The 142,128-nt window shown below is 42.4% G+C and overlaps 3 protein-coding genes across 3 annotated transcripts; 2 read left to right on the forward strand and 1 right to left on the reverse strand.

Moving 5' to 3' along the window:
• Window positions 1-3,189: 3,189 nt before the first annotated feature.
• On the forward strand, window positions 3,190-95,432 carry reln (reelin). Its single transcript, XM_022756229.1, has 65 exons — window positions 3,190-3,442; window positions 22,793-22,900; window positions 39,212-39,350; window positions 50,137-50,207; window positions 57,425-57,457; window positions 57,594-57,672; window positions 57,845-57,941; window positions 59,561-59,612; window positions 60,926-61,034; window positions 61,517-61,757; window positions 61,942-62,087; window positions 64,368-64,519; window positions 64,690-64,805; window positions 65,495-65,703; window positions 66,179-66,307; window positions 66,411-66,520; window positions 66,973-67,039; window positions 67,297-67,530; window positions 68,504-68,665; window positions 69,357-69,593; window positions 70,017-70,209; window positions 70,991-71,103; window positions 72,958-73,095; window positions 73,279-73,465; window positions 74,253-74,458; window positions 74,592-74,763; window positions 75,027-75,233; window positions 75,370-75,605; window positions 75,750-75,907; window positions 76,011-76,218; window positions 76,334-76,410; window positions 76,933-77,091; window positions 77,231-77,425; window positions 78,463-78,736; window positions 78,844-78,984; window positions 79,105-79,282; window positions 79,385-79,469; window positions 79,588-79,770; window positions 80,025-80,193; window positions 80,387-80,492; window positions 80,611-80,837; window positions 80,986-81,209; window positions 81,629-81,779; window positions 81,888-82,146; window positions 82,341-82,590; window positions 82,790-82,958; window positions 83,186-83,326; window positions 83,901-84,078; window positions 84,901-85,094; window positions 85,192-85,442; window positions 85,548-85,702; window positions 85,825-86,039; window positions 86,254-86,431; window positions 86,542-86,717; window positions 86,827-86,933; window positions 87,019-87,261; window positions 87,370-87,545; window positions 87,643-87,716; window positions 88,264-88,425; window positions 88,589-88,746; window positions 88,925-89,144; window positions 89,292-89,489; window positions 90,003-90,101; window positions 92,261-92,266; window positions 94,018-95,432. Exons 1-65 carry the CDS (start codon window positions 3,190-3,192, stop codon window positions 94,112-94,114), a joined length of 10,437 nt encoding a protein of 3,478 aa, XP_022611950.1. The 3' UTR covers window positions 94,115-95,432.
• Window positions 95,433-101,561: 6,129 nt separating this feature from the next.
• On the forward strand, window positions 101,562-117,685 carry pik3c2g (phosphatidylinositol-4-phosphate 3-kinase catalytic subunit type 2 gamma). Its single transcript, XM_022756230.1, has 33 exons — window positions 101,562-101,607; window positions 102,081-102,636; window positions 102,755-102,834; window positions 103,174-103,331; window positions 104,282-104,396; window positions 104,541-104,652; window positions 105,064-105,134; window positions 105,321-105,384; window positions 105,495-105,620; window positions 105,888-105,918; window positions 106,919-107,102; window positions 107,257-107,379; window positions 107,741-107,869; window positions 109,092-109,206; window positions 109,290-109,423; window positions 109,577-109,765; window positions 110,104-110,197; window positions 110,418-110,512; window positions 110,802-110,982; window positions 111,123-111,230; window positions 111,343-111,435; window positions 111,544-111,673; window positions 111,780-111,916; window positions 112,050-112,219; window positions 112,379-112,535; window positions 112,628-112,737; window positions 112,880-113,048; window positions 114,131-114,249; window positions 114,360-114,456; window positions 114,558-114,621; window positions 114,825-114,904; window positions 115,037-115,162; window positions 116,096-117,685. Exons 2-33 carry the CDS (start codon window positions 102,169-102,171, stop codon window positions 116,246-116,248), a joined length of 4,182 nt encoding a protein of 1,393 aa, XP_022611951.1. The 5' UTR covers window positions 101,562-101,607; window positions 102,081-102,168; the 3' UTR covers window positions 116,249-117,685.
• Window positions 117,686-117,848: 163 nt separating this feature from the next.
• LOC111229863 (1-phosphatidylinositol 4,5-bisphosphate phosphodiesterase zeta-1-like) lies at window positions 117,849-134,187 on the reverse strand. The gene is made up of 11 exons (XM_022756357.1): window positions 133,998-134,187; window positions 131,406-131,607; window positions 128,682-128,826; window positions 128,221-128,373; window positions 126,378-126,563; window positions 126,108-126,255; window positions 124,913-125,029; window positions 123,025-123,197; window positions 121,002-121,128; window positions 118,174-118,323; window positions 117,849-117,931 (listed from the first exon to the last, which is right to left on the reverse strand). Exons 1-11 carry the CDS (start codon window positions 134,185-134,187, stop codon window positions 117,849-117,851), a joined length of 1,674 nt encoding a protein of 557 aa, XP_022612078.1.
• Between the last annotated feature and the right edge of the window lie 7,941 nt (window positions 134,188-142,128).

Below are 142,128 nucleotides of genomic sequence, written 5' to 3' on the forward strand. Positions count from 1 at the left end.
ACTAAACCAAACCATGGACTGGTCAGGTGCACTCAGTTCCACTAATTCACCTACCATGTACAACCCTACAGGCCACAGCAGAGCCAGAGGGCCGTCACGAGGTGCCAAATCTCAAAAACTTCTTTTAGAGCAGTGTGGCTTTTATTGGACCCATAAGACCCTGATCATCTTCAGAATATTCACTTATTTCTATTGAATATTCACTTATTTCTATTGAAAGACAAGTTTAACACAAGACTGGAAAGTTAAGAGGTGTATTTTTTCAGTGAAAAGCTGTAACCACAGTATGGCAACATTTACAGAGTGGAATGCTATCGAAGCTTCACATGAGGACTTAAGCTCTTTAAGAAGTCTCACCGGTGAGTTAATGCAGTTAGATTAATTAAAAGTACTTAATTAAGGCAATGAGGTGCTGGAGGGTGGCTGTGGACTGGTTGAGAGGAACAGCAGAGAAGGACTGTGATAACCTCTGACCCCACTCTCAGCAGACTGGTCCACCTAGCTGACCTCATGGAGCAACTGGGGAGGACACACTCTGTTTCTGAAAAGTTACAGCCTTCAGTTGGACTATACACTGTTTCTTACTGTACTTTCTTTTCCATTGCTGTTCTCACAGTGCTGTCTTGCATACGCTTGACATGGTCTTAAAGTGGCATACTAAAGCAAACACCTAACATTACAAGACACCTGTTCTTTGTGAAGCAGCTGTCACGCTTTCCACATCACTTTATTTAGCTCTCTGATGTTTTGTTGTCCCATGGGCAACAGAAGCAGCAGGGCTCTGCTCACGGTATTACTGTGGCCTCTATATGAGGAAAAGAATTGCTTTCTCTTTTGAGCAACTGTGATGACTCAGTTTTTTAAGATCTTGAAAGAGAGAGAGAGAGAGAGAGAGAGATTTGTTGCTGTTTGTAGTCGCCATGGATGAAAAAAAATGAACTAAAACTCAAACGTGATTTCATCACACATAAAGTGTTCTCAATGGAGAATTGTGAAAGACTGTAAAGATGATGAGGAGAGCACTGAGCAGTTGTTTTGTTTCTAAGCTAACGGAATAGAGACTAAAGTTCATTTGTTTTCTACAAACCAGATTGTAAGAATCTGTATTTGAAGCATGTTTTGGCTGTGTAGTTTATTTGTAAGTTGATATGGATGAGACTGGCCACCATAGATAGAAACAGAAATCGACAAAGGGAGTGCAGTTCCCCTTTAAAGTTGCATAATATTTGCCTTTTTGTCCAGCCTTTCTTGGATGTCTGTATTTCTGTGTGGATAAACATGCTGACTAGAGCTGGCCTGGGAGCAGCAGCTGGCCTGGCAGGTGAATTACTTCACTTGAGCCAAATATAAATCTTTCCTCACATCAAAGTTAAGACATGCAAAAAAAATGAGAAGAGATATGGTTTAATGCTTTGTATGTGTGTTTATTAGTAAATAAGAGCACAAATGCATTTTGCTTCTGTGTGTATCTGCTTGTGTGTATGTGTGATCCGGGGTTTAGACTGTGAAAGCATCTGGCCATGCTGGCCTGGCTGTGTGCTCCTGCTGTGGGTCAGTCAGGCTGTTTGGACGTGAAGCGGCTGACAGTGTGTGTGTGCAGCTTGCTGGCTTGGGAGTGTTTATGTCTGTAATAGGCACTTAACCACACAAACCCAGCAGGCAGCTAAAGAGAAACACCAGAAGAGACGGTCAATGGTGTTAACAGCAAGTTCTTTAAGTTCCCCCCTTCACTGTAATAATTTATTTAATGTGGTTTTTCTCTTTGGCCTTGTACCATGGAAGGTATTGTATAGCCACTGGGAACATTTGTGTGTTTGTGATGCACTTGGAAAATTAATCTTTTTATATCCTCAAGGTCTGCTGAGAGAATGATCGAGGGGGGGCATAGTGTATCACTTACACACAGAGCAAGAAATGGATGAGCAGAGAAAGAGAGAGACATGGAGGGAGTGTGTAGCTGAGAAGTGTGACGGATGAAGCTTTGTGGGTTTTTTTTGTATTTATTCCTGAATGAAAGAAAGAAAGACATAGCGCGAGAGGGGAGTGTGTACAGGGTGTTAGAGAAACACTTATCCATCATTTGGTGAGCAGAGAAAGCAGCATTATAGCTGGTGTCTTCAGTGTAGTGGTGGGTTAATCTAGAGCAGAGAGGTGGCGCACAAGGGGGGGCTCTGACAAGGGAAAAAAAGTTGGAGAATCCTGTGGAAAAGGAGAATCTGATGGAAAACCCATGAAAAAAGCAACAGTAGAGAAGAAGAAAAACAAATCTGAGCGTTGCTGAAGACAAGAAGAGAGACCGAGAGGTACAGGGTTGGAAAAAGAGGGAGAGGGAGATCGAAAGAAGGGAGGGGGACTAAGTGGGAGAGAAGCAGAGAGAGAAGCAGAGACGGGGAAGGAGAGGGAGGTGAAGAGAGCGGAAGAGGGAGGGAGAAAGGAGGTGTGATAGTGGGTGGGAGAGGAGGAGACAGTCTGGTGGATGGGCAAAAAGACAAAGGAAAGAGAGGAGAGTGAAAGGGATCTGTCAGAGGGCTGGTTAGGGATGAAGAAACTAACAGATGCATAGAGATAAGACAGCCAAGGTCTCGGGAGAGGGATACAAGAGTGCAATGTGGAGTAACACAGTGGTTTAGTGTGAGGTAAAGAGAAAGAGAGAAGAGAGGGGGAGGAAGAGATTAAGGAAAAAGGCAGAGTGATAGACTGGCAGAGAGAGGAAAGGGAGGAGAGAAGAGCTGGATGAGAGAGAGGAGGGAGGCCGTCTCATAGAGTGCATACAGCACGCGTGGAGCTGGTGTTAGAGCGAAAGAGAGACAGAGAGAGGGAGGGAGGGAGGGTGGGAGGAGAGAGGGAAACAGAGGGAGGGGGTGAGGTATTTAAACGCCGGAGCAGGACAGCACAGGCGAAGCTCTGAACTCCCCGAGAGTGAAGGTAGGACAGGGAGAGGAAGCAGAAGAACAGAGCTCTACAGTTTTCCTCACAGCCAAGCCCACACACTTACACACATTAATCTCACACATACAAACACACACAGACACACGCACTCTCACGCACGCACTTTTGGACTTTCGACTCATCTGTGGACTCCAAGAGCTGTCCTCTGGAACTCTACCTGTGCATTCCTTGCTCCCACTCATCTCTCTCCTCACCTCTTCACCCACCTCCACTCCCTAGTCCCTCGCTTGGTGAGGGCAGATGGCCATGGTGCGGGCCTCTCTCGGGGGTGCCTTAGGCTGTGCCCTGCTGGCCCTAGTCTTGGGGAGCAGCAGCATGGATTTCGGGGCGCCCCCCGCAAGCTTCTACCCCCGTTTCAACCCCTTCTTCTTCCTTTGCACCCACCATGGGGAGCTGGAGGGAGCCGGGGTGGCGGAAGGTGGGGGAGAGGTGCTACTCACCCTCCAAATTACGGGCAACCCCACTGCCTACACCCCTGGACAGGAGTACCAAGGTGAGCACACCCCCTACGGTGTCCACTTTTTTTTTTTTTTTACTGCATGCTGAAGAGAATAAGATCTATTGTTTCTCCAATTTGTTAATCAGTAACAAATAACACAAAAAGAAGTGTTTTGAATTGATCTGATTGTAAATTTGGTTGTGAAAACACAACTTGTATAATTTTAAAACCGCGTTCCTTTTGTGAAAGAAATTCACTTTGAATTTGTGGATGTTTTCTTGATGAACAGACATTGCTAAATTGTGCTAAATTTGTAATTTTGCATAAGATACATTACATTAAAGATATTAAACCTGCCTTAAATTAAACACACATGTGTAATTGAATACGTTTTCTTGCAGGTGTTTTGCTTCACACATGATGTGCTGCTGTGGTGTGTGCATATGGGAGTGTGCAGTTTGTGTGGGGTGGCTGTTGTTGGAAACCAGCATTTATGTAACTGTTATAAGTAGTGATGCTGAGTGGGACTCCTGTTCAGTGCTGTGAGCAGCTTTGGTGTTTTACTGAGCTGTGATCCTGATGCTCCATGTGTAGGTGGCTTCTCCACAGGACTAACAGCGAGATCCCTCCAACTGAATGAGAGTGAGAGTGAGACTCGAAAACTGTGAGTGCGAATGGACAAACAGAGCATCATAGAAAGAGATACTGATAGAAATAAAGATTAAGAAATCCGTAAACCTATGCTTAGAGTGTAAGAGGAGATGGAGATTGATGTCCTCTTTCCCACACTGATGTGCTGGCACCTGATCCTGGAAAAAAGATCCCCTCTGACCTCCCAAACAGTGTCACCATTGCTCAGTCACTCACTCTCGCCGCTCACTTAACACTGGGGACAGTGACCCTAACAGGCCACCACAGACAGACTAAGGTCACATTCCCATGCAGCTATCCTGTTCTCTAAGAGTTGGATGTACACAGGTTTCATGTATATTACTGATTATATCTAGCTTCCTAAATGCACACATTTTGTATACATTGCCTATATCTTTTCCTAACCCTGTCTTTGTGATATTCTATCTAATTTGATACACTGTTCTTGCACTGTTAACAACTGCATTCTATTATCATGGCAAATAAACCTCTTGATTTCAAAAAGGATATGTGCAGCGGTGTAATTGTATATAGAAAGAAAAAGGATCTGAGAAGGCCAGGAAAACAGAGCAGGAAAGGAGACGAGTCTGGAAGAAGCAATATTATCCTCTGTCTGAAAACAACAGCCCAGATCAACCCTTCAGTCAAGCACCTTTTAACTGGGGCCGGGCTTGTAGGGAGAGCGGGTGGGGAGAGATTTGAATAACTAGCTGGTGGATGGGAGGGATAGAGCGCACGAAGAGGTTTAAATAATTAGCATTAGAAATGTGGTGGACTGGGAGGAGGGAGAGATTTAAATAGGGCCACGGCTGGGATCGGATGGAGTAGGGGGAGATTTAAATGACGATGAGAGGATTGAGCTGATAAGATACCAGCAGCGGGGCTTGCACGAAAAAATGACAGGGTTCCAAGCTGCTCACTTTTTTTCTCCGTCCCATGTTTTGGCACATGATGGCAGCTCATTGTTAAATTTCTGGGGTTTTGACTGATTTTGCTTGGGGGTGGATTGATAAATGGCAAGTCAGCAAGTGAAACATGGCTGGCTGTGTCCTTAGTTGTGCAATCAGGAGTAATCCCAGTTTCTGCCTCCCTTCCACCTCTGTCTCATCCTCTCAAACCTTAATGGTTACATCCATCCTTACATGTTCTCACCACGGCCACTGCCTAGCTCATTGTGACAGGAATTGAGTGCGAAATATACAGACATGAATTGAGCGTGGACATGTATCTGCCTGCTCTGCTGAAAACAGAATGATAGAAAAAGACAGAAAGGGGAAAACTGTAAATCTCTTCTTCTGGTGCTGTGAAGAAAAGGGCAAGGGAAGTATTCTTGTGACATTTTTTGTTCATTTCTGCAAAAGAACTTTTGTATTTCAGCATGCCTCTTTTATATGGTTTGGTCAATTGTTTTTTCTCATTGATTTTATGTGCTCTCTGGGCTTTAGTTTTGGATTACATTTGGTTTAATCTTCTAAAAGCAACGTGTGATCTAACCACTGAAAGAGCTGCATGTGGAAATGGTGGGCGGAAGGCATTAGAGATGCTGGCCATGTGGTTGAAGGGCTGTAGAAAAGAAAACTGAAGAATGAGCGCAAAGGAGAGAGGTTGCCAGTGGAAGAAGGGGAAGTTAGAAAAATAAAAGACAAATGACCTCTTTAAAAGAGATAGAAGGTGAGTGCCTCAAAGAACCACCTCAGCATTCGGTGCCAAGCAAGAGTAAGATTCTGTGTGGCCAATTTGTCGTACAGTAATTGGGTTTCTGATCTGACCTCACTGCCTCTCGCTTCTCTGTTGCTTTTGAGTGATAAGACCATGTGTAGGCAGCATACTTTGTGTGTGTGTGTGTGTGTGTGTTGTAGACAAGATTACTGTGTTTAGCTATCAGAATGAAATGACCAAGAGAGGTTGTGTTACTCTCTGTGTGAAATGTTTGAGAGGGTGGGTGTATTGGCAGGGTCACAGTAGACAAAATGAAAACAGAAATACTGTAGAGACACTCTGAACCACTGGGAAACGGAAGGAGGAAAAATGAAAAGATTTGTGGAGTTTTGTGTGCTTGTATTCAGACTCTAGGGTCAATCCTTGTACTAGACAAATGGAAACCAAGTGTCACTCGCACACACTCACATACTGCCCACATATAGCCTTATCTTTCAGAGGAGAGAGAGAAGTAAAAAGAACTAAGAACTCACTCTGGGATTTGAGCCTGTCCTCTAAATAATCAAATGACCCTTTTGAACCGCTTTTGCTACACTCAGGGAGCAGTTCTTTAGTTCAGTAATGTCGAAGCATTTTCTTTTCATTTTGTGTCTGACCTCTTTTAACACTGCTCTGGGAAATGCAAGATGTTCTCCATACAGCAACCACATGTTTATAGGAAGCAACATCACAATACATAACCCAGAGCCCTGTTCCTAAACACAGTTAATCAGAAAGTGTTGTTTTTCATTCCTGTTGTTTTCTTGTCTCCCTGATTTGGCATGGTCGTTTTAACTGATGAACAACAGTGTTCAAGAATGGATGGTGACACAGCAGTGGGGGAAGAGGAAGAGGCAAAATTCCTCCCAACAGACTGTTTTAGTATCAGAAAACACGGCCTTTCCAGTAGAGCACATTGGATTCAAATCATTAGAAGAGGGAACATCATTCTACTCAGTTATGCAGTCAGATTAAAAAGCGCAATGGAAAAGATTGGTGAGCGAATGGAACGGCAGAGCGGTGTCCTCTGCAAGTCAGTGGAGAATAGCTGCAAAAATGGAGGTGCATGAACAGAAATGGGGCCAGTGAGATTGATTGAGTGTCTTTTGTATGTCAAGGAATTTGTACATTTTTTTTTTTGTCTGTCGATTTCATCCTACTGTGTAATGATGGTTAGGCACTATAGATGAAAGGTACTGTTGTGTTCATCATGCCAGTGGTTTCAAGCACTATGTAGTTTTGGATAGAATACATTGTTTTGTCTGGTGTCAATTATTCAGTTATTTTTAAAAGCTTGAGTTTGTGCTTGTATTGTCAGGATTTGCATTTGCATATAGTGTAGAGTTTTTGTGTGTGTTTCCGTATGCAGGGTTATTGGTGTCAGTGTAAAGCACTGAATGAGCCACTCACACAAGTCCCTGCTGAGGCATGCATGTTCAGGTTCGTAGCGTAGCTCTCTCTCTGTCTCTCTCACCATATTCATTGTTCCTACACACTATTGAAAACCAAACAATATTCAATGGGATTCAGCAGTGTGTCTCTACCACACTGCCACAATAGAAAACAGGAGGCGAAACAGTGGTGCAAGGGAAAGTAACAGAGGGTAAAACAAGAGAGCTGCTTGGAGAAGTAGTTGACAGTACAGGCTGAAATGGCCATTGCTAATCTGTCAATGGTCTCTACTGCAGTCCCTTTTCCATGGACCTTTTCATGTGCAAATGATTGAAGAGGCCTGAGAAACAATCAACATTTCAAGGAGATTTGGACGTTGCCACTAAATGACATTCTTAATGGGAACTTGGAGATAAATTCATCCCCACAAAATGCCATCAGCTCTTCCCATGATAACCTATCAGATTAGACATTGTGAATTACTTCAGCAGCTCTCCTGCCAACCACCAGAAACAACTCGCTGTGCCTTGCAATGGGAAAAAGGCCATTATCTATCTGCAAAGTTGATTACTTGTCGTGGTTGGGGGGAGTTTTTTCTGTGAGTGTTCTGTTGACTGATGCCTGTAGAACAACAAGTCGGCCATGTTAAAGTGAAGGTCACAGACACAAGGCCCTAGTAGAAAAGCAGATATTATCTTATCATACACCAGGTCATATCGGTGAAGCCACACGAAGACGTCATGGAAACACATGGCCCATCTTTGAGCCTTCACAGAAGGTGCTCACAGCCATCTTTGTCTTTAGATCGAATGCCAAAATGGCATCAGTCTGCTGTGATTTAAGCAGCTCATTGGATGTCATCATCACCTTCTGCAGCACTTAACCTCTGAGGGGACCGTTAAGGGTCTGCATTCTGACCTCTGACCACTTCTTGTCAGTGCTGCATTACTTGGAGCACTGTTCCTGCAGAGTGATTAGATTTGGTTGGTGTCCCTACCCTTCCTGTCCAATGGTCTAGTGTTCCTTACCTCTCTGTTCAGCTTAACTGTAGTGTTTTACATTCATCTATTAAAAAGACCAGGAAAACTCTTAAGTATTTCTTACGGTGCAGCAATCATTGGTCAGTGAACCATCAAAGGACTGGCCTAGTTTTCATGCAGACATCGAGTTTAGGGGAGCAGAGGCACTGAAAACGAGGTAAGAGTGAGGAAAGGGTAGAGGGGATCGGGGCTAATGGTTTAATAGGGCTCTCTTGTGAGCAAAGGAAAAGCAACATGCGGATAGAACTAGCACTTTCAAGTGGTCCAAACCCGTGCATTCATTAGCTTCCCAGCTCTTCAGCCTCTCTGCCTCCTGCTGCTTTGTCTGAATAGGTCACTTCACTGAGTAGAGGGAAGTGTGTCAAGTGTATTACTGTTTGTATGGGCTCGCTGGGTGTGTTTGGATGTCCTATCTTTGTGGACATTGAATGATGAACCATTTAAAGAGCATTGTATTCACTGAGATATGCCAGTTTCCTTGATATGAGGGAGCAGATGGGCGAGAAATGAGAATGGATATTCATTGGGAATCTTCCCTTTGTCACACATGCACGCTTGGCCATGCACACAGCACTCAGCTCTTAGTGGGTGATCCATCATGACACAGAGACAGGTCAGATGTTCCACTGGCTAAACACAAATGTCCTGATCAGCGGGCTATTACAATTCTTTGTGACAATGTTACAACAGGATATGACATGATAACATGAACAGGAGGTTGGTATTTTCCTCCTGTCAGGTGCTAAATGACTGTGACAAGTTGTTTTCACAGGAACCTGCTCTTGATATTATAATACACTGTACAAACCTATGACAATTTAATGACACTGCAACAAGCCGACAGTGACAGACATTTTTTCTGTCTCCAACTTTGTATTTTCTCATAAAGAATCATTGAGCTTCAGTAGCTCTGGAGAATTTGAGGCCGTGATAGTTGAGATGGGCCACATGCCACCTATACGCTACATTTATGAAAAATTGATTTACTGCATCAGAGCACAGCGAATCGCCTCAGATACCAGTGACATTGTTAGCCTTTGCCAGGCCAGTGCCAGAATGATGGCAGCATGGTGCCAGGTGTGGTAGAAAGAGCTAAAAATGAAGGCAGTGACTGGATCAACGCCAGGCAGAAGTGTGTGCCTGTGCCAGTCTTATCTGGGCAAGCGGCAAGGAGCTCTTACATTTTTTATTTTCAATTTCCTCAACGGGTTCGTTTTCCAGCCAAAACAAGAAAGCTCTTAACAAGCAAATGTGAGTTGTGTTTTCAGTAACTTTCATGAGTGGGCAGACAAGTGGGCGTAAGTATTTTCAGGATGTTGGAGTGTGTGCTTGCCTGTTGGGGGTTTGCCTGATTTGGAGTGCCTCTCTGTTGATAATACAAGCTCGGGTGTGCAGATGCTAGACTCCCGCTGTCCTAGTATGTGCATGCCTGCTGTGTTTCCCTTGCGTCCCTTTTCAGGTGTCTGGAGGTTTAAGTTTTAGACAGCACAAGCAGTAACAGATTCCTCTTCTAGCACAACTTTAGCAACATGTAAACCAGCCAAAATATAGTGACATTATGAGTATGCCTGAAGCACAAAACATTTGGTTGTGTTCTTCTTGGTTGCTTGCTCTCATTTCTGCTGTTATTGAAGATTAAGTACAATGAGGAATGCTGTATTTCAATCATTGTAAATATATCAGTCTCTATAGTAAACCATAGTGGGAGACAGAACACCAGCTCAAGGAGCCCACACAACATACTCTAGACCCTCAGGGTGAGGATGAATCTCAACCACATTCTACTTGCTGCCTAAGTTTTCCAATAGAAAACACAAGGGACGCACCCTTCCACCATTTCTTTAAATAATTTTTTATTGGCACATTAAGTTTCCCCCCTCTCCTCTGCCTCTGCTTCTTTGATGTCTACTTTTAACTCACAAACAGGTTGTAAACATAGTTTTTTTTGACTTCTCAGAGAGCTCAAACACCAGGATTGCATATGACGTTCAGAGCTCCGTTTGTCTATGCAAACTCATGCTAATGTTCTCATCCCAATCTACCTCATAACAATGGGCCAGTGTTCATTGTCCTTAAGGAGTACCAAGTGGCTTTAAGCCGGATTTTGAAAAGTGATGGATCCTTTTTAAATCTGTCTTCCCAGCTCCCTATCCTTCATGCTGGACGTGTTGTTCTCAAGGGGTGGTTTCCCAGCCACTGTTGATTGGCGTGTCAGCTTTGCCGATGGCCTCTTCCTTTTAGAGAATGGAGCTCCTGTTGGAGGATTGTGTACCTCCTCCTCCTTCTTCTCCTCCTCTTGCGCTGGATCCTCCTTCTGGCGACTTCATTGAGAGAGCTGTAATCCCTGCTTGGGGGCCAGTGTGTCGTCTGTGCTGATAGCATTCAGAGGGCCTTGTAGCGCTCCAATGGACCCACTACAGAGGAGGCGGCATGGTGCAACTGGCTGGGTGCTGGGCACACGACGCGTGGCACAGGCGGATTAGCCCCAGCCCTACCCCCCATTCAGCACCAGCCTCTTTCAAACAACCAGACCCACTCTGCCGAGAGAGACACAGCAGGCTGGCAAAGCCAGATTACACATCCGTGCACACACACAGGCTCAAACATATTCCTGCCGAAAGTGGCAGCATGGTTGAGGGGGTTGGTGTTTACAGGCCCCCTGAAAATATTTCATTCCCCTAATGCTCTGTTGTGAAATCCCACATATCAAACCTCATACATCTACCCCCCACAGGTCCATGTGTCATCAGTGAGCTCAGACTCAGGATTAGAACATCCACAGAGATTCTCCCAGTGGACGACAAAAAAGATTATGTACATTTATCTTGCTTTCTGGGTTTATCGGCAAGATTTCGGAAATGCAAGCTTACCTTTACCTTTCACATATCATGAGTAGTAATTGTCCCTTTGAAATGGGACATCAGTGAACTAGTGACATATTAGATAAACCAAGGAGTACCCAGTGGACCAGTGTGTCTTACACCTCAGTGGATTAAGTGTTTGATCGTACCTCGCCTTTCAAGGAAGTTTGTGACTGGTGACTGAAATTCAGAATACTAGAGGTATAGACTGAAGAATGAATGAGACTTCACCTTCCCACCAAACTACGCTCTGTAAAGACCATCTTCTTCTCTGAATGGCTGATCTCTGTCCTTAGTTTAACTTTTTCCTCAGAAATGAATGTGGAGCTGGGAACATGTCTGTCACTTGGTGTGCAGTGCTTCCTTTCACAGGGACCAAGAGTATGAAATGAGAGTATCTCTTAATCACACCACAGCGTTTACCACGGCCCCCTCTGGAGATGGCAGCCATACAATTTCTTTCAATGAAATTGCTAAGATACAATGTTAAAGATAAGTAACGTGAGCGAGTGAAGAGAGGAAAATAACTTATACTTATGAGCCTGGGCCATATTTTAATTAAGTGGACAGCTGTACCACAGATGCACTCCTGCAAACTGCAGAGATCATAAATGCAGCACCTTTGGGTTGCAAACCCAAACACCAATACAGCCATCATAGCATAGCCCATTCTCTCTGATCATAAACATCACAATGTCTTTGTCAGTGACTCAACACATTTGTGCAGATGTCACTATGTCATGAAAGCAGAGGAAACTGAGCGATAGAGTCATTGAATGAGTCTTGCTATTGAGTGAAAGCAGAGGTTTGAGGTAGAGGTTACGACAGAGAAGAGATGGGATGAGAGAGGGGCGATGGAAGGAGCGTGACAGTGTTAATTACAGCAATGAGTGCATTCTTACCAAGCTGAGCTGGTGTGATTAAGACTAGATGTCAAGGGAAATGCTCCCCATTGATCCACTACCAGTAGAGACCATCTAGTCTTTCATTACTGCAACCAGCTTGTTAATTAGAAATCAATCTTTCCCCTCTGCTCTGTGCAGCCCCCTCCACACCACTGTGCTACTCTCTTTCCACCCAAACATTCATATCCAAAAGCTATGGAGGCATGTCAGACTTTGACTAATGTCAGTACTTTTTCACTTAGTTGGCCATAATCTGTAATTTCCACGCCAAAAAAGAGCAGGGAGCGGAGAGCAAAATAGTGAAGCACAATATCCTGCCTTCCTTTCCAGCTCCCAGGACGTCTTTGAGTTCTTTAAAGGATCTGCCAAATTCTTGGACTGCTTTAAATTGAGAACTGAATTTAAATTTAGTAGCTGAATAACAGTCATACTGTTGACTTTCAACTACATATGTGTGCAATTTTATATTTTTAAATTCAAATCTTTAAACTTATAGGAGACCCATGTCACATCAGTTCATTTGTTTTGAATAGATAAGTCAATCTGTTGACACACGTTACATGACTGTTCATGTACCACTCTTCTGAATGAAAGAGGTGTCATCAGTAAAAAAAACTACTAACAAAAACTTTTATATTCTACACTGTACCAGATTGTTTTTAGTGTTGACCTTTTTATGTCAACATAAAAGTGTGCTGTAATGATGAAAATATTGTGTCAGTGAGAATGAGAGGGGAAGGTGCGTGTGGAAGAGATGCTGAGAAGGACCGGCTGTACGGAGATGTAAAGTGACACTTCCAATTTTCATATTAGAGCCATTATATCTGTGAATGTGGGAACATGGTTGGGACAGCTTACGCCATGTGTGCTCCTGTGTGCACATATGCATGGGAATAAAATAGTACGTGCTAACAGGCAGAGCAGATGTCTGATTTTGCAAAAGGAAAATGTGTCCAGATGTTTCAGGTCAGTAAGAATGGTAAAAAAAAAATTTAATGAGAAGAACCCAGAATACTTTCTGGACTTGCTGGATTATAACGTAAACTGCTTCAAATGGTCTGATGTGCATACAGACTGTAAATTAAATATTAAATAAATATAAATTTAATTCAAACAGCTTGCTACATTTTATTCTAGTTTTTTGTTCCAATTTCAAATAAACAGAAGTTACAGCCCTAGAATCCAGTGAAACCATACCGCTCTTGATAGAAGTCACAGCTGTATTAAGTAAAAAGTCAGTTTTGTTGAAAATCCATGCATACTGTATGTAAGAAAAGATTTTTTGGAATACTCATAACAATTGCTGTCCAACATAAAATGAGCACCACGTCTTTTACTGTTCGCAAAGTTGAAACTGCTCAAAAGTCCAGGTTGATACTCTGATAAAAACTGCAGTTTGAAGTGTCAGCCCATGAGGATGGCTAAGAGGAGGGCAGGTACACCTGGTGCTAACTTACTTACTTATTCTCTTTTATCTCATAAGCCGTAGTGAGCCTGGAATATGCAATGTCGGAAATACAGGGATGGTATTTCATAAAAAAGAAAAACAAACAGCAGGACTGTTTTTTGAAAGTGAAAATATTCATATTTTACTGACTTTTTTAGGCTATTTCATCTCAGTTGGAAATAATTCAATAGAAGCACTGTGAGTCATTTGAATTAAACATAGACTTAGTGGCTCCAAGACACTGACATTTAGTAGATTTGGTCTATTCGTGTCTTTTATTACGAGGAGAGGTGTATGTTGTGTATCACCAACAACAGCCTACATCTCGACTAAAACAATGATAGACTAGGCTCCCTGTATAATTTGACTCCAGTAAAGGTGGGCAGGGTTTCGAGCTGTATACTCCTGTGCTGTATACCTGCCATTTCCTACAGTATATCAGGTTACTAAATTCCATCAAATAACCAATTGGCAATTATGCCAAAATGAGTGAAATTTGAAATTTTGGCATTTTTCACAAAAGTGGTAGAAAAACACAAATGAGAAGGAAGGGATCTTTATTGTGTCTTCGTGAGACTTTTGGTGCACTTTAGGTTTACGCAGAAAGTGATTAAAGTCAGCCAGTTTTGTTGCTCTTTTGATTTCTAATGGACTACATTCAGTGACAAATATTGAGATATTGATTTCAGAAGTTAAGCATCTATGGGTCAAAGAGTAAACAACCTTGCATTACCAAAAGTTTCCTCTCATCTTCCAACTGCAGTATTAACGTGCACTCTGGACAGAACAGAGATTAAATGACATGATGATGATTTGGTGCTCACTCATTTGATATTGGATATGATGGCCCATGGGACATATTTCCAAAACATCAGTGCAGGGAGACTTAAAATCTTAGCGTTTTGTGCTGCAGACCTCACCTGATCGTGTTAGTGTTAGCATTGGACAATTAAGATGTGTGTGCCTAAATAATAGCACTGTTGTGAGTGGCTGTTATGCAGTTGTGTTACTGTGAAGAAGCATGCTGATCCCCTCTCTGCTTACCATGTTAAATAACTGCTTACTTAGGTCAGAATGATGTGGTAATTGAGTGGCTGAGGATTTAAATTGTTTGGATAGGTAGGTTAAAGTGGACAGAAAGGGTGTCACTTGTTGACAAGAGCATCCGTCCCTCCAAATGTCTGTGCAACTCCCTGCTCTTCCTTGTCCAAAGTCTCAAGGCCTTGTTTTGACAGATGCCTTCCGGTCATGGCTCGCTCTGCTGTGAAGCAGTTTGGGGTGGGCTGTTGGGGGTTCTGGGAGGTGGGGGACAGACCAGCTGTGGGAAGGAGATGGAGGTCACACAGGCTAAGTAGCCTGGTGTCCCTGAGAGGGACATAGCAGGCAGTGAGGTTATATAGGCTGTGGCAGGCAGCTTGGCCCTCATTACCCCCTTCCTGGTTCCTATCATGGCAGCTCTCAAAAGAGCAGGTGAGATGGAAAGGGAGTTATGCAACAGTGTTGGTCTATGTCCAATGTCTGCATTTTGTCTGTGTGTACTTTCACAGCTGGCTCACTGGTTGGCCTTGTGGGTTTGTATGTTTCTGTGCAAATAGGTTAGCATGTGTTGAGGTGTCTCTTAACACATATGGATAGATGTGTTTTATGTCATTGACCTTACCATAGATTTTTACTGTTATAGTGTGTGTCTGTGGGTTTGTGTCCTGCATCTCTGCTGTGTGTAAAGGAACTGTGGTTTGGCACCTACCCCAGTTTTTGAGGCAGACTGGTGTTTTAGTGTTTTTCTACATTCCTTGGATTTTCTCTCAGGAAGGCTGTGGCGACTTTTCTCCGTAACCTGTGTTAGTTGACATTAAGACTGTTCATATTATCTGGGTCATTGTTCTCATGTTAAACACCTTTGCTTTTGATAGTGTGTTTGCATGTTCAGTATGGCTTTGATAAGTGACGGAAATGCTATGCTTGTCAGGCCTGGATGGTTGAAGCCTTTTCTTTGTCTGCAGAACACATGGTGTTGATCATAAGGACAGCTCACACTCCAGTCCTGGCAGTCTCCAAGCGACAGAGGGAAAGAATCATGGTGTTCCTGAACCCTATTACAATATAACCCTTCACAGTAACCACCAATTACGTATCTTATGAGAAATATGATGAGAAATATTCCTTTAGTATGGAAAGTTTTGTAGATGAAATGCCCATTATGTGTTTTTTTTAATGTAATTATGCAGGATACTGTTGCTCACAGCTTTAGGTTTCTGATTATCTGTCTTTTGCTCTTAACACCTATAGTGCTTTTTTACCTTGTCTCCCCTCATCCTATCAAGTTTTCTTCAACACTGACGAAGATGAAGTCCAAATAGCAATAACAGCTTATCAAATCCCATTTAGAGACTCAGAGATCGGTACTTAGATGGGATCCACGTGCTGTTTGAGGCTTCTGTACAATGAGCCTATGAATAATGCTTAAAGCCCAGAGAGATGATTCCCTATCAAAGCCAATCTCAGGTAAAGAGAATAGCCTTTGAGTTGTCACGATGTGATATGCTTCTTCTGAACATACAATGTTCAGTTATAAACTATGAAGAAATATTCTGTCGTAACTGATTTTGCCCTGTTGATTAGTGGATATGCCCTCCTGCAGGGGTTGTGTCCTTTTTATAAGTCAAATGTCAACCTTTTGCCTCGTATCAAAGAATGAAAAGCATATATAGTGCATTGTGTGCAGAATAATATTATTTGTAGATTACTTGAAGATTATATGCAAATGATGCTACCCCAAAAATCCTAACATAAAGACAGAAAGTGACTTCAGAGCGCTGATTTACAAAACTTTCAATTCTTATACTCTGGAGACTTAAGAAGCTTAGGAATAGAAACACTGAGGCTTCTGTTTCTGAAGAATAACTTAGACACCTGTGCTTCCTCGTGTTCAAGCATGTGACACACAGGCGCATATGAATGTAAACAGACTTGCATACATTGCATCATATAAAAGCAGCACAATGAAGTGTGATTGTGAAGCAGATTATGTGTGAGGAACAGGATGCTTGTGATAGAGCTGCCTCTTCACTCCTGTTTTTCTCCACGGCTGTTGCAGGGGTGAAGCCAAGTTAGGCGGGCAGGAAGGCTTCAGCTCCCCTCCGTGGTAAACAGAGGAGAACCTCAACAAAGCAAATTGGACCCAGAACAAAAACAGGCTGCATGTTATGATCTCTGGCAGTGAGCATGAAAGGACCTGAAAATTAGCCTTAGGAGATAAATTGCTTTCATTCAGCCATTTGCAAAACATTGTGGAGATGTTGTAGTTAAGCAGACCTGTAGAAGCTCAGTGGCTGATAGGTTGTCTGTGATCTCGTGTTTCACAGCAGCAGATGGCAGTGCCAGCAGGCCAGGATGGTGCCAGAAGGTTACGCAATGGAATGATGCCTCTAAGACCTGACTAGAACACCGCATGACACATATATGTGCAGAAACTCACTTCCCACACCATCTTCTCAAACTGTCGAGATGCATTCATACTTGTGTGATTCAGTTTGTCTGCAAATTCTTGAACTTGTGGGCAGTCTAAAAGACCAGCCTTTCGTTTCCTTACCATAGCAAATAGTGACCTATCCTTCATGGTGTCATGCTCAGGTGACTGACAGTTTGAACCATTTCAGGAAGCTCAGAGTGAAGTGGCACCCCAGCACTGGCATGACCACGGAAACAGATGGAACTATAGCTTCCCCATGGTCTGGCCTCCATTTCCTGGTCCTCTCTGGGGCACGTGTGTGTCTGCCAGTGGGATATGGGTCAGATGGTCGGCTATCTTTATCCAGATTGTTGCCAGGAAAACCTCCATCCATTTGGAAACAAAAAGGGCGTCCTCCTGGTTCACTGGGGAAAAAATGGGGAATTCATTGATAATCTGTTCTGTTACACTATCTCTTTTTTCTTGTCTTGCACTAATTACTTTTGTGACTTTGTAGCTTGTTCTACCTTAGGCTGTGATTGTGGTGCTGGGCAGACTCTGATATTTTCTGTCTATGGTATAACTGAGTGGCAGCAAATCAAATCTTGTCAGGCCCTCCTACTGTAGCCACGTCTCTCCAGTCCTAGGTACATTCTAAATGTTTTTCTGAGACTTGTGTAGGTACAGTAAAGGTTTGGATGTAGGTGTGGTGAAAATTCGTGGGTGTATTTGTACACAAAGAGCAGAAAGGAGCTGTTCAGGCCATGCCAACCACACGGAGACTTTGGTGCAAGTGGACTAAGCTGTACTGTAAATCAGGTCTTCTCTCATAGCTCACAGACTTCCTGTCCAGCTCCAGCCTAATCCCTCAACGTGCTGTTTTCTAAGAATGAGCTCATGCCACCAAGCGTTGCCAACCACAGTCCACGACCATTCTTTGCTACACCATAAAGAGACATTACCATTGCTTTTAGGATGCCATTGGGCCCTTTTTTTCAGGTTCCTAACATGATTACTGACCCAGCATACAGTGAGCCATTCACATTAGTTCAGAATTTCCAACATGAGCAGCACTTTGGTCTGTTTTTCTCTGGTTCTCCTTTTTGAGGAATTGGCCAAAACCATCTATCAATCATGGCTGCTCCCACACTGCTTGTACTTTAAAGAAAGAAAGAAACAACCAGAAAATAGAGATTCTCTTTCTACCCATAGATGCATTCATTTCTAAAGGCATCAGCACACCTCTTTGGGACTAGTTCAAAACGTACTGCAGGATCTTATAAACTTTTAAAGATCTATTCACTGTCTTATTCCAGTACCTTGTTTGTCCCGTGTTGGGAATGCTTTTACAGCATTCAAGATGCACTCAGGTAATACCAGGAGCTAATGCAATCCGGTTGTTCTTCTTGATTACCAGGTGGTCAGAAGAAGTCAGGGGAAATCCTAGCTGAAATATTAACTGAACAAATGTAAACCGAAAGTTGGTGAGACAAAACAAGGGACATAATATTCTGCGCATGAATGAACTTGGATGAAAAATAGACGTTCTGATTTACTGGCAGTTATTCGGGATCTTATTTTTGCAGAATAGATTGTCACAAAAGATTCATTTTCCATTACTGATTAGGCTTCACTGTGTGTGTTCTGTGTATTTGCTTGAGCTCTGAGAGACTTGACAGCGAAGCCAATATTGTATTTGTGAATGTGTGTTTTGTTGCATTGTGTGGTATGCTCATACTTTGTGCCTTAACATTCCTCCTGGTGGATCGAGAGAAGTGAAGAAAGCCCCCGGCCCATCAATAGTTGAGTAGGAGCACGGTTGTGTCTCTGTAATGAGGCATACCACATCGCATCATTAATATTACATGCTGGCTTAGGGCCAAGGGATGTGCTATGTGTTCAAGTATGAGCGTGTGCATGTGGGTATGAGTGTTCTGTGTACAGCGTAATGAGTGTTTTGCAAAACTTAAGCTTAGGTGCACTTGCAGGAAGTCCAGTTTGAGTAACAGATTAATGCGCTTAAGGGTTTATCAGCAGAAAACTCTGCAGCGGTTTGTAATACTCACAGACAGGATTTTACAACTCTGACAAGTTATCACAGTGGCAACTACGTTACCGTGTTGCAACAATTGCAAAGTAAAGAGCAGAAATACTGCGGTCATGTTACAAAGTTATCCTCCTGTAATGCATGTTTGCATGTCTTTGATTGGCCTTGTCGGACGAGAGCCTAGCTCAACTTTTTTGCCGAATGACCATGCATTGTTTTGGCAGAGACACCCACCTAAGTTGGTCTGAACCTTACTCTGCCACCACCCAACCCAGCCCCTATTTCTAACCTGGCAATCGAAACTGAAACAAATATGATACATTTCCACAAAATTAAAGTATATATTTGTATGTTTGTGCATGTGTGCACTTGATTTGTTAAGAGTGCATTGTATTTGTTATTAAAAAAACAAGCCTGTACTGCACTTTTATAAAGCTTTATCTGTGCTAGTCTAACGCCTGGATTGTTTACACATGTACAAATCACACACAAGTGTATGTTTGTGCGCACACACACACTCACACACAAAACCTTGTAATGTGTTGGATGAGAGTGTTGGTTTTAAAGTTCACCCCCATTCCCGCCTCATCCCCCTTGGCCAAGTGAACAGTACTGAGAAATGAGGTATGGACAAGAATGTTAAAGGCTACCATCAAAGGCTGCCAGCCTCCTCCTTTAGATCTGTGTGTGTGTGTGTGTGTGTGTGTGTGTGTGTGTGTGTGTGTGTGTGTGTGTGTGTGTGTGTCTGTGTGTGTGTGTGTGTGTGTGTGTGTGTGTGTGTGTGTGTGTCTCTGTGTGTGTGTGTGTGTGTGTGTGTGTTCGTGTGTGTGTGTGTGTGTTCGTGTGTGGGAGAGAGAGTTTGTTAGGTGTGTTTGTGTGAAGTACCCCCACAGGTGATTGGATCTGATCTCATCTGATCTCATCTGATTGGCTCATCCGTCCACAGGCGAGTGAGAGAGGGGTGTTAGAGGCCTGTCTAAATAATTTAGATCTTGCATTTGTATTGATCAGGTAGCGCTGCTCTCAATGGGCCACTCCACTACTCCCTGTCTCTCCATCCTTCTTCACCCCTGTTCTTTTTTTTTCGATTGTAACCTTGTGCCCCCAGCTTTGCCTCCTTTCCACTCTCGCTACCCCCAACCTCCACATCAAACAGAGTGCGGGTACGCTGCTGCGAGGGAGCAGAAAATGCATGAGAAGGGAGTAGATGGGGAAAGTGCAGGAGAGAGCATTTTTTACCATGATTTCTCAAATGGGAGTGAGGCTGAGCGAGAGAGACTGGAAGAAAGGTGTAAGCGGTGGATAAAGAAAGAAATAGCATGGTGAAGGCAGAAAAAATCTTTTTGTGTGTGTGTGTGTGTGTGTGTGTGTGTGTGTGTGTGTGTGTGTGTGTGTGTGTAGCCCATATGCAAGTATCTGTGGAGAGTAATGGAGTGTGTGTAACCTTGGTGATGCAGGTCAGTGGAAATGCAGAAATGAGCGTATTGTGTGTACTGAGGATGGTGAAACCTAGTCCAACTTAATGCATTAAACCCGGTACATCACTCCATTAAATACTGCATCATACCATGGCCTTGGATCAATACAGCATAATGTAAACACTGATAACATGTCTCACCACACTCTGGAATGGATTTGTAGAGTACGTAATGTATTCTGTTAAGCAAAAATAGCACAAAAGAGGAGCACACACATACACAATATGAACATGGTAATTGCTTGTTTGAATGAGAAGGCCTTTTCCCTGCATTCTGTGGGTATTGCGGTGCAAGAGGTGCACTGCGCAACATGGATTGAATATGATAATGCTTCTGTTGCCAAGCAAAATATCTCTTTCTCACAATACGGCTTCTTGTACACACTGTACCGCTGATAGAATTTGGCAGTGCAGCTCACAGCTGACAAGTAAAAGAGAGAGTACAGAGAAATTACTTGTTGCTCCTACAGTGTTTTTTAGAGCCATTCATACAAAAGAGAAACATCTTTGGTATTTAATTCTCTAATGATACCGAAACTAGGTCTATGTTTCAATTGTAGAATATTGTGAATGGACTAGTAGTGACTACAAGCAGCTTCCTCTTTTGATTGGTTGATATTAAGTAACTTACATTTTTCATGTTAGTCAATTAAGATGAAGCTATTGAGGGTAGAGAGTGTACTATTCTTTGACTTATGTTAGTGTGACTATCTCTATCTCAGATATAGAAGCCAAACACATACTGTACTTGATGCATTTTACCATGTTCCACTTTGTGTTTTGGAAATGTGCAAATTTTCAATCGGCAACTGAAAGAAAAAGCATGGACTACAGAGTTTTATTGAAGTGTGAACTGTGTGTTTGGACTCTTGAACTGAAGTGGGCAGATTAGCATTAACAAGCATACAATTTACAGTTGTATACTGTAGTGAAATACAACATTAGTGCTATAGCTGGATTTTTGTATTAACCCTCTGACAGGAGAAGAGAGGAGGAAATATCTGGATATAATAAAGATAGTCGTGGGATGAATTATTGAGGCTTTGATATGGAGGAGAGCTGGGCTTAACTGTGCTCTTAAGACAGGGTGTAGCACATCCAATATACGCAGACACATGCAGAACACACACTTTCAGACACACAGAAATGCCGGGCGCCGTATGTGAGGACTTGTTAATGGAGTCACCCAGACAGACAGACACACAGACAGACAGACAGACAGACAGGGAGACTGGGCCACACAGGAGTCTGCTCTGCCCAGATTTCCACATCGAAACACACCAAGCCCAGAAGAATGAACGCCCCAAGACCAAACTGACATGTTGCTATTGTTACTAAAAACACACCAGCGCCATGGGTGTCTCCTCCTTTTCCCATCCAGTTTTCCCCCAAAAGCGGGGGGGATTCCAGGGTCAGGATATAACAATGCCTCCATATTTCCCAAATGCAAAGCGTTTTATTCCTCAATGTGTAAAAGTGTATTTTTTGAGAGTGTGTTTTCCTTTGAGCTGCGGACTGTTCCCCTGTGCTCTGATCTGTCTGGCTGGAAACAGTCCAGTGGCTGAGCTCTTTTCCTCCGGTGATGTAGCTGGCTCTGTGGTCCCGTCACTCAGGGTCTTTGTTTACTGGGTGGATCAATAGTTAACTTGCTGCTGGATACACTAAGCTGTAGATCTGTTGAGCTGGATAATAGACTGGCAGTTTTCTCTTCTTCTGCTGTTTGTGGTGACCTGTGATGAAGAGAGGCTTAACAAGGCTATCAGGGTTACAGCCAATTAGCTCATCACTCTCTTCTAATATGGTTGTCAATAGGGACGGGCTTTTATTAAAGCACTGTGATTTGTTCAGGATGAGTTAGATTACATTTTGAAGCTGTTGGTTGTGAGACAGACAGCAATGTGATGTTATCATATTGTTTTCTTTTTAGTTCAACTACTTTAAATGCAACTCGAGCCCCCATTAGCAGGCACTTTAATTGTGCACCTGTGTGTGTGTATTTCTGTGTGTGTGAGGCATGGCTGCTTTTGCTTTAACACCTGCCTGCACATCTGTGCACTTTCCGCTCCTCTCAGGGCATTTAGTGTCATTGGCTTCCCAGTTAATGGTCACTTTACATTTCCGTTTGTTAACACCTGAGCTCTGTGCTCATTAGCAGCAGGACCTTAGGGACCTTTATGCAGTTGTGTGTATACAGTTCCAGACTTCCTGTCCACACGCATGTACATCACACTGACTAATTATCTGCACAGCCAGCAAGTGAAGTGTGAAAAAAACATGAAAAGATAATATATTATATTTCATAAGTTACATGTATGAAACAATTTCTGTTTTGCTTTGGTGCTGTGTGACATAACCAATTGTTTGTGGAATTGCAGTAACACACAGCTTGAGAGTAACACCCATGTTAAATCTCCTCCTTTTTTCTCTCTCTTCAGTAACCATCTCTACCAGTGTATCTTTTGATGGTCTGCTGGTGACCGGCCTCTACACCTCCACACCAGTCCAGTCAGCTCCCATCCCTGCCCCAGCTGCTTTTGGATTTGGTAAGTCTTCATGTGATACCACTGTAGGCTGTTTAGAGCAGCTTCCTCACCAATGCTCCCTGTGCCAATACAAGCTCCATATTAAATGCTCAACTTAGCTCTGCTTTTTAGAACAAACAAACCATCAGAAACTCTAAAATAGTAACTCAGTGCTGGGACCATGGGGTATAACAGTGAGCACAACCCAGCTCAGAGATCCACATCCGTTCCCAGAACGAGTTTAAGACCACTTCCCCACTCCCATTGTGACAGGCTGTGATGGATGAGGAGTGGGGATGATGTGACATTGGGGTTAGCCAGATGGGTTTTCATTGATGTTTGAGAGAAGAGAAACAGAAAACTGAATGTGAAATGAGGAAAAGACATTGGACAGTAAAGCTGATAATACATGAGAGGCTTCAGAGAGACAAAGCCAACCTTCAAATAACAATGAAGAACATACACTGTTGCCAATAAAGTTGGAATAATTTTGTTTCAGACACAATCCTCTGTTTATTCCTATTTAAATGCATCAGTATTCACTTTTGACCAGGTACAATGAATACATTATGTGTCGCAATTGCCCAGGTGAAATGAAATAAATCACATTGTCACAATTATTTCACGGAAAGAAGTAAAAAATATTTTATTCCAACTTTATGAGCAACAGTGTATTAATGGTCAGCAGGTCACCAGGTCAGCTGGTCGAGTATTGAGTTGCAGGAAAGGTTGAATGGTCCAGTTGAAAATCATAGCCATTTGGTCTACTTAAAAAATATCTTCACAATGGTGAAATATTATTTACAGAGATAAAGATTTTTGGAAATAATTTAGGAAATGATGGAACTGTTTCATTTTACTGTTTGCTGTAAAATAATCTGCAGACCATTGATGATATATTAGGATTCTAGTTGTCAAATCCCAATTTTCTTAACATTATCAGCATTTTGTCTTTGCACTGTCTGCATGTGTAGCTGTGTTATATCTAAATTTACTCCTGTCTATGAATTTACCATGTGCTTCACCTTTCCATATGCTGCAAAATATAAAATATAAATGAATTAGATTAATTAGTTTTAAAAAATATTTTTACAATGAAGTCTAATTTCACAGTGGTTGCAACTGAATTAAAGTTAAGTGTGACCCATCTCTGGACACACAATGAGGATTTTTAGACTCAGATGAAGTTTGTGCGGATGGAGCCCCTGTGTGAAGGGGTGGGGGTTCTCTAGGGGCAATGGACCAGCCATAAAGAACTCCTTAGAGAACAGGGCTACTGGCCCAGAACTGCTGCCCAGCGGGCTCACTTATCCTGACTAACTCCACTGTTCTTCAGACGCTGACTTCACCCCAGCCGCGGCAGCTCTTCACTCTTGGCAGTGCTGTTTACTGGGGAGGCATCCAAGCAAGGATTGCGTCACCTTTGCTTCACTCTCATTAATGTGAAAAGTTTTAAGGGAAGGGCTGCACAGACTGATAGGCAGCAGCTTGTGGAACTGTGGGTTTCCGCATGGTGTGTGTTTAAATAAGTCTGCAAAGCCTTCCGTTACAGTGTGTGTAATCTGCTAAGCAGCGATGCTGTCCAGGTTTCACAGTGCAATCACTCAGTCAGTCCTCAGCTGAAGAGCTCTCTGCACTCTGCCTCTCTGCTCTGATTCTCCTGCATCCTCTCCCAGGGCCTCAGGACTTCATGGGGCAATGAGCACACACAGATTCAATGTTGTCAACAGAAAGATGATTTATTACTGCCACCATGGTCCTCTTTTTCGTGTGCAAAGTGGGACTGCTGTCTGAATTACAGTTAAATTTTTCCTTTACTTCATTTGTCAGCACAATTATTAGGTAGATGGGGTTTTTATGAGGAACTCTTCATAACCTAGTGTCGGCAGCCTGACTGGCCTGCAGACCACGCTCTATGGCAGGGTGTCACATCTGGGGATTGAAGGCTCTTCAGCTTCGGGAGGCCTGAAGAGGGATGCTCCCAGAGAGGGGGAGCTCCATCAGTGAGCTCATGGAAACCTGGTGACATTGCTGTGCATAAGAGAGCCAGTGTTTGAACAAAATGCTTTGAAGATAATGCAGTGGAAAAATAATGGAATGAGACGCCACTTGATGTCTATTGTTGTGACAGATATTAAAGGATCTGTGAGGAGGAAGAGGGTCATGCAACTCCACAAGGGAGTTTTATGAGCCTGATGTTTAGTGTAGAGTATCTCAGATAGGGTGTGGCTCTAATCCCCCTCAATGGAGGCATATAGGGGACACAGATACACATGGTTAACAAAATGCACACACACACACACACACACACACACACACACACACACACACACACACACACACACACACACTTAGAATTCATTAAAGAAACCCACTCTCACTCAAGAGCACACACACTCACTCCAGCTGTGTACAGCTGTTGGCACGGCGACTGGCTGGGTGAACATGTGGTTGACAGATGTATCAGTGCTGGAACCAACATGAACTCCAGCACGGAAGAATGAAACCTCACTGTACCGTCACCACATGATTGCACACACAGGGAGAAGATCAGTGGTAAATTAAGATTGCTGAATGTTTTTGAAATTTGAAATCACAAGATAATGTTAAGCAAGAGAAAAGGGTAGACTGTTTTGTTAGTAGAGTTTTTATTTTTTTAGGGGGTTGATGTTGGAGAAAAAGAGGCTAAGAGAGAGAGACAGATGCACATATAGGGAGAAGGAATGGTTTAAAACAGAGAAAAATTAAGATGGAATAAACAGATAAAGGCAGGGACCTGTGGAGCCAGAGAGGTTAGTGTTTGTACACTTTGTGACGGGGATGTCTAGTGGTTGGTGTGGTCAGAGCTGTGGCAGCGAGCAGACGGGATGACTGCACGCCTGCCTCTAAAGAGAGAATTCCCCTTGGCCTTCCGTGTCACCCTTCACTGCTTTTTATGGAAAATTCATAAAACCAGTGAATGTACATGTGCATGACCACACTACATGCAAATACACATGCTCTATCACTAGTCGTCTTCTTTCTCTGTCTTATGTGTTTTTCTTGTTTTGGTCTGTCATATGCACTAATGTAGACACCCTCGCACGAACACCCTCACAGACACCATGGTGTGGAGACGAAGAGAAGTGAGCATTTTATTGGCTTCCACGCTTTCTGAATAACAATGCACTTCACACTACATTTGTAATAAAAATGTGAAGGGACTGACTTTTTTACTGCGACGTCAGAACTTAACACCCACTCATTGTCGAATTAGCTGAAGTGTGATGGAGCAATTGGGGCAGCAATCAGGGCAGACTGAGGAGTACCGTATTTTTGGCTTCTGGGCTGAACTGCTGCTCCAGTTGCCCAAGGCTCATTCCTCCTCTGCCTAAAGGCAGGAGGTTCCCCACTAGCCACCGGGTGGCTAACCACAGACCTTTACGATGCTGTAATTGCTTTGCTATGTCTAGTGCAGAATCAGACAAACTGGAGCTAAAAACAATGTTATGTTTGGGAACCATGCCCACTTGAAGGAGGGAGAACACAGGAGTGTAAATTGACTGTGGTTTTTGTAAATGTGCCCATAAGGGGCCTGATAAACTAGTCTGGCCCAGGCACAGGTGCAACAATGATTCTGTTTCAAGGTGCCAGGCACGGGCAGGAAAGACTCAACATGTCATTTTGGGCTTTACATAGTCACAATATACAGTTAATGGACGGGGTAGAGTGTGTAAAGTGATTCATTTCATTCTATTGTGTAGTAGAGTTTGACAACCTAATTACTCATTAGACACCATAGCAGATGTTTTACAGTGAAACTTATAAACGCTACGTTTGCATGTGTTTGTGTGTAACTTGTGTGGAGGGGATGTCTATACACACTGCCAGAAAAGAAACATGAGTCTGGACTGACTCAGCTGCTGGAGATTTCCAACTGCTTCGTGTTTTTCCCTCCTTTGACTTTTATTCCATCAAGAGCTCTTTCTTTCCATTCCAGCCTCTTGGCTTTCTGAAAGGAACTCACACCACGTTGCAACTGCTGTCTACAAAGATTTTATGATGAAAAACAATGACTTATATACAACATCATAATTTTGATTTATTTGGTTTGGGTACACAAAAGAACAGTTTACTGTTGTATGTCGCACAGCAATGATGAGGTGATGTATTGGACCTCGCAGGCCAGAGCCTGGATGGAAAGAAACATGTCACATATGGTCAGATTTGTAATGCTCCTCTAATGGCAAAATGTTTCCCATCACATCATTATCCATTCAAACACAAAGACAGAAAATGTGTTCGTTCTAAGTGTCTTCAGCTAAGTTGTAATTATGATGATGAACAAAAGGCACTTAAAAGGAGGAGAGAGCTTTGAAAATAGACAGGAGAGGAAAATGGATAGGCAAAAATGCCAACATGGGGCTGACAAAGTGTTTGAGATTAAGGGAATGAATGTGAGTGGAGAGTGAGAGGAGAAAATTAGAGGAAGTGTGCATGAAAAATGGCAAATAGGGACCAATGAAAGGGAGACAGTATGCTGATATAAGGACAGGGAAGCAGAGAAAGAAGATGAGAGGATGGCGTTCCATCACTCCCTCTGACGGAGTGGCTGATTGGTGTTGCCGTGCCAATGCTGAGCTGCTGAGAAAGTGGTCATTGATGGATGGCTCGTTTGCAGGGTGATGTTTATTTTGTCATTAATTTGCATATTTGTATGTATTTGCGGTGCGGTTGGCTTCTGCTAGCAAGGATCAGTCCCCATCTCAATATGATGGATCTGGCCGTCTGACAAAATGGACAGCTTAGTGACAGGGACATCCAGCCGACACTCTGTCCCCATGACGGATGGGCTCATGCTAACACACAGCCAGATTAGAGATGAAATCCTGCTGCACCTTGACCTGTGGAGGAGGGGCTAGGAAGGTTGTGCAGCCAAAAGTGTAATCATGCCATACACACATTTAACAGGACTCGTGCCGAAAACGGAAACATATAGAAATACACAATAATGAATGGCCTTTCTTTCCTATTATGCGCAATTATACATTCAAATCCAGATATCCACACACTCATCCATCTCAAGGCTGAAGGTCGGCTGTCTGCGCCCTCTTGCCACCAAGCCAGATTGAATGTCAGCCAGAATGTCAGACTATGAGAGATGGCAGCTCATCATGTCAGTATTTACAGAGACACACTGCTTCCTACTGAACAAAGCCTTGTTTTGGAACCTCTGTGTTTTCTCAAACACAGTACTAACAGTCCCAGGAGAGCACAAGTGTGCTTCCGCATACCCCCTCCATCAATGGGATGAAGAAAAACCGAGGAGGAGATACTGTGTAGGGAGAGATGCAGCATAAAGAGGAATGATATAGAGAAAGGGTGGTGCAGGGAGGAGAAAAGGGGCAAGGGAAGAGGTTCCCATGGGGAGAGAAGCTGTCAGTCCCTAGGAGACTTCAAACGCACTACAGCCCTGTGATCAGCCTGCTCCCTGGCTCTCGGCTGACAGCTCCCTGACTGCGCCGCTTAGACTCCTTCATACACACACACACACATACACACAGATACACATATACACACTCATACACTCTTGCTTGCTACCATAAGAGCTCTCACACTCACTGACTTATCCACTCATACCACAACATATTCAAATTCCATTGACATACACACTCTCATGCTGATTCTCACACTTAGGATGTGCATCGGTGACACATTTGTGCTGACATCCCTCCTTACAATAACCTTGAACACTTCCAAAGTTCCCCTGTTGCAACTCTTGTCAAGGACACTGCTCAGTCCCAAACTGTTGCTCCTGAACTGTTGGCTGAACAGAGGCAAGGTGGTGTTTGTGATGGCGGTGATGTTAATAATGATGATGATGACTTATCTAAGCCATTACTCCTTTCCTGCTCAGGGCTGAGGCACCCAGAGACAGATCCCTCCCGATGATGAATTCATTAGTGCAGAAGATGAAATGAGTTGTCAGGGGCAGGGTTATGTATGCGAGGTGATTTGTGTTCTCTGCAGCACAGTGTTGGATCAGACTTGAGATCAGCTGGGTCGGCTTGCTGTAAATCTCCCATCTTTGCTGGCACAGGACTTCCCCACCCCTCTCGCCCACCCTGGGCTGAGCCTCTGTTCTGTCTCTCCCGTTGCCCAACATGTCCTCCCCCCACTGATCTCACACTGACTGGCGGCTGCTAACAGGTGGCTAAACATTTGGGTGCTCTCAGAGTCCAGAGGAATGCTTGGGTGATTATGCATCATAAGTCATGTAGCTTCTTTCCATGTGCACAGCCTCTTTAGAAGTGAAAAGCAACCCCACCTTCAAAGAATTCAAACAGAATACAGCACAATCCATTATTAATTTAAGACCCACATCAGACTCTGGTGCATTAGTGCTGACCATACGTAGCAACAGCATAGGTCTTGCCCTTTTGCCTCTCAGGTGCAGTAGACCTGCTGGAGCACTGCTGCTGGGAACTTACTGGTTCACTTAGTGTACACTAGCTCTCTTGGAAAACATAGTCCCTTCTTTGAACTCCCACAGCGTCACTAGGTGTGCTTACATTTGTATGTGTATGTAGTGTTCAGTATGCGCGTCTCTGTTCATGCATGTGTGCATCGATTTGTGTCTCTGAGTGAAGGTGTGCATGGGCGTGTGTGTTTCTATTTTCCTTTTGTGAGAGCACACAAAAATTCATATGCACATGCTGAGCGTGCTTTTTCCTTTTTTCACTGTATTTTTTGCATCCATATATATGGTAAAAAAAGGTCCAGGGTGACACAGAGAGCAGAAATAGGAGAGAGCTGGACTGACTGTGATAGAGATTTCAAAGTGGTGTGTGAGCTGTTGGGCAGTTTTATTTTTTATTTTTATTTATTTTTTTATCCTGCAGGAGAGAGCAGCAGGCGTAGGCTGTTTCTCCCATGTGTGGTCTCTCTTGAGCAGAGCAATGTTATTTTCTGCCATGCAGAGAGGTTGGTTACATGCCAGAGAGAACGGGAGAGGAGAGAGAAATAAAGATAGAATAAAGACAGAGAAAGCTTTGACTCAAAGACTGCTCAGTTTGACACATTTCTGTGAACACTAGTGGGTTTGCATCATTTCAACACAGAGGCAAGCTGACTTTGAAATTTATCTTTGTTGTGTTGTGATATAAAACTCCTTATACTCTATACCTCTGCATGCACCTTGCAAGTGTGTGGGCATCTGTGGGTTTGGTGTGCAAACTGAGAGAGAGTGATTTTACAAAGTCTTCTCCACAAGGTGCACGCCATCGAGGCTGCACTCTGAGGTCTATTCGTTTTTAAAGTTCCGCTACAGAGAGTATTAGAAACAGCGGAAGTGCTCTCTCCGACTCCGTGAGATGAGGATGCTTAGTGCTTGGTTCTTCTGGTCTCTCCCTGTAAGGCCCAACTGGATCTGGTCTTCTACCCTCTAAAAGCCTCAGAGAAGAATAGAAATGCTCCAATGCCTCGCCCATTTTCTTTTACATTATATACAATTTATCTGTGAGCAACTCACCCAGATCCAATCTGACCCATATTTTGGCAGCAAAAATAGTTGGTGACCTTCTCTGTGTTTCGCCCTCCTTACGAGAGCCAGGCTGTTGCCGTGATTAGTTCACTGCCTCCCAGCACTCCTCTGTCAGACCAGGCTCAGGTCCAGCCTCCTCCATAAACACATTTAGATACACACACATGCTGTATGTCCACATGCATGGAAATGCAGCACAGACGCCATGCCTTGCTTTCCCATGGCTTCCACTGGCTCCTCACCTGTCGCCCCAGGTCTCTGTCTCTCATACTCAACATGTGTGTGTGACAGAGCCTGCGAGACCGCGGCCTCACCAGTTTGTTTGTTTGCTGCATTGACGGGTGGGGAGCAGGGACGTGGGTGCAAGAAATTAGCACAAGTCAAATCAGATTAATTAATCCCCAGCTCAAACTATTAGCCGAGGAGTCGTGTTGAATTAAAAATCAAATTAGCCCTGGCGCCTGCCGGTAAAGCTGTGGTGTGTGCCTGCCAAGCTACAATGACACACACCCACAGAAGGCAGGCGCTCATGGGCTAGACTGACGGATGGACGCATGGGGATGGATGGATGGATGGATGGATGGAAGAAGTGGGTGCTCAAGGACTTGAGGGGTGGGGGAAGGGGAGTTTAGTGACTTTGCCACCCAGTGTGGTAAGCTTCTCCTGGGGCACGGAGCTGGCTGTCTTCCACTGGGTGCTGCTCAACAGGCCTCACACCACTAGCACTCAGCAGGCTTGGCTGTGTCGCTCCAATTAGGCCTTTAAGCAACACTTCACCCTGATGGTTTATATAACACACACACACACACACACACACACACACACACACACACACACACACACACACACACCGTGAGCCTCGGACTGAAACCAGTTTTAAACAGGCCCCTGTTTCTCTTTTTGACTCATAAAAACTTGAAGGGAAAGGGAAAGGGAAATTCAGTTTTTATAAATGGAATATAAAAAAATATATAAACATATATATACACTGCTCAAAAAAATTGAGGGAACACTTAAAACACACATCGGATCTTGATGAATGAATTATTCAAGTTGAAAATCTTTACTGATGTACATTGTATAAGTTGTTGAGAACCAATTGACGAAACAACACACACACACACACACACACACACACACACACACACACACACACACACACACACACACACACACACACATATATGTAATATATGTAAGTGTGTATTTCTTCCTATGAGTAATAATAACATTGTGATCACACAAATTAATTTCTGAATTCTGAGAACATGGGAACATCACTAAGAAGAAGTAAAACCTGGCAAGAAACATCAAATGTCTGATGATCAAACAGGTTTCAAACAACCCCCCTGTTCAGTCAAACTCATTTGGAAGAGAGGATGAAGTTGAAAGATAAAGTTATTACCCAAATATCCTTTTGTAAACATCCCTCACAGTTTGCAAACAATCATTTTTGACCTAGTTAGTTTTTCTATACCATGAGGAATTCTTTCAGGTGCGCTCATTTTTGGTTTTACTCCCAAATAAATTTTCTAAACTGTTGGTTTGTTTCCAACATCTCTGATCCTCTAACTGATCTTGTTTCTTTCAGACATGTATATATGCATTTGGGTATACTACATGTGTGCTTGCACATATGTGAGTGTGGCTTTGAGATGGATTGCAGGGCTGGTCAAAGAAGTAGAGGTCTCATCTATCATACAGGGTTGGGCTCCAAAACACACAACACTTGTTTGATTCAGAACAACATTCATTTCAATTATGACACATTAGTTCAGGGGGGTATATTCTGCTCCACGAGTGTTCCTATATTCCATTCATCATTCATGCTTGTATGGCCTATAGCTCTTGATCATTGAAAGAAAGCAGTACGCAGCCTCAAGCAATTACTATTATTTTCTTCATACTTTTAATTTTCAGTTATTGGTTTTGATAGATGCATAAGCAATTATTAAATTAGTAGTAAATTATTCTTCACATATGACCATATGCTGTTGTGTACAGTGCTTTCTCTCTTTCAGCTGGTTAGAGCCATACTGGCAGTTCCTTCATTGTGTGTGTGTGTGGGTGTGCGTGTGAGTGTGGCCTCGCCTTCAAGAGTTTATAGATGATGGATGATGGATGCTGTGAGATACAATGGAAGCCTAAATGAAAGAGCAATTCTTCTCCGAATGTATGCATATAGGCAAAAAGTGGTCAGGTTCTTAGAGCGAGGGCATGAATACATACATTTTATCTACACACATGGCTACACACTGTGAACCCATGGAAAAACATGATAACGTAAACACACACACATGCACAGTAAGTACGCTTGTGCATGTTCACCTACACACATATACCGCTCAGCAGACCTCCAGGTGTCCTTTACCGCCATTTAAACGCTCTTCCATTCAAGTGGCAAACCTCTCCCCCTCACTTTTTCCCACAGAGTCTCTTACCCCCTTTCCCCTGGCCACTGGCATCTTTCACCACCCATATTAACACACAGCTTCCTCCTGGCAACGCTGTGCCGGACCCCTGCCATCACCACAATGCTGCCAACCTGTCTCCATGGCAGTGTGATTGTCAGATGCTGAGATGGATGCCTATTTCAGCCAATGGCAGATCAGAGTCAGGTTGTCATGCGCCTTGAGACCCTGCAGTGGACCAGCTGAAGATGGTATTGGGAAGAAAGGGTGAATGCAACACAACGGGCGCACACAAACACACACACTCACGTAGCATGGGATTATTCAGCAGCACAAAGCGTATGGGGTCCCTACTCAGCCTGTCAGTACTGTTGTGATGTATCATTTATGTTGCCATTGTGTGGCCTTCTCCTGCAACATGTTGACAGAGGCATTATTCTGGCTTTTGACAGATTCCCATACATTCACAGGCTTTTAATAACACATGTTAATGCTCCAATAGGTTTATGACAGGTTTTGAAAATTACCACATGAAATATGAGCCTTTAATGGGCCTGCTCTCTAAATTATCTGGGGTGGTATACTTTGAATTTCTAAGTCTGAGCAAGTGGGAGAATGATCACTGCTTATAAGGCTATTATCTGTCTGTGTGTGCACATACATACACACATAACAAACATGCACACAACAGGCCCGGAAGACAAAAGATGTGCATTATAAACTTTAATATGTGCTTTTAAATGAGATCCACTTTTCTGTGTTTAATGAAAAAGTATATAGTGATTGGTGACGAATATAAATTCCCCAGACAAAAATCAAATAGCCTAATCTCCTTACAGCACATTACACTACTTCATAGCGCTTTCATTAACGCCCCAAGCAAACTGCTATGTACGCACACGGATTTTAATATTCTGTTTGTGGTTGCTTTTCTGTGTGTATGTGCAGACATACAGGGTCATGTACATTGTGTATTTATGGTTCTGTGTGCGTGCTCTCTAGCATTAAAGGCATACATGAATTAATTAATAACAATTGCTCCAGTGAAGGGAAAGCAGGACCAGTTTACTAGATTTACTGCTGGTAGAAAGGAAGCAACAAGCTCCCAGATTCCTCTTGCCTTTAGGGACTGAAGTGTATTTTCCTTCTGCCTTCCTGTCAGCAATTCCTTAGCGACAGAGAGAGGGAATCAGACATGTAGCTTCACTGACTTGAAATCATCTTAAAACCATTTATCAGGAACAGATACAGTCAGATCAAACACAGACAGGTCACTCAAACTAACAGTTTCCTGTTGCTCCAGAGCCAGACATTGCTGAAGGACAGTTGTCTGACTGCAATGACTGCAAATTCCAGGAGTTATTTGGTACTGACCAGATGTCAAATGGTGTGTATAAACTCTGAATGATTCTGGTAAATGTGCACATCAATTTGAATGGTGCCTCTCGAATCCTCACCACTCTGCCACAAAGCCTAGCTATCAGTTCTAATGCCAGTTAGACCGGCTCCTGCTGGTCCTACAGTGTGAAGTTGCTGCCAGGCTGAGCCACCGATTGCCCATCTGCTCCATCAGGGAGAATTCTCACTCCATGTATTTGACTTGTTTTGAGCTTGGCTGTGGAAAGCTCATTAGCGTTGCAAAGTGAGATATAAAGACGGATAAAAATGCACTGTCTAAGCAGAGAGAAGTTAAAGAGTACGCAGACAGATGTAAATTGAAGTGTTTACATATTTAAAAGAGAAAGACGAGACGGAAGGGAAGAAGTGGGGAGAAGTCTTTGTTACTGGAGACATGGGCGGACTGAATATGAATAAAGAAGTGGCAGTGAACTTCCCACTTCCTTTTTATGGGGCGCTTTAAAAATTCACTGCAATTACCAGCAGAGATTGATGTTGGGGTTACATTCCTACAACCAACATATGACCCTTAAAATTCAAACACACCCATTTCCTGTGTTTCTGTGAGATTGTGTGTGGCCATGCCCGAGAATGTATGTATAGGCATTTGTGTGTGTGTGTGTGTGTGTGTGTGTGTGTGTTGGTGGGGGGGGGGGGGGGGGGGGGAGGGGGGAGGGTCATATCTTTTATGAAACATGCTTTGCCCAGTCATACCGTGGGAGTTAGCAGGTCATCTTCCCTTGCCATTAATCACTGCCGACAGCTCATAAGTGCCCAATCTGCATGTGAAAGAACTGCGTGTGTTTGTGTGTGCAAGTGTGAGCGTGCATGCATTTGTATGTGTGCATTTGACTGTGGATGTGTGGTTGCCTCCAAGATCCCCCTGTGGCTGCTTATTGAATTAGAAGCGGCCTCCAGTGATACTTATCTAACATGCAGCATGAATGCATCACCTACAACTTAGGCCATTGTAAGCTCAGTAGGTGAGTTCTGCATGTGGCTGATTGTGTGATAAAGAGGCTAAATGTGGAGAACAAACAGCCACAGCTGATCAAGCGTTAAGTTTGCCATCACCCAATAACTGAGGCTTCAATACAACTGCATTAAGTGCTGTAATTACAATGAGAGAATTTGGGCGATCGAGAATGAGAAAAGATGAGATAAACAAAGCACAAAATAGTAGAAGAGAAGAAGACAAGCACATAAAGAAAAGTTAACATCCATCACACCTGTTAGTTACCAGAGATGTTGTAACAAAGAAGTCAGAGATCATCTGAGGAAACGGTGTTAGCAGTTTGTGTAACCCTAGCGTACAAGGACACAGGAAGGACTTATATACTTATATATTTTCATTTCACAATCACGAAACTGTCTTTCTGTTTCTCTGTTCATCTCCCTGGACGGAACCAGGAATGTCAGAGCTTTCTTTTTCTCTCTCTCCAGGTTCACTACAGCTTGTTGCTTTACTGGAACGTTTGGGATTTGGATCTCACTGAATAATAGTGATTTTTTTTCTCTCTCTCTCTCTCTCTCTCTCTCTCTCCACACCTTTTTGCGAAAGGGACTAGTTTCGTTATTTGCATTTTTACGCCTGAGTGTATTTTTCAAGTGGGAATAGAAATTCTGTGAGTGGTGTCGAGTCCCAGCGCTGCTGTGTCCTGGAGTGCATCAGTCTGCCTTTTCATCTTCACCCTAGCCAAACTGCTTTCTGTTTTTCTTTAGCCATACCATCAGTTCCTCCCTCTTCCTACCTCTCTCTCTCCATTGCTTTTCTCTCTATGACTGCCTGTTGCTATTTTCACATGATGTTATGTCCAATTTTTGTTTCAATTTGTTGAATTCTGTGTTTGTATTAACTTCACCACAGCAGCATGTGGGGCATTGGTTATGGTTGTATTACAAGAGTTTGTCATAACTGTTAATGAAAAACTACTCTAACACTGAAGTTGTTGATGGTGCTCTTCCCACCATTTGGGTGACAGGACTGTAAATGTAAATGAACGAGTGATTTGAATGAGGGATTCATTGTTTCTGTCCTTCTGTCCACACTGGCCCCAGCCCTTTACTCTCTCCTTCTGCTATCTCCTCTGTTCATTCTGCTGCTCAGCTCTGTCACCACTCTCCTCTCTGTCTGTTTGTCTTTGCAGCTTTCCAGATAGTGTTTTCATTGCCATGAGAGCTAAGCTTGTATTATGCACATCTGCAGGGATTCTCAAATTGCACCATGGCAATGTGGTGAGAAAGATTCATAGCACTTCTCCTTCTCTTCGTCTGCCGCAAAATTGGACAATTAGTGCCAAAACTGTTGTCTCGACTGCCTTGGTTGTGGCAGTAAATTTGTGGCACGTAACAGCAATGAAATTGTTCTGAAAATGGCAGTGTTTTCTGTCAGAGGGGATGTAAAAAAAACAAAAAAAACAAGGAAAGATGTATGGGTATGTCAATGCATGCTTCCCTGAATGCATCATAAGAAGCGGCACAGCACTATTTCTGCTATTCTGTATGTTGGCAGTAAAGATAGGGTGCTGAGGGGATCTTGCTCAAACAAACAACATAGCAATAACCCAAGACAGTAATGTGTGTTTATGTGTGTTTCCCGTGTGAGTGTTTATTTGTTTGCTTAGGAGTAAATCGCGGGCATTACACAGAGAGGTTGCAGCCGAGGTGATTGGAGAACAGCAGTACTATTAGTGGGTGATTACATCTCAGTCTGTTATTACACACCAGCAGCTCCTTGTATGGCCGCTTTGCTTGACACCTCGTAAATCTGACACATTAGGACCACATGATGCATGCACTTGCACATAATGTCACAATATGTTGTTGTCATGTGAAAACCTCTTAAATCACGTAGCTTTGATGATCTTTCAGTTTGAACGCCAATTAAAGAGTTTGATGTTTCTCTGCGTGATTAGAAAATTTACAACTGCTGGGTTGAAGAAAACCTTTGGAAATCCCACAGGGCAAAATAAATACATGTAAAAACAAGGTTGTTTTTCTTAGTTTTTCATCCGACAGCAATGATAACTAGGTTTGTTTGTACCATCGCACACATACACATCGACATAAATTCTGCACAACACTACAGATGAACGCACACACAAATACACACGCACACAGCTGGCAGAGTCAGACAGACACATTTATGGTGCTGTCGACATTGTGTGTATTTATGGATGCAATCTGTGAAGTCAAATTTATTACTGTCAGAAATGAGAGGAATTATTTCTCTTTAAATAATTAGTTTTGAACCACACACACAGACACAGACGCACACATACACATACACAATCTTTGCATATAGATTTGCACATCGATCCAGGGGATGTTAAAGCTCAGATGTTATTAATCATTGCTGATTATGTTTTCAGTGATGTGAGTTATGATTGAGGAGAGGAAAGGAGTCGAGAGGAGAGGAGAGGGTTGTGTTTGAAGGTTGTATAGAGCAGAGGCCAGCCAACAGAGCGCTGCTGCTCAGAGCACATCTTCATACACAGATGGGACATCACATACATTTTTAAACTGGCTGAATGTGTTTGCTCTGTGTGCACTGGACCACAATGTTGACTTGGTGTTGCAGAATTATGACAAATGCCCAGATTATCTGTCTGGGAGATGTGTCTGTGCAAATGCATACTCCAGTTAGAATAGTTACTGCACAGTTTGGACGCCTCTCCTGAGTCACAACAAAGCCATTTAGTTACGGTAAATTATTAAACTGTTCTGTATGTCTGCACAGTGATTGATGAGGCCGGCGGCATCCTGCCCTTGCCCTCTGTGATATGAAGGAAAGATTGTGTGACATGATGTCATTCCATCAGTGCAATCATAGCCGGACCCAGATCCTCATTATGTAGTGTCAGCTCACAGGGAGGGAGAAAAGGAGGAGGGGGTCCAGAAAAAAAATGAATGATGAAAGGAGAGAAGTGGAGAGGAAAAAAGAGCAAAGGGGAGAAGGTGGGTAAGAAGTGAGTGTGAGGCAGGAAGCAATGAAAGAAGAAAAAGAAAACTGCAGGTTGCCAGTGGATGGAAAAATTAATAGTACAATGGCATGAGATCAAACAAGTGAGGAAAGAAGTAAAAAGCTAACGGAAAGAAGGGAGGATGGGGTAAGGCGGATATGTATGTTCAACAGTCCAGACATCGGTAAAAGTCAATGCGGTGCCTTGTTTTCAGTATCAATAGCTCCTTACATCGCACAGGTCCTTGTGACTCTCTTACTTTCAGACTTTTAATTGTACACCAGTCGATAGGTTTGACTTTGCTGCAAATCATCTCGCACAGCACACCATTTTTTATTTTTATGTGTTTCTACTTGTCTTCTTTCATTTCAGTACTACATAAAATCAACCTGAACAGACTTGCTTGAGATAGTTTTGGTAATCCATCACAGTTTGGTGAAAGTAAGTCTATGAGTGTGCAGCAGTCTGTGTATTAATTTTTAAAGCCTGTTAGGGCTGTTAGGGAAACTAGTGAGAGCTGGCTACCAGAAAACAATTTTTTAACCCCAGAAGCCATAAATTAAACATGATCCCTTACACCCCATCTGTCTCTTAGTTATTGTTTGTCTTTGGTTGTAGTTTTCTGACGTGGCAGCTTGTGAAGACAAAGTTGTAGGGAGGCCCATGAACACACACCACTGCCAGACCATAAAAATCATGATCTTATAAATGGGCTTACCACACAATGATAATGTAACTTACAAATCTAAAAGGAAACATAACAGACTGTGACAAATTAGAGTAACCCGTTTAAAGCCATTTTCATGTGTTTGCAAGTGCATGCATGATTTTAATACCGTACTAAAATAAATGGAAACCAGCTGCCACCTGTAAGGTGAGGAAAACATTCAAAAATCTGAAAACCCATTGTAGGCTTTAGTAAAATGTTTGGCAAATGACAGAAAACAGAGCAAATGTTGGTGACGCTCATTCACTTTCTCCATCCCTCCAATTGTTTTGTCTTTTTGGTGTCTCACTTATTCTCTCCTCTCTCCTCCAGGTGTGATGCCAGAGCGTCAGTTCGGTGGTACCCAGTTCGTTTGCAGTGTGGTCGCTTCCCACGTTAGCCACCAGCCCTCCACCAGCTTCAGCTTTGTGTGGATCGCTCCACCACCTGGCACTGGCTGCGTCAACTTCCTGTAAGTCACGCATGTGAAGAGAAGAAAGGGTCTAAGAGAGAATAAGACAGACAAATTGCAAATGAATAGCCTCGTGACACAGACTAGGACCTTTACAGCTGCCACACATCTAACCCTGACATGGAAGTCGTAAACTCTAACAATAATATCCGTTAATGTTGTGTGGCCGCGTATTGACCCATTGAGCCTGAGAGATCAGCTCACATCATGGGCGGTGTTTTCTTTGTTGGAGCCGCAGACAGGATGTTAAAAGGCTATCCTGTCAGAGAAAGCATGCAAGATGGCTGGAAAGAGGTTAAACCGGGGACAGAGTTAACGTGCGTGTTTATATCCTAATTACTTTGCCTGACATGGCCTGTGCAGTAGCAGGTGTGAATGTCTGTGTGTGTGTTTCCCCTGCTGAGAATTAACGGGAATATCCCCACCCTCTCAATCAATGGGCTCAGTCCCTCTTCTCATTGGAAAAAGTGTTGGTCAGATCCACCCATCCCCCAAGGATGGGTGTGATGCACACACACACACACTTTTTGCAACAGAAAAAAGTCATGTGAGATAGTTATTCTATTATTTTACTATTTATTATTACTATTTTCTTCTATTATTTTAGATAAAGTCCAGCAGCTTTCCACTCTCACTAGAATAAATGCTTTCTAATAGCGGTGATATTGTGATTTTTAGCCCATTTCAACACACTCAGGGGAGGTAACCAGTTGACATTGGACAGGTGATTTAGCTTTCATGTCTCTATATGTAAATGTTACTTACTGTATTTCTCTGAACCCCTGGCCCAAGAGGAAATGACTCTAGATGTGTACATTTGAGAACAGCCTTGATCTTTCCTTTTCCCTCATTTTGTTCCCTCCTTCCTCTGGTTTATCTTGCTCTTCATCATTTTCTCCATCTCTATCTGTTGGAAACACCCTCTAACTCTCTTTCCCTCTAGTTCTTTTGGCTGGTGATTTACAGCCTCATGCTGATAATCAGTCAAAATGCAATTAGCAGCTGTTGCGGGAGAAGTGTAGAGGAAAAGGGAGTATTCAGATAACTCTGCCCCATGCAAAGTCACAGCAGCACAGCACCACATTACAAAGATCTTTAAGGAATTCACTCACAAATATTACGAAATTTATAAATTTGACAAGGCAATTCTCAGACTTTTATATCCAGAACAGCCCAGTATATTTTTAAATGAAATCCAAAGTTGAAAACATTATTATTGGCTGATTTTAATGGTTGGATAGTCAAATCAAACTGCAGACTAATCCCTTTTTTTCTTTTTTATCACTAGTCATCCTCTTTCAAAACTTGAAAGACACAGCAAATTGAACATCAGTGTTTCATAAAAGCCACAACTAAATTAAACACTTTGGCAGTATTTGCAAAAATCCCTCAGTGAATTCCTGGAGGGACTCGATAGACTATCAGACAGAGACTTTTATGGACAGACTGGCAGACAAGGATTCAGCTTGGGAATTTGCTGAAGTGGGGCTGCCATTTAGACAATATCCACAGAACCAAACAGATTTACTGGCTTTTTTGTCTGCCAGCAAACACATTTACTGTTGAGCGTGTGTCAGCTTACTAGGACTGTGTATTTGTGTGTGTGTCAGTGCATGAGCTGTGTGTTTGTGTGTGTGTCAGTGCATGAGCTGTGTGTTTGCGTGTGAGTGTAAACCACAGAGCAGCAGTGTGCCAATGCTGATGACAGTGGGGCTGGCAGGGGGCCACGACTATATGACAATAGGGACCCCTGCGGCTGACCTTATCAATGTCAGCCAGTCACACTCCAGCTGGCTAGAGACTGCTCCTCACACACACACACACACGCACACACACACACGCACACACACACACACACACACACACACACACACACACACACACTCTTACTGCACCCCGTTACAGTTCACAGCTTCCATCTCCACCAGTATATCCTCGTCTCCACAACTGCCCTCTCTGGGTTCCGTGGGGGAATTCGGCAGGCGAGGCCCTCTTGTCCAAAACCAGGGCCACCTTGGGTGCCACATCGATTTTTCCAGGAGTGGATTGTCAGTGTTGTTACTCTTGAGGGCAAGATTAGATCAGAAAAGTCTGCATCTTGGTTTATATGAATGGACTCTTCCCCAGAAATGCAGTTTTGTAACAAATGCTACAGTCAGTTTAAAAGTCAACCAAGGTAATAAAAATATAGTGCTAAGGATGTCACAGAGAAGACATTTGTCTGACTCTGGACAGTACAAACTGTAAATAATGCAATGTCCTGCCCTTGCACACAGCACTCCTGCCCTGATGGATACAAGGAGCATTTTCCACAAGCGCTGTCCATGAGTGTTTAAATTAAAGCCACAGACGTCCTACGTCCTTCACAGGGCTGGAGCCGGTCCGACACTGCATTAATATGGGGCCTATGAGCAGTTTTATGGGCGATATTGTGGGAGTGTTCCTGGTAACAGATCACTAGCCGGAGTGTGATAGAGTGCAGTGACGTGGGGATCCAGAAGAACTCATTTTCTGGGTGGCTGTAAATTGCCACCTAAAGAGAAGTGGAGGCCTTGGAGGAGCAGAGGGGAGGAGAGGAGGCAGAGGAGGTGCAGGAGGTGGAGGAGTGGGGAGCATACACATACATCTATAAGAGCAGCAACAGTTTTTATAACTGCTATTTGATAAGTCAGTCCTTTATCAAGCAAAAATGCAAGAATAATAACAACTTTTCTGTTTTATATCAGTGTAAATTGAACATATATGTGTTTTGGGCTGTTGTCAAAAACCAAGTAATTTGAAGCTGTTGCATTGGTCTCTTGGAAACAACTTCTTTATGTCATGACTGAACAACAATTTGTAATAAAAATTCTATAGTTTAAAAAGTAACCATCAGTTGTTACCTTAATAGGATACACTCAGCATATCTATAATGTAGGCAAAGAGAAAACCCTGTCTTACACAAAATACAAACCAACTCACGCTTTAATGATTGCATAAAACACAGTTGTGCCTCACTTTTTATTCTTCTTGCACAGACATGACAGTCCACAACACCACACAATGTACTGAATGCTTTGCTGCACTTAGCAGAGGTGAGAATGGTTAATAGCTTCCTCTGGTGAATGCAAAGATGCACTGGTGTGTCTGTTCCTTTCTTTGCCTTTATTCTGCTTCACTTACAGCCTCAAGGCAGTCGGTGCATTGTGTGTGTGTGTGTCTGTGTATGTGTGTGTGTGTGTGTATGTGTGTGTGTGTGTGTGTGTGTGTGTGTCTGTGTGTGTCTGTGTGCGCGTCTGTGCAGTGTGTGTATGTGCGTGTGAGTATGGGGTTTTATATTTAACTACAGCTAACTTCAGAGAAAAATAATATTCAAACAACTTTAGCATAACTCTTGCTTCAGTATGGGTGCTGTATTGGTGCTTTATGCACCCATGCAGCCCTGAATGAACATATCCTTGTGTGTTGGTATGTGTGTGTGTGTGTGTGTGTGTGTGTATGTGTGTGTGTGTGTGCGTGTGTGTGTGTGTGTGTGTGTGTGTGTGTGTGTGTGTGTGGGATGTGTTTTTGAGCTGTAGTGTTTTGTACTGGCTCCCTGTGGGACTCAGACAGCTGCTGGGTTGGAGATTGCTTTAATTACTGGATGTGAGCCCCCCCCCCCTTTCCAAAGTGTTCCCCTGTGGAGACGGGTGCCTGCAGACCTAATGGCACACTGTTCCTGTATGTCATGGCATGCTGTGTATGTGTGTGTTTATATATGTTTATATATATATATGTATGTGTGTATATACATACAGTATATATATATATGCATTTGTTTGCCCATGTATCTGTTCTCTCTACGCATCTCTGCTACCTGTGGTTTCTCTGTGGAGTCCCAGACAGATTGAAGCCACTTGTTGGAGCAATTAGTGGGAGAAATAGAAATGGAGTGAGGAAGGGCAGGTGGGCGCTCAAATACTCCCTTGTCTTGTTAGCTGTAATTGAAAAGCAATGGTTCCTGTGCTGTAATTATGCCGGGTGTTGTTGAGTTGTTGATACTGCCATCTGCCTTGAGGAGGCAGGTCTGTGTGAGCATGAAGTTTGTGAAACACACACTTCTGTACTGTATAGCACATATGTGGTGGACTTCACCGCAGTCCACTGCTGCATGTGAAAACAGTGTGGTCTTTGTAGAAAGGGCATAGCTCTCAAAAGATGTAGCAGGTAGCAATTATTGTAGACTTAGCTGTAATGCAGATGTGCTCCTGCTTTTAGGTGTGCTGCTAAAAAGAGCCCACCGACTAGAGATCATTCAGGGCGCTGAAAACAGTGAATATTTATACCCTCACAGAAGCGTCTGGGGCAGATGTCCTTTTTAGAAACATGGCATTTCAATCACAGAATAAAGTGATCAATTAAAATTTGGATTGGACTTTCCATTTTATGATCCTGACAAGGAGAATGATAGACAGCTTGTTGTATTAATCAGAGGTCAAAGGTCAGAGTTCAAACATCAGGCTGACAGATGACCTATCTCACCCAGCTCCTAGTTTCTCCTGGTATTAGTCTTCTGCATTGATTTGCTGTTATTCAAGTCAATCTCGGAGTCTGCCTCAACATAAAATCACTGGTTAATGAGCTCCCCTCATCATTAAAGCTCCATACTGGCCTCTGGCTGTGTGACTGATTCACCGTAGACATTGAGCAAGGGAACATGAATGATTGGTTCAAGGCAATCACATTTTTGGCATTGTAGATATAGAAATATGGGGGAGTAATGCGAAAGATGACAGAGCACATAAATCCCATCCACTTTTTTGCTCCACAATCTGACCAGAGCTGCAAATCTGACACAGTCCATCCATATAATTCCAATTTTCATATATCACACATTCACATAGGACAGCAACTCCTATATCTCTCATATTCATGTGCTTAACCTTTCCTAAACTTTCAAAATGTGTCACTTTTTTCAGAATTTAACAGTAAATCGTCACCTTTAAGAGGCAAACCCGTTCCTGCGCTCCTCAACGGATCACAACCCAGGCTCCTGTTGCCGTTTATCCTAAAGGTCTCTGCATCCATGATAGTGTCTTATTTCCCATGGGACAGTCCATGACCTCTGTAATTAGATACATACACCTGTGTACACAGAGACACACCAGCGCACACAGACACATGCATAGTACACATCAGTGCTCTGATCAATACTGCCATAAATTGTCCGCATCACATATGTGCTGCACCAGAGTCACAGTCTCATCAGGAGGTTGCCGTCCCACCTGCTGAGACGGTGACCTCCCTATCAATTCTAGATGAAATAGAGCATGGAGATTGAAAAAGAAAAGCATTTCATTTTAAATGCAGCAAAATGAACCATGCTCAAGGGACAGGGGGTCTGCTCCAGATGTATTTTGTGTGAAATGATTGCTCGACATTTTGCGCTGTCTGTTCCCCTCAAATGCGCTCCGTTGTGACTGACAAGATAAATAACAGACATGACTTGTTGCAGGGATTTATCTGTCTGTTGTTTGCTCTGGGTAAATACATTAGATTCTTCCCTTTCTCCCCCTCTTGTCCTAATCTGACCCTTGCTGACAAATTGAGGAAGGCAGACAAAGGTTTTTAAAAAAGGCTGATTTTGTCAAATATCCAGTTTTTCATGCGGCTTTTTTCGCGACTGAAAGAAATCACTTCTTACCTGCCCGAGCCTGAAAATAAGCAGCTTTTTCTTTTTTCACTTCTTCCTTACATATTTACTCCTAACAACTGTTGTTTTCCTAATCCCCCTAATTATTACTCACTAACAGTAGTCAAGGTCAATTGCTCTTCTCCTGGCTGTATACTGAGCAATAACTGTGCTTCTTCTGGCTGTATTCGGAGCCGTAACTCTCTATGACCCTGTGCTAACAAGCAGGTAATTTGCCAAACAACTCCCAAATCCCTCCTCTGTGGAGCTTCATTAAATTTGCATGTTCTCCAGGAGCCTTTTTCAATTAATTAATTTAGGGGCAGAGGGAGGGGGGAGGGAGTAATGTGATTTCACAAAGCCAGTCACACCTTCTCAGGTCCTGATGGGTATGAAAATGTCAAAGCTGGGATGAAATCAAGAAAACCTACTTTACATTTCATCCAAGCTCCTGAACAGTGATCTTCTGGAGAGAACTGAATGTGTGCTCAGCCTCTCTCCTTGTCCTGTCTTTACTTCTCCATCTCTCTGCCTCTCCATTCTTATACTCGTTGTCCCTGATTGCGATGCCATAACCACAGCTGGTCCTCACCGTGGAAGATAAATCAACCAATTAGGGTGTATTATTTTAAGGGCTTGGTCCAAATGCACCAAATCAGTGCTGGCGACTGGAACTGCACCCCACTGAAACTCCTCATATTAATCATGATTACCAACAGGCCTAGTGAGCTGGGAGAGAAAATGAGCTTTTAATTGGGATTTGAGGAGAATGGGAAGGGAGTGTCGTCTAACGAGGGAAGAAGAGCGAGGCAATGTGTGTGTCCTCTGCCCTCAGATGTAATAGTTTGTGTGGGGAGAGAAAATCATTTTTTTCTGGCCTTTTGTAAAAAAAAAAAACTCTTACAAAAGTTTGTTTGTGTGGTCAGTATTCAGTGCATATTCCTGTCTTTAAGATTGCAGTAGCTATGTTTAACTGCATGTATATGGCTTTAGGGTAAATCAGCTGTCAGGGTTCCCCACTGTGTGTGTGTGTGTGTGTGTGTGTGTGTGTGCAAGTGTGTGTGAGGTTAGCAGGGAGCTGTCAAGCTGGCTCCTGGGGGATACTTATGGCCAACAGCAACATGTAATCTAACATGGAAGACATGCTTGGTAATTACCCACTCCGGGCCCTTTTGGGAGCTCTTTGAGTGACAGCCTGTCCATCTGCATACATGTTAAAGCTCATATATGGCTCGGAGTGTGTGTGTGTGTGTGTGTGTGTGTGTGTGTGTGTGTGTGTGTGTGTGTGTGTGTGTGTGTGTGTGTGTGTGTGTGTGTGTGTGTGTGTGTGTGTGTGTGGATCCCTGCCTTTTCTTGTATGCCTCGCTATTTGACAGCAGATTGTGGACTTTGAAGACAAGGCCATCTAACCCCCATCTCTATTTCCTCTGACCAAATCCCAACTCTCCCCTCCCCCCAATTCATCCATCTCTCTCTCTCAATCCCCCTCTTTTTCTCCATCTTCCTCAATCCTTCTCTCTTCCCCATCTCTCAGATTTGCACCCCAGACTAATGAGAGGGGAGAGGATGACACAAGATGAATGATCCCTCGTTTGAATCAGAGGAGAGAGAAAGGAGGAAAAAAAAAAAACACCAACACATTTAGGTCCTTAATTGCTTTTTCCCCCCCAAAGAAAGTCAAATTAACATTTAGATGTTCAATAAATGTTTTGTGTGTATCCACGCTGTTCTGGGTGCACGCGCGTGTGTGTGTGTGCGTGGCTCCCAGAGTGGAGATGGTAATGAGAGACACACGCTGAGGAGCCGCTGGAGTGTGACGGCAGGACAGACGCTGGCGTCGCGCTGCGCCGATCACACACTCTCCAGCTCAGACTAAATGCCCTCTCCTGGCTACTGTTTTAATGACATACACGTTATTAAGTCGCACACAATCAGACCACTCACTCATATACACAATTTCAAGGGAATAGCACTGAATTTCCCTCTGAATTTATCTCATCTGACATTTGTTTTGCCTTTGTATTTATTGAAGGTGAAGAAAACAACATCATTAGAAACAGACAAATACTTGTCTGGAATTTTCAAAGACACCTCTGTGTAATTTACTCAAGTACTTTATTTATGTCCTATTTTGAGGCTTGTACTTGAGTTTTCCCATTTTATGTTATTTCATACTTCTACTCCATTACATTTCAGAGGCAAATATTGAACTCTTTACCCAACTACATTTATTGGACATTTGCTTTGCAGATTAATTAAGATTTTACCAACAAAATATATTATCAGTTTATAAAATATGGCGCATTGTTTCAGATTAAAGTAGTCAACAGTCTATAAAATAGTTAAAACTAGCTACACCTCAATGAGTTACATTAAAATGCTTCCTGCATATTAATGCATCAGTAGAAATAATGAAAAAATATAATATACAGTATGATATGATATACCTTTGACTCTGGCCATTCTGCTGTATGATAAGTACTTTTACTTTCGATACTTTTCACGTTGTGTTGATGTAAAAAGCTCTTTCCTCCAACTCAACTTCCTGGATTATATTTCACTGTCTCACCGGTCCATGAAACAATGCACCCCCACCAACACACCCCCCCCCCAACCTATGTCTGTGTGGATGCAGCATGCTTCCACTACTGTCGGCTTTTCAGGACTTTTTTCATTACCTGTCTTGACAGAGGGTTGCTTTCACAGATGTGTGCGTGTGTGTGTTCAGTGTGTGTATAAGATGTGTGTGAGGTCAAATTTGCTACTTGATAGAGCCCCCTGTCCCCCGTCACTTAACAGAATCTGTTTAGTGAACTTGACTTGAGACTGTGTTTGGTAAATATTTAACGGCCTTGTTCCTACATCCCCACCCGCTGTTCGTTACGCACCATCTTTTATTCATAAATACCAAACTCAAATTAGTTTTCGCCCAATTCTGAAATATGAGTGTAATTATGTATGTTTTCTCCTCAGCTCTGCACATGCACTGGAGCTATTTACTAATTAATGAGGGGCCTATTCATTATTCATGAGCTGAGATGAACGTGTAAATGCCTTGGCACCCATAAAAAGGCCTGAGTCTGCATGGTGGGCCAGAGTAGAGCAGAGTTTGGGAGGTGCAAGGCAAAATCCACATGGGGTGGCAGAGAACGAAAGAGACATGAAGAAGCAGGAGAAGGAGAGAGAGTGTAAAATGGATGTGGGGCTCACTGACTCAGATACCTACTATATTCTGTCCATCCCATAAAGCTTTGCTTATTTTTAATCCTCCTCTCAGTCTGTGTAATGTACAGTGTGTTGACCGGGTGTGGCTCAGCACACTGTCTGGATGTTTCCCATTGAAGTTGACATAGAGTGAAGTTGAAATCACAGTGAGGTTATCCAGAGCTCTATTTGTTTCACTTAGATAATAGAAATGTTGTGTCATGTCTTTGGATCCTGGGAATACCCTGAACACTGAGACAACAGTGTAAGGAACCCAAGTGTGTCCTTACATGGCAGAGACCTCTTATTTCCACAAGTGCCCCTTGAAGGGACTTTCTCACTGTATGTGGGTGGCACACATAGTTTGCCATAGCTGTGTCAGTGTGTGTTTCAGTCTGAGTTCGCTCAGATTTGCAAGCCACTGATGATATGATATCAAAGCCAAATTACAACATTAAATTGTTGTCTGAGTGCCAGACAGATGAGACAAGACTCCAACTGCTCTACTCTCCTTGATCGACACACAGTAATACTTCAAGCAGTCAATGAGGAAACACGTCATGGCTGTGATATTTATCCTCTTTATGTTTTTGACCTAAGTCCCACTCCAAACGTTTTCCCTCTGTGTATTCTGTGGGGAAAACGCTGATTATACTGGAGGAGTGGTGCGATACAGCTTTTACGATCCAACTAAAAGTGTTGTGCCATCTTCTCTTGCCACCTTCGTAGGCCCACTACTATACAGACCATTTTGCTGCTGCCACTAACTGGAATGAGCTACAAAGGGCTCTAAAACTTTACAATTTTTTTCCAATAACTCATTTCAAGGACTCTCTGAAAATTGCAGCCTCCAAACACAGTAATCTTTCCACCTCAGTCTCTGTCCTGTTTCTTTTATTTTTCACTCTTTATTCTACTATTATCCTCTGTTTTTACATGAACATTATAACAGCAACTGTTTTATTTTAGTTTTTATGCTTATTGTCACTATGTGTTGTAGCAGCAGTGTTATTATTGTTGTTGGTATTGTTGGAAGAGATGACATTCCTGTACTCAAGCAGCTTCTTTCAATATGTGTATTTCCCACTATCATTATGATATTGCAAATGAGAGTGGATCTCTTTCTGCATGGCTCCAGCACAGTAGCGCAAGTCTCAGTATCTGTGTAAAAGATCCCACTGCACTCCGAGCCATTTCACCCTCTTAGATTTTTAAACATCTCTCCGTTTTCAAATGAATAATGCATTTCGTGGCCACCGGAAGGAATTCATATTACATTCTATACATACACGGTAGCACGCAACATACAGTTACATTCACACTGGCATGCACGAATGCAGTATGGTACAGCAGGGAACTGATGATACTGGAAGATATATGATAACCCACAGTATTTTATACTGTATGAGCACAAACGTTTTGTTATGTCATTGATACAGTAACGTGAATGAGGAAATATCCCTGTCAGTATGTGGATAATAACATTACAATTATCCTTTTAGTCAGAGAAAATGCAGTCATAGAAACAAGCCCTCCAACTTTGCTCACCAGGTAAGATGATAAGCCAGTGCATGTGTAGTCAGCTTAGCTCACTGTTACTTTCTGTTTTGTCATGTCTGTCATTCACATGTAAATATTATTCTATCCACATAGTCTCTGAGAGGCTAGTTTATTAAAATTCCCATTTTGACAGGGCTCTGAGGGTATTCCTTTTTGTTTTCACCCCAAAGTCACATCATAATGAACCTCAGAAAATGTCCTCATTCATGTAGGATGCTAGAGCACATTTTGGTTTAGTGGGAAATGATGCCATGCTGTATTAATGTTCATATATTAAGGACAGGCTAGTTAACTTTCCTAGTAGTGTTGATTGTGTTAATGCTCTTTCTCTCTTTGTCTTTCTCTCCTGATTTCTCTCTTTCTTTCTCTCAGTGCCACAGCAACACATCGAGGACAGATTATTTTCAAGGATGCTCTGGCCCAGCAGCTCTGTGAGCAAGGAGGTGAGTAGCAGGGATGACAAACATATTCCCCTCTTCCCCCTCTATGACACGAACATGTGAATATATTGCACTTACAGGCAGATATACCTGCACAGATACATATATGTTCAAGCGCACATGTGCACCAACAAATATGCTAACCCTCCCCCTTCTTACCTCCTATTACTGTCCATCATATGCACAGATAGTCAGAATATGGATGGCACAATATGGTTGATATGCTGCTTCTTCATGACAGTGGCATTGAAGCACGTCTTGGCTCTCCCTAATGATGCAGCCAGAGCCAGAGATATTTGGATGTCCTATATTGCCAGCTTAATTTCAGCTTATGCTAAACTCAGCTTTTTCCCCCCTCTCTGTCGGAGATTTACGCTTTATGGCCAACACTTCTTACATCCACTTTCTGTGACAGCCTTAAGTAGCTATTGACAGACAGTGCAGTCCCACTCTGCATGCTGAGTGTGTATAATTGCTTGTTTACAGGAAAGAAGCCTCCTCCTCACTCAAGAACTCCTCTTTGTATATCAAATTTGACTTTAATGCTAAAAGTGGAGAAGTACACTAGCTGGTGCTGGCTTTTTTTTTCTCAAGGTTTTCTGTTTCAAGGTAAAAACAACAATATTTGAGCTTTAAAATATACTTAGTCTTTACTAGAAAAAAAAAGTAGTCACTGTGCCCAGCCTCTGAGGACTCTTTATTACAAATATGTCCCCTAGCAGGTCATTGGAGACACTGCAGACGATTGTAGCACATGCCAGGCAGAGTGCTCAACTTGATGGCTCCATGCCACTTGGAAAAGATGGGGCACAGAGCCCTCAGTCAGGCCTGGAAGAGTGACAGAGAGTTAGCTACAAGGCTTCTCTCCTCTGTCTCCTTGCCCGAGAGCTCATCCTCTCACCACCACTGACACACTGCCCGAGTCTCCTCCCTCTGCACATGAAATGTCTGCAGCCAACAACAGTCACTTAGTTGTTCATTGCCAAGGCCCTGCAATATCACACTAACACACAACTACTCACAGCAGACAAGCTGGAAAGTAAAGATTTAGACCTTACGATGCCTTGGAGGACATAAGTTGTGAATGGGAGCGGGCAGAGAAACTAGCAGTGAGGTAATGTAAAAAATAAAATCTGTAGTGAACAAGTGAATGTACAGGTATGAGGGATAGACAGTGGTCACAGTGATAAAGGATACATAGTAGCGATAGCTGAGGAATGTAGAGCTATAAATTACTGGTGTCAGTAATGACAGTTTCATTGTCTCACTGGTGAAGGAGAGATGTGAAGACAGAAGGAAAAAATAGGTGGGCTGAAGAGATAGTGTTAATGAGAAACTTGAAGGTCATAAATTGCAGGTGATTTGAGTGTTGGGTAGAGGTGATGTGGTAATTACACATCATTACCAAAAAAAAAAAAGTGGGCAAAGAGTAGATGTGAACGGATGGCCAACCTTGTTGTAGGCTAATTCCTTTGACGGCCAATAACGCAACACTCTTTCTGTTGCCGAACTACGCCAGAAAATCTGAATTACAAATGAGAAATGAACATGCCGCAGGCAACAGAAGGCAAAAGGAGACTGAGGAGAGATGATAGAAAGGAAGGAACAGAAACAGAAATGAGTCTGATCGCTTCTGGTCTCTTGTGGATTTTCCAATAAGCACAATTTTTCTCCACTATGTTGATCTGACTCACCGTTGTCAGTTCCTCTTCCTCTTTCCAAACCAGAACATGCAACTTCAAAAAAGCTGTGCAGATTTAAAAAATATCATGAAACTGGACTGTGCAAGACTCCTGACATAAAAATGAAACTTGAGAATTACTTTGACATTAAACAAACTGTGCTGTGGCAACCACTGTATTACTATGTAAAGAAGTGTGAAGCAGAAACCATCTCAGTAAAAAATCGTAAAATGAAAAACTATCCATGAATTACATTTATTGTCTTAGTTCCCTCAACAAAGGCAGACTTACCAGTGGGTGAGGCAGAGGCCTGTCGACGATTCCCTTCCAGCAGGATCAAATAGGCTACAGTCCCAAATTCAGCCGCAGAGTGGCAAAGAGAGTGCAAGCTGCTCTGAGCAAAGTTACTTCAAATCTAGGCATTAGCATTCAAAGTGGAATAAAAGATACAGGGCCAGCTCAAGCCACTTCAGAAGTTCATATGCTTAAGACTCAAGCTTTGAAGAGCTAGAGAAATGAAAGCTATCTAAAGCAGGGTTATGATCCACGGAGGAGAGGGAAGGAAGAAGGAAAAGAGAAAGGAAGGGATGGAGGGAGAGAAACAGCGGGCAGGCTGCTCGAATAAGAAGGCAATCAGGGCTGATCAGCCAGGGTGAAGACTTTAAGAACAGATGGACAGATTAGCCAAGGAGTTAGAAAAAGAAGGTAACATTGGGGTGTGAATTTGAGCTTAGAATGATAAGGAGGTGGAAGGAGACAGAAATCATTCAGTTAAATTCTAATGTAAATAAGAGATTTAAGGATAAAGAAAGAAGAGGCAAGATATAAGTCTTGAACTCGCTGTGGAAAATCTGGCATGCATCACTTTGCTTCTCAGTAACCGAAAGCCTCTCTACAAGTTCACAGAGACAGGTGTTTGCTTCTAATATTTCCACTCCGGTGCCCCTAAAATCCTGCTGAGGCAGAAGCAGAGGCTGGATTTGTGTGTTTGTGGTTTTATGTGTGTACATGTGTGTCTAGCAGTGTAGGAACCAGGGATGCCTGGTTCCAGACACACGGCTCCCCCCTGAGCGCTCACAGTTGCTTTCTGCTGGGCCAGCACACTTCTCCACCCATCCCTTCATTCTACCTCCAATTCACCCATCCAGCTTCCCTTCCAGTTTGCTTTGATCTATACCCCATTTACTTCAACCCACAACCAGCACAGAAAATCCCCATATTTTGTTGATATTTGTGGATTCAGAAGACAAAACTAATGGTAGTCTGACAAATACTGCTGCAACTGAACGAAATCTACAGCACAACAGAGTAGTTCGTGACACCAATCAGCAAGCACATTGCCAGATTGTTTGGAAAGGCTCCTAGAGATGCTTTAAAGCATGATGCAGCAAAATGCTAAGTACCGCCACTGTTTTAAATGATTGCAAGTATAAGAACAGACAGGCATGAGGATGAAACAGAAGTACATTTCTGCTCCGCCTGAGCAACCATAAAAAGACTTAATGAGCCCAGATGAGACAAGTCAAGTTCGGAGATAAGGAGACGTATTGGTTGGTTAGGAAAGGGTGCTCAGTGCTAAAGGGTGGAGTGGTAGTGGGTGTTGAATGGCGCTGCAGGCCGTCCATCAGCTCTATCTCCTGACAGCAGGGCCAGCAGCCCCTGCTTTCTGCCCAGCATCGCCAGGTCCCCTCATTTCCAGCGAGGGAATAAATCAGGTCTTTATGGGCCTGGCCGAGTGCACTGCACCCCAGATGGATTATTAAAGGGACATATAACTCAAAGAGGCCACTGCTCCCTGAGGGACGCCTGATCACAGCGCAACAGAGGAGAGACGGGTGGCCTCCACTCTCCCACCTCCACACCACCCACCCAGTCTGCCAGCCAGCCTGCTTCCCTGGCTGAACGCCAGCACGCCTGCCATCCCTCATCACTCACCGACAAGAAACCTTGAGACCTCAGTCGTCTATATCTCTTCCCCTCTTGCATCCTGACCGTCTCCTCTAGCCCTGTTTTCTCCTCTTTATTCCCGTCTCTCTGCCAGGTCTTCATTTCTGTTCTTCTTCTTTTAAGATTTTTCCTCTTTTGCTATTTGGTCAAATTTATATTTCAATGAAATTACTTAATCAACTTCAACAAGGAAGGGGTGATGATATGTGGTAGAATATGTGTTGTCTCTAACTAACAGCAGCCTGGAGATGAAGAAACAGACAGCCAAAACCTGTGCTCTAGATAAGCCTGTCCTCATGTTCTGAGACATTGGCTAGACTTGTTAATTCTCACTGTTGTGAAGAGAAATATGTCTCGTCTTTACTTTTACCACCTTTACTTAAAAACACAACTAAGGTAACAAATAAAACAAATGTAATATGGAAATCTGAAAATAATGGAGAATCCTACATCTGTGCTGGCTTCCTCTCCGTCACCTGTGATTATTGTAATTATGCCAATTGAAGCCCTCACAAGGGCCCTGGTTTTCACTCAGTGGAGTGAAGTGGCTGCAATCTGACCTTGGAGAACCTCATCTCTTTTTAGTCATTGTAGAAGAAAAAACAACAGCATCCTGCGTCCTGGTGAGTCAGTAATTGCAACCGTCAGTTAGACGGGAGCAACTCGACTTCAAACGCAGTTCATGTCGTCAAGGATGTGAATCAGACGAAGGGAAAAAGAGCAAATGAGAGGAGAACAAGGGAGATCGGAAGAGTGGGTACAGTTTACAGGGTGGGGAGAGACAGAGGAGAGAGAGGAGATTAGAGCTGGAAGATGGAGAGAAGAGGGGGAGAAGATTTAACATGACTTGTGCCCTGCGCTCTTTGTGCCGAGATGTCTGAGTCTGCCAAAGCTTATGCTCATTTAGTCCCCCCTCGTATCACCCCAACCCTGCTCATCAGCACCAATGTGATTTTAGCCCTAGTGTAGTTTACTGAGAACCCCCTCCTTTTTGTTGCTCCTGTATATATGCGTGCATATGTGTGTGTGTGCATAGCAGAAAAATAGCAAATAGGGTTGGGTCATCTGTGGAAGTGCAAAGCTGTCTGTGTGCATGTGTGTATTTCTGTGTGTGTTTGTGCGTGTGTGTGTGTGTGTCTGTGTGTGTGTGTGTGTGTGTGTGTCCCTCTGTATGCTTGTGAGTGTAAGCCCTGGCCAGGGAGATACAGGCATTAACAGAGATGAGCCGCTAATAGAGGAGGCAGTAATTGAAGTCTTTAAGAAAGTGAGAGGGGATTAATCCAAGTGAAATAAGCGCCACTGTCTGCTCCCGATGCGCAGAGGGTTAGGCAGAGAGAGACAGAATGGGTGCGGATGGAGGGGTGGGCAGCAGGGAGAGATTGTGATAGAGGGAAAGTGAGAGAGACAGCAGGAGAGTGCGATGAAGCATGGAGAAAGAAAACTGTAAATGAGGTCTTTTTGGAGGCTTGAAGGGATTATCCAACCAAAAAAAAAAAATCTTCCGGGCCTTTCTCCAGCCAAATGGCCTCACTAGAAAGACTGAGAGCGATTTAGAAGGGTTTGTTTAAGAGAGAGATGGGAGAAGACTGTAGAGAACAGAATATCAACCAGGCATTTATTGCTGCATGTGAGTTTGAGAAGGTGGATTACCAGGAATCGAGTTTTAGTACAAGCTCATTTCAGGTTGAATTTGTCAGATGAACACATGCTCATGTAAACTGAGCATACAACTGTATGCTTTATTTTTTTTTTATTATAGCTTAATAAGAATAAACTGCAAGAAGCATGAGAGAGTTACACATGCTGGGATTGATGTTTTGAATCAGCAAACATTGGAGGATTAGAGTGGGAGGAAGGGAGAGTGCAAGAGAGATGGAGAGGGAGGAAGACGGCCCTTTGATCTGCTTTTAATGGGCTTCATCGTCGAGCCTGAGCCACAGCCATGGAGTTGAGCGTCAGGGTCCACCAGAGCAGCAGCAACAGTCGCAGCCACTGAACCGTCCAGCTCTGTCACACAGGCCGCTAAGACTCCAACTTCAACAGTCAGCAAGAAACTTTACCACCAGTCTGTGAATAGTAAATCCATTTCTAAGAGCCCAGAATTTGGATCCAATGGGAAAAAACGAGGGCAGCTAATGAAATTGAAGCTTGAGCTCAAAGTATAGACATTTGCAGAGCCATTACGATAGTAAGAAACCTTTTTTCGATAATCCCTCCTCTCTTGATTCAGGTTCTGTTGTCTATGAGGAGGTTTTAGGTGGGCTCTCTCAAATGTAAGCCCCTCTCTTGGAAGAAATTTTAAAACTGCTGTAAGGTTTGAAAGAAAGTCTTCGGTAACTCAAAATGAAACTTTGGACTGTGTTATCTTAGTGTGTCTTATCAGGTGGGCAAGCTCATCCTGGATGGAGAATACTGTGGCAGATTATCCTTCTCTTCAGTCTGGAGTAAGGCTTTCGTAAAACACCCCACCTACCAAAGCAGAGTAAAGAGGCTCAAAGGGACTGACGGGTGACATGTTCACTAAGGTCAAAGCCACTGTGCTGCTCAGCAGTGACTGATGGTAAAATAAGGTTCAACTTAAATTCTGTAATAGGGAACATTGTGTAAATGTACAAGATAAAACAACAGTATACAAACTTCATTCTGCTTAATGTTCTCAGTGGCCAGATCTGAAATATCACAACAAAGTCCTGAGCCTGAGGATCACCTGATGCAACATTCTTCTCTTTTTTTTTTGAGTGTAGTCCATTGCATCAGTCAGATGGTGCAATTTGTCACAGCTTTCATGTTACCAATGTGTACCAGCTAATAAATTGTTTTTTTCAAAACTAATCTATCAAAAATACCTCAGGTTGATTTATTACATCCTCAAGCTTACTTTTCTCTACTCCCTCCATCTTTGGAAGCACAAAAACTTAATGGCAGGTTTCTAAAATGTGGATGCAGACTGAATTCTACAGAATGTTCTAAGTAATTTAACTAGAAAGTGAGGCCAGTGTTTTCTTTTTAATACCCATGTTTGATTAATTTAGTCTTAACACTCACTACCCCCCCTCCATTCACCTCCCTCCACTTCTCAGAGCTGTGTATCCCCTGGGAGAGATTGATGGTTGAGTGTGTTAGCTAGGCAGTGGCCACAGATTACAGCACACAGGCGCCCGTGGGGAGGATGGCGGTTAATTGGCATTGAACCGTTAATCATGGCCGCCCAGTCTTTCATTACTGAAAGGAATTAACATCAGCAGCCAGGAGACTGCAGATGTGACCGGCCAGGACACAGGGAAAGTTTGCTTCATTCAGAGATGATTTGAGAATGGGACCATATCCCTGTAGTTACTGACTAAATAGCACACTGCAAAGATATGAAAAGCCTCAGTAGTTTGTACATTTCCTTTTGTTCACATATTAACATGAATGTTCACACACTTCTCACACACACTTCTACAGCTCTCGATCTGCCCATAATCAGTAACAGCCTGTAAGTAAGACCCAGGTCTGGTATTAGGGCTGACACTGACATCAAACTATACCGGTACATTCAAGCATTCAAGATGTGACTGACAATTTTTACTCTCTTCTTCTCTGTTCCAGCTCCAACTGAGTCCCCATTGAGACCTAGCCTTGGTGAGTCAGCATTTCATTTCATGCTGTTACTTATTTCCTTTTAATAATATAATCACAAAGGTAATTACAGCATAAAAAGACCAGTTATCACACAGATTGTGCTAACTGCGAGCATATGGTGTATGTGTGTGAATAGTGGAGCTCCATGGTAAACATGCTGTGCTGCGTGACGACTTTGACTCCAACCTCCAAGGAGAGCTGGACCCCAGCATCTGGTAGGTAAAAAGGTTACAACTCTTCTTGTAATCTTAGGGTGCAATCCTCAGCACTGTCCCTTGATGCTTTTTGTTATAACTTCTAATAATCTCTTCTCTTCTCTTCTCTTCTCTTCTCTTCTCTTCTCTTCTCTCCTCTCCTCTCCTCTCCTCTCCTCTCCTCTCCTCTCAGGTCTGAGTGCAGTAACTGTGATGTGGGAGAGCAGTGTGGTGTACTGATGCATGGCAGAGCGGTCACTTTCTGTGAGCCCTTCGGAGAACGAGAGCTGGTAACTGCCATGTTTGACCACACTGCGACCACTGTACATTTTATAGCCCATTGACCATATATTCAAACCAACCACTCAGTGGCCACAACCACAACTACAGCAAATTACTGTTTACTAGATGTAATCACACCTCTTCTGACCAAGGACATGATGTCTGGTTATGGTTTTGTTGCTCTCATGGTTTATATAGATTCCAAAATAAATTGAATAATACATTACTGTCGAACCAATATCACATTTTAAAATTTAGGACTGTATGTTTCATTTACAGGGTGAAATATTAGTCCAAAATCCAAAACATACAGTATATGCACAGTTACTAAACATGCCCAAATATATCTAATCAGGTGGTCATACCTAAGACAAAAAAAAAAAGAAACACAAAGATGGAGCCAATTTCATGAAACTGTTTAATATTTGTTTGTGGTAAAAACAAAGAGCATGTAGACTCCAGCTTAAGATGTGTTGAAATCAAGGAACTGTGCTTCTTGCACATGTAGACAAGTAACTGTATGTGTTTTATGATTTCACAGTTCTCTTTCAGTCATCTGCCAACTTTAACTCAATGGCGTTTATGGGTTTTTCACCAGCAGTTTTAGCCAAAACTAACTTTTCCCACTTGCTGCAGGAAACAGATGTTGATGAAAAGCAAGCATGGTGCAATATTTAAAAGTGATAGTGAAACCAAAGGCAGCACACAGGACTGACTATCATATGATGATCATTTTACAGTAAAGTACAGTAGTATCAGGATACTGCCTGACGTGCCCTGTGGCACACACACACACACACATCATGCAGACACACACACATACACTGATAACTGCTTATCAAACCTATACATGCCTTCTTTCTATCTTTATAAAGTTGATTTCAAACTGTTTATTCTGCTGCATGAGATGAAAGCCAGTCAGCAACAGAGAAGTGTTTAGTGCCTCATGATTCTATTTACTTCTGTGATAAGCATTTGCTTTGTCTGTCACTGTTCCAAATGTTTGATGCCGCTGCCTGGCAGCTCTTCTGTCAAGTGCAACAAGCATGCACATCCAGAAACACAGAAATGTTTACACACAGATTTTCGCCAATACAACAGCAACAACAATCAGAACACACATTCATGCACGCACAGTATATCTATGCTTCTCTCTCTATCTCTCTCTGTCTCTCTCTCACTCACACACACACACATATATATATTCTCACAGACAAGCACACAGCAACAGATATAAAAAAGATTATCTACAGCCCATTAATGGTTTTATTCTATTGAGGAAAAATGCTCCACCAACTTGCCATTTAAAGAGTAACACCAGATGAAAATGCTGTACTACTCTCCAGTGGCTGATGTTCTGACCCTTCTACAGTGAAGTCTCCAGAAAGGTTGAAAACACTTGACATCATTGTTAGATGTGGTTACAGTTGCAACAGAAAAAAATATATCAGCCATAAAACGCCAGTGAATAAACACTGTTCAGTTTGTTGTTACATTAACAACACGTAACTACTTTAGTGCATCAAATCACAGTGGACATTCTTCATTAGCTGATATTGCTTCACAACTTAAACTAGATTGATTATTTATTGTTGACATCCTAAACTGCCTTGTGTATTTTCCCCAGACCACTGTTCCTCTCAACACCAGCACAGCCTCCGTCCTGCAGTTTGCCCTGGGTGAGTATTAAATCTCCACATGCACTGCAAACAATAGCTGCATCAAGGCAGATTTTGTATAACAGTCTTATGTATGAGAAGTTTTTTACCCTGTTAAAATATCTTAGCCCTGCGTGCAACTGTCTTCGCCAGCCAGCACAACAGATGCCTTTGTCATCCTCTTGAAACAAGCATCTTTTGCCCTGTTATATGTCAGTAAACCAACTGGTACACAGGATGTTTCTGTGTTTCATACTCTCTCTCTCTCCCTCTCTAGCTCGCTCTCTCTCTCTCTCTCTCTCTCTCTCTCTGTCTCTCTCTCTCTCTCTCTGTCTCTGTCTCTGTCTTTCTCCTCTCTCCCCTCTCCTCCTATCACAATAATGAATGATTTACAGTATTCTGGAAAGACACCCAGAAGGCCATGGCAGAGTTTTTAGAGGTGTTGTATTTTTCATGTCCATTACATGCATCTGCCAGTTCTCATGGGAACGTGACTGGGTAGAAACAGGAGTACATACCGTATCAACAACCCCTCTCGCCCTCGCCCCTCTCCTGTATTTCTCTTTCCCTCTCTCTTTTCCCTTCTCTCGTTCTGTCTGGCTGCGCTTTGCAGGTCATTAATATGAGTTTGTGTTGCAGTAGTGTTGTGTATGGAGCAGTTCAGTAGAGCAGTACAATGAAGTGGTGGTAGGTTAATGCACGGATGTATTCAGTGGGGATGGAGCATCACGGCAGGACACCGACGAGACACACTGTGAGGCAGTGTGTGTGTGTGTGTGTGGGGGGGGGGGGGGGGCATAATTGTGGGGACATGGGGGCTTGCCTGCTTCCTCCATTAGCAACCTTTGACCCCGCCTGCTCCCATAGCACCCACACAAACCCACATATTTAAAGTGCAAAAATCCCACATAACCTCTTCACATGGCCAAGAATATTCGCACACATACGGAGATGCACTAACAGTATTTAGCTGCAGCTGACTGTACAGTCTCTAGTCCTACATCAGCACTTCTCCCCTGATCACCTCTGCTCAACCCCTTCCATATCGACTCCTACTTCTACTTCTCTCAGCCCTGTTAAGCTGCTGATCACTTAGTTCCACTATGACACCATTTAGATACAATTTTCCACTTGGCTAAGGGAGGGAATGTGGGGGCCATTAGTCAGAAGAAGCCACCATGCTGTGCCTGGCTGCTCCTTGGGGCATACAGAGGATCATTGCCCTGCTGATGAAATTCAGTTGATGAAAAAAGGAAACTAGCTGACATATTATTAAGCTGTCGTAGCAGTCATATACTGTAAGTCTGTCCTCTATGTGTGTTTGTATTCTCCAGGTTCAGGCTCCTGTCGGTTCAGTTACTCAGACCCCAACATCACTGTGTCATACTGCCTAAGTGGTAACGCCAACACCTCAGATGACTGGATCACACTGGAGAAGATCAGGTCTCTCTCTCCTCGTCTTCCTTATCCATCCCACAGTCGTTCCATCTGTTATGAACACCCACCCTCTCTTTTTTTCCCTCATTCACACCTCCCCCTCTCAATTTGTCATTCCTCTCCTGTTTGTGTCTGGATGATCCCCCGTTTTTCATCCCTCTATCCCTGCCTCTCTCTGCTTTGTCAGCTCTGACAGACGCATAATGTGCTGATACTTTCTTCTAACTATAATATTTGGCTGTTTCTTAGTGCATGTTATGTTTTCCTATAAACACAGAAACCAATTCATAGAGTTTGACATATTACCAAACCTGGTGTTCTCTCTCAGTTTCACTCCATCATGAAGGAATGTAGTGCCTTTCCATATTCAACTATTTCAGTCTCATTTTAATGATTGATGATAATGATCATGTTCATGTTAATACATAAATACAGCCACCACCCACACACTGACCAAGACTCTCTTTTGTTTTTTTTCTCTCTCCTAGAGCCCCTACCAACAGCAGCACCGTCATCCACCTTCTTCCCCTGCCACATCACTCCAAGGCTGATGGTGTTCGTATCCGCTGGTCTCAGGAGGCCCCCCAAGGTCCCGAGGGCTATGAGTCCTGCTGGGGGCTGGACAATGTGCTGCTGGTGAATGCTGCTCACAGAGCCCCGCTCATGGAGGACAATTTGGACCCCCCAGACACTGCTAACTGGCTCTTCTTCCCTGGAGCTACCATTAAGGTAGCACTGTGGTTAGAAATGTGGTAGAAAGCCCAATAAACTGTTATATGAATGAGAAGTGGAATGGATGTTATAAATATGAGGTGTTTTAAACATGAGGGCAGAACTACAGCATTTGCTCATATTGATACAAATATTTATTTACATGAAACCATGTGTTAACGCCTGTGTTCTTACTGACCAGCATGCCTGTCAGTCCGAGGGCAATGCTCTGTATTTCCATGGCGGCGAGGGAGCTGGCCACAGCTTTGCCTCCACCAGAGACATTGATCTGCACAGGGAAGAGGGAAGGAGCTACTGGGAAGAAGACTTCGAGAGCCCACCATCAAAGTAAGTCAAGATAATGATCATATTTAATCTCCCACCCAGCTGCCTGAATCATCCGATTTACAGTGTCAGTCAAAAGTGCTTCACAAGTGCACATTAAAATACATTGCCTTAAAAGTGCAACAAAACAATTTACAGGGGAAGATCAAACTATGCAATTAAATCTGAATATAATACAAACTGCAAAAACCACTGGAGTAATACTATACAGTTTTTAAAAGCTTTTCAAAATGTGACACTGACTCAGCTGACCTGACATCGAAGGGGAGTTCAGTCGATAGCAATTAAGCTAATATAATGTAACCAAATTTGGTTGCCAGACCTGAGGCAATAGTCTTTTATCATGTCAAATGATCAAAACATATTACAGAGCCAAACTTTGGTGGGGCTTTAAAAGTAGTCAACATAATCTTAAACTAATCTAAAGCAAAATAAAGAATAAAAAAAAAAAAAAAGAAGAATTTAAAAAATTAAGTTTGGATGAAAAAGTTTAGCAGCGGGCTAAATATTTGCTGGGAAAAAGAGAGCTAATAGAGAGGGAGAATTTCAGTAGGATATCAGTGCTCTGATATTTCTCTCTGTGTTTACATATGCATGTGCTTTGACACCTGTCACTTGTCATATGTCAAGCACACGACATGCAGCGTGTTGAACAAGTTTCAGTCAAGCTTACACAGGTGAATGCCATGCCTCTGACTGCTACAAAGACAGTAGTCCATCTGTTCAGAGTGAGACGCACACACACGCAGGCAAACACACACACAAAGACACACTACACAGCAGAAAGCAAGGAAACGCTGTGAAAAGCACTGCGAGAGGTAGAGAGAGAATAGAGAGAGATGATAGATAGTGTTGCTGCCAGAGAGTAATTAACAGGCCCCATGCACCTAGTCTGTCGGTACATTTTTCCATTAATGAGAAGGACCTCAAACAGGAGCATGTTTCTACAGCCAGTCTGCACCCTCGCACCTTCCTGCAGCATGCCAGCATGCTAGCATGGCACACCGCATGCTTGCTCTCACCCTTCAGGTGTCACGGACTGACACATGTGTGAAGTAGGCAGGGAAAGTTTTTCTGGTGATGCCACACTCCACTGTGTCATTTAACCCAACACTGGCTGTGACAGAGACACACCAGCCTTTACACCACATGACAGAGAGTAGAGGAAGAGGGGGAAAGGAAAGGGGGAAGAAAGAGAATGAGGGAGGGGCAGAAGAATGCAGGAGAGGGCTGACACACTGAGCTAACTTCTGTCAGTGCTAATGAGGATCCTCTCTCCACTGAGCAGAAGTGTGCGTCTGCATGTGTGTGTGTGTGTGTGTGTGCTCTTCATGTGTAAGTCCTCTTTCAGGTGATTTATGCAGCACTCCTGGCATTGCATGTTTGTTGATCGGTAAGATGTGAATTATGGCAAATGTTTCCTAACTTCAGTAATACCATGATCTCCTGAGGGAGATGTTGTGTAAAAGAGGCAATCTGTATACATAAGTGCTGGTATCCTATAACTTGTGTTACCGTCTACTATTATTTCAATGAAGTCTCATTTGGAGATAATATTCGGCTGTGGTTAAGTGCTTAAAATTTACAATGAATGTAGCTCCTCTGCTTTGTGTTTGTTTAACTGTACATCATATATGCACACTAGATTGTTATTTACTTACTTTCTCTTAAAAATTAAATTAATTGTACTTTTAAACTACCATCTGACTGTGAAAAATATGCACTACTAATGAGTTATTGAAGAGTAATACATCATGTGGCATGAATGCTTGAGTTGCTTTTTGTGTAGAGTTATTAATGTTCTTGAAATACTGCCTAATTCCATTTTTATTTATGGGTTTATTTAACAGGGACAGTGCACGTTAATAAACATTGCTATAAATGCACCAAAGTTAGCCAAGAGGCCATTTCTGTCTGTTACAAAGCCACCTCAAAAACTGAATATAAGATTAAAATTCCAAAGTTACTGAGATCATTTACAAGCATGTGCAATAATAAAAAGAGAAGAGAGTAATGGTGGTTGGCAAATCATTCAGGACACCATTATCCTACATTTTCAGGTATTATTAAATACCAGAAGCACATAATGATGAAGACATTTTTAATATTGGGCAATGATGAAAATGTACTGTGAGACAGTAAGAGATGTGGGAAATGATCATAGAATACATTTACATCATAGATGTACATACATTTTAATACTTATTTCTGAAGTGAATGTGCAGCATTTGAGAATCTTATTTTCTTTACTAAACCAACCCTCCCTGTCTGCTTTGTATCCAGCTGGGACATAGAGGGAGCTGTCTACGGGACCCAGTGTGGAGAGATTGAGTCGGGCTCAGCCCTAGTTTTTGAAAAGGAGGGCCGGAGGTGGGTGTGCACCCCCTACCTCGACACCACGTCTTATGGAAACCTCCGCTTCTACTTTACCATGGGTATGGAAATCCCCCATCCATCATATTTAGTCATTTATTTGGATTAAGAAAAAGTGAGCAACAGTAGCTTCACTTATAGTAGTACATTGCTGTGTGATGGTCTCTATTTTATGGTGCCCTCGTCATGTGTTTTACTTTACATAAGCATAATGAGGTGTATTTGTGTTTAGGCGGTGGCAACTGTGATCCGGGAGAGTCCCATGAGAACGATGTAATTCTGTTTGGGAGGTCTCAAGGCAGGAGGGAACCTGTGACACTCGACACCCTTCCATACTCCTCTTACAGGGTGAGACATACTCAACATATTCACACACAAAAAAATATACAGTATGTACTCTCTCAAACCTTACAGTTAATTAACCTGAAGTGCCAGTAAACTGGTATCAATACAGTCACAATTTTCAATTTCTAGTGCAACTATCCTTCCATATGAAATGTTCTAATTTTGTGTCAGCAGTGTCAGCATGTTCTGTTGGTAGGTTTTAGGTGTTTTACCAAGCCCTGTTTTTTGACTGCATGCTCTGGATCACAGCAGCAGTATTGTTCAGATTAGTAGAATTAATTAAGAATCTAAATTTTGAAATAGCTTTTGATTGTGTCTGAAGTATGTTTGAACTTTTGAACAGTCACTCCATCATTCTGTTTCTTACTTGTTCCAGTATCTGTGAGGATGTCCTGCTTTTCTTCCTGTTATGTCATAGTAAACTGAATATTGTTTGGTTTTTAAAACAAATGAAGCAACTCAAAGACATCATCTGGAACTTAGGGAAAATTGTGATTGTGAAAAAGTGTGACTTTTCACTATTTTCTGACACCCATTTTATAAACCAAACAATTAATCCAGTAATTAAGTAAATAATGAGCAGATCATAAATCATGAAATCATAAAAATGAAAAAATGATAGTTGCGGCTCTAATTAGCATCTTCCCTCTGGTCTGATCTATTCATTCTAACATTCATTTCTCCTCTTTCAGACTCCTGCAGTGGTATCGGTGGCACTGCCCACTGAGCTGCAAACACCAGTCACCCAGTTCTGCCTGGAGCAGTGGTCACATGGGGGTGCCAAACGTCACGTATGGGCCGTGGACTTCATGCAGCTGCTCCCTGTTCTGCCTGGCACGCACACACATGTTGCTCAGTTCTCCATCAACCTAGGCTGTGGCTCCTACCAGCCTGCCAACAGGTGTGACACACTTTAAAACTAGGTTAGGCAGTGTTTCTATGTGAAAATATGGCCACTTTTTTAAGTGATAATCACAAAAATGGCCTGCAACAAAGGAGATCGCCACACCCAAGTGAGACATCCTAGATTCACTCAGTTATTTTGGTTTTAAGAATGGTAAGTGGTACACACAAAAACTGAAGGGCATAATGCTTCAGAACTGCAGCATCTAGAGGAAGCTGAACTCGTTTGACCTAGGTATGTGCCCGTAAGACGTCAAGTTTCAAGCAGCCATCTGAGTGCAGTTTTAATAAAAGAGTAGGAGAGGTAAAGGGACAGACATTACAACAGATTCTCAGAAGACATAATTAGAATCTTTTTTTTTTTAACCTATTCTGAGTTTCGAGTAGTTCAGTGATTTTACACAGCTTTAGGGTGAAAATCATATTCTGTTATTAAGATGTGAGATAAGATGTTCTTTGTTCCTTTTCATTAGCGTCAGTCTGGAGTTCTCCACCAACCACGGTCGCACCTGGTCTCTGCTTCACACTGAGTGTCTGCCAGAGCTCTGTGCTGGACCCCATCTACCTCACAGCACCATCTACTCCTCTGACAACTACAGCGGGTATGAATAAGAAAGCACATTTGTATTTGTGTGCACCGCTGTTTGTGTATCACTGTGAATGTACTGGGTGTTTATATTAACATACCTTGTTGCGCCTCTCCAGGTGGACAAGAATCTCTATCCCTCTTCCCAATGCTGCCCTGACAGAGACTACACGGTTTCGCTGGAAGCAGTCTGGCACTGGATCAGGCAACATGTGGGCCATAGACAATGGTTAGAACAATACATATTTCTAGGTTTTTATATTGTTCCGAGGCTCAAGGTTTTTATTGTCACATATTCCAGTGCAGTTTACACACCAATGTGAAACTGTGAAATTCTAGAATTACAAATTACACAATAACATAAGCAATAAATAACCATTGATCAACATCTTGATATCAGTTATGCAAACTCTAGTGCAGTATTGATGCACAGTATAAGGTGCCAATAGAAATTACTGAAGGTTACATGTGTATAACTGCACGAGGTTGGTTCATCATTGTCTCCCTTGTCCTTGTCCAGATGTAATATCTTCTACCTGTAATATCTTTGCTGTTTATTCTAGTGAGATAATACAAACTGTATTTAGGGTCACAAAAAGATTATTATAGCTCAACCATACATAAAAAATATTGTTTTTGCTGTAAAAGGTAATTTATTTCTATTCATTTATTGCTTTTCAGTTTATAGTGGTCCAGCCTGTCTTCGTTTCTGCTCTGGGCGAGGACATTGTTCCCGAACTGGCTGCAAGTAAGGATGTGCTTTTTATTAAACCAAATAAATCCAGTGTCTCCCCTTCAAAATGAGTCTGCTCATTATCTACCTAATGCCTTGCAGCACCAATCACCATTCAAAATTAATCAAATTGTATTATGGTTATGATTTATTAATGGATTTTCATTATCTCTGTCTACTTTTTGTCATTATATCCTTCACTCTTTTTAATGTCTCATATCTCTCTCTCCTCTCCTCTCCTCTCCTCTCCTCTGTCTCTCTCCATCTCCCAGATGTGACCCAGGCTTCAGTGGTCCAGCCTGTGAGCTCGCCTCCCAGACCTTCCCAGCTTTCCTGTCAGAGGGTTTCTCCAGCCCACGCCTCTCCTCCTACCACAGCTTCTCTTCTCTCCGTGGAGCTGAGGTCAGCTTTGGCTGCGGGGTGCTGGCCAGTGGCAAGGCTCTTGTCTTCAACAGGGACAGCAGAAGGCACTTGGTCACTGCTCCATTGGACAGTTCCCAGGCCAGGTAATGGAAGTGCTGATGAAGAACAGGATCATAATTTTTGTAAAAACTAAAATAAACTTTGCCGATTTTGCCATCAGTAGATATATATTTTTTACTTTGTAAAAGCATGGCTTGTCTTCATTAGGTTTCCTTAGGTCTGATAGATGTTACGTCTGCAAATGTTCCTGCCAGTCAGCTTTCCACTCTCCTACTTTGTCAATCCTCTCTGTTCCTTTCTGGTAGATGGATTATGATCATGGGGAGGACTGCAGATGAGAGGAGAGATGAAAGCAGAGAATAAAAATGTGAGAGAGAAAGATAGAGAGGGAACGATGGCGTTAGATATGGCATCTGTGTTAGATTGATTATGCCTGTTGCGGCTCTCAGTGTGCCACCTGATGGCCATATTTAATGCCAGTTTCCTGGCTGATTGAGTGAACAGCTGCCTGAAAGAGGAAACTGCACCGCTAATGAAAGCAAAGCTAAGCCAAGGACAGAAAGAGCTGGGGGGTGACTGGCAGCCTGAGACGGATGATAGAAATTACAATAAATATTACATTAGTATAGACGATAATATGCCTGCCAAAACCTAGACAAATACATAAGCTCATGCTACATTAGGAGTATGTACAGTTTACACGAATACATGGATGTGAACTCTGACTCTCATTCACACTCTCTCTTATTCTTATTCTTTCTTTCCCTCTTCCTCCTCTCATTTAATTTTGTCCTCATTCGTTTAATCATCTCATCCATCATCCTGCCACCTCCCTCCCACCTCTTCGTTCTGCATGACTGTCTGTTTATCTACCCTTTTACCCCTCTCTCTCAACTCTCCTTCCTGAACACACTCTTGGTCACCTTACTTTTTCTTCTCATTTATCACCCTGGTCTTTTCTCTCTCTCCGTGTCATTTCCTTTTTGCACACTCTGTCTGTCTCAACTGCCGCTCCAATTCTCTTACACTTGCTTTAATTCTTTTGATTCTCTGCAGGTACCTACAGTTCACTCTTCGGCTGGGCAGTCGCAGCACCTTGAGCTCATGTCCTGCTCCAGACCAGCCAGGAGAGGGCGTACTGCTGCATTACTCCTCGGACAACGGCATTACCTGGACGCTGCTGCAGCACTATGCTTACCAAGGCTTCCATGAGCCAAGGTACCTTCTGTGCTTAGTGTGTATGCATGTGATGTGTGTGTGCATAAGCTTGTATTCTTATGATACCATAGAGACACTATGAGTCCATTAACACACACATTTGCACTGCTAATGGTATACTGGAGGTGTAAGCCACTGGGACCCATTGAGTCAGGTAGGGCCATCTTTGTGTATAATGAAGACAAAGTGGGCTGGCTTCCAGCTGTGCATGCCAAGTCTTAGAGCTCTTCATCAGCACTTGGAAGGCCAGCAGGGGTCAGTGAGATAGGGACAAGTTCTACTCATCCATCTGGTGCAAGGTGCAAGTGCAGGTTCTTACTGTATCAACATGTATGTTTGTACAAAAACAGCAAAGACAAAGAGGAAAAAGGTCTTAGTAGGTTATGATAAAGTATGATGATAATGCTGTAGTTATAAGTCTCTATAATACAGTCCATCTGCATTGTGTCAGGATCTATTTAAGATTGTCCAAATGTACATTATTCACAAACAGCAGACCTTGACTATGTCGGTCTGAGTCACAGTTCAGTCAGCCTGTGTGATTAATTCCATTGACTGGCATTATGAAAGCTGTCCCCAAATGTATCTCACTGTTCTTACATTTGTGCAACTGTGACAATGGCACACACATAGCAAACTTTCCATTAAGTGTCAATAAAGTTCAGTTTAACAATTTCTTTCCCCCAAACAGGATTGTGTCGGTTGAACTCCCGCCCGGAGCTCGGAAGTTTGGCGTACAGTTTCGCTGGTGGCAGCCGTACCACTCAGGCCGTGGTCACGATGTGTGGGCCCTGGATGAAATCAGCATGACCTCTGTGCTGTTCAACACCATAAGCCTGGATTTCAGCAATGTACTAGATGTTACCCAGAGTCTTGGTTTCTATCTCGGCCATGTCCAGCCCTATTGCCAGCATGACTGGACACTCAGGTAGTAGACCTAATGCTCTGATAGAGATAATGTATTAGTCATTATATGAATGGTATTTGGATACACTTGTTTTTGATTCTTTTAAAGAGTGTCTACTGGGTTGGATCATCATTAAGTAATTTGATATTGTGGTAGTTCTTAGTTACTACATATAGCAGTAATTTGCAATCCTTTATCATTGCTTAGTCTATTTAAAGCCACTATGTGTAATCCAGTGGTCATGCCAAATCCAATCCGGTGTTACAGAAAAGAATGGGTTGAAAGCAGAACATAGACTCCTCCAGTTTTTACGGGACAAGCAAAAATTTAGTCCATTAGAATAATTTGACAGATGCTCAAACCATATGAAAATTCTAAACATGGTGGCTTTAATGCCGTGTACTACAGCACCTGACATATGATATGCTCCCTGTTGAACTCCAGTTTCTCTGGTGAGCCCAGCCCTGGCTCCAGTATTCGTTATGTGGAAACTCAGTCAATGCAGATCGGAGCCTCTTACAGTCTGCAGTTCTCACTGGTCATGGGCTGTGGCCGCGAGCCGTCCCCTCACATTGACACGCAGGTCCGCCTGGAGTTCTCCACCAATCACGGCCTCACCTGGCACCTGGTCAAAGAGGTAAGGAACGTGAAATGTATTCGCCTTTGTTCCCCTCTCATTAAGTGATTGTTAACATCCAACCTCTTTTGTTTCAACAGCCTGACTCACACCTTTGTTTATGACTAAAACTTGTAGAAGTCATCCTGGAGAGAGAGAAGGAAACTTATCATTTATTCATGATCATGAATATTGATTTGCCCATTACAGCCTTAGAAATAATGTGTAAATAATGAGAGTCCTTAAATGTAGCACTTTGTTTCAGATGAGAAATTATCGCAATTACTTTTTATCATCCTACTATTAGCAAATACATGACAATACTTGAATCAGCAAGCAGATTATCTTCCCATGATTCAACAAAGACTTTCTGTGATCACAACTGGCTCATAAATATTCATAAGGCACCAAAGTATCTGCCAAGATTTTTATTGCCTTTGGAATTGAATAGGGCGTAATGAGTCCTCCATCAGTGAATTTTCTCTAATTCTCCCATGTGCATGAAAATGCAGTCATCTGGCAAGTGCAGAATGCAACTCAGTGAATGTCCTGTACTGTTAATCCTTGCTTGTCTTCCAGAGTTCAAGGTCAGAGATACTGTAATCCTGAATTATCCTTTTATATGCATCTACTGTGGGGCTAATAAAGCATTAGGGTGTCTGTAGTATATCATGCTGTTTTTGAAGAACTTTGCTACAATCCACAATCATAGCTTAAAAAAAGTTATTTAAGAATTTTGAGCAATCAACATTTAGCAAAGCTTAAGTGTACTGTAATTAAACCCCTCATTTTCTTGACCTAGGCCTGTCTGCCCGGTATGCCAAGCTGCTCGGAGTTCACAGCTCCTAGTGTCTACCACCCATCAGAGTTCAAAGACTGGAGACGCATCACTCTGTCTCTGCCTCAAAAGACATGGTAAGTATTGCACTTCTGTACAATAAACACAGAAGAAAAGATTCTCAAAGCACTCTTTGGGATAATATGTTCTCTGATCTTAGAACATAAAGCAAAAGATGATACTACAAAGCATCCACACATTACTATTAGTGGCTGCATATCCACATATAGACACACATTCCTTATACACAACAACGGGCACATAAGCTATTCCACATCAAACTTGTACTGAAAAATCAGAGAAAGAAATCAGCAGGCTTTGCTTAAAAGCAGTTCACAGTGATTAACATTGCACAACATTTTTCCAGCAAAACATCACACCAGGCTTTTAACGCGTGCTGACTATTCTTGTATTCCTATGATGCAAAATGCTTTATGCACTCACTCTCTCATGCCCAGAGGCACAGAGCGCTACTAAAAACACTAAAAAGTGGTTCATGGGTCATTTACATCTGGTGTGTAATGTAAAAGAAAACAAAAGGCTTTGTCTCTGTGTAACTGTAAAATATGCACACTTGAAGGAATAGTACGGTGGTTGTGAAGAAAAGGGTTTGAGTTCTGGTCTGTCTCTTAGCCAGACTCACTTGGGTGTTTCAGTCACAAATGTGTTTAAATATAACAATTTTCTTAGACATAATGTTTTGTGACCTGGGCACAAAAATGTTGACACACATTTTCTGTTTGGTTCACTACTGCTTAACTAATGCTAAGCAATTGGAAAATTTAATGGAAAATAGTGCAACCAAACAGGGGATCTAAACGATATGAGAGGTTCCTCCAGCTCTCGCTTCACGTCTGGATCTGCCATTACATTGATACTAGGTGTATGAGCTGGGCTAATCTGACCAGCATTGCTTATCTCACAGCTACTGATACACTAGTACACCACTCGCACTGTTACATTTGTGTTCTGCCTGTGCCAATACAAAGACTGTAATTATTATATATTAGACTAACAAGACTGCAATTATTCAGTTTAAAGAGCAAGCACACCTGAACCGGTCACTTCGTATCAGACACTTTGTGAGGAATACATGTTCTGTTAAAGCTCTAGCTCACACATATATCAACACAAATAATCACATAAACCTTCCACACTGAGCACTGTGACCTCCACCTCCATTTCATTCTCCTCCCCAGCTCCTAAATAAAGGTGATCTAATCTCCTGCACTGTGTGATGAGAGGTCGTAGGGTCATGGCAGTAAATGATAATAAAACAGTCGTGGCTAGCTCTATATAATCAGGAGGTGGTCTGAGTTGATATAGGTCACCGAAGCAGCAGGCCAAAAATGCCCCCTGCTATATAACGCTGAATATACCTGACTATCTACGCTTCTACTGCCATTTCTCATTTCTGTACATGCAGTAAACAGCCAACACAAACATGTACCAATACTGCACACGCATTCACATCCACAGCCTACCTTTAACAGAGATGATGTCACAGTGATATTGCCCTCTCTCTGACATTCATCTCACACAACCGCAAAACCCACACTCTCACACACACATACACACAAACATAGGAAAACACACATACACACATGTGATCAGGTTTATCTTAACCTGGTGGAACATTAAATCCACAAATCTCTATCCCTAGTAGAGAAGTAGATTACTGAATATAACATGATGATGTGGTCGATATGCTAGCAGTCACTGTCAGTCATTTGATTTCTGAGATTATGTAATGTATTTTTAACATTATGTTACTTTTTTTATCAATTGTATATAACAGTTTTCTTCCATTTACTGTATGACGTATCAACAGCATCTATAGTGTGGATGTAGGTTAATAATTTATGTGTGTGTGTGTGTGTGTGTGTGTGTGTGTGTGTGTGTGTGTGTGTGTGTGTCCCACCTGTGTTCAGGTCCAGTGCTACACGGTTCCGTTGGATCCAGAACTACTATGGAGAGCAGGATGAGTGGGCCCTGGATGACATCTACATTGGCCAGCAGTGTCCAAACATGTGCCACGGACATGGCTGGTGCGACCATGGACACTGCAGGTCAGCCTTCACACGCACTCACACAAACATTAAACTTCCTGAGGTTGTTCTTTATTACTTTTTCAATATCACTCAGCATGGAGGCCCATAAATATCTTTCGATGGATGTTTGCGGGCTCCATATTAAATCATAGATGAACCCAGAGCACAAATAAGAAGCTATGCCACTGTATTCTCTCGTAGGTGTGACGATGGCTTCTCAGGGACAGACTGCCAGCCCTCCTCCCCCCTTTCCTCCAGTGTACTCTCTGACTTTGAGTCCCAGGATGCACTGCTGGCCACATGGCAAGAGGTGATTGGTGGAGAGGTGGTCACCCCTGACATGGGCTGTGGAGTGGTCTCGTCTGGATCGTCCCTGTACTTCAGCAAGGTAGAACAACTAGACTTGCTGTCTTTAAGAACACTGTGTTTTTGGTCCTTTGTCTTTTTGTTAGTCATCAGGGTATTTTTAGTTTAAATCCAGATCCAGCTGTGGATCTAGGCACAATTTCTTAAAATTGCTAGTTTGCAGCATTTTTTACTCTTTCATATTTTTTCATAAACTTCTGACCTTACTCGGAAGAAAAAAATTAGGCACATGAATGCTATCATTGTGTCTTGGTGCAAATGCAGCTCCAGATGTAAAAATATTTTTGTGTTATTAAAATAACCAATTTAGAGGATTCTGCAAACTTGGCGGATGTAAGAATTCTCTGATTACTTCCTAGATTTTAATGCCAAAAACTGCTGACTTCTGACCTCTGAATTACCTCTATCCTGAAAACTTCTAGATTTTATTTAATCTGATTGGATGGAAGTATCCAGACAGCTGCGCACCTCTCATATGTCGTAGCAGCCTCATCACTTTTTTAAATTGATACACATCGACGTAGTTGTTGCAGCTGTTACCAGAAAATAGCTTCTCTTACTTGTGGCAGGAACATTTATTTGAGTATGCTAGCAAACGCAGAAATATTAGTCTAATTGGCAACACAAAATTTCCATTTAAAGAATGTATTGCCAAAAAAATACAAAGAACATCAATCAAAGATCATTGGATGTTGGCCAAGATAAAGTACAACTGAAACATCTCCTCCAACCCATGGTTCAGTCTGTCCCGCAGGTCAGTTGTTATCATCTACTTAATATGCACTAATGTACATGTGTGTTGTTGTCAGGCTGGGCTGAGGCAGCTGGTGAGCTGGGACCTAGACACTGAATGGGCAGAGTTTGTGCAGTTCTACCTGCGGGTGGGTGGAGACTGGGCAGAGTGTAACCAGGCGGACAGCAGGGAGGAAGGAGTGCTGCTGCAGTACAGCAATGATGGAGGAATCAGCTGGGGTCTCATTGCTGAGATGTACTTCACTGACTTCACCAAACCGCGGTGAGAAACCTGGGGAAAAAGAAAGGGGGAAGGTTGATATTTCACATTTTCACAAAGGGTATCAGATGTGTTTGGGATGATTGTATATTTTGCAGGAGAACTGTCACTAACCTGTCTCTTGTACCACTCTCAGCTTTGTCCACTATGAGCTTCCCTTGGCCTCTAAGACACCCTCCACAAGGTTTCGCTGGTGGCAGCCTCTTCACTCTGGGGAGGGCTATGACCAGTGGGCAATTGATGATGTCATAATTTTGTCAGAGAGGGAGAAACACATCATCCCCATGGCCAACCCTACTCTACCACAGGTCAGGGATCAGTCTGATGGTTTTTTCCTGTAACTTGTAATTTGTGCTCTGACCTTGTGCAGCAGCTTCAGCTTCATCTTGAGATATTACTTCTTTTGTTCTAATGGAAAGTGTCAGCCAAACTGAGATAGAACATCTATAAAATCTTGAGTCTTTGCAGAAGCGTATCCATTTATCTTCTGAGAATTATGTTCTGCTAACAGACACTGGTACCTGTTAACACAAACCACTTCACTAAACTTTCCTGCCTTGCGTCTCTACAGAACTTTTATGAGAAGCCAGCTTTCGACTACCCTCTGAACCAAATGAGTGTGTGGCTGATGCTGGGCAATGAAGGTATGGAGAGGGAAAGCAACAACAGCTTCTGTGCCCCAACGCCCTCTGCCATGGTGTTTGGGCGCTCTGATGGGAATAGGGTCGCTGTCACAAGGGACCTGGCCCTGCGTCCTGGCTACACCCTTCAGTTTAAGGTACGCACATGGAAAGTGTAAAAACTAGAAAGGGACAGGGGATTTCAAAGGTGCCACTTTGGGAAATAGGCACACAGTACTATTTGATCAGAATTAAATTGGTCTTTAATTTTCTTTTCACTGTTTCCCACACCAGTTGAACATAGGATGTGAGTCAGAGTTCAGTGCTTCTGCCCCAGTCCTGCTGCAATACTCCCATGATGCCGGTCGCACTTGGGCCCTGGTGAGAGAGGGCTGTTACCCAGGAACCCCAGGGGTAGGGGTGTGTGAGGGCAGCGGTCGTGAACTTAGAGAGCCCACTGTCTACAACACTGGAGACTATGAACAATGGACCAGGGTCACTGTGGTCATACCACGCAATGTTGCAGCCAGGTAGCTATGGTAACAAGTATGCAATTGGATCTGCAAAGTGTTTTTTTTTTTTTTTGGGAAATTTTTACCAGTAGCTGAATAGCGGAGTTTAAGTGTCTGCTGTATCTCTCTCATTCCCTAATCCTCTTCCTCTCTTTTTCCCAGTAAAACCCGCTTTCGTTGGTTCCAGGAGAGCAGTGTGTACAGAGATGCTCCAGCTTTTTCCTTGGATGGGGTCTACATCTCTGAGCCTTGTCCAAACCACTGTGGGGGACATGGAGATTGCATCTCTGGTGTCTGTTTCTGTGATATGGGATACACAGGTACAAGGACCAAGGGAAGAAAAAGAAAAAGGGATGAAATTGAAAGAAATGTTTTCATGTGTCTTTATGTTTCACCTTATGATTCCTTATTTTTTTTCCATAGTGGAGCAGGATAGTTGTGTACCATCTGTAGCCAGTCCCACAGAGCTGACTGAAGGCTTTGAAGGGAAGCTGAGCCCTCTTTGGCAGAGCCTAAGTGGAGGACAAATTGGAGGGGGCTGTGGTATCATTGGTGAGGGCAAGGCCCTTTACCTCAGTAGCCCCGGGAGGAGAGAAGCACGCACAGTGCCTCTAGACACTACCAACACACGGTGAGTGGAATTCACAACTATAAATCTCTCATCAGTAAGCGCTGGGCACCAGATAAATTGCTGCATGTTTGTTTAATGTTTAAACTGAAATTTAGTTATTAATGTTTACATACAGGTTGGTCCAATTCTACATCCGCATTGGCAGCAAGAGTTTGGGACCCACATGCACCAGGCCTCGCTCCCGCAATGAAGGTGATTATTTGTACTGCATTATTGTACTGAGGCCCTCTGCTGCATTCATGTGGCTGTTCCTTAACATCGCAATCTGGAGAGAGCGGCTCCACATCCGATCTGGCTTGTTTCCGTCTGTTCCTTCTCACTCTGTGTCTTTGATCAGCCTTGTGATCGAGCCAAGGTTGTGTAGCTACAAATCTGATCGTCATCGTCAGTGTTTTTTCTAATGAAGAATCAAAGTCTAGCGTTGTCTGTTCTGTTCTTTTCATCAGTCAGCGGATTGTGGATCTCTAGCCTGCAGCAGCGCTGAAGGCTCAGTCTGAGTCTGTTTCTGCAACGTCAGATAAAACCCTGCCAGCCTTTTAAACCGCTTGTCTGTAATAATCAGGATTTCTGGACTGTTATTTGATTCTATTGCATTTGATTCTATTGTCTCTTTTTACTTCCAGCTAACTCTGCTCTGTTCTGTATCCGTACCTATGAAAAATTCATTCCCAACTAAAAGTGCTATCTACCCTGCTCTTCTTTCTGTAATTGTAGGTGTCATTGTCCAGTTTTCTACCAACAATGGTGTCCAGTGGCAGTTCCTAAGGGAGCTGGACTTTAGTTCCTTCCTGGAGCCCCAAGTGGTGACCATTGAGCTGCCACCTGCAGCCAAAACCCCCTACACGGTATTTCGATGGTGGCAGCCACAGCAGGGTAAGTGCATGATTAGGGCGGACAATACTACAGAAAAGTACATAAAAAATAATTTTAAAATATCATGTTACTGTATCTCTTTGATAACACAGCTTTAATTTTGTTTTTCATTTTTGCTTGTTTCTCTCCATCCTTGTAGGGAAACACTCTGCCCAGTGGGCTCTGGATGATGTCTTGATTGGTATGAATGACAGCTCCAGAACAGGTTTTCATGACAAGTTTGATGGCACAACCCCTCTGAGACACAATTGGTACCGCATTCAGGGTGGAGAGGTGACTGTGGACTGTTTGTCTCTGGACACAGCACTTACCTTCAACTCTGAGGCCATTGATAGTGAGTCACACAAACACATTACTGTTCATAAACACAGACACTTGGAGACAAGGGTTTAAGGCTACAGGATTGTCATTTTTAACTCCAAGAATGGCGAGTACATTGTGTGCACGGAAAGTAAAGGAGTAACTCGACACTCCCTCAACAATCAGTGTCAAGTGGTCCCTAAGTAAGACACTTAACACCTGACTGCTTAAGTGAATCTGCTGCATTTGTAGTGAGCACCTGAATGTGCTGAAGTGAATGAATGCAAAGCGGGATGTTACCTCAAAACAGCAGGACAGCTCAGTTGATTTTGCATGATGGGAAAAAAAGGTAATATATATATATATATATATATATGTGTGTGTGTGTGTGTGTGTGTGTGTGTGTCTGTGTATATATATATATATATATATATATATATATATATACACATGCTTAGACACATCTGATATACCACACACACATACTGTGTATCCCCACACACTCACACTCAAACAAACCACATAAGTGGTTGTACGGGGACATCACAGTATTACACACACAACAGACTGAAATTGAATCGCCCATTTACTGTGGTGCAGTGGGTCCTGCATTATTAATGAGAGCAAACCTGATTGAACATCCTGCCTCTTATTTATGCCTGCATCAAGCTGTGAGCAGATTTACTTTGCACAAATATTACATTACAACTGGGCCCATTCATTAAGTGTGCAAAGCAAGAGCAATTTGGCAACACATCTATAAACATAAAGCTCCCGTGTGCCTCTATGAACACATACAGTAATGATTGTCTTACTCGGAGGCTTTTCTCATATGTGCTGAAACATGCACACATTTCACACATAACTCAACAGTATTCATTCAAGGCCATATTTGCATTTGCATTTGGACTTGTATTAACTTTGTTTTTTTGGTGAACACTTTTCATTTTGTGTAGCACTGATGTGGAAATTAAACAATGTAAATACAGAGAATGACATTAATTATAATATGATAATCAGGTTATAGTAAATGCCTACAAATGTAATGTTGCCTTCACACTGTATCTACAGAGAAGCCAAGGTATGCAGAGAGCTGGGACTTTGAAGTGTCAGGCTCATCATTCCTGCAGTTTGAGCTGAGTATGGGATGTAGTAAGTCCACTTCCTTCTCCCATGGCGTGCGGCTGGAGTACTCCACAGACTGTGGTCGTCACTGGTCTCTCATCACGCCAGAGTGTGTGCCCCCAGCTATCGGCTGTGCTGGTTATACTCAAAGTTCCATCTATACGTCAACCCAGTACAAACACTGGAGAAGGATCACCGTCTACCTGCCCAGTGCTGCTAAGTATGTGTTTTTGAACTTTTATACCCAAAATCAGTGGGCAGTGTTTGCTCAAAGTGCAGAAACTCCTCAACCTACTTATCTTTGTAACTTGCCGTTGAATCCCTCAGTTCCCCCAGAACTCGGTTCCGATGGATCCAGACCCACTTCACCCCAGGGGCAGAAGGATGGGCTCTAGATAACGTGTTACTTGCCCCTGGATGCCCCTGGATGTGCTCTGGACATGGTCTGTGTGACAACGGACATTGTGTGTAAGTAAAACTCTCTTTAATGCACAAAAGATGAATTTTAATCTTTGGTCATATTTACATTTATTTTCTGCCTACATGTTAATGTTACTTACCATTACTTTTTCTCCCTTTCTCACACAGGTGTGACAAGGGTTATGGAGGGGCACACTGCGTGCCTTTGGCACCTTTGCCATCTGTACTGAGAGAGGACTTTAATGAGAACCTGCAGCAGGAGACCTGGCCTGAGGTGTATGGAGCAGAGAGGGGAACTCTGAGTGGAGAGCCGCTTAAATCTGGCACTGCCCTTATCTTCAAAGGGGTAGGGGTCCTACCTATTATGCAAAGAACATCTAGAACAATAATAATTCTGTTAAATCACTGCTTGAAATATCTAGATCAATCACCAACAATCTGTTTGCAGGATGGTCTGCGAATGATAGTGTCAAGGGATCTGGACTGCACAAACACTCTCTATATCCAGTTCTCCTTCAAATTCATCACTAAAGGTCCTACATAACTCATTTTTTATCTTCTTTGTATAGCTGTATTTTTATGTGACAGTGTTTAAGATTGTGGGTTTTTTTCAAGTATTGGTGTAATGCTTCATCTTTGGGGCTTTTGTAGGTGTCCCAGAGCGCTCCCACTCCGTGCTGCTGCAGTACTCAGTGAATGGAGGCATCAGCTGGCTGCTGTTGGACGAGTTTTACTTTCCAGCTTCCACAGACACTCTGTTCCTCCACCTGCCACTGCCAGCCAGCGCTCAGACCAATGCCACCCGCTTCAGACTCTGGCAGCCTTACAACAGTGGTGAGTGGACAGACTGTGGGAAAGTACAATAAACTATTTACATCTCATTTTTTCTCTTTGTTTACTTTTCTTTCATCTCATCTTTCCTGAACTGTCTTCCTCCTAATTTCTCTCTCCCTTTTTCTTTCTACCTATCTCTTTTCATCTTTCCAAACACTTGTATGGTCAGATTTGCACTTTCCCACACACACAACCATCTTTAGGCCATGTCAATGGTCAATGTGTAATGATCTCCACAATATTATGCCCTTTAGGTAAGAAAGAGGAGGTGTGGGTGATAGATGACCTAATCATTGATGGCAGCTCCTTACACAACCCACCAGTGGTGATCGACAGCTTTGAGGAAGGCCCCAATGATTCCAACTGGCTGTTCTTTCCCGGGGGAAACACTGGCCTCTACTGCCCCTACCAAAAGACTGGCCTGTATGGAAAACAAACACTTAACTTTGCATTTTGACAGTGATGGTGTCTTGTTTTGCATATTTAGTTTTTACATCATCTAAGAGTCCAACAATGATAAAATTTGCAAAACAATCCCGTGTGTGTCTGTGTGTGTGTGTGTGTGTGTTTGTGTGTCTGTGTGTGTCTGTGTGTGTTGTGTGTGTGACTGGTGCAGGGAGGAGGATGAGTCAGCCCTGGTGTTCGTCTCCAGTGAGCTTGGAGAGCACTCTGTTACCACCAGGGACATTGACGTAAATGAGAACACTATCATCCAGTTTGAGGTACACAGCCTTGATGACTTCTTTTCCAAAGCAACAATCAAAATACTCACTCATTTAAGATAAATTATAAATTATGGTTCATCATCTTTGCTGTTGTCATGTGTATTTATGTCTCCAGATTAATGTGGGCTGCACAGCTGAGAGCTCCTCTGCCCACCCAGTGCGTCTTGAGTTCTCACGGGACTTTGGTGCCACGTGGCACCTTCTGGTGCCCCTGTGTGCTGGTGGGCCACAGCCGTCCTCACTGTGCTCCACAGAGCTCCACCCTGCAAGCATCTATTTCCCTGGTACAACTCAGGGCTGGAGGAGGGAGGTTATTCACTTTGGCAAGCTTCGTCTCTGTGGGTAAGAACTGGATACATCCTGTACAGTGCATAGGCAAAAGAAAAACAAGGGGAAACCTTTGAGGACACTTTTTAAATCTTTTGATATGCTAATATGATAACTTATTTATTTCTCTCTCTCTAATCTTTGTATTTTAACCTCCATAAAGGTCTGTGAGGTTCCGTTGGTACCAAGGTTTCTTCTCAACTGGTTCTTCTCCTCCAACATGGGCACTAGACAATGTCTACATAGGCCCGCAGTGCCAGGACATGTGTAATGGCCACGGGGCCTGTGTTGGTGGCACCCACTGTGTGTGTGACCCCGGCTTATCTGGATCTGACTGTTCTGTGTCTGACGCCCCCAACCCCGACTTCCTCAAGGAGGACTTTGAAGGTACTCCAACATGCAGGTGCACACAAACAGCCACCAGGAAGTAGTTTATAAGGAATGTATACAGTATATATTATTGCATTCGATAGATCTCCATCTGTGCAGTATTTATTGATCAGTCAGAATTATCAGAAATCCTATTCTGTTTTTTTTTTAAATATATTATTATTATTATTATTATTATTATTATTATTACAGAGTTATTAGTGTTCGAATTATTGCGGTTGTGTACACAATGCCTTAATGCGGATGTTTTCATTCATATTTTTAAAGCATTTTATAATGTCATTTTGAGCATTGTGTAGTAAATAAAGGTTCTATTCAGACTTCAGTTTTCCACAGTATATGATGGATTTATGATTGTGTGTTTACTGTTTTGTTGGTTTCTTTGTGTGTGTTTGTGTATGTACTTGTGACTTGAGGGGGAGCTGTAGATGCTGAGCGTTTTAGACTTCTTAGCGGCGGTAAACCATCCAGGAAGTGTGGTATCATGTCAAGCGGGAACCACCTGTTCTTCAGCGAGGACGGCCTGCGCATGTTGGTCACCAATGACATGGACCTGTCAAATGCCAGGTATACCTACTGCTATCCACACAAAGAAAATCACTCACCAGCTTCATAAAAATACACCATCAAAATGTTGTTGTTGTGATCTCATGTGTTAATGCTCGTACTCTGTAGGTTTGTTCAGTTCTTCCTGCGTCTCGGCTGTGGTAAGGCAGCTCCAGACCCTCGCTCCCAGCCTGTTTTGCTGCAGTTCTCTGTGGACGGAGGTCTCACCTGGGGACTTCTCCAGGAATTTCTCTTCAGCAACAGCAGTAATCAGGCTCGCTTGGTGGCCCTGGAGATCCCGCTGCGTGCCCGCACACCTTCCACTCGCCTCCGCTGGTGGCAGCCCTCTGAGAACGGACACTTTTACAGTCCATGGGTCATTGACCAGGTACAGTAAGATAGGAACCATTCATCCATCCATCCATACATACATAAGGCTTTTAATAATTTTCTGTCAATGCAAACAGTCACGCAAACATTCTTTCATTTTTTTAATTCCTCTGACCAATCCCATGTGAATTTAGTTTCCTAGTTTCTCTGCCTTCTTTGTATTAACTATGCAATGTCTCTTTTGTTTCCTAGGTGGTGGTAGGTGGCAGTGCCAGTGGCTGGGGACCTCTGGAAGATGATTTCTCTTCAATTGATGGTCGCTCATGGCTTCTTCACCCTGGAGGAACCCGAATGCCTGTTTGTGGCTCTGATGGACCTGCGTTTGCATTCATAGAGAAGTCCAACACTCGTTATGCTGTTACCACTGACATCAGCTTGGGTCAAGATGCCTTCATCCAGTTTGAGTTTTCTGCCTCCTGCTCTGTCACCAACTCCTGCTACTGTAAGCAATAAGAAGTCAGAATAGAGCGTGATTACAGTCTGCATGAAAAGATTTGCCATCTTAAATTAGATATTAATACTGACATGAAAGAAGTCCTCACATTCTACATTTAGGCTTTAGATTGTCAAGCCATATATGTTTATTTGCAGATTCATGACTATACATATTGTCAATAAGTTTTTCTCTTCTTTCTGTGCAGCTGTAGAGTTGGAGTATTCTCTGGATCTGGGTCTGAACTGGCAGCCTGTGGTCAGAGACTGTTTGCCTACAAGCCCTGACTGCTCTTCCTACACCCTACAGAGGCTGCTGGTTTCTGACACATACAACAAGTGGGGACGCGTTACCCTGCCTATACCATCATATGTCAGGTCAGCACTGCCCTGTACTACTCAGACACATGGACACTTATGTAGCCTATAACATATCCTGATTCTACAGTATATTCCAATTTTTAAAAAGTCGTAGCCATAAGTAGCCATGTTGTAGTGGCTCCTATGCAAACATTTAGACTACATTACAGTCTGATACAAATTACTAAGTACAATGTCAGGGTTTACAGTTTAGGTCCTTCTGTGACTTTAATTTATGTCTTTAGGTCTCCAGCCACAAGATTCCGTTGGTTCCAGCAGGCTCCCTTTGACAAGCAGCAGACCTGGGCTCTGGATAACCTCTACATCGGAGATGGCTGCCCAGATATGTGCTCTGGACATGGCCGCTGCCAGCAGAGCTCCTGTGTGTAAGTAATGGCCATTTGTAGCCGTATTCTGATTGGTTGATACAGATTGCTGCAAATCAACCAATCAGAACGTGGCTACAAACTCACCAATCAGAATAAGGCTATAAACCGAGCAACCAGAACTCTGTCACAAATTGACCAATCAGAACGCGGCTACAAATCAATTAATCAGAATAAGGCTATACTTGTGAGCACAATATCTCTGGAACTCCCCAAGGGAATCCCTTCAAATTTGGCAGAAACTTCACTCAAGGATGAACTGATTAGATTTTGGTGGTCAAAGGTCAAGGTAAAGGTCACTATGACAGTTTTACACAAATGGTTAATACTTGATCTGACTCTTGGGGATGTAACCTGTAGCTAGTCTGAGTGGCGTAGACATACAACTCTCAGGCAGTAATTGTAGTTTATTGTGTTGTATTGTTTGAACATTATGTTTATATTTGATCATGTAAAGCCATTTATTTATTGTATTGGAAAATTATAGTCAATAAACCAACTAACTAAATTCAACTTGATGGCCAGTTTGTCTTTGAATATGATTATGTGCGTCTGACTCCACCGTCATTCCTAGGTGCGACCCAGAGTGGGGTGGAGAGTACTGTGACGAGCCTGTGGTTCCTCTGCCCTCCCAGCTGAAGGACAGCTTCAGTCGAGCTCCCTCACTCAGCCACTGGCACGTATTAACTGGTGGAAAACTCAGCACTGTGTGCGGAGCTGTGGCCTCTGGGGCTGCTCTGCACTTCAGTGGTGTAAGTATACGTCTACATTTATTGTTCGATTCTTATTTATTCTCACCTTTGTTCCTTCTTTCTTTTTCACTGAAAGAATAAGATTGGAATGTGATGCCATGTTCCTCTCACCTTTTCTCCTTTTTTGAAATTCTCTGGTCATTTTGTTCTCCAGTGGATCATGATGTCTCCATGTAAACATGAGCTATGCATTAACCAGCCTTATACTCATACTAGGTAGGGAGTGAATAACTTACTTCTGCAATAAAGACTGCAAAAGCACTGACCTGAGCTGATGTACTGGGGCAAATAGATGATACAGAGATAGTTTGAAGAGCTAGACATCTAACGACATCTGAAACATGTTGCTTCAAGTATTAATCTGTTGACTAAAAGACCACTAAGTAAGTAGCTGTCAGCCTTTATGTGCAGCTTAACCTTTCCCGGGGCACTTACTGTAGGGCTGTATTGCAAATGGATACCTATTGACAGGCTGATATTAATGTGGAAAGACACACTGCCAGAAAGGCCTCTTAAGACTGGTCATTTAGGTCTAGTAATAGGCTGTATCAACATAAATTATCAGTCTTGTCAAAGGTCAAACCTTACCCACTATATAAATACGTAAGTCAGTTCTATTATTCTGGTTATGTTCTGGTAATGTTGTCTGTAATAAAAAAGAAAACTAGAGATCATGTTTGAAACTTTTGGATCTGTTTTTAGAGGAATGATTAATAGAGAAATATAAAGAGAGACCAGAGACTGATGGACAGGCATCCATCCATCACAGGCCTATACTAGCTGAGCCCCCGACTGACATTTCTCTTATGTGCCTGTGCACAGAGTTGCAGCCGCCAGCTGGTGACAGTGGACCTGAATCTGACCAACGCTGAGTTCATTCAGTTCTACTTTATGTATGGCTGCATGATCCCACCTAGCAACCGCAACCAGGGTGTGCTTCTGGAGTACAGTTTGAATGGAGGAATCAACTGGCACCTCCTGACTGAGATCTTCTATGATCTGTACACCAAGCCTGGGTGAGTTTTTTCACCTGCCACACATGGACATAGCGACTTGCATACAACTGAGTGAACAGTGAACCAGAATATCTGATACTTTCTTGCCTGTGTTCAGGTTTGTGAATGTGCTGCTGCCCCCTGCTGCCCGGCAGGAAGGGGTGCGTGTGCGTTGGTGGCAGCCACAGCATGAGGGAGCAGACCACAGTGATTGGGCTCTGGATAACGTCCTTATTGCAGGCTCAGATCCACGAGCACAAATATCCGACACATTTGGAGGGGTGGCACTGCCCAACCACGAGAGAGCTCCTGCTGATGGGACCGCAGGGAGGATAGGTCAACTGAATGAGCAGGAGGAAACACCCATTGGTACATCAAAAATTGGACCAGGGACCTAAATCAATGCCACAACTAAACAAGTTTCTAATAATTGCTTCTCTCTTTCTATGTTTCTCTCTCTCTCTTTATTCTCAGTGAGTGATCACTGGTTGTTCTCAGAGGACTGCTCCGTGCAGCGCTTCTGCGGCTCTCCTGATGGGGTGATGGTGTGTGGAAATGCTGATGGGAGAGAGGTGTATGCTGTCACACATGATATTATTCCTGACAAGGGCTGGGTCATGCAGTTCAAGGTAACTAAAACAAACCTAAAAAAAACACATATTTGTTCTTTCATTATGTAACAAGTTCATTGTTGTGTAAATTTACTTTGGTAATATAACCATATGTTATCAATATCCGTGTGTTGATTTAGATTGCAGTAGGCTGCAGTGTGCCAGAACGTCATGCAGACCGGCAGGTTCATGTCCAGTACTCAGCTGATTTCGGAGTGACCTGGAAGTACCTGGTGCCCCAGTGCCTGCCTGCTGACCCCCGCTGTGGCGGTCAGGTCTCACAGCCGTCAGTCTTCTTCCCTGCTGAAGGCTGGAAGAGGGCAGTCTATCCCCTGCCTGACAGCCTTGCTGACACGTGAGTCATCCTGCCTACTCATATTTACCTCCACATGCTTTTGACAAAACATAGAGTCCTGCTTCATATTTAATGTTACCACCATTACATGCTTGACTTTAATTATTGATAGATCAAATTATTGTCACGATATAAAATATTAAAACCACTGTCATATAAAACATGAAAATGGCATGCAGTGTTGTTTGACTAACCTGTCCTGTCTGTTCCTCAGTGCGGTGCGGTTCCGTTTTTTCCAGCAGCACTCAGATATTCAGTGGGGTGTGGAGAACTTTTACATCGGGCCAGCATGTGACAGCCACTGTGGGGGACATGGGGATTGTCTGGATCAACGCTGTCTCTGCGACCCAGGATTCACTGGACCAAACTGCTACGCCAGCACTGCTCTTAAGGTGGATTGATCAGTTTTTATGTATATTCTAGTGTCAAACGCAGAAAATGATGATTAGATGTTATCTGTTTGAGATATCCATGATTTAGATTCTGTGCTGTTTTTCTGTAGGCATCTCTGAAGGAGCGTTTTGACTGGGAAGGGGCAGCAGGACCTCAGTGGCAGGTGCTGGAGGGCGGCAGGCCCTGTACAGACTGCGGTGTGTTAGTAGAGGGGACTGCCCTGTACTTTGGAGGGGCTGATGCAAGACAGGCTGTCACTGCTGATCTGGACCTCCGTGGAGCCAAGTCAGTACTCAACTTCTGTTGGACATTCCCAGACACAGGCATTTTCTACCTGGCTTTAAATATTGTGCTTTAAATACAATGCATTATAAACTGCATGCTTTTTGGATAGGTTTGTGGAGTACTGGGCCAGGATTGGAAGTGAAGATAACATGACCATGTGCCATCGTCCAACATGTCGCAGAGAGGGAGTGCTGCTGGATTACTCTACTGATGGAGGTGGACTAACAACATGCATTTTTATTTTTAATCGTCTTTTTCTTTTTTCTTTCATTTTCTCATTCTGTCAATATTGGTTCCTCAGGTGTTTCCTGGACGCTGTTGCATGAGATGGACTATCTAAAGTATGTGTCAGTGAGGAGAGACTACATTGTTCTCCCAGAGGGAGCTCTGACCAATGCCACTCGCCTGCGTTGGTGGCAGCCATTTACCATTTCCTCTGGCCTGGCCACCCCCAGCCTGGAAAGAGCCCAGTGGGCTATAGATAACATCTTGGTGGGGGGCTCAGACATCAACCCATCAACCCTGCTTGACACCTTTGATGATGGTGAGTTTGTCTGTGCTGATGTAATCAATGCCCAACAACTAAATTAATATTTTGGAAATCATTGTGATTTTTCCGCCTCTTCTGGTTTGTTTCTTTGCCTTTCACCAGAGGGTGTTTCTCATGAGGAAAGCTGGAGTTTCTACCCTAATGCTGTACGCACAGCTGGCTTCTGTGGAAACCCATCATTCCACTTGTATTGGCCAAACAAGAACCAAGACAGGACACACAACATCCTGGCCACTCGAGAGCTCATAGTGCAGCCTGGCTATGTTCTACAATTCAAGGTACAGTACTGCCAGAGGGCGACGTAAGTTAATTAACAACTGTCATTTGTCTTGGACACTGTGGCTTCAGTTCTTAATACCTCTCTCCCTGTTGCAGATCGTTGTTGGGTGTGAGGCAGACACCTGTGAAGACCATCATTCTGTCCTGCTGCAGTACAGGAAGGACGCAAGGTAAAAAAAAAACAAGGAGAGGCATACTTAAAGTTTGCTATATTCACTTAAAACGTGATAACATGTCATTATTTTGTTCACAGCTTGTGTCCACTGCCTCCAGTGATTGTGGGTTGATGAAAACACTTTCACACAGTGATAAAACAAATGCCTGCAATATACTGTCAAGCCTCATTTTGTTATTTGATGGTCTCTCTTTCCAATACAGTGGTTAACAGCCAAATTGTAGCTAATGCAGAAATATTTTTACAGCCGTGATGGAAATACCCATCGACTGACTGACGAGCTGTTGTCTTTGTAACCAACAGTCTGGGATCATAGACCTGAATGATACACATAGCTGACCTGACAACCAGTCAGAGCAGGCGGTGCCATGACATGACCTTATCAATGTTAAATGTCAGAATCAAACAGCAATAGCTTCAGTCTGTGTAAAGATTATTACCATTTTAGGAATATTACCGGTTCAAGATTACTTGACATGTTTATTTTGTTCATCGGATGCATTTTGCACGGACTGTTTTCAGATCTCAGTCTTTCCCATTAGGTCTGACTCGTGGCAGCTGGTACAGTCAGAGTGCCTCCCCTCGTCAGTCAACAACGTGGGCTGCTCCCCTTTCCAGTTCCATGAGTCCACAATCTACAGTCCAGTCAACAGCTCAGCATGGACAAGGGTCACTGTCCAGCTGCCAGACCATGTCTCCTCAGGGTAGGAGCACATACTTAGTTCCTTGGTCAGCAGTGGAACATATCGGAGCTCTTGTCTCATTTTTGTTTTGTCTCAATTCATATATTTACACAGATGTGCAGAATAATGGGCAACAGTTACAGTTCTGTTGCAGTGCCTTTTATGATTTGTTGTATGTTTCCAGGGCTACCCAGTTCCGCTGGATTCAGAAGGAGGGAACAGGAGAGCGGCAGAGCTGGGGAGTGGACCATGTTTATATTGGAGAGGCCTGCCCGGGGCTCTGCAGCGGCCACGGCTACTGTACAAGTGGAGTGGTCTGCATCTGTGATGAGGGACACCATGGTGGGCCACAAACAGCGTATTACATTCAAACTGCTAAATACACACACACTGTTTTATCGTTTATACTTTTCAGCAAAGATGTTGGATTGGGGTATTTTTGTGTTTATGCTCTTACTTCACAAAGAGTGTAATCTTCATTCTCCCAGTTTCATCACCTCCCCTCTTCTCACCTGAACAGGTGACGACTGCTCCCTCTCCAGCAGCGACCTGCCCAGCTCAATCAAGGACAACTTTGAGTCCGGCAGCGTGTCTCAGGAGAGCTGGCAGCTGATCCAGGGTGGCGGAGTAGGCAGCGGCTGTGGGCAGCTGTCACCGCATGCCCACGGAGACTCACTCTACTTCAATGGCTGTAAGATGAGGCAGGCAGTTACTAAACCGCTGGACCTCACTAGAGCCAGGTACAGGTACAACCAAAACATACTGTACATAAACTAATTATGTAAACACCTGCCTTCCTCGCAGCTATGGCAAATTATCTGTCATATCAAGTTTAGTGTTTTATTTCTTTAACCTCTCCTTTGCCTTCCTTCTCTGTCTCCTTGCAGTAAGATCATGTTTGTGCTGCAGATTGGCAGTGTGGCACAGACAGACAGCTGTAACATAGCTCTGGATCAGGCCGATACAGTAGACAGAGCCGTGCTGCTGCAGTACAGTGTCAACAATGGAGTCAGCTGGCATGTAATTGCCCAGCACCAGCCCAAAGACTTCATAAAGGCGCAGAGAGTCTCCTACAACATTCCACTGTGAGTGATGCATAGAGACACTCAGTTTAAATTGTACAGTCATCTAATGAGGCACCCTTTATAAAGGCTTTTAAGTTGGCATTTAAACATCAGTAAATGTTTTACTATTAGTGTATAAATGTTAGTAAATCATTAATAAAGGGTAATGGATAATGGATAATAATTTTCCCAGAAAGGAAGTAGTCAAACAGCCCATTGGAGGGGGTTTTCCTGATGAACAAACCAGCTAGCTAAAATGACAAAGTGTCACCCTGGAGGAGGATAAACACCACAGAGAGATTTTTCACAACATGGAAACCCAACGGTTGCTCCTAGTAATGGCTTATAACTGATCCATAAATCTGTTTTCAAAGTTTTCATTTACAGCTTTTATAAAGGGTGCCTTATTAGTAAGTACTACTGTGTAAACCAGTGTGGAAAACTTTATTAGGCTGCTTTGAAGCTACAACAGTATAACCACTGACATATGTGTTGACCTTTGCTGACCCTACAATGTTTCCATGGTCTCTCCAGAGAGGCGAGGGTTAAAGGGGTGATGCTGCGATGGTGGCAGCCGCGTCACGATGGTGCAGGACATGACCAGTGGGCGTTGGACCATGTGGAAGTAGTTCTGTGAGTACCCAATTCCCAGCCAGCCCCCGGCCCCCCAGACTGGCCCCCAACAGAGCCCTGATCTGCCCCTGTCTCTACCTCTGCCTCAGACTCACCTGTAAAAATGATCCCCTCTACTCCTCACAAACACAGAGATACAGTATACGCATAGAAATAATGTAAGCACGTCTACATGCGTGCTGCTTACCTCCTACAACAAAACCTATCAGCACTCACTTGTTATAAATGCTCATCACAGCTTCTGATGGCAAGCAGAGTAGAAAAATGCCTGCAGTGTGCTTGTGGAGGGTTCTGTTTGTGGATGGCTGTTCTGTGTACGACAGATCAACTCCTGCTGTCAAATCGTCATATTTTCAGTGTCTTGTAGAACCCATGCATCTCCCAGAAATACAATTTGTCAAGAATTTATGTATTTTTCCTTTGAAATGACTAAATGGTGTTAATATGTTTTAAATCATGTCACATGAATAACCTTAAAATATCTTAGAGAGAGTTAAATTAAACAACTGAGGTCATAAATTCCAACATTGTTCAAAATGTTGCCATTTGTTTTTTTGCCGAAGCACTCATTAGATGTGAAGCACCCATTCACTTACCCATTTACAGTATTCACCCATTTGTAGTTAGCCCATCTGCGAGTTGCCCTTGTGGCCATTATAAGGCGTGGCAGAGAACGCTGAACCAGGATCATATACAATACAGAACACTGATGGTGGCTTCACATCTCTGACAATGTGTCCTTGTTCTACTGTGAAGTCAGCGTTTGGTTTTGTGTTTTTTCACATCCATTTCATGCAAACGTTGTCCGAGATTTCTTTCTACAGGGAATAAAAATGTTCTTACAGATTCTTAAATTTGATTTGATGGAACTTGCAAACACTCTGCACTGATTCATTGATTGTTTCTCTCTTTCTTTTTTCCTCCTTTTTACATTCATGTTTAGTCTGTAGCCTGCGTCAATAAACATTTTCTCCACGGGCAAGTCAGTTCCAGCTTTCATATAGAGATTAAAAGAGGCAAAACTGGAGATTCTGCAGGGCACTGAAGATATCATGAAGATGGTCTATACTCAGCTAGCATATTCTTAACATGGCAATATCATCAAGCATTTTGAATGCATTCTCTGCATGTTGCTGTGGGTATCAGAGCAATGTTCCCTGTGATGTGGGTGCTTATTGTTCATTTAGATGCATACCCAATGCATTTCAAATGCTGCATACAACAGTCATGTAAGGCACTCTGATATTTCATGCACAGTCGCGTGCACACACACACACACACACACACACACACACACAAACACACATAAACATACATCTATGCCTAACCTGAGCTGTCCCTGGTCTACGTGGCCGTGACCTGTCCCACTCCCTCCCTCGCACCTGCACGGTTTTCAACAGTGTCTGCTGAAAAGAGTAACCGTGATCCTCACACTTTGCTCTGTTGTTTATTTCTCTCTGTTCACCACTCCTCCACTCCTTCACACATTCTTCCTGTCACTCCTACTCCTGCTCAATCTTTTCTTTTGTGCCACGTGCCTTTCCTCCCTGCTGCTTAATGTCACTGACGTCTTTGATCATGTGGTCATGCTCACTCCTCTGCCTGTGCCGCATTGTATCCTACCTTACGTCATCATCATCATCATCCTCCTCCTCCTCCTCCTCCTCCTCCTCCTCCTCCTTTCCTTACTTTCTTCCTTCTTTCTGTCTTTCCTTCCTCAAATCTCTTTCCCTCTCTCTCTCTTTCTTTTCCCATTCTGGCATACAACGGATGGATTACTGCTATATATCTTGGTCTCTGTCTTCACCTCTACCTGTGTTTTTTTCTCACCTTCTCTTCATCTTTGTTACTTTTCTTTGCTGTCTATCACTCACTCTTCACCAACTACTCTTCTGCTTTTCATTCTTCTTTCATATTCTCTTTTTTCCTCATTGTCTCTGTCTTCCCACTAACAATCACTTCTTCTTTGAAACTCTGACTATCTTTCTACCTCTCCTCTCTTCTCCCTTCTCCCCACTTTGGGCCCCTGCCTCCCCAGGCCGGGGCTCCTACCCCCCCAGACCTTTCTGCGAGACAGCAGTCCCCTCCTCCTGCCTCTCCCCTCTCGCGCTCTAACCTCTGCTCTCTTCTGTATTCTGCTCCCTCTGGCATGGCTGTAGTGTCAGGTAAGTTATCCGCCTCTTCCTGAATGCAGCCCCTCCCTCACCCTCCTCCCAGCCCTTTCTTCTCCCTCTTACACTACGCACATCCTCCCTCGATTTCACTGAAACACCCCTCCTCATTATCACCACAGTCATCTCCATGCCCTGGCCTTATCTCGAGCACCAGGCAGGTCAACAAGCCGACCAGCTGCTCACAGTGCCCAGGTGGAAGCTCGCTGATAAAATGATCCAACACAAATAGCTTAAGAGACAGCTCTCAGGGCAGAAAACAAAACTACATTCACAATATAACAAGAGTAGTGAAATTCTGACAGGTGGTGGCACATTTGTTATTTGTCAAATTTGATTTATGACATCACATCCCCTAAAACAGTTCAACACAATGTCACCAGATGAGAACAGATTCCTGTGAAATGGCTTTGATTTCGAATGTGCAGTTTACACAGTCCTTGGGGCATTTTTTCACGAATGTCAGTGGTACTGTGTTTGTGTGTATATGTGTGATGTAATCCATCACTATAGCTGTTTCTGTTTGTTTTGTTCTGGCTACTACCTCTGCTACAGGCTGTTCTAGTGTTCTTGACCTAGCTGCTACTTTACAAGCCGACACATACAATTCAGTGATCCTACGTGAAACAGATGACTGTTTGTGGGTCCAGGATGTATCTCACTCAAGCCCAAGCACAAACGGGGCTTCTTTTTCCCATTCATACATCAACATCAGTTGCAATGCAGGGCATCTTGCACCATTGATTACAAATGAGGGCATATTTGGCCATCATCCAACTAACCTCCTCCATCCAGCTCCTTGCATGGCTTTGTGGACCGACTGTTGCGACAGCTCTCCATCCTTTTTCCACTCATGGCTGTCTGTCTGTATGAGGACAACAACACATGACTCTGAGCCAGGAGCTCCCTCCTCGCTGTCCCTCCGATTTCTGACCATAAGTCAGAAACACACACACGCACAAACATAAGCAGTTAACCAGCCATCCCTGCCATCCACCTTCACAGTTCCACCTTCACAGCCATCACACACGCGCACACCATCCCCACCCCCTCCCCCACCGTCCTTATTCCCCCTGCTTCGCAGAGGCCCCTGCCTGCCCTGGCTGCACTCCTGGCTCACTGGCACCGCCCTGCTGGATGGAAGAGGCATTGAACAGGCTAAGCAAGAGCAATCTTCCGCAGCTTTTTTCTATGTTTTCTAGTTTCAAAACCACCCCTTCTCTGCTCATAACCCCGCACTTTTATGGCCTTGGTTTAGTTACTTTTCTTGTCTCCAAGTGATGGCTGTTAACTCTGACCTCAAACACTCAGTGTCAGAGTTCCTCCCTAGTATTTGTAATGGTGTGTTTGTAAATTGTGTCCCATGTCTTGTCCTGTGACATTTGGTCTGCCATTGAATACATGTAGCTAGTTCTACCACCATGTTCGCTGTCTAGGTGCCTCTCATTTGTGGAGAACATAAACAAATCTAGTTGTGTAGAGTAGCACCATCCATTCTCTGAGCCATAAGACCCATACAGGTGTTGAGTGTTTGAGGTTATAGCTGAAACATGATAAAAAAAAAAAAGCCAGCATGAACCCGGATGTGAGAGAGTACGAAAGCTGCATATGACTGTTTGCGTGTTTGTGTGCATGGATCCGAGTGTGTGCATGGGAATGTGTGGATTTTTAGTGTCCTTTTCTCGGTCACTAATGTTCACACTCCTCTTTCCCTCCCTCTTTCACCGTCTTTTGTATCCCTGCAGCACCCGTAAACAAAACTACATGATGAACTTTGCCAGACAGACCGGTGTGCGTCACTACTACAGCCGCAAGAGGCGGGCACTGCGACAGCGTGCCTAAACCCAAGCAGAAGGGATTCGCCCTCTGACCTGCCAATCACACATCGACCTGCCACGCACATCCTTTTTCTCCTGACGACATATCGCCCTGTTGAGTCCCATCCACCGGTGGATTCCAGTCAGCCTTAGACTTCCCTCACCCATATCTCCCTACTGTCTGCTAGAAACACGGGCCATCCGATCAGTTTACGCCAGCCAATCAAGGCTTTCCCAACCACACGGGTCGGCGGGAATGAAACTCAGAAGGAGTGAAGCGGCCATTTTGTTTACTTTTTTTCCATGGACAGTCGGGGGTTTCTAGTTGTTTTCTAATTGTTGCTGTGGTTCCTCTGATTCCTGTTCCCACCTGCGATATCCCTCCCTCTGGCTTACCTCCCCATCACTCCTCCTCCCTCTCCTCACCCTGCTTTTCCTACCACACTGTGAAATTGAGAGATAATATATCACTGCTGAACTGACCAGCCGATTGGAGAGTTGCCTCCCAGTTCCACTGAGCCGCCGGAGGGGGAGGACCACTCCACTGCCGCCAACCAGTACGCCAGGAGAAAGACCACGATGATGATACTGACCATTAAGAGGAATAACGGTGATGAAGAAGAAAAAAAAAAAAGTACTGTGTTCTTGCTGTTCTGTGTGTCTGTGGGTTCTTTTTGTGATGAGTTGACTGTGGTGTTCTGTTCATTTGTTTGTTTGTTTTCTACTAATTCATATGCTTTTAAGGGGGGAAGGGAGGGGGGTTGCTGGGTTCTGTTTCCTTTTCCTCATTTATCTGGAATGGATGTGGGCTGGGCAGATGAAGCCCGGCCTCCACAGCAAGAAGGAATGAAAGAATGATTTGCACGATGGGAAAAGGAGAAAATAAGAAAAAAATAAAGACTGAACAATAATTTTTGTTTTTTTTTAAATCATTTTTTATATATGTTGGTTCCCGAAAATACAGATATTTATGGTAAATGGTTCTTCACGTAACCTATTTAAGATGCACTGTGCGTGAAATCTGTATGTTATTTTTTAGTGTTAAGTTATTAGGCAGTTGAGTCAGGCTCTCAGACTGCATCATCTCCCCTCTTCCCTCTCATACCTCTTCTCTTGTGCTGTTTCCCCCCTTTCCATTCCCCTCTCTCTCTCTCTCTCTCTCTATCTCTATCTCTCTCTCTCTCTCTATCTCTCTGCTGATTTCTGATACCTGGAGGTGAGGCTCTATTAGTGTTGTTTTTTGAAGTCTGTGTAATATGGACCCTCTGCCCTCAGTGTAACTCCAGTATAGCAATCTCCTGTATATATATGTATATCCACTATGGGGAGACCCAGCAGCCTTATAAAAGGGAAATAAAGAACTGTCCAAACCTCATACTGTACACATTGCTTCAAATGCTCTCTTTCATTATTAAAAGACAAACCTGGCATTTGTCTATTTACTTTTCTTATTGTCAACAAGCCTCCCTTTTACTTTCCAACTTCCCTTTCGTCTGTTGCACTCCTCTAAGCGCACTGAATCCTGCCAAAGATGTACATCATCTGCTGGGGATCAGTTACAGCACCAGGATGGTGAATGTGGGACTGATTCAATAAATTGCAGTGCCTTTGTTTGTTGTGATAAGGGAACATATCAGCTGGTGCACCAGTGTGGTTCGCTTATGTGATTTCATTAGTTTTTGGACAACAATGGAGCTCCATGGCACAGAGGAATGATTTATACCAAGATAAGGAAACACAGACACCACTTGTTTGGAGGATCAGTTGATTGTTGGTTTTGGTCTTTTTTGTGAATTGTGTTGACAATAAGAAAAATACAGAATAGCCAGAATTGCCAGCCTTGTCTGGTGCATGTTGTGCGAGGGGGAGAGAAAAGTATAAAAATACAAATATATAATTTCAAATATTTATTTGATAGACATTATAAAAACAGATGCTTGTTACTAAAATGTTTTTAAAAAATGTGGTGAAATCTCTGCCATCGCCTTGGTGCATACCCAAGTGTCTTCAGACTGGGCGTTCACAACACACTACTACAGGCCTTCATCATTACTCCATGCTGAGGCTGCAGAGATGCCTTGGTCTTGACCCATATGCACATCGTCACCCCTTGACATGAAATTAAAAATGCTCATAAGATAGCACACCAGGAGTCTTTGGTCACAAGCTGCCAACCATCACAGCCACAGTGACAAGTGTTACAGTGATGGAGAGGAGATTGGCTTTGACGGCCAGGCAGGAGTTACAGTACGGCTTGTCACAGCAGGCGTAGCTCATGATGTAGACAGTTCCTCTGAGGCGGATTTTGTGCACCTGGTTGCAGTCCTTCTCTGCCATGCAGCCCCTAGCCGACAGGGCACTGTGATTGCCGTAGCGACCATCTGCCTTGAAGCAAAGCTCACTAGGAGGGCACTCTGTCACAATGAGCTGCACCGTTTCCTCCTTCTCCAGGATGGGGCTGTAGTAGCAGAGCAGGTTGTCGCATAGCAGCGAGGGGAGGAGAAGGTAGAACCACAGCACAGAAACATGCAGGACCTGCAACATGTTCAGCCTGCAAGGAGGAGAGAGGCATGTGGTATTTTATTGGCATGACCTAAAATGTTAAATGTTAAAATAAAATCACTAAATTTAAGGAGTACATCAGTAATTTAGTATTAACCATCACTTAAGTTCAGAGAGATTAATAAAAACAGTATAGGTCAAGCTCTAAAATCACTAGTTCCAAAACTTCTGATTATACAACTACATAAACACAATGTCTACAATCCAACATCAGGTCACATCACTTGAGTAATTATTTCAGACTGGACAAAGCTCATCCAGAGTCACAAAAGACTTCATATAACCATTTCACAAGCTCTGTAGTACTCCCCTGATTAATATATTGACATGTAAAGTCACTTAGTCATCTTTTACCGCTTGTCATCTTTCAGTTTCATGTTTTTCCTCCTTGCAAGAATGGTAGTGAAAGAGCCACAGAAATTCAGTAAGTTCAGTCATTGACATTACTAAGCCTTGCGCAAGTGTTCATGATTTCTACTGATTGTCACATTCAATGTGCTTAAGGTTGTAAAGGTAGAAACTGATGGAAGAAATATACGGTAATTTAAATGTGCAACTTAAAAAAAAAAAAAAGTACTAGTAGTACTATGATGACTCACCTGCACATTTTAAATCTAATCAAACAGACAAAACTCTTCTCCACATGAACATTAGTCTCACCACCAGATCCTCCTACACAGGCCACACCTTCTAACACACCTGTTTGTAACATCAATTCAGACCAACCACATCAAACGGGAGCTTAATCATTTTGCTTTTATTGAGCTTCATTTATCAATAACCACACAGATAATGTCAGCATATAATCTTTTTTTTTTTTTTTTTTTTTTAAATGGAGCATTTATTCTTTGAAATACACCAGGAGGATGGCTTTTCTCTCCGGAGCAAAAAAGTAAGCACACAAAACACTGATCATTTACACATTCATTTAGCAAAAAAAAAACTAATCATCACATTATAAACATTTGACCACATGTTACTTATATTTCACAGACTCGGATAAGCGCCTATGACTGATAGGCCTCTCCCCAGTCTCCTACAAGTACTCCTTTTACGCAGCAGCAGGTAATGTGGTGGTCCTTAATGATGTGTAGTTTGCACATGAATCCCAAGGCTCCTCTCTAAGAAAATTAGAGACGTTGGTGTAATCAGTTTTGTCTTTGGTCATCCCCAGTAGCTTCTTCAGGCCGGCCTCAGACTTTGGCCGGCCATTACACTTGTCTTTGCAGCAGCAGGTGTGGCTGACGTTGTACTTGACGCCCCTATAAGAGAGGAGTTCATGGGAACCACAGAGTTCACTGTCCACGCAGCCCTGAGCAGACAGGATGTGGACGGAGCCATAGCGACCTCTGGAGCTGGAACAGCGCTGATCAGGCAGACACTGACTGGTGATGTTAGCGCAGGACTTGCCTCTATGCTGCAGAGGACAGTAGTAACACAGCAGGCTGTCCAGAGTTAGAGCCGGGAGGACCAGAGCTGTAGCCAACAAGATGGAGGTCAGGAACCAGTGTGGTCCCAACTGACGGACGCCCAGACTAATGTAAATACACACACACAGAAGCACAAATTGGAAACATGTTTTCATAAAATTAGTCACATGCATCAATTAGTGCTTGTATGGTTTTCCGTCGTTTGTGTAGGTGCGTTGTTCACCTGTTCTTTCTCTGTGATCCCATCTTCCTGTATGAACGTGAAGTTGTGTCAGCCTGTGAAACCTCCAAACATCAGGAAAGCTGCTGATTACTAAGCAGAAACAGGTGTGTCTTTGAAGCTATTTGAGCTCAATTCATAAACAACATCAGAAATATGCACACAACACAAACAACAAAGATTAAAAATGGGATTTTAGCGTCCAGTTTATTGCCCATCTTCCCTTATCCTTCAAAACACTTTGTATAGTCTTTAAAAAAAACATATTTCTCAAATCAGACAAAAGACAGGATTACAGTGCCATCTACTGTCTGGTGTGCTGCATAAACATAATACAAAGGAAGAAATAGTGATTTAATTATTTGTTGTTATGCCATTAACTGTTCGATTTCTCATTCATTTGATCATCAATACAACTTTTTCTAACTGGATCCTCTACAGTTTCACATATATTTGCTGAAAGATTATCTCCTCAAGATACTTTCCAAATATTTATATAAACAGCAACCAGTCTACATTTGTATAGCATCCGTAATACAAAATATAAAAGAAGAAATCCTTCCTCTAATTGGGCACATTCTTTTCTTTTTCAAGTTCCATAACCAGATGAAAAGGACAGCTTTCCCTCCTTGTACAAAGGTTCCTGTCAAGAAAAGAGAAAAACAAATTCTGGATGAAGTGAACATTTTCATTAATGGCGGTCTTATTGTATGTGATTAGTAAAAGCTGTAGTGGTTTGCTTACAGCCAGCTCCTCATCCTCATCCTCCCTGCCACCATCGCTCCAGTCTTGTTCCTCTGCGGGGTCGTAGCTGTACAGAGGAATCAGTCTGTGACGTAGCTCATCTAATCTGAAGGAAAAAAAACTATGAAAAAGACCAAATTGTGACAGAACATAAAAGATACAAAACGGATCCGAAAAGGCTGCTCAAACCACAGAAATTAACTTACCTTGCTTTCCTCCGAATGTAAACAACCTACAGAGAAGTACAACAATACACATTTAATACTAAGCCGGTGGTGCAGTGAAGTGAAATGAAATATGCATAATGAAAACCAGATATAACAGTACTGATCTTACCACTGCCACTACACATCCAATCAGTATGAGTAGTACAAAGGGGATGAGTGCATAGTAACCAGGAAATCCAGGTTTGGGGTTGAGGGGTGAGATGTGGGGAGTAGTGTGGTTGAAATGCATTTCTTTCTGCTCGATCTCCGCCTCCATACAGCACACCCCTCTGCTCCGTGCACCTCAGCCGACACCTTCGTGAGACATTCAGTGGATTGCCGTTGCTGTCATTCCCAGTGTAAGGCCATGTTGGGCTTTATCAACCCCAGCAAGACTCATAAATACCACTACAGAGAGTCAAACAATCACACACAGTTTGCTATGAGATTGGTAATCTGAGCTTCAGTGTCTAGGTTTTAAAGTGTTTCAGATGACCTGAACAGGAAGTTGATGACAGTACAAAGAACGACCTAATAAATACCCAAAACATTCCTCAACTAAAAAACCCGAGTAATTTAATCTTACCTTGTGTGTCATTTATGGAGACTGTGAGCACACATTTCCTTCTTGTTGCTTTCATTTCAGTTCATAGAAAACACACTTACAGTAACACAGTGCTACATACCTCAACCTGCTCAGTGACATTCCTGCGTGAGCAGTAGATGTGCTATAGTCTGTTGGTTTAGTTGAACTAGACAGATGAGTTAACTACATGCACAAGGAAGTTTTTTTTTACCACAATGAAATACCGGTAGCTTTCCTGTATGAGTAATTACTGCACAATGGGGTATATTATGTTAATTGGTTTTACGAAGGCCAAAATTGAAAAAAAAAAATTCAGGTTTAATCCTGGATTTTCAGGCTCACAACGGTGGTTCACGTCTTTTCATAAATCACCATGGTAACTTATGCTGGACACCTGAAGCCAGGCTCAGACTACAGGAGTTATGGGCCAATTTAACTCCGAAACACCCCTCCAAACAATCAGAGGAGAAATCTAGTCCTGAACCTGGTCAGTACCGATGTCTGGCCCAGGTTATTTAGTAATGTGGGGGGATCACCAATCCAGACTTAAACCTCCCAGACTGCTCGCTGGCAGACTCATTAGGGCCACCCCTGGCAGAGAGGTCTTCTGTTTTCAGATGCAGTTTCGTTAAATTTAGACAATCAAACTATTTGGCTGGGTTTGGGAAAAGGTCATGGTTTGGGTTAAAATAGACCCTTTCACAACATAATCACGTGGAAAAGCTTTCTGGCAGAAAGGCTTTAAGGCAAGCTTCTCCCACGTGCCTTTGGTTTTCCCTGATGACTCTTTATAAGTGACCTTCATTGTTGCAGAGGGTCAATCCTGTCTTTATGTCACTCTTTTCCTCTTGGATGTCAAAGCCATTTCTTTGTGTTTAAATACCGATATCATTCTACAGCAGAGACTGAATGAAGCACTTAAAGCCTTGTGTTTCTTGTCCCTATAAGATATTACAGTAACCTACTCAGCGCTTTGAGTTATGGTTTATATTGATTTTTTTATTTGCTCTCAACTCCGTGTGACACCGCCGATGTGGCAGATGAAAGAATAAGGCTAAAAGTGTCATACACGCCATAAGAATAAATGTAAGCAACACATTCATAGACAGATGTAATTAATTACAGTCAGATCTATTTGTGTCCTAATATTGGTGCACTGATATATAAGTCTATTAACTTACGCATTCACACAGTCGACGGGTTTTTTGGCATGTGTACCTCCTGCATTTGGCAGCTGCAACTGCTGCTTTAAGCCTGAATTATGTGTTTAACTTCTTCATATTTGTCTAACACTACAGCTCGCTCTTCATATGTAAAATATTCCGCTCTGCTGCCAGCAGACATGTCCATGTGTCTGACTGGTCTGATGCAGCAAGCACCGCCCCTTTTAAATGTAGGCGCTCGAGAAAACCTGAGTTGATCAACCCCGTCATGTGACCACAGTTGTTCGGCTTTGTGAAGCCAGACAATGAAAATCTATCCTGGGTATGATGAACTTGTTTCGGAGTAGAGGCCTCTGGTGTTTGGTGTAAGTGCAGCTAGGTTATCTCCACCACACATGTAATACTCTGTCTCCTCCAGCAGAGGGAGGACGGAGGGTTGTTGTGGGCTGCAGAGGGGGAGGAGGGGGAGGGATAGTGGGAGGGGCGAGGAAAGACAGATGGGAGCCTCTCCAAATCATGTACCAGTCTAACTTGCTGAGCATGGTCTCAGAATCGAGCCTTCACCTTGTTGACACAGGCTAGAAAACCAGTTAACCCATCTCTGATGGTAAGTCAACTAATAGATTAATCTATGTATGTGTAGCTAATCTTAAAATGTGAACTGTGAACATACAGGCTGCTTTTAGTAAAGGTGAGAGCTTCAGTAATCTACAAAGTTTATTTTATTTAATATTTTACCAGGCTGGATTTTAGTTTTGACTGAACACAATTTTAATTTCAGTTATCTTGGGATAAGGACATAAAGCTTCAAGGCATAATGTAATGATAGTGTTGGTTTTGAAGAAGAGTGCTGTTATGTTTCACTTTACACAAGTGTAACAAAGTATTGCCTTTGTCTTAGTGGCGCGCTCTGGTAGATTTCCTGTTAAGATTTGAAAGGTTGTTAATCATTAGACCAGCATAAACCCTCAGGTTCAGTCGTAAAACAGCTTACTTTTCCTGCCTGCACTGAAGTCTCATACACTAATGTAATTAATTTGCAATTCTGATTTTATTATGATTCTCTTTGCGTCATAATAGCACACAGTTCTTCATTCTGCGATACTATGAAGTGAGGACATACTGAGACCATCCAGGAGGACTTGTATGACTTTTGCCCTACAATGTGATGGATCCTCCTGAAAGGCGAAATGGAACAATCCAGAGACAAAACGCAAGTGACACTGACTTCCCCATGCCTCTGAGAGAGGATCTTCACGGAACACACATTTACGAGTACATTGAGGTCTTTCCTGAAAATGATGAAACACATTTGTATGAGTGCACCTTGTCTGGGCTCCTATCCCCAACTGAACCACAACCACAACCCCAAGGCCATCTCTGGGCTCAAGGCAGAGGAGGTACAGGGAATACTGACCACCAAGGCACAAATGGGCCTCTTCCAGTCCGTGCCCCTCCCCCTCCACCCAGAACCAGGCTTCCAAGTGCATGTTTGCCAGGTAAATCAGGCCGTAAAGCCCCCCCTGTTCCCCCCAGAACACGAGTACCCCTCTGCAACAGCAAAAAGCAGTTTTCCTCTGGCCTCACTGAGCCTGCTCACAAACTGAACCGTTCCAGGACAGAAATAGACAATCATGTGAGTATGTGAGACAGAAACCTCTTTTATAGCTGAATAAAGTGACCCAAATTAAAAGTGGTAAGATCAGAAAAAAGGCCTAAGTATAGTTGGTCTGTTTATCTTTTATTGACATCAGGAGCCATGGACCGTGAATCTAATAGACACTCCACAAGGCAGCACCAAGAGGCTCGCTTCTTTTTGTGACGCAACTTCCAGGTAAGAGAATGATACCGAAATGTGTTCCTAAATATTAAGTATCCAACATTACACCAATATCTTTTTGATATGTAAATTAGATATAATATGCTGTATGAGTTTAAAAAGTTTTGTTTAAAATATCAACCCTTAAGACGGCTGACCTCTCAAAATAAAACGATATCTATAATTTTGTATACTGTATATCATAGTATTCATTTTGTCATCGTTGTAACTTTCTGACACTGGATCCTCTGCAGTGTTAGTTGTTTAAAAAGGTAAAGTATAGAACATATATAGTATATCATCATACTTTCACTCTCACATTGGCAACCTGTTTGTCTTTACCGTCTCTGGCAGGCTGATGTCGCAGCACAAACACACAGACAGTGTTCATAACTCAGGTGTGGTATGGGGTCGATTGTTACAAATTCACCCTGCGCTGCTGCAGCAGGTGGAGGTGACTGTCAGTGTGGCCACTGAGTGGGAGAATCAGCAGGTCCCCTTCCCCACCCCCGGTAAGATACTTATTTACTAGCCCTCTACCCTCAGTTATGCAGAGGTACTTACAATAATGGCAGTCCATCTATCCCCAGAGAGAATGAAGAGATGAGAATGTGAAGCGAAAGCAAACACAGTATCTTATTACATACAGTTCTTTCTTAATGAACTGGAAAATACTGAGAAAGGACTGTTATAGTAACTGGTTTAGATAATATATTGACATAGCGATGTACAACATAATTGTACAGGTCAAAGTAATATGTGGGCACAGATAAAGACATAATTAGTAAGAAAGAGCTGTGGTAATGGAGAATAAAGTATAGATCATTTGATTCAGGAAGAACGATGTGGACATTATACGCATTCTAAATCCTGTATGTGTTGAATTCAATGTCATGTCATGGTTTGTCACTTATTGTCTGTGAAAATCAAAATGTATAAATTAAGAAAAAACACTATAACACTCAGTAGAGTGCACAACTCATCGGTGGCCAAACAATCCTACATGCCTGAGATAAGTCATATATCTCAAATATGTCAGATTTTTGTTTTTTAGATTATTTCTTGAGAAATTGACAAAATCTAGAAAAATGCCATATTTCACAATATATAGGAAAGAAAAAAAGATCCTGGATCCACCCCTTTATCTGGATCTGCCCCAAAATTGAATGTGTTCTTCCCTGGCCTGTTCCCCATCCCTCCACCCTCCAGGTTTGGTGCAAATTGGTTCAGTACTTTTTCTGTAATCCCCCTGTCAACCAAACAAACTAACATACATGAGTGAAAACATAACTTCCTTGGCGGAAGTAATAATAATTTCATTCCGAAGTGCCCTTGTAGACTGTGAGTTGTTCTTTATACCACACCTTATGATCCATGTTTGTCAAACACTACAGTGTCTGTCTTAAGTCCCTGCAGATATTGGCAGAAGTGTGTGGACTCTGAACTCTCAATTTTTATCCAGTGAACAGGACAGTGAAGAGTCTGATTGATCAAATCTTCCAGCTGCTGGATCTCCCTCCCAGAACAAGTGGCCATTATCTTCTAAAACTTTGCGACTCTGAAGAATACCTCCGAAAGTAAGTCACTAATCCAGAAATCAATGTTGAATTATCTATAACCTTTGATGTCCTGGTCTGTGATGCTCTATTCAAATATGGTGTATTTCCACATTGATTGATTAATCTGGTGGACTGTATGTACTTTCCCCTATCTCTCTTCAGTGATGAACTGCTGGGTATGCATGAGACTATTCAGATCTACAACAAGTTTCAAGTAGTAGTCCCCCTCCGACTGCTCCATGTCGACAACCTCAAATATCGTCTGGCCAGGGATGTAAGTCGGTTCAAACTCCTTCTCTGTTCCCACCTACAGTATAGATCATTTACCAAGAAGGGCTTGTCTTTAGACTTCAAATGCTGCCTTCAAAAACTCATGTGCCTGGCCCATGGCTATCAGGGCTATTGCAGCTGTAAAAACCTCCACCCTGTTATCTTGACTTTGCTCTGTTTACACATAACGTCATGACTGGTGGCATTTAGCAGCAAAAATGAAACAAAATAAGTGAACCTAATGTGTCCTAAAATTATCATAAAAACCTAAATACAAATGTCACTGCCATTTCATGACTGTACATGCTTTATGTATTTTCGATTATACGATTCTGTATTATTCAAAAACACTACACAAAAAAATGCCACAATCCTACAAAGCAATCAGTATTTAAACTATTGTTTCTTGTCTAAGGGCGCAGACGACAGGACCCCGTGCCTAGTGTACAAGTTCCTGCGTCCTGCCTGTGTCTTCGACACCTGCAAGTAAGATGACAAGTAATCCTGCATTCCACGTTGGCTTTGTAAAATGTGTTTTGGTGACAACAACTGTTCAGTGGGTCATGCATCAACTGATGTCTGTTTGTAGAAAACATTAGGAAAGGTAGCTTGACTTTATGGCTCCCTACCACTTTTTCATTTGTGTGTGTTTAACCTGCCCTCCTCTCTCAGGTTGAGCCTGCAGGATGTGCTCAGTAGTTTGAACAGAGAGGTGACAGAGGTTATGAAAAGTAAGGTGAGTAAAGACAAGTTAACTAGTGGGGGACATGTACGTGTATTTCTCTCACACACATGTCCATCAGTATTTGATTTTGATTCTTGGATCTGATCTCATCATATCTGTAGTCTGGGATGAACGTTAAAGTGCTTGTGGATCATGTTCGCACCGTCAGCAGTCTACTGTGTGGGTTCTCATGTCAGGAGTTGGAGGACGCCATCAGTCGCCTCAACAGACTCAACCCCATGCCTTTGGTACGATATTACTCACATTTGTGACACTTTTCTTACATTAAGTGTAATCATGCACAGCAATCGTATCTGTTTTGAGCCCTTTGCCTTTTTAGTGTGTGTCATTTTTGAACTCTGCTTTAAGCCACTCTTTTCTTTCTGTAAAAGAACATTGCCACGGCTTTGTCGAGGTATTGCGAGTGAACCAACAATAGTGTAGTGAGGAAGAAGACAATAACTCCTCATTCCAGTGATCAACTGATCAGCTCTATTTGCTTATCTTCTTTACAGAGTCATGAGGAAATATTTGAGTGTGAAAGTGGTGAGTAAGTATTACTCAACTACATTGGTGTGGCATTGGTGTGTGTGTGTGTGTGTGTGTGTGTGTGTGTGTGTGTGTGTGTGTGTGTGTGTGTTTTAATTTGATGGTCACAGTAGAGATACAGAAGTGGGGGGTGGGGGGGGGGGTATGCTATACAGTAAAGGTCCTGGGCTGGAATCGAACCAGGGACATTACCAAGTCAACAAGAAACAGCAGGCAATGAAGTGTTGCAAGACCACTGTCAGATAGGCACAGCAATTTAAACTAAAATTTTAACTCCCTATTTACTATGTAGCGCCCAATATTTACTGTCTGTCATTTTATTTGGGTGTCTGAATTCTGAGTTAAATATGCCCCATACAGTGCCCTCAGAACGGCTCACACAGCATGTGCACTATCCACAATGCAATGCGGTTCATTCTCTAGATGCAAAAATTATTAATTAAAATTTAACTGCTGTGGAACATTACACCTGTCGATGATGCAAAATAATGATGATTCAAGAGTGGCTGACTTCTCAGTTTAGTGCCCACTATAGTGTACTAGAGTATAGATTACTGCTATGAGTGAATGAGTGAACAGCGATGAGTCCTATTTATAAGCAGTATATAAATATTTAATGGATAGTTTTGTAACATGCAGATATAAGTGTTTATTCATTTATTTGTCACAACCTATAACTCCTACTGTGTATGTATGCCGTTCTATAAACAATAATGAATGACAATATAGTAAAATTCTAATAATACAAAATGTCTTCATATGATGAGTTGTAATTGTTGACAAACACTGTGCATTAATAAACATTTGAAAATGTCCTTATCTGCTTATAATTATATTATAGTGTCTTATGACCCATTTATTAAATATTTGTAGACTGCTTTATAAATGTTTAATAGGGACACTAAAGGTAAAATGTAGTAAAAGTAAAGTAAAATGACCCATTTGGTATATTAACATTTTTTTTGATTTGATGTTTATTCTCTGTGCTGTACTCTAGCGATAATCATGCTCCATGGGGCGCTGCTCAAAGTGCTGCAGATCTTTTTTGACAACTTCCAGTCAGACTTCAGAGGTCAGGAGGTAACATGCAACCCGCAAACACATGACGTTGAGGAAAACACTGAAATCTGCCAATTCAACGTTGCTGCCCTCTACAATCTGCAACTCAGCTGGCTGACCGTGTATGTATGCATTTTCTGGTCACATACAAACACACACACACGTTTTTACGTGTGTATGTACACACATACAGATACACAAATACGTGATATATGGACACAAAGGTTAACTATATCTCTGATATGAGCACTATGTTTGTGTTGCTTTCGGTTTTAGTTATGAGTATTTCTCTGTTTCCTGTGAGTTGACGTACGGAGGAACGAGGCTCTGCGACACGGGTGTTTCTGAAAATATCAGCACCGCGCTGTCATATGGAAACAAGATCCAGTGTAACCGCATGTAAGGGTGACTTCTTGTACAGTCTCATGGTTGACATTTTATTTTATCACATTCAACTTCCCCTTTCCTTGTTTGTGTAAGTATTATATTGGGACTGATAACAGATAAAGAAGATTCAGCTGTATTGGCTTTGCTTACTGTCCTTGCCTTTTTAACTGACCAGGTCTGTTGTGCCCTCATACGTGTGTACATGAGAAATAATCTATATAACTTCATTTACAGATTTGTATTTGTACTAGAAAATTATAAAAGAGTTTAGCAAAGAGAGGAAGGAAAAAGTTTTGAGATAACTGGAATGGATAGTAGTGCCAGAAACAGTAAGCATGTATGTGTGTGTGTGTGTGTGTGTGTTTGATTTTAGGATGGTCTTCCCGGTTCCAGTGAAAGAGCTGCCATATGAGAGCATGTTGACATTTCACCTCAAAGGCTCTAAGAAAGGAAAGAGCCCAGAGCTTTTAGGCTGGGCCGTACTACCTCTTTACAGCAACCGGTATGTTGCCTACAACAGTTTACACCTCTCTACCACCAGTTTTTGGTTATATTTTTTGGAGAAATTTAAGAGGGGTTTTGAGGGGAGTAGATTACTCAAACTAGTAATTCAGTGTTGCACTTCTATAAAGTCGGGGGATTAACAACTAAGAGATGGGTCAAACCAGCAGACTATGACTTTGGAAGATATTTGATTTATCTAATAAGGACAATTGAAGCCTCTTCAGATAAACTTTGGAAAATATTTTTGCACACATCAAAGGGCTTTGAATCACTTACATTTAAAGTAAGGAGGGGATCTGTCAGTGGCCAGAGTGAGCAGGAGGACTGATTATAACAAGCAAAAGCTATTTCAGTGTTCAGCTGGGCACCTGACTATTGTTTTAAGACATACAAAACATGTACCTATCCTTTAAGCTCCAACATTGATCTATCCTACATTTTCCATGATGCATCTAATAGGATCTTTTCACTGGACCCTCCCTGCTTGGGAAATGGCCACATTTTTAACTAACTCCATAACCATAGTTTGTATCACACGTGTAGGCTTTCTGGCATGAAACTGTAGCCTCTGTGCCCAAACCAAAATGACCTCTGATGACATCATCCTCCTCCAAACTCACAGACAACATCTTGCAAATGTTTTCACAGACAGAGTAGTATTCCAAAATTGGCAAAGTTACCCTTTAACTAACTAGACTTAAAAAAACAAAACAGGGATGCACCAAATTTCTGTCGCTTCTATGCTTTACATGTTTGGAATAATGATCAGTTTTTCGACTGCAGTGCTCTTTTGTTGCCGCAGTCAACAGTCAGACATCTACGGACTATTTAGGATGCAGCATGAAGGATTTTCTCTGGAGCCAAATGAAGAAAACCTTATATTCTGTTATTGTCAGTGTGTTATCCTGCTGAGTCAGTAACAGCTTTCAGATCAGTTTTATTGTTGCTTATGTTATTTTCTTTATCTTGCTCACTCTAAATAATGAGCAGGTTTAATTTTTCATGAGTTACATCCCATTAATTCTACTACTACCCAACCAATTAAAATTCTACTAATTGCTATACTAAGAAAGGTTATTGTTATTAGCTAGAATGTGTTTTCTATTATACTATGCTTGAACAAGTGAGAAACTCCCTGTTTTTTGATAATATCCTGAGCTCTAATGCAGACCAGTATACACAGTAATTAGTGACATATAGTATTTGTACTCTGTGTCTAGCACTCTTGTAGCAGGGACCGTCCTGCTCAGTCTGTCCACACTGGCGGTGTCGCCTGCTCCTCCCTCCCCTGCCCTGTTTGACAGCCACACACAACCCATTGGAGTCATAATGCAGGTCAGTAATACTGAACAACTGTGCCCTCTGTTGACCAAAACACAAACGACACCACAATCTTTCATCCTTCCATTTTTCTCCAGCTTGAGTTTCAAAATGAGTATAAGTGGACGTACCAGAGGCCCATCGCACTCACCGGTTCAGTCGTATTCTCTCAGGCTTGTGAGGAATTGCAAAAGAAAATGCTGGACGTCTCTAAGAAGCACTGCATCTGCTTGTGAGTAGAAGAAAACATCACGCATTACATTATGAATTAACATACAGGTATATGTGCAGCACTCAATTTCATATATTTGGACATACATAATGTTTTCACTTCTATGTTGAGAACTGCTTTCTCTATCAAACACCATAATCTCTCTTTTCTCAGTCTAACAGAAAATGAGAAGACTTTCCTCTGGGAGAAGCGTCACTGTGGTGACAAAGGATGTACTTTCCTCCACCTGATGCTGGGTGGAGTCCAACTGTGGCAACCTGAATACTTGACAGAAATCTATACAGTCGTAGAGAACTGGCTCATGTATCTGCCGGAGGAGGCCCTCTTCCTGCTGAGTGACAGGCAGGTTACAAAGGTTCACGTGCAAAAAATATACACAGGCATTATGCAAAGCCACAAAGACTGACACAAATAGATAATATACAGTACAAGGGAAAATGTTTATTTTGTTGTGAAACTGTTGGTCAAAAAGCTGAAAGCAGTCAAAGGAAAAAAGAATAAGAAAACTGTGTGTGTAACTAGAAATACATTAATTTATGAACAGAAATATAACTTGGTTTTGTAGGAACAGTAAACTTAATACGACAAGCAGACCAGTAACCTAAAGTTACGGCCATGATCGCAACCATGATTCAGGTTTCCATAAGTCTTGTTTGGTAACTTTAATACGTCTTTTTCAGTTTTCATGATCAGACTGTGCGGCGTGCTGCAGTTCAATTCTTTGAACAGATCCCAGATGAAGACCTGGAGGTGTATCTGCCACAGCTGGTCCAGGTGAGCACACCAACATCCATCACTAACTATTACTCACTCTGAGTGAAAAAATACAATTCATACCCACCTCCATGTTATCCTTCAGGTATCAGTAGCTTTACAAGTTAATATTTCAGCACAGGAAGAAACCAGTATTAGTAGTAGAGGGGGAACACTTTGCAGATTCCTCAGTAGTTTGATGTCATGCGTGACGTGTATGATCAATCATCCTGTCCTGCAGGCTCTGAAGAGTGAGTGGGAGCTGGATGGACCTCTGGTGATGCTGCTGTTGGAGAGATCAATGAGGAACATAAGATTAGCCCAGCAACTCTTCTGGTGAGCAGCAGAGTCATCAAACTGAGGGGATGTAGATTTGGAGCACTGTCGTAGTTTCATTCACTGTATCAACATAATGACAGTTTGCATGAAAGTAAAATCTCATTCATCACCAGTAATGTTGAAAAAGAAATGAATATAAAGTAATACTACTTTATGCAAAATACACTGATGTCTTTGCTTTTGTGTTAATTTCTGTGTTTTCATGCACTGTGTACACAGTCCATGCACTGTGTAGTAAAGTTAATTTATTATCATCATCATGTATTATTGTTTTCTATGCTGGCAGGCTGCTGGAGGATGCCCACAGCGACCCCTATTACCAGAGTTGGTACAGTAAGATTAAGGCTGTTCTGCGACACTGTTGTGGCCGGACACTGAGGCAGGAGCTTGAGCATGAAACCCGACTGGTGTCCGTGCTTGTACAGGTGGCTGAGAATGTCCGCACCGCCGACAAGGCTCGACGTAAGGTCTGTAAATAGATCTCTCATCTACCCATTCATGTATGCGCTCACTTACTGACTCGTAATCCTCTACTGTTAATGACTATAACCGTGCAAGTTATACATTTTATTTTTTCCATTTTTTCATTGAATGCATTTGTCTGCAGAATGTGTTGAACAAAGAAAAGCAGAAGATCGATGACTTCTTCAAAGATGGGATCAGCTGCTGTCTCCCACTGGATCCTGCAGTCCGTGTTAAGGCAGTGGCCTTGGATGTAAGAACGTCACACAACACATTACACCTATATATCATTACTCTTATTTACTATACACACAGCACTGTGCCATTTCTGAGGAGTGTTTACTCCTTTCATATGTTACTTATAGGCTTGTAAGTTCTACAACTCTAATGCTGCTCCTCTGGGGATCACGTTCATCAGTACTGACCCTCTGTCTAAGAACGTCAGTGTCATCTGCAAGGTATGGTACTTTATTGATCAACGTTGTCTTTCTCCCAGTTCCCTTCAAGGGAAAATAAAGAATTCATGTCACTCTCTTTTGCTGAGTCAAAGAACATGTGTTGTTCAGACAGGAGATAACCTGCGTCAGGACATGCTGGTACTTCAGATAGTCCGTGTGATGGACAGGGTGTGGCTGCAGGAGGGGCTGGACCTCCGAATGGTCACCTACAGGTGTCTTTCTACAGGCAAAGCTCAGGGTCTGTTTGATTTACTTGTGTTTTTGAATGTACATTAGTAGTTCCCTTGTCTTGTATCTCTGCTATCTTTTTCACTGCTTATGCTTATATTCTATGTGGTTGTCAGGTCTGGTGGAAGTGGTTCCAGAGGCAGTGACCCTGGGGAAGATTCAGCAGGAGTGGGGTCTGGGTGGGACCCTTCGTGAGGACACACTGGAGAAATGGTTCCATATGTGGAATAAAACTAAGGAGGACTATGAGAAGGTTAAGACCACTACAAAATCTTTGATATCTTCTACTTTACTATTGTAGATGCTTGACTGTACTCTTGAATATTCAGTTTGCTGTGACATGTTTATGTTAAATTGTGTAACCTTCCCCCACTGTGTATGTGCAGGCTGTGATGAACTTCATCCACTCGTGCGCAGGGTGGTGCGTGGCCACGTTCATCCTGGGGATCTGTGACCGCCACAACGACAACATCATGTTGAAACACAGTGGACACATGTTCCACATTGACTTTGGCAAAATTATGGGCAATGCACAGAAGTTTGGAAACTTTAAAAGGCAAGTCAATAAAAAAGGCAAGCAGCATTTTGAAAGTGAAGAGTGTTGTTTGTGTTTGAGTAGCAGAGAGATGCATAAAAATGTCAAGTCAAAGACAATGTTGTGTATTAACAAGAATTATCCACATCCACCACTCGTTTTTCTTTTTTGCAATGATAGGGACCGGTCACCATTCATCTTTACATCTGAGATGCAGCACTTCATCACAGGTGGGGGGCAGAAGCCTCAGTGGTTGCATCGCTTTGTGGAGCTCTGCTGTGAAGCTTACAACATAATCAGGGGGCGCTCTGCACTGATACTCAGCTTATTGGAGCTGGTAAGACCTCATCTCCTCAGTAATAAGGTTACAGCTATATCTGAGAGTAGATAATGTGATGTAGAACATCTTTTCATTTGTGTGGTTTCCAGATGCTGCACGCAGGTATGCCAGAACTGAAGGACTCTAATGACCTGCAGTATGTTCAGAACAACCTCAGACCTCATGACACTGACCTGGAGGCCACATCGTACTTTACAAAGTAATTTAATGCACAACAAGTAATTTAATGCACAAATGTACACAGTCTGTCGTTCGAGCCAAATCATTTCTTCTCCTGTTTTAGTTCTGCAGTTGTATTAATGTGACACTTATTATATGTGTTTGTCTCTCTCCTGATGTAGGAAGATCAAAGAGAGCATGGGCTGTGTTGCAGTGAAGTTTAACTTCCTGACACACAGCATGGCTCAAGGGAAGAAACAAGAATCAAGAGCCAGGGAGGGCATCCCTAGTCCCAGCAACAACATCCAAGAAGCTGTTATCCAGGGATACACCGTCAAGGGAAAAGATGTGGTGAGGCAGCATGTATTCTTTGTGCTTTGGTAATTCAGACAGAAAACGCTGGCCTCAGTTTTCATTCTTATAACAAAATGTCACTGAGAGATTTTGCCTGATGCACCACAGAGCTTTGTGTTGGATCCTCGTAGCCAGGGGAGCTGATGAAACATGTGGAACTGACAGGAAGTTCACACATATTTGGTCTGAGAGGAGTAACCCCTGGCACTCAGCTGACTGTGTGTGTGTTTGCTGTCACACACTCACAGGATGTGTCTCTATTCCCTCACCCTCCAGAGTCGACTGAGGACTGTTACTGGTGTTTGTTGGCATTTCACTGCTCTTTGATCGGAACAAGCTTCCTGATGTCAGGTTAAACTCTTTGAAGGTAGAATGAAGCGCCTTTTCAGTCAAAGCAGAAGCACCGAGATTTTCTCAAGTTGCCCAGAAGTATAAATAAATGGTTTCCCAATAGATCAAAAGTTAAATATAAGCATGTGGGCACTCATAATTTTCTCTGCTTCTGCGTGCTAGTAGTGCTTGTTTTGTTAGCACAGTATAAACACGCAAATTCAGTTTCCCACATTCTTTTTTTTTATTTGGATTCTCTGATAAATACTTAAACAGAGGAAACATAAAACAGATAAACCCATACAGAAGCTTCTTGGTTAAGAGTAATTATCTGAATGCTTGTGGTTATGGAGGCAAAACCCCTTGAGTTTAGTTTGCAGAGGTCTAATAAACAAATTGTAAATTATAGGATCACCCTGCATGGGTTTTATTCGCTTGTAACATTCTTAACTGAGTTAATAACAATAAAAATTATAATAAACTTTATCAAGTCAAGATTTAAGACAGATGCACTATAAAACTATTAGAATATGATGCTTTACAAATCCTTGAGGGGAAACTCTCCCATCAGCTGTGGGCCAGTTACTAGAGAGCGTTGATGGAGTTAGGTGGGAATCAGCTGTTTAAGAACATGGACCACATGTAGCACCTGCCTTGGAGTTTCAACATGGATCCTGGGTTATCAACAGTCAGTCCTCATTTATTCACCCTGCATCCTCATGAAAGCATTCGTTTTGTTTGATTTGCAGATCTATGCCCTGAGAGTAACCATTCACGATGGTTATCTGACCAGTGAGAAGACATTCGGGCAGTTTGAGCTGATCCATAAGCAGCTGCAGAAATACTTCATTGAATCCATGCTGCCTCAGTGAGTGAAGAAAAAAAACATGCACATCCAGCTCACATACGATGGCTCTTTTATTTTGTTTAGAATTTCCTTCTTGGTTATAACATAATTTGATGCATCTCCCCTTAAAGGTTTCCTAGCTGGTATAAGATGTCATTCACTCCAGCCAGGAAGATGTCTCTGCTGAATAAATACCTAAAACAGCTTTTTGAGGGACCATGCAAGGGAGTAAGTTCCTCACTCTGCATCACTGGTTGATTTCTCTCTGTTGTGATCTTTTGTTATGCTTGGCTCTAACTGGCTGTCCCATCTCACTCGGGCTCCTGCAGAATGAATATGTCTGCAGCTTGTTCCTGGATGGCCCCAGCATAGTCCAAGAAGGTGTGGCGACAGGTAATTTTCTGCTCTTAAATAAAAAGTGGATGCATAAAAAAAGATTATAAAAGATTCAAATGAAAAGAACACTTTGCTGCTAAAGGCAATATTTTAAATGTGAAGGTTGATTCTGTGCTATGTCTGGGGGAAACTGATGATCGTTTATATATAAGACATGCTATGCTATGATTTACTGGCACTGATGCACTGATCTATTGCAGGAGCCCGTCCTCAGATCCAGCTGTACATTTCTTACGCTAACTCTAAGCTCTCGGTCTTGGTAAAACACCTGAAGAACGTTGTGAGTTTGCTTCACTCTTATCATTGCATTCTTTGGATCATTAAACAAGATGAAAGCAAACATAGTAAATGTGTTCTTCCTCAGAAATACTCAAGAGCAGGCTGTCACCTTTGGTCTTTTGTTTTTCAACAGAAGCAGGCAAACGGCTCTAACCCTGACGCCTATGTGGTCACGCGTCTGAGACCGGACCCTCACCAGCGCTCCAAGAGGAAGACAAAGGTGGTCCGCAATAATGACAACCCCACTTTCAATGAACTGGTAAATCCCCTTCTCTGATACCCTCAATATATGAACAGATGTTTTACACAAGGGAAAAGACTAGCTGTGCAACTAGCTGATGAACATAGTGGTGTATTCAGCAGCTGAAGAGCCTCAGAAATTGATGGGAGACCAACATTAGAGCTAAAAGAGAGAAAATATTGGACTTAAATTCATCACGTGAACATATGCACAACCTCAAATGAACGGTAATGTTGCTTCTTGTCTGCTGGATGTCTAAATCGGCTACAGTTTCCATATTAACTTATAAGGTGATAATATGTCAGTGTTGTGTTCAGTTTGTTCCTAATGTCCCCACGAGGCCAAAACAACCTGTTATTTCAGCTTCAACTTTATGAAAAATGATGAAACCTACCCCACTGTACAAAACCAGTATAGTACAGCAACCTAGCGCAGAGAGTAGTAAAAAAATTAGGCTGTGGTGGAAGAGATGTTTACTAGGCTCATATTCATTCAGTATTGACAAACTTAAATATTAATCATTTAAATTTTTAATATTTTATATTTATATTTATTTTATCAATATTTTGTATATCGAGACCCTCTTGAGATGATGTGCTGTCACTCAAAGTTCTACAAATTCTCTCTGACTTTGTGTAATGTTCACTTTTACTGTGAGCTCTGCCTGCGGCGCCACTCTCCTCACTGTGCGAGTCTGATGTGATCTTTGAGTGTTGAATCCAGCAGACTCTGACCAGTAGCTTCCCACGAACTTAACAGCGTCTTACTTCTGTGTTGCAAAGTAAAGCCTTAACAGATTCAAATGACTAGAACAAAAAACCCCATCCTGTTTCTGTTCCTGAAATTTCAGATAAAAGCCAAACAGTACAGTACAAATATTCTAAAATTACTTACTGCGTGTTCTGAATGCAGAGCTGTTTGATAACTAAAATATCTGCCTCCTGTTCACAGCTGGAGTATAATTCTGTCTCACTGCTCTATGGGATGGTGCTGGAAGTGACAGTGAAGAGCAAGAAGACTTTTGTGGCTGCAACCAACATTAAACTGGATGACAAGCTGCTTGACACGGAAACATGGTTTCCCCTGGGGAACTGTGCAATCTGACATCAGAGCGCTGCACTGTACGCCTGCTGCCAGCAGGGGGTGCAGCCGCACTGAGGGAGAGGAGAGAATCCATTCAGAGATTTTTTTTCAGACTGTTAAAGGGAGACAAACTCACCTGAGAGGAGGAACTCTGCACTGACATTTTTACCTATTTATCAGATGCAACCTAACCTCAGTCCAGAGCTGAATACACTGGCAGTGGATGGGGTGTTTGGATAAAGTTACAAAGCTGAGTAAAAAATACTCAGGGAAAGAGACTGTTTACTGTGTGAAGCATCATTCACCTCTTCCATTTATTTTTAAATGTTAATCATATGACATTTGCTAACTAAGTTTGATTTTATGGATGTACCTTCGGTGATGGATAAAGGAGAGAAACTATTACTTTTATTATCATATTTGCACTTTCATTTCTACTTAAACTTTGTTTTCGTCACTGTGAGTGAAAACTGTTGTTGTAAATGTGTGTGGTCGAGACTGTCAATGTGACAGAGTAAGGGGGAGGTGATGCAGTGCTGTTAGGAGCTGCCTGCTTGTTACCTGCCCAGACTGAATGTGTTTGTCCCTTTGGGCTGTGTCAACTGTGTCCTTGACCAGTGGAATTGGAGGTGGGAGGCAGGAGGGTGAGGAAGGGAGGAGAGGGGCTAGGAGAGTGTGTGAGCAGGATGACAACACTGCCTCTCTGGCCTCAGGGGCTGAGTTAACACCCACCCCCAACCCCATCTTTGTCTTATCCGTCAGTGGCATTCAAACACAGTTATACACATGCATGCACAAAACCCGCAAAGGCAGACACTCAGATGCCCACAAAAACACCCCTGAAAAAGAACCTACACACACACACACACACACACACACACGCGCACACACACTCACTCTCTCTCTTTCAAGGCTAAGGCAGGTCTTAATGCCGTTCTCCTCCTGACAGGCCTGCTGACCCGTACTCCCCTCAGCCTCATTCATAGGATTTAGTGATGAACGAGGATAGAAATAGACTCCCCTGCACTGGATTTGGTTCAATAATGTATACCTCTGTGAATGCTATTTATATTATTCCCTGCTGGGTCTCTCACAGGGAGGTAGGCTTGGAAGAAAATGCTGGCTGCTACTCTTTCATAGTAATGTTCATGGAGTATTAATGTATCCTGGCATCGCACAACAATTTCAGCCCCAACATAAGAATGACATCAATTGTTTTTGAACAGATGATTAATCAAAAACACTATATTGTGGTTGGTTGTCTTATGTGTGATCAACTCTACCACAATAATTGTACATGCATCAATTATTCATTTCATTATAAGAGCCAAATATGTCACTCCAGGGATTCCTGCATTACTTGTGTGATTCTAGCAGAGAGTTATTCTTCTCCTGTTTTCCTTTGCAGCACAGTGTGCAGGCAGTAGAGAAAGGCACATTTATTTTCTAACAATAAAACTGGTATTTATATCTGAGGAAATGGTGCTTTTGATTTATTTATATATTTTTGTTGTTGTTGTTGCTGCATCAGCCACGCTTCTCTATCTGTTGGTGAGGTGTATGTGTGTGTGTGAGAGAGAGAGAGAGAGAGAGAGAGAGAGTCTGATAGGGAGAGCTGTTTTTAGGAATACCAGACAAAAACAAAGAGGGAGGCTGGATCCAGGCTGCATCCGTCTCGGGACAGGAGAGGCACCCAGCGGTAGCCTGGAGGTGGAGAAGGAAGGGGGGCATGAAAAGAAATGTATGTATAGCTGCTAAATACATAAGCATCATATAGATACACTGGAGCATTTCCATAAAAACTGAAGCACAGAGCAGAGGCCAACCTTCAGTAATGCTGACATGGTGAATGAAGGGAAATACAATAATTGGTCACGCAATGTCACCTCCATGTAATTTATCTCCATTTGACTCCCAACCCCCCACCCGCTGCCTCTGTGGCTCACCTTTCTTCAGGCTGGTGAAGGGCAGAGTGTACTGGCCCACAAACTCGCTGCTGAGAAGGCCGGTCTGATCTCGGACACAGAAGCGGATGAGGCAGAGCTCGGGGACGCTGATGTTGAAGTTCATGTCAGCATCCCAATGAGGACTCAAAGCTGTAATGGTAAGCAGAATTAACCAGTTCATTTCCATCAATAAGCACTGATGGATTTAGTGTCTATAATAGATATTTTATATTAATAATGGATCACATGACAGGGATCATTTGTAATGACAAACACACAGAAAATGATCACTGGACTCTGCAGGTCTCCTCAGCTCTATGGAGCATTTAAGCATCTGTGTTTTGCTTTCAGCCCACAGCTTTACTGTTCTGGCTGAGTCTGACCACTCTCATAGCAGGTGGCAGTTTTTAGTAAAAAAAATTTGGTTAGTTGGTATCTAGCTGGTGAACATAGTGGATCATTTAGTGACTAAAGAGTGAGATATTTCCCTCAGGAGTTGGTAGAGACCAAAAACAGAGCTAAAGGTGTCCAGAAACGAGTTTGCCATGACAGTGTTGTGTTTGTAGCTTGTTTCTGCTCATCTGGCCACAATGTGTTACTGAAAGTTTAAAACAATACACAAAGTTACATTATTATGAAGCCAAAACTGTAGACACAAGTTAAAGAAAAGCCTCTCTGAAAAAGCTTGTTTTAAGAAGTGATATTCAAAATGTAAGCTTGCTAACATGCTCACAGTGACAATGGCTGATGTTAAGTAAGTGTAACCATGATGCCTGTTAGCAAGCTAATATTTCATAATTACCACTAAACAAAAAGTACAGCTGAGGGGAATGTCATTAGTTTTACAAGAATTTGAATTAATTTTCAGACCTGTTGGTGGCACTACAGGAAAAGTCAGGAAATTTAAAGTATTTTTTTAGGCATTTACTGTCTTTATTTGGATAGCCACAGTGTGAGAGAGAGACAGGAAAGTTGGGGAGAGAGGGGGGATGATGTGCAGGTCATAGCAGCCCGGGCCGCCTCTATGGTACGCATTCTACCAGGTGAGCCACCAGGGCACCCCAGGAAATTAAGAAAGTTATTACAATCCATCCTGAATTTTGACAAAATTTCCTGGCAATCCATCTAATAATTGTTGAGTCTGAAAGTGGCAGACCCGTAGATGGACTTTTCCATCTATAGAAAAATAAGCAATTATCAGATGCACAATAGTCTCCCTGTCATGATGACGATACATGACAAGTGTTGGGCTCGGCGTTCAGGAGAGAACACGTAGATAACTAATGAGTCACCTCTGCTGCAATTCACAACCAATTTCTGATTCAAAGCAATATGCTTCAGTTCCTCTGTTCTGTCTACATTTTCTTAAATCTACATTCATTTGTATTCACCAGTGACCTCATCCATTTCATAGTGTGAAATGATTTTATGATTTATGCTCATGCGTAAGCACTCTGCACCCTCCAGGACTCTTTACTATCTCTCCCACCCTCTTTGTCTCATCTCAGCAGCAGCAACACGGCACTGTATCGCTTAATGTTATGTTTTGGTCTTAAGTTCTTTTTCGTGTAGCCATTTTTGAAAATGCAGGTTCAAATCAAAGGAAACAAGCTGCATGTTCAGGGCTGAGCACCACCTAAAATATGAAAGGTCTGTCAAAAACCTCGGCAGCTGAGGGATTAATTCCCACACTTGAAAGTCTGATGATAGTTACAGGCTGTAAACGTAAGACCCAAACAATCATTTTCATAGTTATCATTATAAACACTTACTCATTATGAATGTTGATGTGATATGGTACCATGTTACTTCTGAACATGAAAAATGTGTGTATGCATGAGGATCCAGTTGATGCTTAAAATCACTGTAGCCCTTCATCCAGGGTGCAGTGACTGCTCCATGTTTCCAGTCATAGCAATAGTGACATGACAGACTTCTCTTCAAAGGAAATACACTTCTACATGTTGAAGAAACTCATCAGCACATTTCTCTTCAGAAGCCAAACATCTGTTTACTGGGAAATACATTTAAAAGGAAGTAATGGAAAACCCTACAGACACCACAAAATACTGTCATAGAAAACTGCATAGAATCCAGTTCAGGTGGTTTCCACTTAAAGGTCTACATTGTCCCACAATGTGCTGGTACTTTCTATGAATAAAACCAGAGATCTGCAAACTCTGGCTTTATTGTGGATGGCAATCTCATCCTGCCAGTCCACCACTTTGGTCGTGGATGGATGGATTGCCATGAAGTTTCATAAAGATGTTCATGGTTTTTGAAGGATGATCCCATGACTTTTCCTCTAATGCCTATAAGGTTGATGTTTGCGGTTATGAATGAAATGTCTCAACGGCTTTTGAATGGATTAGTATGAAATTTTGTACTGATATTTATTTCCCCCTTAGGATGAATTGTGACAACGTTTCATCTAGCTCCATCATCAGGTCATTTTAATTTGTACAATACTTTAGTTTATGACCAAATATTTGTTACTGCTTTGTCTGAGTACAGCTCCACAGAGCAGCTAGCATGGCTGTAGACTCTAAGTCTTGTATGTCTATTATTTCAGTACTGATGGCTGTTGCCTCATCAGCACCATTTTTAATGTGAGAAAGAAAGAACAAATACAGAACAGGAGCCTGCAAAACTCAAAACAAGATTGAATATTATCAGCTGAATCTCACAGATCTTGAGATAAATCTGACAAAGTATGTCTTAGATTGATGAAAGTAGAGACAGGTCTGACAAAGTAGAGCTGAGCCAGTCAAGCTGTGTGTTGAGATGCTCGAACATGACCAGTGTACAGTTTGAATTGCAGTACTTACAATTGTTTTTGACAGTATGTGTGCTTTTTCTGCGGGAGTCAGATGCAATCCCATGAATCTCCACTCTGACAAAGGGGTCCAGAGCTTTGCCACTCCTGGGAACAGGTAGGTTGGACCCACTGATCACCTGTAGGTGATATGGAGAGTCACACAGGGGGATTATGAGAATACAATTGAAACCAGGGATAAACAGTAAATTAAAAAGAGAAGGGAAAAGAGAGGAGAGGAGAGGAGAGTGCTGTAATTACACTAGTCTGGAGAGAGGCAGGCTTATCTGCAGTCCTCTCACACTGAGCCTTCCCTTCCCTGGCCCTGATCAAAGACAAACCTGCTTGTACTTATCATGACATGCCCCGCTTGGCATTGATGGAGCTTTACAGTGTCTGGCCCAGAATTATAGTCCCTTTCCTCTCTTAAAGTCATGCTACAAAACACTGCATTATTCTGCTTCATAACAACAATGGTCCATACTTCTGAGTGCACAGATAGCTGTTTGGAGTTGTCATTTCATGAAGATTTGAAAACAGACCATTGTTTATAGTTGACAGTTTTATGCTAAATAGACTCATGAAAGCTCAAGGGAAAATATTGTTTTCCCGAGCAGATGAATAATTTAATCTTTAAAAATTGAAAACCGACCTTACCTAAGTAACAACACTGAATGCTACTCATGACTCTGATTGCCACTGAGTTGAGAGCTGAGGCAAGATTGCAGGGTTTTCCCTGAAGTGATCAAATAACCCAGTGATGATTTGAATAAATAAAGTTTGGGTTTTTCCCAGGGCATCCAAAAACAGAGCACACCGCATTTATATTTCATGCAGTGTGCTGGGAAGATATACAGTGTGTGTACATATTCTAATAGAAGACAATGTCTGATGTGCTTTTAACTTGTGAGAGTCTATACATCCTCATGAAGTGTTGTCTGATCAAGATTTCCTTCATCAGAAGTACAGCAGATCAATGACTTATAGTAGAGGCACTTTAAAGCAACAGATACAAGTACATTTAGTACAGTTACTATTGTGCCTGTGCTGATAGCCCAAGATCCATGACAGGATCCAGCTGAAACATATGAACCCACATAGACTAAGCTTCAGTCTGTTTAAGAACATGAGTAAAAGGATATTTAATCACTAACTTGTGATTGTTCAGCTTCAACACCCAATAAAATGGAGATAAATGGAATTATGTTTGTGATGATCGCATTGAAAACTGACATTTAAAAAAATCTAACAACATCTTTTACTCTGGATACTCACTCCACTCTGCACCTTGACACAGAAAAAGAACAAAACAATATGAAGCACTTGTGCTGCAGCACTCAGAGCATGCTTTTAGTTGTTTGAGAGGGATTCACTTCCAACTTGGATGACACCTAGCTCTTGTACTCATCTCCTTCCTCTGCAGTAAGTCTCTGTGAGTCCCATGTGATCCCATGCAATTCCTCATATTGTCTTTGCTGTACAAAGCACCAGATATCTCTGACTCCCACCACTATGTTCTGCACGTGAGCAAATTGTTGTATCTCTGTAATTGGACTTATCGTGTGTTGACTGTGGTCCTTATGCACACACTATAAACATGACTGTTTGTGATTGTGCTCTCTACAGCTTCATCCACCTTTTTGTCATGTGACTTAGATACTGTACATAACAAGTTCTGCTATAACTGTGTCCCAAGATGCTTAAAATAATGGAAAAGGGATGATTTATTAATTGGACCCTGGGTCTAATTGTATTAGATCCCCCTCTCTCTCCTCTCCCTTTACTTTCTGAGGGAGATAATCTAATTAAACGCAGACACTCTCAGGGAGTTTTACATCATAGCTGGTTCACAGCAACATTTGTCTAGAGGCAAAGGGTAAGAATGAGCTTCGCTACACAATGCCCTAGATTGTGAGGCATAGACACACGCATACATGCATGTAAAGCACACACACGCGCACAGTCCTCTAACATTACACCTTAATCCATAAATCCACCCTGAGTGGATTATTCAGCGTCCAGTGCTCCGTAGCTACCTTGAGCAGCAGGTGTGTGGGTTTGAGCCTGTGGTGGCTACATCCAGGATCAAAGCTGCTCTGACTGGACATGAGCACCGCTGGCTTCAGGATGTATCCACAGCCCCCGTTGTCCTGGAAACGGCCACCATTAAGGTCCATAGGCAAGCCCAGAGACTGGAAATTGAGAGCCACTGCAAAACACCACGGGACAACAGCATTGGGACAATGAAAACCAGGAGCCACACAGCAGCAACAAAAAAAGATTTATGGGAACAAAATTGAGAATGCCTGAAGCTTGTTAAAATAAAACAAGCTGCATGAGATGATCTCTCTGCATATCTTCCATTTTCTAAAACTCTTGTTCATTCTCCAGGAGGGAGCTAAATTATACAATGACTTGAAATGTTTCCACAACAAATGGCATACATTGCATCAGGGAGGCATTCACAATCACCAACTGTGCAGCGGGTGTACGTGTAGTGGGATTTTCTGCAGTGCAAAGCTCACTCTGTGTTGGCAGGTGTGCTGCATAGCTGTGCTGCATTCATAGATCTTAATTATGGTTAGCCGGGACTAACAGATAATTAATAATGCAAAATTTATATTTAATTTTGTTCTAACTAATGCATAGTTTCATATACTTCTCGTGTATTTCACAGGGACCCAGTGAATCTTCTGCTCATCTAACTGTAAATGATCCATCCAGGCTGCTGCTTTGTACCGCAGTCTCCTGCAACTGTGAAAAGTGCCGATCACCATCTGCACAGCTGCCACCGCAGCATGTACAGTCTGCGCAGCAATCAGCAGGGCTCCATGTCAGAGTCGGTGGATGGCTGACTGAGCGATGGTGACGGATGAAGAGGATGTGTAAGACAGGCACAGTGACAAGACCACTGGCCAAGACAGTGCCAGACAGATCAAGGTAGTGACTTTAAGCTCACGGGTGAATCACACATTTCCAGAGAGTTTGAGGACATAATGTTTATGTATGACTTTTGAAGCAAAGCTCAGATTTCTCTTGGTCGTTGCTACTGCATGTGTGATATGGTGTTAAGCCCAGTGCTCATGCTGGGCTCTAAAGAGATGATAACTGTGCGAAAAAACTAAGCTGTGACCCAGGCAAGGATGTAGTTTAAAGAAGAAAAAAGAAAAGCACATTTAGGAGGGTACAAATCGATTTAGAACAGGTGTGATAAGGGCCAGGAGAGGACTTGCTCCAGGGGAAAACACAGATGAGGTGGTCAGGCTGTGGACCGGAATGAAATGTTCTTTTCACTGCTAATCGACAGGACATTTGGCCAGGTTGTTCCCTTTGAAGTTTGACAATAAAAGTTTCCAGACTGCGCTTCGCTCCGTTTCAAAACTTGTAATGGATTGTGGTGGTTGTTCTTTGTGTGTTGGGAACGTTTTGATTCCTGTTGAAACTGATGACACAAAGCAAATTGAAAAAGAAAAATTTCATTTCATTTTTTTTTTTTGAATTCATGTTGTCAGGGATTTAATTTCAACCAAAACAGAAACATAGTTGGCAAGAAAATAAGAGTAACTTTGGGGAAATTGTGTTACCTCTTTTAGGTTGACATATTTACATATTTCACATATTTTGTGTTACTATATTTTTTTTACTATCCCATTTACATATCAGCAAATCAATAAATTAAATACCTAATAATGTTATCAGCTTATTGATGGGTTAATTTATTCATCATTATTTTTTTCAATTATTCAATATATAATTTACTGAGGTGAATTAGATCCAGTTATTAGAATCCTTTATAGCAGTTTGGAAATTTGTAATTCAGATTCAGATTCCTCTGCCTCAATAAACGTGTATGCATATATAAATGCATGTGTATGAAATTTGACGATATCTTATTTGTACTCGCAGATGTGATGTCCGACTCACCAAGCTGCGAGCCGACGTTCCAAAACTCCTGAGGGTTGTAATTGGACGAAGATGTCCTCGAGCCTGCTGGGTAAATCCTGCTGAGGAACTTCTGGTTATGGCGAACAAAATCTGCACCTGAGATTGGCAACACACGACACACAAAGGTCAGAGGTCTCGTCTGACAAATATTTATTGATGAGGAAGTTCAGTGATTCAAACTTCACAGGTGACTTTCCTATGACTAATTCTATCTGACTTAGTCACAATGACTATGTGATGCAGTGACACAGTGAAAGCAGTAGCATGGTTACAAGATTGTAATTTTCCAATCTGTCATTGTAGATTCTTGACAGTACAGATATGATTCTTGTTGCTTTTATTCAAAACATTAACTGTATCAGGAATCTGTAAATAAGACACACAAATTATCATCATTTTAATTTAGTGTCAAATCTATTTTTTTTCTAAAGAATACATGATGAAACCTGAATGTGATGTGAGGTTTGTCCTGATCAAGTTTTCCAGCCTCAATAATTTCCTTCTTTCTGGATAGACTAGGAAAAACTTGCACACAGCTACAGCCTGTGATCGCACCATAGCTGTGTCATTTGCCTGTAGGGACTGACAATGACAAGACACTACAAGGTTTTTTAGAGCTTCACAGTAGCTGAGACTGTTCATGGTGCCTGCAAGCCAAGCCAACTAGCTCATAACATTTGTGTGTGTCTGGAAAGTGTCATTTCTCCTCAGCAGAAACAGATTTCATTTCTCTACATCACTCTGCTTCTCCAATATATTGCCGCACAGTAGCGTGATGACAGTTTAACTGATTATCAGTTGATTCAAACCTCTGTGGGCTCTTTTCACTTCCCGAACATTGGGGATATAAGGCGCATTTCTGGGCCTGTGCTGTTGTGCTTTATTCCCTAAAAAGTACTCCCTTATGTTGTATATGTCATGTTTAATATGTTTTGCTTTCGCTATTATGGAGGTTTATGGCCTTGGGTATAATTGCATTTCTTTTCCAGAGATGATCTGCAGGGACTTCTCCTTTGAGCTCAATAGATCTATAAATCATGTGAATCTGCTGGGCTCATCACAATGACATTTAATATGTAATATAATATTTGCAATTAATTATACACAGTCTTTTATTATTTCTAAATCACGCTTCCTTTGTCTCATGATTTCAAATCAATAAATGACATTGTACCTGAGGCTTTGGCTAGCTTGCGCGCTTTCTTCTCCGCCATAGACGTGTTCTCATAGTAGTTCTGATTATCCTTAGAGTGAGTGAAGCTGATGAACTTAACAGACCTGGTGTATATGACCAGGTCAGATAAAGCCTCAGCCACCACAACCTTCTTCTTCTACTCGTTACATTTAAGTAAGAGAGGAGGACAAAACAAAGACAGCAGCTTTATCTATTTGTTCTCATTAAAAATGTCTACATGTGCTTCAAACTGTTCTTGTCCTCACTTACTTCCTTCTTTGACCCTGCCTTGCTGGGAGACCAGAACTTTGTTTTGGTTTGAAGATCCTCATCCTCCTCATCATCATCATCCTCGCCCTCATCTACACTCTCCTCTGCCTCTGTCCCTGATGCCTCCTCTGCCTTCAACTGAGGCTTTAACTTTTTATTCTTGATGAGGATCTTATACTTCAGGTCCTGGCGTCCCCACAAATACACATTATAGTATGAATTCAAATGTGAATAAATGCAAAGTCATCTTAATCATGGGTACAGACATTCACACCAAACTCGTAAAACCTCAAAACACTCCTTTTGCGCAAACCACCCCCTCTATGATTTGTCACAAAGAACCTATACTTCAGTAGACACATCCACATCACACAGCCAGGTATACTAGGATAAAGAAGCAAAAAACAGCAGGTGACCCAAATCACTGAATCACACATCTGCTGCTACATCTTACCACCCCGGCTCCAAATCTGTCAGCACTCTACAAGTCTCTCTGTGCAGATGAGCTGTGATATGCTAAAAGTAAAAAACATTATAGTCTCCAATTTGGAAGCAGCTCCATGGGGAGTTACACGACAGGATGTCACCCTGTCAGTGTCACATATACTGTATGCACAGGCAAAAATATGCAAAATAATTACAGAGCTGCCGACATTAACAACCTGTAAAAACCCATGTAGTATGAAAATTACAAGCTCCAAAGCTTCCTTTGGCACTGAACTCTTTCATTTTACATTGCTGCTACACAAAATGATAGAGGCTTTGCTTATGTCGATGTAATTTAGGATGTTATACGAGGTTCTTGAAGAGAATTTTGCCTCATGTTGATATTAAAAAATAAAGAAGAGCAATAACTTGTGAACAAACTATGGCTTATTCTAACCCCACAATAACACCATGGATAAATAGAGAGCAGACAATTGGGTTTACCATCCTTCCAGTGGTTTTGACAATTTGGTAAATAGATTGAAAACCTCTGCTCTAACTGGTTAGAGGGGGGAATAAAGTAATGAAAAACTCTGGGCATTGCATATTGGTTCCACTTTCATAATTGGATGGCAACTTGGGTCTGAAGCTGCATGAATTTGACACATGAACACTGATTCAGTGACTTGCTCGGGGTTAAGAGTGAAGATTAAACCATTAGCGCTGAGGCTCCTACATAAGCCCACCCTTCCTGAGTCATAGAGATAAAAAAAGATATGGGAGATATGGGGGGAAAATAATCTTATATGCACACTCAGGATAAAACATAACTCCTTTTTTGCAGTAAATTCCAAAGCAGTCGAAGTCAGAGGCAGACAAGAAACTCCAGCGAGACAGCACACATTGATCCACACAGACAGAAAAACCCTTCATCCTCCTTGTCATTATCAATAGACTGGAGTGACTGCGCCTGCATCTTTCAGGCCAGTCACTCACTCATGGGTTGACGCAGATGTTTTCAGTGGAGAACCCGAGCAGGTTCATTCTAAATGAACAATCGGGTCAAGTGTCTCAGCGTGTTTAAAATGACGGACACTTCTCAGGATCAACCATATCAAATTAGATTCTCTGAACCTCATGATTAAAGATTAAAGAGCCTTGCAGACGTCCATCTACCCCTATGTCCCAATGGGGGAGACAGGCAAAGGAAGCCTCAGAAAGAAACTAATGAGGCCCTCCGTGGCAGCAAAAAGGTCTAATTTTCCCCGTGTTTTGCTGTGCTGTGACAGACGATGAAGATTAATACATACAAACACCATCATCCCCGTGCCTGCACCCACAGCTCTAACATTAAACACAGATTTTGCTTCTGATCTACCATTCAGATAGCCAAGCTCTCACTTCTTCTGAGTCTTACATTTGGGCTTGGGAGGTCTCCAGTGGTTGGGTGATCCAAGGGACTTCTCAGCAGCTTCTCCCCCAGGATAGAGATAAGGTAGTGGGCCATGACCTCTTGCTGCTCCCGGGAACAATGGTTTTCCAATGACAGGATCACTGGGTAAGCAGACACCTGTCAGGAAATAATCCCACCAGAAAAAAATCAGCATCCAACCCTTATTTCCAACAATTAGCATCAACCTTGATGTAGTCTTCTGCTCTCTCTGCAATGTCTTCAGTCACACACACACATCACAGAGAATGGCCTGAACCGCCTGAATCAAAGACAACTTACTATCAGAGATGCTTAGAGATTAATTAGAGCAAGGGCAGCTCAGTGGGGTCTTCTGGAGCCTGGAGAGGCAGGGGTGGACATTGAGTTTGATGCCTGGGGCACCACTCCAGGAAATATATGTCAGGTAACATATTACATGCTGTTACCTCAAAGGCATGTTGCTCCACAGTGGTGATGACATCCTTAAAGAATATCTTTGTGGTCAGGGTGTAGCCATGGTAGACTACAGGCTCCATATCTGGCCCATCCCAGCAGTCAATCTCTAGACAGCGGCAGCCTTTCCTCAGAGCACTGTGCCAAACACACACACACACACACACACACACACACACACACACACACACACACACACACACACATAAAGAAACACATATATATACACTTAGCTGTGGCAAGGCTATGATAAGCACTTAAAATGTGCTGTGTGAGAAATTAAAAGTGAAGAGGTGAGGCACAAACTGGGCCATTTCTTTTCCAAACACAAGATCTTTCAAGCTTTCTGACAAGTCAAGCCATCACAATGGGAGAAATTTTTATTAACTACCATGAATAATCTATAATAAACATTAAAATCTAATAATTTATTCCAATAGCTTCTTCTGTCTGAGTGGATCTGGAGCCTCTCCTAATGTGACACCAGAAAATGCTGCTCTTAAATTTCCATTTCTGTGTTTTCTTCACATAAAAATACGGTCGTTTGTACAGAATGTATCTTGGCTTTGCAAGATATTGCTTTCTGTTGGCGGTGGACAAAAACTATTTGGCTTTCACAGCAGAGGTGGGGCAAATAATCACTATACAATGGTACATTTTCTTGTAACTTCTGATGCAAAGTTATATCACCCTTTTACTCCAGACACTCACAACTGTGAAATAGTTCTTCTTTTTATGAATTCGGCCTTTTCTACGAGTTTATTGCTGTTTTAAATTCAAATTAGGGCACACACGTCTATGGATGTTGTTAGATACTGTCTCTACAGTCTTTCATCTCAGTTATGTTTTTCTCCAGAATCACAAAAATGTCATGATGATTGTCTCATTCTAAATTGTGCATTACACAGTATAACTGCTGTGTGCCTCTGTTATTGTGAGCAAAGTATAGTCATAGTATCATGTTGTGATTGCCTCCTGCATTTCAGAGAATGAATGCCTGGAGGATCAAGGCTCACTTTGATCTATTTTAATATCTTTTTAAATCATTTTTATTTTGGCTGTTTGGTTTTATTTTTATTTACAAAGAAATTCAAGTTCAACATTTAGGAAAGGCTTTTTTGCCTTCTTTCAAAGAGTTACATAAGAAAATTGATACCACTTTCATATCTCTGTGTTCAGTATGGAACTAGATCTAGAAACAACTAGCCTAACCTAGCTTAGCATACAGACTGAAGAATGAGGGAAACAATTAGCCTGGCTCTCTCCAATGTTCAAAAATACACCAGCAGCACCTCTACATCTCACTAATTAACACAGGGTATCGTGTTTGCCTAATACATATACAAACAGATATGTAAAAATGACAAATCACTGTATTCACTTCCCTGAGACTTGACATGGCAGTGAAGTTACTAGGTGTGGTGTGGTCATGCCTGCACAAAACAATACATTCAGTATCAGGTAACCTCCACCATAGTCAGAGGTGCTGCACAGAGGTGGTGGGCTGGTCGATGAACTGTCCTTTGTTACAAAATGCAGTTACAGCATTCCAGCATTGTTTAATACATTTCTGTTCGTGATTAAACAAACAAGACAAACAGACAGAACATGAAACAAATTTTAGGTTGTAAAATGTACATAATTGTACATTAAGTCTGAAAGAAGTGAGTGGAAGTGAATAGAAGCTACTATGGTCTAGGTGATGAGAACTGTGCTAATGTGCAAAAGTTAAACATTCGCATTCATCCCATGGTTTTATGAATCTACTCCATGAACATGCCAGAGACTGGAGAGAAACAGCAGAAACAAACTGTTCTGAGATCTGTCAGAGACTGAACTGAAACACAAACACAGCTCAGGCAAAGTCCACACACACAGCTGGTGGAAGTTCCTAGATACTGTATATGATCACTCAACTATGAGTCACTCACTGACATTCACAATTATAGGTTTAGCCCCACTGTTGAAAAAAATATATTACATAAAAAGCAAATTGAATTAGAAATTAATTATACTGTTAATTTCCTTTCATGTTTTTCTTTTATAAAACATTTTTTGGTTATTTGTTTATGTGAGCAAGAGGGATGGTTAAAAGTCACCTCCTGCCACTTTGTTGTCCTCTTGAGATGACTCTTTCATTATCTAAGTAAACCAGAGCTACCAGGCCACTAGGCTGGAGTGTTCCACTCTACCAGCCGGCCAGGGCGCTCAGCACTTTCACAGGGACCATAAATACAGCACTTCTGCTGCAATCAGCCCCTTTTGTAATCACCTCCATTGTCCCATAAAGGGACCACAGCAATTTCACTGTCTGCCTCAGCACATGAGTGGGTCAATGAAATAAGAGAAAAAGACACTATCCAGATAACACATGTAGGTTTGAAGGAGAGATCTTAAGGATAGGATAATGTGTTGAGGGGCATTTCTGTATCAGAGCTAAATCTCTTTTAAATTGGCCTTATCATTTGTTTTGACCTACATAAAAAAAAGAGTAATGAAATATCCAGGATTTAGCAGATTAGCTCATGTTGACTAATTTGCAAATAGTCCTTAACCTGTGTCCGTGCAATTTCATATATTGCACAGGTTACAGAGGTAAAAACATAATTTGTGAAGAATCATAGAGGTAATTTTTCTCTGGAAGTGGAGGTTGTTTTCTCAAGTGCTGCATCATGATGAAGAACAAAAACTGTATTGTACATACTATACTTTCTTACCAAACATAGGCGTCCAGGTGGCTTTTTCCTACTAGCTGATCTCCAGTCAGGTAGGTGTTGTGTGATGAGGAGATGACGTAGCTGCTGAGAGGCTGATCCATGTCTTGGTACACCGATGCATGGGTCTGGTCAAACACGCAGCAGTCTTTGGACTCCATGTACCTCAGGAATCCCTCAAATGTCATGAACCTGCTTTCTCTGGCTGGAGGAAGAGGAAGGAGCAAAGTAGCAACACTGTCAGCGACGGTCATAAGCAGTATCAGTTCCTCTACCAGCTGCAAAGCAGTTTTACGAAACAGAAGTACTGTTCCTGGTGTTGCCATATTAAAACTATTCAAATTAATAATGTCAAGACACAGTGGTTTTTTCAGCTAAATGCAAGCATCAGCATACTGTCATTCTCACAATGACAATGCTAAAATGCTGATGTTTAGCAGGTAGTGTTCACCATGATCATCATCTAAGTTTAGCATGTTAGCCTGCTAACACAAAACACAAAGTAGGCTGGAGGAAATGTCTTTAATTTTACAAATATTTAAACCAAAGTATTAGGCCTGCTGCTGGGACTAAAAGAAAAGTCAGTGGCTCACCAGAGTCATTAGAAATCATCCTTAGGGCACCATTACTGTGCAAAATATCAGGGCACTCCATGTACTAGTTATTGAGATATTCCAGTCTAGAACAACCAACAGACAAAATCTTGTCATCTGTACATCCAAGCCACTAGCATGGCTATAAACTAGCCCTCTCAAAATGTATCTACTTGGTAAAGATTACTAGGTGAACAGCAGTACTCACTTAAACAGTTCCAGCAAGTACAAATAATGAAACATTTATATATTCCTCTTACCTGTAATTGTAAATATTGTAATGTATTTTCCATAATCATGCCTGGAAGAATCTTGTAATACGATTTCAGACACCCCTACATTGGACTATACCATTTATTAACCTTGACGTTCACAGACGTGAACGTCCCTTATGCCTGCGTCACTCCGATCAATGGCTCGTGTCATCAATTCCGTGCCCCCGTATTCATGCAAACAAATAGAGACACTGTATGCAAATGTAAGTAGCAGTAGCTAACAATCTAGCTTGTTTAATACACTTAACTCTCTTACTTTCAGAGTTTCTGAATTAGACTGTGTCAAGTACGTATGATAGCTAGTTTCTAACTTTTGCCTGAAATTACAGTTTAGCTAACTAATGTTAGCTAGCTGATAGATCACCCTTTCATTTCCAGTGTTGGCTTGGCATTTCATTACAATAATGGTGCGCAGTCGTGAGCAGTGAGGCAATGGAGGATTGGTTGTTTTAGAGATATGTTTTAACATCAATATAGTGTTTATTGTGGCTGTGGTGGTTTAGTTAGTCTTTTTCTTTTTTGATATTAGCTTTTATAATAGGCACCCCCTTTGTTTTCACTCAGGAATTCAGTTGTAACTGGTTGGGTAATTGAACAATATTAAAAATCCATGTGTGCTGAAGGCTAAGTAATTGTATTGAAAGTGGTGTAAAGTATTTAAGTACATTTACACTAAGTACTGTGCTTAAGTACAATTTTGAGGTACTTTTACAATACTTGAGTATTGTTCTGAAGTATGTGCCTGTGATGTGCTGGGTTCCCTCTCCCCTTGGAGAAAAAGTTTTCTAATGACCATTGCTTTAAGAAACATAGAGTCACTGAGCTTAATATAAACCTGTATCATAGGTTATAGCAGGAAAAGCACAAGTGTGATCAATGTCATTGAAATCAATTCCATGTATGTCAGCTTGCTCCCGCGTCCTCGCATTGTCCATGCTGGCTCATTGTCATGGCTTACTGTGCTCTGCCTGCTGTGACAAGTAAAAAATGTGTGCTGTGAAAAAGGTCTATTATATTGTCTGTGCTACTAATGGTAGGCTGAACCTAGGGATTACATCTTGTGGACCTGCTTTTACGTTCAGCAGTTTAGATCAGTTCACTGAAATTCTGGTTAAATTTCAGATGAATTCAGAAACTATGATGCAATTTAAAAAAAACATTATTCAACACTCCCCAATCCTCATCTTGGTCTATAGGTCAGAGCTTTGACACCAAATATCAATCTTACACCTTGTCTGTATTCAGGTAAATTAGTTTATTGACAGTAATCTATTGTATGCAGCATATTTAGAAAACAGGTTCTAAGAGCTAAAAAACTGCTCCTCAAAACCCTCTCCTACTCAAAGATGATACCATAAAGTGAAAAAGTTTTGATTCAGCAAAGAGTAGTGTCCAGCCTTGTGTTGTTGTTTCCCTGTTTTGCTATTTGTGGTGGTGTAAATAATCCCACAGTATACTCGGCCCTAGACAACATCTGGTCTACGAGTCCACTGATGTGCCTGATTCTTCCATTTTCCTTCTTCATCATTTAAACCACCTGCCTCTGGGCTAACAGCAAATCACTTTGAAGGCCAGACACCACTGGAGCACAGACCTTAATTTCTGTTATAACTAAATTAGCATGATTATGTGACAAAGTCTTAGTCCTTAAATATTAGAGTCATTTTTTTGCCATAGAAATGGGCAGTACGTAGTCTGACATAGCACACAGTTCTCCCTTCACTCACCTCTTTCTTCAATCTCATATCTGTCAATTAAATTCTCTGCTGTCTCTGTATTTGCTGTGAGTTGCATCTGCTCCTTGTGGAGGAACCTGAGGAGAGCGCAGGCAGGCAGAGTCCTCTGGCCTGAGGTGTAGCATTGGTACAGATGCTGGATTTCAGCCCTCCTGGAGGAGGGGGCCTTGCTTTTCCTCATCTTGCCCTGCACACAATCATTATAGCCTCTCAATCCCTTGTCATTGATCCTGGGAAGTTATTCTTTAGTTTCTTTGTGAAACTTACAACTTGTATAAAATCATCAATTGCAATTCTGAGAAGAATATTGCATGTGGCTACAAGTAATTTATTATTACGTCTCAATTTCCTGCAAGACTTTCTTCTACACCATCATGATGGTGTAGAAGGAAATTGAGACGTAATAATAAATTAGGTCCATTTAAAACACACCACTTCACATTATTCTTCACATTGTCATCTTGTAGATATAAGACAAAGCACATCACTTGTTATCTTAAAATATACAGGAAATACTAAAAGAAATGTCAGACCTCAGATGTATCCCAACATTTACCTGAGCTCACTGTTAAAATTCTACTTTTTCAAAATTCAGCACGAGAGAGAATAAGAGAGAAGTCAGGGTTCTCACTCTGCACAAAGTTCTCCCACCCTCTCACCCTCTACTCCTGCCTCCCTCCCTCCACTCTCTGTATCTCTTACTTCCATCAAATACTAAGGCAACTTCTATGTGGCTTTCTCATTGTAGTCCCTCTCCACTCCTTGTCATTCCTCTCAGTCAGTGAGACAAAGGTGTCTGTGACTTTCTCTGGCTTTGTATGTGTCTTTTCCCTCCATACCTTTCATCTCTCTGTTCTGCAGCCCTTCACAGTTCAGACATATGCCTAAGCCTGTGCTGTCACTGGGTACACTGCAGTGGGTCGGTCCCCTGCTGCATCTGTCGCCTCAGTGTGAGCAACACAAAGCAACCAGATCTACAATGATCTTCATGAACCTTTTATGCAGAACCTGCAGTAACTGTATCTGAAACAAGAGGTCCCCGTAAAGTGGTGTATTGCGTGTAAAATCACTAATAGCTGACCATTAACCCAAGAAAAGTCAGAGATCTTACATAAAGGTCCTTCATAGTTAGCGTGTTAATGTTTCCCAGCCAGTAAACCACTCTCACTGAGGAATACAACACCAGTGGGACTGAAATGTCAAGTTTTAACTGAAAACTCAATAAGATATCATGTAAACAACAGCCTACCTCAGATATCAATGGTCTCTGTGCTCCTGTGGTATGAATATTTTAACAGGAAATCAGCTGGTTATAAAAATCAAAACAATCTGACTTTTTCAGCAGGTCTCTGGGGAAGTACACAAAGTTGTTGCCATAGTGACAAAACATTCTGATTCTATGGGCATGCTGTATAAAAGAATATCAAAGATTGTAATTGTATTGCATATGGCTTTCTCTGAAGTATGGCACAGGAAGATTAAAACTCACCCACCGTCTGTCTCCTCTCATTTTTCAGACATGAGCCATGGAAAAAACAGACAGAATAGGATATGTGAAGAAATAACTTTTACCTTCATGTTTCTGCATGGTGCACATTGTCTGTAGTGAGTAGTCTTTCCCTTTCATATTTTTGACAAAGTCATTACATCTCAGTGTGATTAGAAAAAGTGACAACACAGTACACAGTAATCAAATATGCTCTTGTTTTGACCAAGCTAAGTCACAATACACTAATTATTTTGCATCATTTATAAAGCTCTACGTTTGCAAACTCTGCATTTTGGCTCATAACTCCTGAAACAAAAGGAAGAAGCAAAATTCGGCCATTTTGAATAGTTTGCAAACATCCAAACATCCTTCTTTACCAAGCTGTTATTTGGTGGTTAGCCATGCTAGGAGGGATTGGCAATGTCGGGAAGTAGGTCAATTCACCACTTTGGTGTATTGACAACTGTTGGATGGATTGCCATGTAATTTTGTGCAGACACTCATTGTTTTCAGAGGATGAATCCTAGGTTTGTTGTTCCTTTAACCTTTTATTAAGCACCATCCGGTCAAAATTTTAATTTAGCCACTCCTTTTTATGACCAATTACCTGCAAACTTTATTGCCACCATCCACTTGTAATTTGCTGTGTTTACTGCTAATTAGCAAATGTTGGCATGCTAACACATTAAACTAAGATGGTGAATGACTGTGGTAAAAATCAGTAAAACATCAATATGTCAGCATTGTCATTGTAAGCATATTAGCATGCTACTACATGCTAATTAGTTCAAAGCACCACTGTGCCTAAGTATACCCTTACAGACCTGCTAGCATGGCTCTAGATGCTAGTCTTGTTCAAACATCATAACATTTGACAGCAGTACACATCTACTAATAGTTATCCTATAAAATTTGATGGCATTACTTCTGCAAAGTGTGCAACTGGAGCAAGTTACATGATCACTGTTTGACCAACTTGAAATTTAGCATAAACCATCTGTGTCTGAAGCCCTAATATTCCTGAACAGGGTGCAGGGATTCTCCAAAAATCTTGCCCACCATCAGTCAATTAGCATTAGCAATTTTCGAGCTCCACGTGCAAACCAACATTTTATAAACGGGTATTTATTATAGTATTAAAACCTACAATTGTGTGACCTTAGCAGATGTATGAGCTCTTTGAGTGCTCCCTACTTCACCATCTGATCTGGCCAAAATGACTTGCTTATGATTTCGCACAACAGCATGATAAATTGAAGCACTGGCATCCCAGTGTCTGCTATAACTTCTACAGGGTACTGCTATCTGAATACATCATGCAAATAAATGCACATAGTCTATGCAGCACCAGAGACTGATTTTAGTTTAATTTCATGGAATAAAGTCCACATTCTCCAAAAAGTCAAAGCTGTAGTGGATACAAGTGTGAATACTTGATAAAAACTCATCTATGCAAAAGTCAATGAAGCATGGAGAACATAACCACTGATTCTGTGATGGTTGTTTTAGCAAGTTTGACAAGAACTTCCTCTCTGGTTGTCTGTGTAAATCTGAATGTTATTGATGTGGTGTGAATCACTGGTGCACAACAATAGTTATTGCCTAGTCATAGGCCAGCAGAGTCATTCCTGTCTACACCAGGCTGTAATGGTTTGGCCTTCGGCCTGTCAGAGCCATTGGGCACACAAGTTTGATGTGATAATTCCCAGGCAGTGAACATGAAGCCCTGTATATGGTCCTTGTCTCTGCATCACTGCACCTCTCTCTCCACGGTCGGTTAGTTGGTCTCATTTTGGAGCAGAGCATGTGTATGTAGCTGTCAGTTTTTGCTTCTGTGCTCCTGTGCATCTGTGCATATTGAAGGGTCAATGGTGAATAAAAGATCAGCAGTCCATACTTGTGATTGTGATTTTGTGTGTGTGTGTGTGTGTGTGTGTGTGTGTGTGTGTGTCTGGGGTGTGGGTGGGGTGTGGGTGGGGAATATAACATTGCACATGTGGAGCTCAGATGCACCAGCACATTTCAGCTCTGTTCTGCAGATTGTGGGAAAATCAGATCACTTTGCTTTGTATCATAGTATGATGTGAAGAGATCAGGGTTTTATCTTAACCTAGGGCTCAAGTTTAATACTGAGTCAAAACGGCACCTGTTCAGATGCTTAAGATGAGAACAGCTGAGACTTTTTCGAACTGTGACTTGAATAGGTGGGTGGGGGGCAGACCATGTTTCCTTTTGATAATTTATTCCCAGCTGGATTTCCACCGGCTCATTTGGTATTCATTGGCCTGTTGGAGTCTTGAGTCAGGCAGCAGAACGCCAGTGGTAATGCCTGATGTCAGGGGATAACTGGAGAGGTGAGGAGCTGAGAAACAACAAAAACTGACAGAGACAAATACATTGATTTACTAGAAACTGCCTTTGCCAAATATGTTTAGGAGGAAATGTAATTGCATGTTTCTCCCAATCTTGTAGCACAGAGAAGTCGGAAGGAGGAGGGCAGGGTGGGTGTTTAGGCATTTGAAGCAAAGGACTTTGAAATCAAGACCCAAGACATCCTGTATCCCGTTTGTTGTTTAAACTACCAAAACACTTGGTGAAGATGTAGGAAGTAGTAGTTTTGGTCAAATATTTTTAGAGTCAATGCATGCAGTCTCAAAGTCAGTGTTAATTGTCTTAATATTTAACAAACACCATGGTCTTTCTGTAAACTTTACCAAGTGTGTTGAATTGTCTAAACCTAAAAATGAAAGCCTTATTCATGCAGTGCACATTTTACAGATACGTTTCATATAAATGTTTCCTTGTTTTATTGATTAAATAAAAAAAATGAAATCCAGTCAACTATTATTTTTCCTACCAAATGTACTTGCTACTGAAAATGAGTTGCATGTTAAAGTAAATGGTAGGAGACAGAGTTGCAAACCGGCCTGCTGTTTATCACCTTTAATATAGTCAAATTGAAAAAAAATGGGGCAGCTGTAAAGTTAAATGGATTCCTATGTAACCCACACAAATACACTTATACACAATCTTTATCTCCACCGCAGATTCACATTGTTATACACACACACATACACACACAGAAATTGCATGCTGGCTGAGTTTATTGCCAGCTGGGTGAGGAAGATAATAATGATGGGCTCATTATTATGAACAATTGTTTTATTTTCTGGATCTCTCCACTTCACTCTCCTTTTAGGTTCTAGCAGGACTTTGTCATCAGAAATCTTGGATTTGCTTCAGTTTGGGGGGAAACTGCTGAAAACACAGCAGTTTAGAAAAGTTAATTTCTAACAATGAAACAAAAGAGTTTATCTTAAAATTCAAAAATTAGGGAAAAGAATTAGAAGGCTGTGAAGAATCTGCTGTTCTTAGAAAATGAATCACAATTCATAGCTGCTTAGTATTCTTGCTAGTCCATTCTAAAGATATTGCCATAGCCCTAAGCAACTGGCCATCTGTTAGAGAAAATCACCATCCAGCAGCATGCATGTTGTCGAGGCACCAGAGTCATCTTTCTCTGACAGTGCTAGTGTGTTGAGAGAGGCAGGCAGTTGGTTATTAGGAGAGATCCCTGCCAAGGGAAATCAGCGAGTCAAAGGAGCAGGCAGAGATGTTCATTTGTTATTCAGCTCAGGATGGAGACAATGATACAGATCTAGATCCATCTTAAGGAATGTGTGACACTGGTGATACATGCATACAGTATGCAAGAGCCTACATGTTGTGACAGCTCCTCCATATCCAGCTCATGCCACCAAAGACAAATAGTCCAGTTACACAAAATCAGTTTGACATAAGTAAGAGAGAGAGAGTTGTTTGGACACAATGGTTGCGCAGTATTATTACTGCGGATCTCAAATAAGGCTACCTCTCTTTTTGCCTGTGCTTATCACTTCTCTTTTCTTTTGGTAGGAGACAAGGAGAAATGTTCTAAAGCTGACGTGGCTAACTCTGATGAGGTGTCATGCTTTTTTTTCTCATTATGTTACTTTGCAATTTGTCAAAAGACTCTTAAGCCACTTAAAGTGAGCTAAATATAATGAATTGGCCAACACTTTGCATGGCTTATACAGAAGAGTATAGCTATAATTAGAAAGCACTACTATGAAGAGTGCTAATTTAATTAATGCTGTCACAAATTATGGCATAATTGTCAAACTTTTGCTGACTGCTGTTTTAATTATAGCTGGTTGCAGCCAATGTTCAGTGATCCCCAGCAAATTACATATCCTCTCTGAGTCGCAATGTGCTCTGCCCATCCATTTTCTGTGCCATCCTGCCCCATAATAGCCATGGGAGATTAATTGGTGTCTCTTAGCCTCACTGACTGCCAAGAGTGATGTGAGGGAAGTGCGTCCACCTGACCGGGAAAATTAGACCATTTAGCTTTCTATCGAGGTTCACATAGCTGCTCCATCCTCCCAAGTAATTCATGCACCCATATTAACCTAAATAGAGGTTAGCCGTCAAAATGTGAGTTCCATCCTCCATTAGACAGCTTGTTTTCTAGAGCATGTAAGAAGTGATAGTGTTTGGGGCAAGTCAATTAGGCATCTGTCCATATGTGTTTGTGCATGTGTGTGGCCCACTGCCGTGTGGACACAGGCCACCCCTGGCAAAGAAAAAAACAACAGCTTTGTACTGTTCATCAGAGAACCAACGGTCACCATAATGTAAAAAGATAGAGTGCTTTCTGAACTACTCACAGTGGTAACAAACTGCCAGAGCTCTCACACGAATCACAACCTAATGTTATGAATTAGGAAGCCTGATTCAGCTTACAAGCCCCATTAGTGAGGGTAAGAGGCTCTAAAGATGCAGCTTTGACGTGGATAAATATAAGGTTTTGCACAGCCGACAGAGGCAGTTAATGGGGGTTTCAGGGTCATAGATCCTGTTTTTATGAGGCAGGTTGTGAAAGGCAGGACTAAATGAACTGCTTCTTGAGGCACAGTGTCGGTCATTCACAATGCAGTTTGGTATTTTTGGTAGATTCCTAATCTCCAATAGGAGAGAGACACAGCAGGGGCTGAACACTGCAGTTTTGGTGTCCATTACCACAATTTATCCCATTCACAGCCCATTTGTATTGACCAAATCAACACAGTATCGTGCAAGGCTTGCTTTTGTTCTGTGCTCATTTTGTCACTTTAGTTGGCAGGGGTGCACGCAAGTAGTACATGTGTAATGTAATGTGAAAAGGTTGCATAGCTACTACTACTAATCCAACTGAGCAACATAACCTCAGCCTGAAGCTCTGTGCACTGCTAGAAAGTCCCTCGACAGGAGCTCATGTAGGGCCCAGAAACAGAAGATCTTTGTTGCATATTTAAGGGCCTCACTCAAGCACTGGGCCACGCAAATCGCTCAGGGCATCATATCAAAGGCAAGAGCCTGCATATAGATTTCATACTGTGAATATCTTGACCAAAATGATCTCAGTATTATTACCTAAATCATTATCAAAATAAAATTAAAATCTTTAGCTTCAGCATACTTTAATAAGTAATTTTGCATTACTCTCACTACCACTTGTATTTTTCTGAGGGCTATTCCACAGCCATTTGAATTATTTATCATGTTATACGATTTGGTTATCATTTCATCTCTGTTAACAGACACTATGCCCTTCGTCTTGTGAAGCTTAGCTTTCCATCACCAGAGCTCTCAGAATATAATGTGTTGACACCTGAGTGAAAAGGTGTCACACGCAGACGCTTTGCATTTATGCTTTCTGACAGCTTGTCAAAAAGTCCACGACGGGAGAAAAAAAAAAGACTTGCCTCTCTGGAAGTGAACTGTTGGGCAGAATTCATACTGATATAGGAAGCATTCATATTCGTGTACAATGCTGGCAGGGGAGAGGGCAAGACTATACATCAGAAGTACAAAAGGAAGATCTTTTTTTGTGTATCAATATTTCCTGTGATGGGTGTGCATCTGCTTCATATCTGAAATGTAGCTACAGTGAGAACATATGATGTCAAGGGGCTAATTAGAGGGCATCACCTGTGTCTCTGCAACCCTGTCAAGTATACTATTGTCTGGGTTAATTTTAATTTTATGCATTTATTGCTGCTTTTAGATCCACTGTATTATTTTGCACAGATTTTGTCTTTCGAATTACTTTCCCTCTCACACTGAATCTGATCACTTTAGAGAAACTACTGACCAAACTTTCGTCCATCACTCCTCATTAGAGTTTCAATTCATTTTCATGAACCTTAAAGTCCCTGTGACTATGATGCCATCAATCAACCAGTAAACAGCATATCCCTGACCACCTGTGCTGTCCAACCAACAGACAGAGTAACTGATCACTGTTAAAGTACGAAACTGAAAGCATCTGCCGCCCTGTTTGAATTTGTGGTAGCAGGTTATTATTAATGAGGAGGAGAAGGGAGGAGGGAAAAAAAGATGTTTAATGATCTGGATGTAATAACTGGATTTTTTGTTTTTTTAACCCAAACCTTTCTTCACCACTGCTCTTAACATGGGTGCTTGAAACATTACCACTGTCTCCTATCACTTCTGTTACACCAAAGTGCAAGAGCCAGTACCTCTTGGACCACAGGGACTGAAATGAGCTCTCCCATCTTGGCTCCACTGTTGCTCTGCTAATTAATCAGT

This window comes from Seriola dumerili, unplaced genomic scaffold (genome assembly GCF_002260705.1).
Source record: "Seriola dumerili isolate Sdu_G_001 unplaced genomic scaffold, Sdu_1.0 BDQW01000242.1, whole genome shotgun sequence".
Lineage (NCBI taxonomy): Eukaryota > Metazoa > Chordata > Actinopteri > Carangiformes > Carangidae > Seriola > Seriola dumerili.

Excerpts from the sequence above, each read along its gene's own strand:
- LOC111229863 (XM_022756357.1), bottom strand. The coding sequence starts at position 134,187 with ATGAGGAAAAGCAAGGCCCCCTCCTCCAGGAGGGCTGAAATCCAGCAT. Across the intron at positions 126,564-128,220 it reads GAGACCTCCCAAGCCCAAAT|GACCTGAAGTATAAGATCCT; the intron begins GTAAGACTCAGA and ends TGGGGACGCCAG. Across the intron at positions 123,198-124,912 it reads GAACGTCGGCTCGCAGCTTG|TGGCTCTCAATTTCCAGTCT; the intron begins GTGAGTCGGACA and ends GGTGTTTTGCAG.
- pik3c2g (XM_022756230.1), top strand. The coding sequence starts at position 102,169 with ATGGATCCTCCTGAAAGGCGAAATGGAACAATCCAGAGACAAAACGCA. Across the intron at positions 105,621-105,887 it reads GACTCAACCCCATGCCTTTG|AGTCATGAGGAAATATTTGA; the intron begins GTACGATATTAC and ends TCTTCTTTACAG. Across the intron at positions 107,870-109,091 it reads CTACCTCTTTACAGCAACCG|CACTCTTGTAGCAGGGACCG; the intron begins GTATGTTGCCTA and ends CTCTGTGTCTAG.
- reln (XM_022756229.1), top strand. The coding sequence starts at position 3,190 with ATGGCCATGGTGCGGGCCTCTCTCGGGGGTGCCTTAGGCTGTGCCCTG. Across the intron at positions 78,737-78,843 it reads TACCTGCCCAGTGCTGCTAA|TTCCCCCAGAACTCGGTTCC; the intron begins GTATGTGTTTTT and ends TGAATCCCTCAG. Across the intron at positions 84,079-84,900 it reads CTGCTCTGCACTTCAGTGGT|AGTTGCAGCCGCCAGCTGGT; the intron begins GTAAGTATACGT and ends GCCTGTGCACAG.